Genomic DNA, 119,567 nt, shown 5'->3' with positions numbered 1-119,567 from the left:
GGTCCAAAACGAACACAGCATGATGTATACACCTGTCACTAAGTTGTACACCTGAAACTAAGGTAACACTGTGTGTCAACTATACTCGAAAAAAAAGAAAAAGAAATACATAGGGATAATTGGAAGATAACAAAGATACCTATTCTTGCTAGGAGACTCTGAGAAGAATTCTTTAAAGAGGGATAGTTAAGTGAAAACCTAAGCAATAAGGAGCAATACACGATTTATAGAACCAACCAATGGAACAGTATTCTAGCAAAGGGAATAGCAAGAGCAAAGGCCCTGGTGCCTGAACAACTTGGTTGGTTCTGAATCAACTGAGAGATGATCAGTGTGTGAGCCATAGATGTACGAAATAAGGCTGATGAAATAAGAGAAGCCAGAACACATAGGACTTTGTAAGGAATTTGGATTTCTATTCTAAGTTTAATGGGAAGTCATTGAAGGGGATTTTCATGATCTTGCATCCTTCTTTTAAAGATTTGTATATCCTGTGCAGAATCAATTGAAAGGACACAAAAGATACAGCATAGGGAATGTAGACAGTGGTGGTGTAATAGTGTTGTATGATGGCAGATGGTAGCTACACTTGTGGTGAGAATAACATAATGTGGAATCACTTTGTTGTACACCTAAAACTAATGTAACATGGTATGTCCACTATATTTCAATATAAAACACACACACACACAATAGGGAAGCCTGTGTGGCTCAGCAGTAGAGCATCTGCCTTTGGCTCAGGGCATGATCCTAGAGATCAAGTCCCACATCAGGCTCCCTACAAGGAGTCTGCTTCTCCCTCTGTCTGTGTCTCTGTCTCTCTGTGTGTATCTCTCATGAATAAATAAATAAAACCAAAAACACATACCCCCCCACACACAATAGAGAGGGAGAGATTTTATATGGGGCCATTAAGGTAATTTAGATGTTAGATGTTGCTGGCCTTGACTAGAATGTTGGCCATGAGTATGGAGACAAGTGGGCAGAGACAGAGCTATTTTCTGGAGAATCATCCGGTCCTGGTGATGGGAAGATTATGTTCCATCATATTTCCGATAAGATAAAGAGAGAAGCTTCTAATGACAGTGACTTCAGTAACTGAGAACATGCTAGTGCTAAATGCTAATACAAGACTGGAGTCATCCAGGTTTGGCAAACATTTACAAGTTAAGTTTGCACATAATTTTGAGGCATCTTTTGAGACACCCAAGTGGATATGTCAGGTAGGGTAATTAGATACATATGTGCAAGCTCAGGAAAGAACCATAGGCTAGGAATATAAATTTGGGAGTCTTCAGATAAGCAATGGTATTTGAAAGCTGATCATAATATCTTCCTTACACATCTCAAAGGTTTTTTATTATCTTGCAAGCTACCTGTCTCACTTAGTTAAGCTAAATTATGTTACAGTAACAAAAACTTGAATATATCAGTGGCTAAAGACAGGAAAGGTTGATTTCTTGCTTATGCTACATGCCCGTAGCAGGTAGTCTGGGGCTTCGATCTCCGTCTTTGTTATCATCACTAGGCCCCAGGCTGTCAGAGCTGCCAAATCTAGAAAATTGTTGGTCATGGTAGCAAAGGGAATATCGAACTCTGAAAGGCCTCACACTGACATTAAGGTTGCAGCAAAGAAGTAAGTTATTTGTGCCTTCAACTCTTTGGCCAAAACTAGTCGCATGACCCCATCAACTACAAAGGAGCCAGGAAATACAATCATATCCTGTACCTGGAATGGGGAAACCATTTGGTAAATAGCACATTTGGTAACTAGCACCAATAACCACCACACTAAAGAAATTCCATCCCTTTGGGGTAGAAAGTGTCAATGGGAGCTAATGGTTCTCAGCTCTTCTAACTTCTGGGTCCCACTTTGTGTCTTCTGAAGCACTTTGCTCATGTGCTATAATATAGCAAATAAGGAAATAACACATGGAAAGTAAATGATAAGTCTTAGGGAAAAAAGTCTTTTTAAAGGTTAGTTCAAGGGCCCTACACTGAAATGTAATGGGGTAACTGTTGACACACAACACAAATCGTTAAGTATTTAGTAACCATTGGTTATCAGGGCCTTGGCTTGACATCCTCATTTTGGAGACAGTTGTACTCGCTTGTATTGATTGAGGTGGTGTGCACTAACAAAAGCTGGAACCTTCAGATTTAATGAAGGCAAAAAGCCATCCATGAGCAGAAAGCTGCTATCAAGCTGATTACAGTAGACAAGCCCAAGTTTGATTAATTTCATGGAGAATTGACCCCAAGAAGAAACTCACTATAGTTTACATGAGTCAACTCAATCAGGATCAGGGAAATCTGGTAAATTCCCAATGGCTGGTAGATAGAGTAAGTCCAGTAATAGGTATGCAATTAGACCCCAGATAATTACTAGATCAGATTGCCCCAAACCTCTCCTTGGTAGCAAGGTAAATGTTTAAGGAGGCCTACTTACTCTCTCATGTCATTTGGATAGTCTTGATACCTTCTCCTCTCTAAATCTCTTTACCTTGCCAGGTAAGGTTCTGAAAAGGCTGGTGCTCTCCTAGAGTCTATTCTGTTCTGAGTCAGATGCTACCCAAAGCTAAAGCTCAAGAACCACAGCTTTTGCTCTGAGAACTCTACAAGTTTAACATTGCAGATCACATTCTCTTTTCAATTACATATATTTAATTAGTTTGCTTATTGACCTTTTGTAAATAATCTAAGTTTTAACTTGAGTGTACAGGTAGTCTATACTACCTGCAGGTAGTACCAGGACCTGTTGTAGGTCCTAAAAAAGTAGGTCCTAAAAAAGTAAGAGTAACCTGTTCCAGGGGGCAAGGTGCACTAGCTAAGTAAGGATAGTTGACTGCTCAGCACGTAGACCCTGATTCTGGGGATACTGGTATATAGCTAAAGGACAGAGGCCCTAGGTGGAAGTAGGAGTGAGGGAAAGCAAGAGGTTCTGAATCACAGGGATGGAAGTGGTGTGAGAAAGGGAAGGTTGGAGAGGTGGGATGAGGCTGAGAGTAGAAGACTTTGAGTGCTACCATAAAGCCTGGAGACTCACTCCTCTGAGCAGAGCCAAGTCATTAAAGATATTTCTGGCTGAAGGGTGACTTGATATAAGCGGAATTTTTTTAAGAATGCAGAGAGAGGGTTGGGTTGGGTGGTAGAAAAAAATGAGATCTTCCTTGGAATGAAAGGAAGACCAATCATGAGAAGGACATCAGTTATGAAGCTATTAAAATGACCCACATAATCATCCTTTCAAACTACTGCTTCTAGCCACGTGCCCCAAATCTCCAGCAACAGATGACCTTCATCCACACACCATATCCTTCATTTTCTCCACAGATAAAGTTTCTTTTTCTGAGCACGAAGAGATTGAAAGGCCTATAATGAGTCAGCTCCTCCACACTTTTCTCCTGTTATGGACACCTCTTTCTAGAGCCAAAGGACTAGGAAACCAATCTTAGACTTTGTTATTGTTACCTGATTTTGCTCTACTCTGCCCAAGAAGAGCAGCTATTTCTTGGATTTATGCATTGAGCCCCTTTAAAATACCAGGCACTGTGCACAGAGCATACAAAGAAAATTCCTGAATCATGGCCTGTAGATGCTCAGAGGTAACTGTAGGGAAAACAAGCAGATTGTACCATCAAAGATAATAAGCAGGACTATGAAATGTGGGCTTCCTGGTCTCTTTCTCTGTCTAACACACAAAACTCCATGAAGTGAGGTGCCACACCAGGAGAAAATCATGTTCACATTGAGTCTGAGAGAAAGAAAAGAAGAAAAACTACAAAATATTCCTGGGTATTAGAAAAATTGGTCTTTAAGAAAAAAGGAAGCTACTAAGTTCAAACGGCTAAATAAAGAGAAGTAAATTCAAATATGACACAGAAAGTTCTTGGGTGTGGAAAAGAGGTGAAGATTGAGGTATGTTATCAAGCAGAGGCTTTCTGGGTTAAAAGGAGCAAAGCAAAACACATTTTATAAAATTTTGCCTTCTGCCATGCACTCCACCTGTCTTATCTCATTTAATCCTTTGCAGGATACCATGAAACAGGTCCTATTATTATTATTATTCCCTTTTTTGCAGATGAAGAAACTGACACTTGTCCAAAGACACACAGCTAATAACTAGTTGGTTAAGAATTTCAACCCAGTTGAGCCCTAATGCCTATGGGCATCAACACCGCACGTATACTTATACTGCCTCCACAGTATTTAGTCTCTAAAGTCTGAGGATTAGATGCAGTAATCCATCTCTCCTTCAGAGTTACTACCTCTAAATGACATTTCCATGTACTTCATGAATATCTATGACATGGATATCCTATAAGTACTTTATTTTGAAGTGTCTAAAGAAATTTCACTCTCTTCCAGCACCCAATTTACTCCTCTTCCTGCTTCCTTTAGCTCATAAAGGTAACATCTTTCTCCCAGTTACTCAATTATCCTTGATTGAGATGATATCTCTCCAATACACAACCAGAATTAAATCTTTTTGGCCTTCTTTTGAGATATTTCACATGACTCTGAAGTCATTTCCTAACTGGCCTTTCTGTCCCCACTCTCTCCCTCCTGCCAACCACTGTCCAGCTGTCTCATCCTGCCGATGGGGCTAGTTTTTTTCAACACCAATGCTGGGAATCCTCAGTGATAAGTCAGGTAAGCCCACAGACTCAAGAATCAGATGGCCAGAGTTCAAATCCACTTTTCTTCACTTAACCAGCTATATGACTTGGGCCGTAACTGAAATTCTTTTAGTCTACGTTTTTAAATCTATTAAATTAGGATAATAATAATACCTATCTCTTAAGGTCATTGGGAAAATTAAATGAGATACCTCATCTTTGGTCACAGAGTAAGGACCCTGTGAAATATTATCAAGATCATTTACATTAATGATGGTGCCTCTTCCTTGATCAAAATCCTCTGTTGATTCCACGTTGCTTACAAAATGAAGTCTGGGCAATTTTTCGGTGTGGTATTCCAATTCCATCAGAAAATTGTCTTAACCTGCCTTTCTGGACTCCTTTCCTTTCACCCAGGCTCTCTTCTCTAGCTTGCTCTAAGCATGGAGTCCACTCATAACTCACCAGTGCTCCCGCCATTCTGCAATTCCCCCTTCTACACCTTTGCTGAACATGATCCTTGTGCCTGGACAGCTTATACTCATAGTGATCTATCAAAATCCATCCCAACTTCTCTTAACATCAACCTCCTCTCTGTGAGGTGTTCACACATCCCTTTTTTCCAGATAACCCCAGTGATCTTTTCTAGTGCTCTGTCTTACCTGGACTTATACATCCAGATTGCAGGTCACCTTAATAATGGCTCTTTCTCCCCTGTGATGATGTCATATTTTTTATGGAAAAAAAAAAACCTGTGACATCACAGGTTGAAGCACACATTCAACTCCTGTCCAACCACTCTTATTAGGGAACATCTTATTCTTTGCCCAGGAGCACACCCACAACTACAGTTTCTTCCATGAACAGGAGCACTGGGAATGACTCTTGAAATCCCTTCTCATGCCAAACATGTCAGTTACCTGATCAACAGTGACCCCTGTTTAAGAGGATGGCACAGCCAGTATGAACAAAAGATACCAATGAACTACACCAGCCCTAACCAAAACTAGGGTACCTTATAGGAGTTGATTTTCCCCCATTCACCCAGTAAGTTCTTAAGAGATTAATATATGGCAGTGATTCTCAAAACTGTCTGTACACCAATATCAGTTGGGGAGCTATACTGTTTCCTGGGGCTGCCATAACAAAGACCTATAAACTCTGTGACTTCAAACAACAGAAATTTATTGTCTCACAGTTTTGAAGACCATATAGAAATTAAGGTATTGGCAAGACCACACTCCCTCGGAAACCTGTACAAGGGAATCCTTGCTTGCCTATTCCAGCTTCTGATGGTTTGCTGTCAATCTTTGGCATTCTTGGGCTTATAGATCGACAGCTTCAAGCTCATAGCATTCTCTCTGTGTGTCTCTGTCCTCACTAGCCCATTTTTTTAGACATGTTATTTATGTATTTATTTACTTATTTATTTATTTATTTATTTTTAAGCAAGAGAGCTTGCATATAATGGGGGCGGGGGGCAGCACACATAGGAGCAGAGAGGGAGGGAGAAGAAGAGGGAAAGAATCCCAAGCAGACTCTGCACTGAGCCCTGAGCCCAACAGAAGCTTGATCTCATGACCCTGAGAGCATGACCCCAGCTGAAACCAAGAGCCTCGGGATGCCCAGGTGGCTCAGCCGTTAAGCATCTGCCTTTGGCCCCGGACATGATCCCGGAGTCTCAGGATCGAGTCCTACATAGGGCTCCCTGCATGGAGCCTGCTTCTCCCTCTGCCTGTGTCTCTGCCTCTCTCATTCTCTCTCTCTGTCTCTCTCTCTCTCTGTGACACTCATGAATAAATGAATAAAATCTTAAAAAACAAAAAAACACAAGAGCCTCACACTTAACTGACTGAGTCACCCAGGTGCCCCCAGATCTTCTTCTTAGAAGGACATCAATCATACTGGACACACCTTACTCCTATGTGGCTTCACTTTAACTTAAGTGATTACATCCCGAAATGACCCTGTGTCCAAATAAGATCACATTCCAAGGTAGCGGGGTGTAAGGCCTCAATATATCTGTTTTGGAAGATACAATTCAACTCATAAAGAGAAATAAAAGAATTTTTTAAAATACTCTCAGTAATGGCCCATACCCAGAGTCTGCAATCTAATTGATCTCGGATGTAGCCTGGGATTCTGAATTTTTAAAAAGTCCTTAAGCAATTCTAAAGTGCAAGCAAGTCTAAAATTCAAGCGTCAGGGGTTAAGATCAAGAGGCTTTGGAGTCAGGCTACCTGGGGTTGATTTATGCCTATATCAAACTGAGTGGCTTTCAGAAATTCATGTAAGGCCTCTGTGCCTCAGTTTCTCTAATTTAAGATGGAGATAACAATAGAACCTGCCCCACAGGGAGATTATAAAGATTAAATAAGGTTATCAAGGAAAGCCTCTAGAACCATGCCTCGAATCTTATTATCCTCATTATTATTATAGTTCTTTTTAAAAAAAAAATTTATTTATTTGATAGAGAGCAAGAGAGCACAAACAGGGGGGAGCAGCAGATGGAGAAGCGGGCTCGATCAATGTGGGGCTCGATCCCAGCACCCTGGGATCATGACCTGAGCCCAAGGCAGACACCTAACCTACCGAACCACCCAGGCACACCTATTCTTATAGTTCTAATACACATGCATCCTAAGTTTTAAAGCCTTAATTGTAATGTTCAATGAAGAGTATTTAGTCTCTATTTTAGAGATGAAACAAAGGGAGTGGCATAGTTATTCAATAGTTTACTCAAAATTCAGTAGGAAAATCTAGAAAGAAATTTACATCTCCTCTGTACAGATCATAGCCCAGCACTTCAGGAAACCAGTGGCTTTTAATCTTGGTCTCAGGGGCCAATGTGATGGGGTGAAGGGATGTGAGGGAATGAAGCGGTACAGCTCATTTTTATCTGCTTCACATGTTAATTCCCCACAGGATTTTGCTTGAAAAGAAGAGGGAGTGAGGGTTTCCATGGTTGAAAAAAATTTGGAAAGCACTGTGTCAGATTATGTTACCATAAACTTCTTGACCAGCAAAAATTTACCCCAGCTTCTGCTTCCTCCCTTTTCCTCATGGAGCAGAAAAGCCCCAAAGAGTCTCAGGTGGTTGAAGACACTCTAAGGAGGGAGATGAGGGTAGTCTTCACAACTGGTAAAAAGAGATATGCAAAGTGGCCTCGCTGTAGCATTTCATAATGTCTACTCTCTGCTGGTTACTAAAATTTGTGTGAGGGAGGCTGAGAATTAAGACCTCCCAAGGCCCCAATCAGAGTCATCTCCGCTGAGAAATGCAGGGTGAAATGGACGGAGCACTCTCTTACCCTTATGCTTCTAATCACCGAGAAGCTCAGGAAATTGGAAATGCCCCAGAAACAACATGACATATCAAATACCAGAGCCTGGGCGATCCATCACCATCTTCATCACTGTGGTCATTACCATTCACTTCCACTCTGTGGACAGCCCGTAAATCAGCCTGTGGAGCTCTTTGGGATCACTGAGTGAAAGGCACTGAATAAATGTCAGCTGGGATCATTAGAGATACCTTTCACTTCAGACAGACAAATGTTAGTGAGTCCATGTTCAAGGAAGCACCAATCGGGACCCTGGATATTTCCAGGGGCCCCAAGATGCTAATAATGATTCACATAGTCAGAAAATTAAGATAGAAAAGGAGCGGGCTTTCTCATCTCACAATATTAAAAATACTCCACAAGCATAAAAATTCATTTACCACACTTGGCTTGTGCAGGGACATATTTGTGGCCCCATGTACTTTCTCCGAGATCTGAAAATAGGCAGAGAACCAAATAATTTTCAGTACTCCAAATCCTTTGGGGCAAACGTTTAGAACCCCGAAGGCACAAGCACCCAAAGACGTTTATAGGAAGATTTTGTTCCATTCTGCCACGCTGAGCCCTCTTGTATCTTTTCCCCAAATTTTGTCTTCAAAGGCAATGGCTTTCTACAGTGTGCCCACTCTTTAAAACTGGACTGGATCTCCTGCAACAGCTCTGGAAACTCAGATCAGGTCTAGAGATTATGATTGCTCTCATGAAAGATTTTTTCCAACACTTCCTAGCTTTGGGACATCGTGTTTTCCAGACCTAAGTCATCCCATCTCTCTTGCTCAGGAAGTAAAATCTTCACCTCCTGGCATATTCCCTTGTGTGTTTCGCATCTGTGGTGGTTTTCTATTGAATTGAGTACCAGGCCCAGATTCCCATGCACCAGGAGGAGGGGAGTAAGCCTTTTTAGTCGGTTTTCTATTGTTCATTGTTCGCCAAGTACTGAAAGCATTCTCAGTACAGTATTGGATGGATCCTCAAGGTCCCTTGAGGCAGAAAGTCCAAAATAAAGAGACAGAAGTAAGTGACTCATACAGAAAACTGCTCTGCTGGGAAGAAGAGCCAAGTTGTTCATGGTCTGTACATGAGCCAGGTGGGTGGGAGTATGTTTATGTTAGAACTTCCAAAGACCAACTTCCAATGAGGCCCTCTGGAGACATGAGGCTCTAGTCAACTCTGTCTTTGGGGAAAAACTTCTTCCTGCAAAATAGGAGGCAAGGCCACAGGAGGATTCTGGAATTTCCCGTTTAACAACTATGTGGATTATATTTGTCGCTGGAACACAAACACCTTTCTTCAGAGCTATATTTATTTAGTGCTTAGAAATGGGGTAGAATAAAAAGCCCAGAATGGAGAAGTCCAGAATTCAGGGGGAAAAAAATATGAGCATATTGGGTCCATTTCTGCTCTTCAGGGTTCCTCTTCAAAGGGATTGGGCTCTCAGCTTTCAGATCCTTTCTGGCTTCTAAACCACATTCTGAGAGTTCCTGTATAGCTGCCATGTAGAGCTAACTGGAACCCAAGCATCAGTGATGCAGGTGTTTATCCCCTGAAACTGGGCTGGGAAAACCTAGCAAATTATTGAAAAGTGCAGGTAATTCCATGACCTCACTATTTGCTCTTGACAGAAACATACTGCAGGCCAGCCTCCTCATGAGAGAGAGGATTGGGTCCTTCTTTTCTTATTTTTCTTCACTGTCACTCACACTATTTGCTGATAATAAGCCAGAACATGTTGGAGTATGGATAGGAAAGAAAGAATAAGAAAGCCATTACTGTACCTGAACTAGTACTGCCCTAAGATGGTGTCTTAGTCATCTTAGGCTGCTATGACATTACCGTACACTGAGTGGTTTAGAAACACAGAAATGTATTTCTCATTATTCTGGAGGCCGAGAAGTCTAAGATCAAGACACCAGCAAATCCAGTGTCGCATGAGAGCTTTCTACTTGGTCTGCAAAGGGCCTTCTTCACATGGCAGAGAGCAGAGAACAGGGACAAGTTCTCATGTCTCTTCTTATGAGGGCACTAATCCTGTCCATGAGGGTTCCATGCTCATGTCCAATTACCTGCCAAAGCCTCCACCTCCAAATACCATCACTGTGGGGGTTAAGATTCCAACATATGAATTTTGGGAGGACATAAACATTCAGTCCACAGCAGATGGCTTCTTGCTCTTTAGGCCAAGCAATCATTTGAGCGAATTCTTGGTCTCTCATGGGTATTTCTGTAGATTTACCTGAACTCCTTTGCTGGGATTCATCTGGCTGCAACTTCTATGATTCTACGTTTTTTCTTCTATTGCTCATTCCCATCCTTATCACCCTCCCTGGTTTTCTTGTATCCACTCTACACAGACCTTTTGCCATGGAAGTCACATTGTACCTTCCAAATGTACCTCAGTCATGAAAGACCAAAATCTTGGAGAGAAGGAAAATACATAAAGATAAGTACTACACTAGTTGCTACTTGTGTCCCTCTAGGCATTTGCCAATTTTCTTTATGGAACATAGCTGCTGAGCAAAGAGCATCAGCTAAGAGTTTATAAGTCTCACTGACAGGGGAATTGAAAATTAGTGTACAGGGCTACCAAGGCTGCTAGAACTTAAGAAGTCATGATCTGAGAGAAAATCAAACTGCAGAAATGTAAAGTGGATATTATATGTGCAATTTTTCCTTGTGGTATTTTTCAACTCCTAAGCTGCACATGTATGAGGCAAATTGCCAAGAAAACCAAGCAGAAAACAGCTGCTAAGAAGCTAAAAATCTAAGCAGACTTTTCAGTAGTCTCCCAGTCCTCAAAAGACAAAAATTGAAGTTCATAGCCTGCCAAGAAAGAGAATTTCTAATAATCATACCAGACTCATCCTTGAGATCCTTGAAGAGGGAAGTTCTAGAAATAAAGACAAAGCTGAAATAGAACAGATCTCACTAGCCCTCACATTGAGTCTGGACCCAAGTCCAGGGGATCATGATGATCTCCCTGTGGTCTATTTGCCTGTCAGAAGAAAATTAAGTCCTCTCTAAAGGAAGATGTCATGTACAGCATCTATAATTTTTCATACATAATGCTTGGCATTAGATCAAATTTACAAAGTAAGCCAAAATATAGGATCATATGACCAAAAACTAAGAGGAAAAGAAAACAGGCTTCATAAGCAAGTTTGAAAGCAAATATTTGAATTATTGGGCCTGGAATTTTAAATAATTATAAATAACATAATCAAAATAAGAAAAAGATGGACATTTGCATCAGAGTACTAGAATCTGTTTTTTTTTAAAAAAATAGAAAATATAGAGGCCAGTATTACAACACTGAAATTAAAAATATAATAAATAGATTTAGTAACAGATTAGACATAACAGCAGAGAGGACAAGAGAACTGGAAGATAGATCAGAAGAAAATATTAGAATTTATATTTTCTTGGAGAAACAAAAAGAATTAAAACAGAAAAAGAGCTTACAAAACATGGGACATGATCAAAAGGACTTTTTATCAGTGTAATTGGAATCTTAAAAGGAAAGGAGAGAGATAATGCAACAGAAGAGGTACTTTTTTATTTTTTTGTTTTGCTTTCCAAAACAAGCAAAAATAGTAACACAATAAAGAAACACTACAAGTTTCAATCATGATAAATACAGATAAATATATATATCCATGAAACTACTTAAACCTAAAAATAAAGAGTATCTGATAAACATAGAAAATGGACACATGATTTTTTAGGGTAGCAACAATAGAATTATGATGAACTTTTCAACACAAACTATGATGCCAAAAGACAATAGAATAATAGTTTCAAAATGCTTAAGGAAAATTATTGCCAACCTAGAATTGCATACACAAGAAAAATAGCTTTCAAAAAAGTAAGGTTAAATGGTGGCATTTTCAAACAAACACAATGATACCATAACCAGGAGGGGCAAACTTTTAAAAACTAAGCACAAATTTTAAAAAACTAAGGTGAAAAGAGAATGATCCCAGATGGAAACATGTTACTGCAGGAAGGAACAAAGATAACCAGAAAGGTTAAGTATTCAGTAATTCCAAATGAATATTATCTCTTTGTAACAATAGTAATAATGGCTTTCACAATTTAACATGTATGTAGAGTCAAAATACCTAATAACAATACCACAAAACTGAGTAATGGATAAATGGAATTAAGGTATTATAAGACCTTGTCCATAAAGGTAAACCTACTGACTTAAGTTAGATATTCATCAGTCTAAAATGAATATTGGAGATACAAATAAAATAAATACAATAAAGAAAAAGTGTATAATTTTATGTGAATGGTGGAAAGAAGTAATTTTAAAAGTTTATATGATTAAAGCAAAAGAAGGCCAGAAATGGGGAAGAAACAGCCTATAAAACCCCAAAAAGCAAATAATAAGGTGATACATTTAAATCCAGGTATATCTCTAAGAACACTAAATAGAAAGAGAACAAGCACTTTGATTAAAAATAAATATGATTGCACTGGATAAAGCAAATAATATGTCCTTGTACATACATGTAAGAGATAGATACATACCTTAAAAGTTGAAAGCAAAGGGTTGGAAAATATATACCATGTACTACCTAGCCAAAACATGTCTGTTGTATCTATAATATCAGACAAAATTAACTTTAAGGCAATAAGTATTACTACGGATAAAGAGAGAGATTCCTAATGCTAAAATTGTCGATCTAAATAATATTTAATAACTCTAAAACTGTATGCAGCAATTTATACGGCCTCAAAATATTGAAACCAAAAGCTGGCTGAATTGAGTGGAGAGGATGATAAATCTGTGTACTTGTGAGTTTATAACTTTTCTAGCAATTAATTGAATAAGTAGACTAAGAAATTAGTAAATAAATGATAGGTGATTAGAATAACATAATCAATAAACTTAACTTATTTGACATAACAAACCACTACAACCAACAACTTCAGAATGCACATCCTTTTTAAGTGCACTTGGGAAAGCAATCACCATAGGCCATATGCATGGTCATAAAGCAAATTTCCAATAAATTTCAAAGTGATTTAAATCATACAGAATATATTCTCTGACCCCAATGAATTTAAACTAGAAATCTACAAATGCTTACAAATTAAGCAAAAACAGTTCTAAATAATCCAGGGACAAATTATATATATAACATATATAATTATATATATACACATATATATATTATACACACATATATCACAATAGAAATTAGGAAATGTTTTTAACTCAATGATAAGAACATAACATATGAAACTTGCCTGATGAAACAAAGAGTGCTCACATGAAATGTGTAGCCTTAGATGCATAAACTAGAAAGGGAAAAGATACTTAAAATCTACAGTGCAAGCATCTATATCAAGAAGTTAGTAAAAGACCTGCAAATCAAGCCAAAAGAAAACAGAAAGTACATAGAAGAAAAGATGAAGATGAATGCAGAAAACATTGAAATAGAAAACAAATATACGTTAGAGAAAATCATCGAGACAACAAAATACATCTTTAAAGATATTAATAAAATTAATAAATGCTTAGCAAGACTAATCCAGAAAAAAGAAAATAAAAACTACATCACCAATATTAAAAACATAAACAGGCTATCACTATAGATCCTATGTACATTTAAGACATTAGTAAGAGGTTACTATAAATAAAGTTGATTCTAAATTTGAAAATTTAGATGAAATGGACAAATTCCATGAAAAACAAGATTTATCAAAACTGACATAAGAGGGACACCTGGAAAAAATAAAATAAAAAGTAAAATAAAATAAAAAAAGAGGGATGCCTGGGTGGCTCAGTGGTTGAGCATCTGCCTTCGGCTCAGGGAGTGATCCTGGGGTCCTGGGATTGAGCCCTACATTGGGCTCCCCAAGGGGAGCCTGCTTCTTCCTCTGCCTATGTCTCTGCCCTTCTCTCTGTGTCTCTCACAAATAAATAAATAAAATCTTTTAAAAAATGACATAAGAATTAGAAAATCTAAACAGTCCTATATTTGCCTACAAAATTGAATCTAATTGTACCAGCTATCTCTCAGTTCCAAATCCACCCTTAATTATTTTATGTACTGGAATATTTCTCCTCTGCAGGCTGGCACAATGCTAAGCTGCCAGTTGGGGGTCCTGGATGTTTGGAGCAGGGAACACACTTTCCTCCTGGTTCCAGTGTGTTCTTCCACATTTGTTCCATGTGCACATGGCCAGCAACATGCAGACACCTAGAGGAGCTTATCCACCAGCTTGCTAGCCCTGGCCTCTAGTTCCCTACCCATAAGCCTTTAGTTGGCCAGCATCCCAATAGGAGGTTCCCTCTTCAACTTTCCTATGTGCCAGTCTAGGCCAGCTGGCACTCCAGAAAGATGTTTTCAGTCTACAATTCCTGACCCATGATTCTGTGCCTGCAGCCTCAGCCCATTAGCTGTGGACCTCCCCATCCCTAGGGGAACCCAGAAAATTTCTTCTGTATCAGTAGGCTATGGTTATGACCCATTCCACAATATTTGAGTCCCAAATTGAGAGTGGACACCTTACTTCCAAGTTTGTTTCTGCCCTGGGTATCCTGCTTCAGCCCTAGCATAACTCTAGAGTTCTTTTATTCCCTTGTAATAACTAAAACACTGTAAATGGTTAATAATTTTTATATTACACTTCTGCTGTTCAAATTTCTGTGTGGTATCTATCTCCTGTCTGGACCCTGATTGACAAATAGTCAAATTTTAAAATAAATAAAAATAAAAACAAAAAACAAAAACAAAAACAAAACAAAACCAATCCTTCCCACAAAATAAGGACAAGGCCAGATGATTTCACTGTGATTTATTCCAAAAATTGAAAGAATAATACTTACCTTACACAAACTCTTACAGAGAATAAAAATAGAGATAATCCTTCCCAAGTCATTATGAGGTCATTATAATATTACCACAATTTAACAAGCAACTATACAAGAAAGAAAAATTAAAGGCAATGCCTCTCAAAAACATAGACCAAAACACCTAAATATAAACTTGGAAAATACAATCTACCAATATTTAAGAAGGATAATGCATCATGACCAAGTTGGAGTTATTCCTAAAATCCAGGATTGGCTGAACATTTAAAAAGCAATTTGCAGGGGCACCTGGGTGGCCAGTGGTTGAGCATCTGCCTTTGGCTCAGGGTGTGATCCCAGAGTCCTGGATCAAGTCCCACATCAGGCTCCTAGTAGAGAGCCTGCTTGTCTCTCTACCTATGTTTCTGCCTCTCTCTTTGTGTCTCTCATGAATAAATAAATAAATAAAATCTTTAAAAATAATAAAATGATAAAATAAAAGCAACCAGCAGAGTTTATTTTACAAAAATAAAGGAGCGAATATTCATGTTCATTTTGATAAATTCAAAATATTAAGAAATATTAGAATTATTAAGTGAATTTAGCAAAGTTGTTGTAAATATATTTCTATATGTTAGTAACAAAAGTATTAAAATACCACTTAAATTAACATAAAAATATCAAATATTGTGACAAATCTGACAAAAGATGTACAAAGCTATCTACACTATAAAATATTACTAATAGAGATTCAAGAAGAATAAATAAATGGAGGAATTTACATGTCATGAATTGGAAGACAACATTGTAAATATGGGTTTTCCCCCCATACTTATATTTAATTATATTTGATATTTGATTTTTAGTTTCAATGCAATTACAATAAAAATTCCAGGAATTCTTAGGGAAATTTAATTTACACAGAATGCAAAAGATTAAGAGTAGTAAAGATGATTTTGAAGAACAGTGTTGAAGGACTTAACGGGTATCAAGTTTTATTAGAAAGCTACAGTGATTAAAACAGAGTAGTATTGGTGCAAAGATTGACAAAGGGATGAAAGGGACAGAACAGAAAATCCAGAAACAGATCTACATTTACACAGTCACATGATTAATGGCAAAGGCCTTCTGCAATTCAGTGGGGAAGGGATTGTCTTTTCAATAAATGGTGCTGGGGTAATTGAATATCCATATGGGAATAAAATGAGCCCTGATCCATGCCTCAAACCAAACACAAAAATTAATTCCAGATGGATGATAGACCTAAAATGCAAAAGGAAAAGCAACATAGCTTCTAGAAAATAACACAAGAGAATAACTTCCCAATCTGGAGGTGAACAAAGGTTCCTTAATCTGGACACACAGAAGAACTCTAACCATACATGAAATAATTTCTGCATTGAACCATATAAATATGAAAACATTTTCTTATTAAAAGACACTATCTGGGATGCCTGGGTAGCTCAGTAGTTGAGTGTCTGCCTTCAACTCAGGGCGTGGTCCCGGGGACCCAGGATCGAGTCCCACATCAGGCTCCACTGGAGGAGCCTGCTTCTCTCCCTCTGCCTATGTCTCTGCCTCTCTGTGTGTGTCTCTCATGAATAAATAAATAAAATCTTTAAAAATAAAATGAAAGACACTATGGTGTGTAAATAGGAATATTCATTTATAATACATATATCTGCCAAAGGATTCAAATAAATGACAAAGAAAAAGACAGACTCAATTTTTTAAATGGGCAAAGGACCTGAACAGGACTTCACAAAAGACAGTATCCAAATTCGCAGTGAACATATAAAAGATACTCAACTTCTCTAGCTATCAGGAACTTCAAATTAAAAATAACAGTAACACAAATCACAAATTAAAAAGACACCATAATACAGCCACCAGAATGATTAAAAAAAGAAAAGAAGAAGAACAGAAACAAGGACACTGACAGTACTGTGAATTGGCAAGGATGTGGAAGAAATGAAACTCCCATTCACTACTGATAGCAGTGCAAATGAGTACACCCAATTTGGAAAACTAGCAGTATCTACTAATTATAAGAAAAAGCATATTCTGGAGCACCTGGGTGGCTCAATCAGTTAGGCATCTGCCTTTGGCTTAAGTCATGATCTCAGGGTCCTGAGATGGAGCCTCATGTCAGGCTCCCTGGTAAGCAGGAAGCCTGCTTCTCCCTCTGCCTATTGCTCTTCCTGTTTGTGCTCTCTTTCTCTCTGTCAAATAAATAAGTCAAATATTTTTTAAAAAAAAAGAATAAGCAGATTCTATGACCTGGCAATTCCACTCCTAAGTAACCCAACAGAAAGATGTGAATATATTTACTGAGATGTATAAAAATATGTTCTATAACACTATTTCTAATGGTCCCAAAATGGAAACTACCCAAATTCTTTATTAGAACAGAACAGATATATAAATCAGGGTATGTTATTAAAATTTAATAATATTCATCCATGCAAAAAACAAACCACTGTTACACGCAATAAACAATACGAACCTCACATACATACAGGACACTTGAGATTCTTTTATATTTTCAGGGTTGGCCAGAGATTCCAGGTGAAATACCCAGGTCTGGAAAAGAGAACTTGGTATCTTAATTTGATATTTGCATCACCTATGGAATGTTGGTTTAGTAATTACCTGGAAATACATTTTAATAACTTGTGACATATTTAACACATTACCAAAAATTCAACTTGAAAAAAAATGCTCAGTTATGTTGTTTAACCTCTCATCAATTAAAAAAAAAAAAGCAGTGGGAGTGGGTATTCCCTCTGCAGATTTTTAACTTAATTTTATGTTTTTTGTTTCTTTTCTTTCTGTTTATTAGATAGGTACTATGTAGATTTTTTTTTTTTTAATGCACATCACATTGCAATGTAGGAAGCTGGCACATGTGGGCCAGCTAGCACCCAGACAATTCACGAGAGTAGAATTCACCAAGATCCAGGATTTGGTTGTCAGAAGTGTTGTTAATGCCTAGAGAATGGATAAATGGTTCAGGGGCACACTCACATTAATAAGGCTTGTAGAGTCTGGATAGAAGAATGGAGAAATAGGTAGATCAGATAAGGTATTAATATACATTTATGTACATATACAATATACATATACATATATGTACTTATACAATATACATATACAATATAAATGCACATTAACAAACTCACAGAGAGATTTATTTATCACATAAGAGAAATATAACATAATATCAATTTATAAATCAGATGTTTATTGACAGTTTCCTGGACCTTCTTGAGTCATAACCAAAATAGATAGAAAACCAAGTTGTCTGGATGCAAATGGAAAGAGAATAAGAGGAATAGGTGATTTTTTTTTTAAGAAGTCTCTCCTAAATTCGGTGGTTTGCAGCACCACCCTACCAAATAGATATACACTGAAGCAAGAAAACCCTATTTAGGGGGTCTGCTTCATCAAAACATCCTCACCTCTGTGTCAGGCCATGCACAACACTTGCCTCTGTGATGCTTTTTTTAACTTTGTCCATGACTGTCCCAATACTCCTTCAGTAAGCAGAATAACGGCTCCCTAAAGATGCCCACATTCTAATCCCCGGAACCAATGAATAAATTATGTTACATGGCAAGTGGGAATTAGGTTGCAGATGGGATTAAGTTGCTAATCAGCTGACCTTAAAATAAGGAAATAAATTATTCTAGATCATTTGAGTGGTCCAATGTAATCACCATGGCCCTTAAATAGGGCTAAAGAATTAGAATCAGAGTGATGGCATCTCAAGAAAGAATAACTGGCCATCGCTGACATTGAAGATGAAAGGGAACCAGTGTCCAAGAAATGTAGGTGGCCTCTAAAAACTGGAAAAGGCAAGAAAATAGATTCTCCCCTAAACTCTCCTAAAGGAATGCAATTCTGCCAACATCTTGATTTTAAGCTCTTGGGACCCATTTCAGATTAAAGACCTCCATAGCTATAAGACAGAAAATTTGCTTTATTTCAAGCTACTCCACTGTGGTAACTTGTTGCAGCAGCAATAGAAAACTAATACAACCCCATACATCCTCACTGAGCCTTGCAACTGTTCTTTAAATATGCTATATAAAAATCTTATAACAGTTCATCTTTGTTAGCCTAGAATTATTTTTCTCTTTACAAATTGACTTTGTATCACTCTTCCCAGTTCCACTGTGTATTGAATTTTTCTGGTTTCATTCACCAAGGATTTTCATATGCCCTTATTGCTAAGTTTGGAGGCAGGACCTCTGTACCAATGAGAGATATATTCTCTAGAGTTTATCAAGAAGGATTAGCTCTCAGAAGAGAAATTTTTAGGAAAAGAATTCTTAACTTGATGAATAAAGAACTCTGATCATCAAATTACATTAGTTAAAATTTTGCTGCAGATACAAACTCATGGATGAAGAATGTGACATCCCAACTATTCATTCAGAAAAAGACTGAAGTTACTCTAATAGCAAATTGACTTTTAAGGGTAAAAACTGATCCCAGTAAAAACTGTTTAGACAGCAGGAGCACAACAGAGAAGAAAATGAAGCCAAAATAGGTCACCAATGTGGGTAACTAGGGCTCAATCCCACTGAGGATCTCTGGAAGCCAATATAGAACACAAACCTCAGAGTTATCCCATGTGAGGGTGTGGGAGCTGGGATATTTATACTCTTGGTCATTGATTGACAGCTGCTCCTGGAAGACATTAATTCCCCAGCATTTCCAGCTTATAGAGCAAGTGGCAAAGTAGGCTTTGGAAAGCAGAGAAAGACCTCAGGCAAAGAAATGCAGGTGCTGGCAGATGAAAGGCAAGCAAAGCTGGGACAACTGAAGTGATAAGGGATGTAGTAATGAGCAGGGCCCTTGCGGCATCTGCTACAGTCCCCATACTTTGAGGCACTGTTCACACCAAGTAAAAATGATGGCCATCAGATAGATAACATTTATAATACTGTTTTCTAGGATAATTTCATCAAAGCCTAATCTTTTAGAGTTGACATAGGAAAGCCAGCAAACATGGTATAAAATTTCTAAGTGTTGGGGCAGTCTGGATGGCTCAGCAGATAGCACCGCCTTCAGCCTAGAGCGTGATCCTGGAGACCCGAGATTGAGTCCCACATCTGGCTCCCTGCATGAAGCCTGCTTCTCCTTCTGCCTGTGTCTCTGCCTCTCTCTCTCTCTCTCTCTCTCTCTGTCTCTCATGAATAAATAAATAAAATCTTTAAAAAATGTCTAAGTGTTCACATTGCTTGTTTTAACTGATGGTTGTCAGAGGGAAGGGGCAAGTGGGATGGGCAAATGGGTGAAGGGGAGTGGGAGATATGGGCTTCTTGTTTTTATGTCCACTATTTGCTCCTTATCCATTTATCCATTTGTGAATTCAGCAAACATTGGCCTGAGGATCCCCAATAAGGTCTGAGCTATTCTACATGCTGGAGGAATAAAACCAAATAGTATGTGGCCTGTGTCCACAAGGCCAGTCAGCAATTACAAAACAGATAGACATCTCTATAGATGCTGGAGCCACACAGACAGAAAGCAAGAAATAAGACAGGAGGGAATTTGAGAAGCTTTCCAGGAAGAGGAGTTTCTCTTTTTTTAAAGATTTACTTATTTGAGAGAAAGAGAGAACTGGGCAGGAGGGGAATGGGTGGAGGAAGAGGGAGAGAGAGAATCCTAATCAGACTCTATACTGAGTGTGGAGCCTGATACCAATGAGTCCCATGACTGAGATCATGACCCAAGTCAAAACCAAGAGAGAGGGCAGCCTGGGTGGCTTAGCTGTTTAGCACCGCCTTCGGCCTAGGGCATGATCCTGGAGACCTGGGATCGAGTCCCACATCGGGCTCCCTGCATGGAGCCTGCTTCTCCCTCTGCCTGTCTCTCTCTCTCTCTCTTTCTGTGTCTCTCATGAATAAATAAATAAGATCTTTAAAAAACAAACAAAACAAAACAAAAAACAAAAGAGAGATGCTTAACTGACTGAACCACACAGGTGCCCCAGGAAGAGGAGCTTCTTGAGTTTTGAAAGACAAGTAGGAGTTAGCAAAATTCATATGGAGAATAAAGCATTGCAGGTGAACAGAAGAGCATGTGCAAAAAACCAGGGACATCAGAATGTGAACTAGTTATGCTTATTTTCGGCAAAAGTACTATTTATGGCAAAGGAGATAAGGTGGCCAGATTTAAAAGAGAAAACATTTGTTGCAAGCATTGTCTATTCTAGATGCCAGATGCAAAGATAACTTAGTTATAGTCATAGCCTTGAAGGAATCCACTGCCCTAACAGGATACACATGGTAAAGAAATAAGACAGAAAAAGAAGCTGTAATAGTGAAAGGTACAAAGTGTCATTTGAGTATGACTTCAGCATGGTTCTTCAGGCTTTGACTGATCCTTTCTCTTCCAGGTACTAGTAACTATGATTTATTATCTCTTTTTGAGCATATGGTTTCTCATGCATGTAAGTTGAGACCGGTATAGGAGTGTACTTTACTCTCTTCTTTACCTAGTTTTCACCCAGCCCCACTGACAGCACTTAAACAGAATAAAGTACCTCTGTCCCAGTAGGGGCTATTGCCAAGTGAATACAATGAGAATTTCAAGATTACTAAATTTACACCAAAAATCTTTCATATTAAAAAAAAAATCTTTCATATTTGTCTAAAAAGCGTGTAATTATAAAGAAAATACATACCTTGGGAATGAGTAATTGGATCATAAAATCCATCAAATGTCATTTTATTCATTTTGCCCAAGTGTCTCTTTGAAGCGACTCTAACCGGTGTGACGTCAATATCTATTGAATGCCAACATTATGCAGGGATGCATAAGCTAGCCTCCAAGAGAATTAATGGCACATAAATCTATCTCCATTAAATATGTTTCAAATTTACTTGTTATACATTCACTAAATGTATAGGCTTTTTAACGTTACAGCTTTGGCCTTGTCTCTTTTAAAACCACAAGATTTTTCTTCTCTTTTGAAGATGTAGCGGAGCCCTGCACCAGGTCTGTCATATATGGTGATGATAGCAGGCAGCTCAGATTACCACAGCTACAACGCCCAGACGAGCGCATAGAGAGACCAGCTTGTTCTAGGCTGCTATGAATTAAAGGCCTTGTTGTAAGTTCTCTGAGTATTTCTCTGGCAATTCTTTCATGCTGTGCTCTCTGTGGGTTGGTTCATCTGGAGTTGATGAAGGAAGAGCTATATCAGGACCAGAGTTTGCAGTTCTACACAGCCTTTCATAGATACCTGGGTGTCCAGGGCCCATGGTGGGTGGTTTTCCTCCTCAACCTGGAGAAAGCTGAGTTTAATTGCTGTCACCACATTATACCCCAGTCAGCCTTTCTCCCCTTTTGTTGTGGGAGAAACATGTTTTTCCACTTTTATTTGTTAAAATGATAATCATCATTTTTTTAAAAGAAGATTCCAAGAAGTTGTATTTTTAAAAATAATTAAGCAACTGTAAGAAGAGAAAGAAAGGAAACTGTCCTTGGTTAAGTACCTAATTCCTTCAGTCTTCACACAACACTCTGGTGAGGCAGGCATTGTTACTGGGTCTGAAGCGGAGAACAGCGCTCAAAACCATTGATACTGGAACAGACTGCATGGATTCAAGTCCCGGTTTTGGTGTTTACTAGCTGTATGATACTAGGCAAACAAAATAACATATCCATCACCCCTTTCCTCATTTATGAAATGGGGAAAAAAATGTTTGTCTCTATTTTCCTAAGCTTATTGTAAAGATTAAATAAATAAAATGTTAAGAGCACTTACAATAGTACTTGGCATATAGTACACACTCAAACAGAAGTTACTGTAATTATGTCATTTTATACATGAAGAAACTGGATATTAGTCATTCCTAAAATTGCAAAAATGCAAAGAATAGAGTTAAGAGTTGAACCTAGATCCAGACTATTCACTCGTTCATTCATTAAATATGCTCTTTCTGTTGCCCAGTATTAGTTGTTATTGGAATACAATTCACCATGGGTCTCTTGTATTTCAGTTCATCTTATGAGCGGAGCACTAATTTCCCTTTGTTCTGAGCTATCTGCGTAAGGGCATCTATAAAGCAAATAGCCTTGGAAGATGGAGATAGTGTTTCCTTCTGGAGCAAATGGAAACGTGCTTTGGAAGCCTCTTCTGTAATATACCTACTGCATCCATCTAGGCCTATTGTCATGTTCCTCGTGGGACTTCGGGAACAAGGGTTCATGCCGCATGGATGCTGTGCCATGCTGTCTCCGACCCAGGAGCCTCATGTCTTCTATTCATATCCATGAAACTCTTATAAGCTAATGTCTTAGTCCATTCTGCCTGCCATGACAAATTACCACAGACCAGGTGGCTTATAAGCAACAGAAATTGCTTTCTCATGTTCTGGAGGCTGGAAAGTTTAAGATCAAGATGCCAGCATGATGACTTTTTGTGAGGGCCCTCATTGGTCCATAACTGGCACCTTCTCGCTGTATCCTTACCTGGTGGAAGAGGTGAGGGATCTCTCTAGAGCCTCTTTTGGTAAGGCACTAATTCCATTCATGGTGGCTTCACCCTCAAGACCTAAGTACCTCCCAAAAGGCCCCTCCCCTCCTAATGCTATCATCTTTGGGGGTGGGATTTCAACATATGAATTTGGAACAGGGGACACGTTCAGGTAATATCAGCCAAGTTGTTAGCTTGCAGGTATAGGTATGGTAAAATCTCAGACTCTCTCAGTTCTTGGCAGTATTGGTGATGAGAAGGGGCTTTGCTTTCTAGAAGAGGAAAAGGGGACCTGCAGGGCATGTTTGAGAATGTGAGAAAACTCCCTGAGATCTAGTAGAATATTCTCTCCAAAGTGGTGGCCAGATGGGGAATAATAAATATTTCTGAACATTTAGAGGATAAGCAAAAAGAGGTAGGTTGAACAAGTACACAAATCGTGCCTTGATTTTTGAAGGGAGGGAAGAAGAAATGTTAACCACTACAGTAAAGCCCAAGGCTGCAGCCCCAGTCAAAAGGCAATATGGCTAGACTGTGGAGCAAGGAGTCTCAAAAGCTAAAATGAACGGTGTCAACAATGAGTTGACAGTAGACTGAAAACATTAGAAATTTGTTAGTTGAGCTGGGAACAAGTAGCCACTAGAAAGTGAAAGTGAATGCGAAGTCTTGTTTATTGACTCTACATGACCCCTATCCCCCACCCCCCCCTCTCTCTCTACCCTGACCACAGTTGCTTTAAAGGAAATAGATGATGAATGGTGGGGTTTATAGCCATATGTACCCATCCGAGTATACCAGGAACTTTGGGAAGGAGAAGGAACCTAACTGTATGGCACTGTTTGATATAGGTACTCATGTCACTGTCATATCTGGTCCCATGGGAGAAGAGAGGACCCAAATTCAACCAATGGGATTTAAGCAAGGTTCACAGTAAGCAACAGTAAAGTGACCATGAGTCTCTGTGGCTGATGATTTTGCCTATTGACAAAGGGAGATAGCTTCCTCTCAGATGTGCCCCTTGGGATTATGGACTTGTCACCTCCTTGGTATGAATAACAGGTACATCCTTTTGGGAAAGCAGCTATTAGCTTGCTAGAGGGCTCTTCTCAACACTAAATACCCAACCCATGGAGGCCTTACGACTCTCTGATATTCTTCTTTTAGTATAGGTCAACTAGAACTCAACAACTAACAAGGTACAAAGAATCCAACATATCCTACTTACCAAAAAAGAATGGAGCCTGCCTGGGCTCCAGAAGCATCTTGGTTTTATATGAGAAAGTGGTAACTACCCCTTGGGGAAATTTTATCCCTCATTTTACCACCTAAAGAAAAGCCATTGGCTTATGGGGGCCCTTAGTTCACAGAGACTTCCTTGATGGTGTCCATCGGGCTTTCTGGGCCTTTTCAACCTCCCTGCCAAGCTATACAGTGCTAGGATATCATTGCTTTGCTCAGTGGGCAGAACTCAAAGTCATTTTCATATCTCTGGCCAATAGTCCCTTTAATGAACTATATTATATTTTTCCTGTCTCTTGGGCTATTGCCAATGGCTTAACTATTTGGTCTGCCATTTGGAAAACTACAGACTGGCAGATTAAAGACACTCCTCTTAGGGGCTATGAAATGTGGAAACATATCATGGCTGCTAATCAAACCATCTGGGTCACTCCTGTAGATGCCCACTGTAAGAGCCTGTGCTCTGATGAGACCACCTGGAATCAAGCTTTTGATTGGGTCTGTGATGTCCAGATTGCCACTGTTGTTGCCTGGATCCATCATCTTCCACAAATTGAAAGGGCCAACGCATTGCATATAACAACATGTCCACCATCATGGACTGGGCACAAAGAAAAGGACTCTATGTTTCTGATACATACCTCTGCACATCAGACTGTGACTCTTGCCAAAAGTTTAAGCCCTCATCTCCCAGTGAGGAAGGCCATAATGTAGCCCCTAAAGCTAAAATGTCATGTTTTTGGCTTTTGGACCAATTTCAGTCTGATGATGATGAACTTTTTACCATAAAAGCTACCCAATTATGGGCTAATGGTCAAGATATCCAATAGGACTTCCATGTTCCCTATCATCCACAAGTATGTGGAATTGTGGAGACTTGGAAAGGCCTTCATCACTTCCTCCTGGTCCATATACTTTCATAAAGCAATGTGGCCACTGAATGTGCCTGCCCCCAAAAAGGAATCATTTTCTCTTGGCTACTTCCTGGGTAATAATTAGGATGAAAATATAAGCCTATTTTGAAAATTCTGGATTCTACGTGTCCATTATTAGGAATGAAGCTCTTTTCTTTCTTCTAACAGAAACCCCAGACAGTCTAGTTGGTCCACCCTCTGGGTAGTAACACAGCCAGTAGGGAACCTAGGAATCAAATTTCTTCTAGTTCAGCCACCATGACTCTCCTGTTGAACTGACATGGTTACAGAGCATAAGGATGATGACCACTTGGTTGAGTACTATTCACTAGGTTCCCCTAGAGTGGTCCACACACACCAAGATGGGGGATGTGATAAGTTTTATTAAAATGCCTTTGTGCCTCTCACACTTGACCCCTCTGAATGAAATGTCTGGGTGTTAATAGGGGATGATCAAGAAAAAGGTGACATTATAGCTCCTAGAATGGGACACACCACTTTGGTGGCCATGGAAGGACTGTAACTCTGTTGGCTCTTGAGGATAGAATATCTCAGATTCCAGGAGAGATAGGAAATGATGGACACTAATGATATTTGTCCTTCATAAACTTGTGTGGGCATTTCTAAATGAAGGAAAACACCGTGGTGCCCACATTTCCAAACTCATGCAAGCACCTTAAATTCACTGACATCTAGGTCTGCTACCATCCACCAATGGCTCTAACAAGTCTAACAAAATAGCAGGGGATAGTGGGCCCCAGTACCTATACCTTCCATGCAAACACCTGTCAACACTTCTAAGTGTTTTCCTCACCGCTATTTCCAATCAGTAGCTGCCAGTCATTCCATGGGGGCATTCGGTGCTCCCCTCTGACAGCACAGACAACCAGGGCAGGCTGGGCTAATTGGGCTCAGGCCAGAAACAAGGAGCAGACTCATTTAAACTGAACTGTGAACTTTAAGGCTCACCGGTCAGTTGGGAGACCAAGTTGGAAGTATCGTTGGCCTCTGCCCTCCTATTGATACAGATTTCATCTGAGAGGGACAGAGGGCATCAAAATTAAATAATGCTTTCTAGGCAAGGGGACTACGGACACTCCTGGAACTGTACTCCTAGTGTGGAAGCCGGGTTCTACTTTGCACCTTAGAGGTAGTCATAGGAAACTTCAGGTCCAATATTTAAGGAAATGTCCCCAGCATATCACATAGCCCTCATATGACCATGGAACTCTCTCCAAAGTGAGGCTATCCTTGATTATTTGGGAGAACTTCCAGGAGGGATAACTGCCTCGTTATTTAAGCATGCCCCAAGGGCAGTTTTCCCTACAATAGGAATCATTAAATTAGGAAAGGGGGAAACTCTCCATGTGTCTGTAATGTTTTTGCACTTCTTGTGGGTAATATACTAAATGCCTTCTTCCCAGACTATTTTCCAGAGTGTTCGTGAAGCAGTCTTGGAAGATCGATAGGGTCTCCCTCCAGAACAAAAGGCAGATCCAAAATGTGTCTCTGACTTTAGCTGAAGGAATTAGCTATGCTTCTTTGGATCTTGAAGGCCTTGAAGTCAACCTCAACTCATTGGCCAGGATTGTTACTGATAAGGGAGTTGCCCTCAACCTGTTCTTTGTGGGCCTAGGCAAAGCCTGTCAATTACCAATATAGCTTCCCTGCCTGGATTAATTCCCCAGGCCAAGAGGAAAGTTAATTCAGAAACTTGAGGAGAAAGTCACCTGACTTTCCAAGTCAAATGCTGTAGGTTTTACAGGATTTGCTCAGCAGGTTGGATGCAAGACACTAGGGCCCTGGTTGAGGTAAATATTGCAGGCTGCTCTCATCCTGCTGCTTAAAACTGTCCTATTGATAATGGACTTAATACTGCATGGGACAAATTGATTGGAGCTGGTCCCTGCCTCTGTCAGATTAATCACAACAGCTGAAGGATTAGCATTACTCAGAGAAAGTTCACCAGAAGCTAAGATGGTGTAAAAAGGAGGGATGGATATTGTTAGAGGAAATTCTCCATAGATCTGTCATGTTTCTGCACTTTTTGTGAGCAATGCACTAAATGCCTTCCTCCCAGACTATTTTCCAGGGTGTTTGTGGAGCAAATAGCCTTGGAAGATAGAGACAGTGTCTCCCCACAGAACAAAAGGCAGATTTACTTACAGTCTTAAAAGATAAAGGTAGAATCTTCCTCTGGAGGAGAGGACGAGTATGTTTACTGTCCATTATAAAAGATTCAAGTTCCCTATGCTCAGGATCCTCTCTTGTAACATATCCCTCTGGGCCCACCCCCATCACCCTGTGGGACATGAACAGAAGGGAAACTGGTGCTTATGCTGCTTACTGTTCTGTGGATAATAAAGTCCATTGCCTCTGACCCAGAAGTCTCATGGCTTCTGCCAGAATCCATCAAACTATGACAGGCTAACTTGTTAGCTTGCAAGTAGGTAAAATCTCAGACTCCTCTTGCTCTTGACAGTCATGAAATATGATTTTGGATAAATATTCCCCCTTAAAATAAGAAAAAAAGGAGAAAAGAAAAAGATTAAAACTTGAGGAATTCTGTGAAAATCTAAATGTTTCTATGATATATCTACAAAGTCACTTTTGGTTTGTCTGAACTTTTCACTTTTCTTATTCATTCATTCATTTTCCAAATGTTTGCTGAACACTACTTGAAAGATGATAAAATAAAATACAAAACAGACCAGATTTCTACTAGCCAAAGGCTTGCAGTCTAGTGGGGAAAACAGACATTAGTTATATAGTAGGAGGATCATGGAATTTATTGTGTAATAAGTGTTAGAAAAGAAATTGGAAAGGTGCTAAGAGAAAGACTGTCAAAGGGGGAACGTCATATAGATCGGAAGGGCTATAGAAGAAATCACCGAGCAAAGGATGGTGAGCTGAGATGTGAAAGACATATAGCCTCAAAGTAACACAAGTGATGGGGTAGGAAAGGCCAACCGCCCACATGAAGACCCTGAGGAGAGAGGCTCCTGACACATCCCAGTGTGGTGGAGGCAGTGTGGGCTAGAAAGAGAGGTGCAAGAAGCTAGGGATTTGGGCAGAGGCCCAATCAGGCATCACTGTGTGATCAATCATTTTAAAGCTCATGACACTTATCCTAAGAACTGTGGGAGCCATTAAAATGTAAATCTCCTAAGGACAGAGAGTAGGGTCTTTGTCTCATTCACCATGATATTCCTATCACCTGGAACAGTGCCTGACACATAGTAGGAGGTCAGTAAGTATTTGTTCAGTTCATTGAAGTTGGAAAGATACAGTTTGCATTTTTGAAAAATCACTTTGGCTTCTATGAAGAGAATAGACTGAAGAAGGCAAAGCCAGAGCAGAAAGACAATGTAGAAGGCCATTGCTCATCCCATTGACAAATTCAGTAGCTTGGATTAGGGTAGTAGCAGGAGAGATGAAACATATGCCCCCCTGCCACTCTCTCTCTTTCTCTCTCTCTCACACACACACACACACTTTTTTTTTTTTGTAATCATTTAGTAGCCTTAAGGATATATTCAACTTGAAAGATCATGAAAGGCCATCAAATCCAATATGAAACAAAGATAATACGTTTAGTGATGGTTGGACTCTTTGGGGGAAATAGCTAGGTGTGTGTGGTTCCTGACCAGGGCCGGCAGAGAGGCTGAAAGAAGAAATTTGCTCATGAAGACAAAGAGAGTAATGGTAACTGAGAACATGTGCATTAAGACTCCCAGGCTCAGCAAAATAAACCCCAGAGTATTCCTTCCCTGAGACCACACCAAACCCTCTCTCCAGCCTGACTACCCCTTGCTCCCTTGCAGGATGTAGTGAGTTATTGCCTCACGTGCCATCGTGGGGAGCCCCTTCCCTCCTCTGAGGAAGATAGGCATTCGATGTGTGTGTGTTCAGTGTGTGTGCGTGTGCATCCCGGTATGGAAGCACTCCTTCCATGGGCCTGGAAGGCAGACTGTTAAGTGAGTGTGGGGGCAGGGCTGGAAGAGAGGGGGACTCCAGGTGAGAGAATAGGACGGTGCCTTTCCAGGTCACACGGTGTCCGCGCGCCCGGTGTCACATGCCGCGATGTTGGGCATGGCAATTCCTAAAGCAGAAGTTGCGGAAGAACTGGCCAAGGTTATTCTGGTGCCATGGTGGTCTCGGTCTCCCAGCCCAGATGGCCAGGAATGCTACGAGGCAGAGAACTCAGCTCCCGGTGGAGAGCTGCGCACTTGGCACTGCTTAAATCATGACCACTCACGCCCACTTGGACAGGTTGGCCTCCCCATCTGAAGGGCAGGGGGTAGGCGAGGGCCCTGGAGAGGGACTTCTCATTGAGAGACAGTGAAACGGCTGTGCTGGTTCTTTCTCAGCCCTGCTAGGAATGCCCACGGCCCAGGAGGGGGCTGAACAGGCAGGAACACCTGCAAAAAGCAAACGGGGCAAGGATTTCAAGATCTGATGCTCATGGAAATCAGCCACCAAGTGGGCATTCATTTTAAATGATTTTTATAAGAGGAGGAAAAAGCAACTGTCTATAGTTCTATTTAAACAATAATCAAAAAGGAGAACTAAGCTAACAGATACTATTGTTCTTATGTTTCATGGGATAACAGCATTGTGTACATGGCGACTTCATTTCGAGGCTTTTGATGAAAAATAATTACTCTAGCTGCCATTCCCAGTCCCAGCTCATCCACAATGAATACAGACTGGGTTTACCTGTGCCCCTTAATTTCCCTTTCAGTGAAAATGGTTTCACCATTTTTAAGATATTGGACAAATATTCTGACTATAGTTCTCACTGTTTTTAAGGGCCCGAATGCTCTGCTTGGCTTCTTCTCATCCAGTCTTAAATACCTCCAACCCAAGGAGCCTTAGCCAGTATGGTTAGTGACATGTGTCCCCAAAGGGAAGCCTGTCACTTTTACCGGAATTTCCCTGGAAAAGTCCTGCGTGACGCTATTCCTGGGTTCCACTCCCAGATCCTGGGCAGACTCTCATGCCCAGTTAATTGTCCAGAGTCCCAGCAAGTAGACTATTACAGCCCTCACCGAGTGGACATCCTGATTTCACAGGTGTACATAGCCTTTCAGACCTACTCAGTAGCTCTTACGACATCAGAACTGAAGGTCCGCAGAGAACTTTGAGAAAGAAGCAAACAAGTCCACTGAGTCAGTAAGTGTTTGGTTTGGTTTTTCCTGAGACCGGACCTGCCCAGCTTGAACCTTTTTCTCTCCAGCCCTCTCACTTCACACTAGATACCTGTCTGGTTGAGAGGCCTTCCTGACCAAGTGGTCTTGTCAGGGTTTTAGATAAATAAAATAGGAGATCTGCTTTCTACTCATCCAAGCTAAAAGGCTATTAGGTGTGTGTGATGGTTCAGTTTATGTGTCAACCCATGAGGTGCCCAGGTATTTGGTTAAATGTTATTTCTGAGTGAGTCTTGTGTCTGTCAGGATATTTTTGAATAAGACTAACATCTGAATCAGTAGAATGACTCCCAATGTGGGCAGGCTTCACAGACTCCACTGAAGGCCTGAATAGAATAAAAATCTATAAGCCCAAAAGAATTCTTTCTCTCTACCTGTCACCAAGCTGGGACATCAGTCTTTTCCTGTCTCTAGACTTGAACTTAGACTTAGACTTACACTCTCAGCTCTCCTGGGGCTGGAATTCTTGGCCTCTGTAGTCATGAGAACCAATTCTTTAAAATCTGTTTGTTTGATTGATGACTGATTGATTGATTGTTACACTCACATCCTGAAATACACTTTCCAAAGCTTCCTCTAGACAAGTAGTTCAAACAAATGCCTGTAGACAAACCCGGATGAGCGTAGCAACCAGAGAGGATGTCAAGTCTAGGGTTTCCACCCAATCTCCTCTCCCACTGACCTCTGCTATGTTGGATTGAGGGCACCATTGTTGCCAGATATTTCTATTTTTTAAGAGAAATAAAAAATCTGGATGTTCTTTTCAGTGTTGGCAACTACCTTGAAATATTTCAAAACCTTGCCTGAGCCAATCATCCCAATCTATGGGTGGATCCAGGCCCTGGCTGCTGGCATGCGGTCCTCAAGCAGGAGTGGGGAAATCTTTCTGAATTGAAGGAAGGGGAATGCTTAGAAATGTTTCCTCGGGCGCCTGGGTGGCTCAGTGGGTTAAGTGTCCCTCTCTTGATTTCAGCCGAGGTGATGATCTCAAGGTTGTAATATCATGCCCCATGTCAGGCTCAGTGCTGGGTGGGGAGCCTGCCTAAGATTCTCTCTCCTCTCTCCTCTCCCCGCTGCCCCAAAAAAAAGAAAGAAAGAAAGAAAGAAAGAAAGAAAGAAAGAAAGAAAGAAAGAAAAAGAAATATTTCTCTATTTCTAAAATTGGAGCCACAGCTACAACTGCTGTAGGACCACCTTAATTCCTACATTGATTGTTTATCTCAGGCTTCTGTACAGAGCCGCTCGCCCGCATGTTGACATTATCCCACAAGACCCCTGAGAACAGGAAAGAGAACAAGCTTTATAATCTCCATTTCTATTTTTTAATGGACTTAAAGACTCCTCAGATGGAGTGCCCCATAGAAACATGATAGAAAAAGTTGCCCAATTTCAACTAAATTCCAGATCTCATACTCTCCCCCAAAATGTAAACATCACATTAATCATTCCCGATGCGTATGATTCCTTCTACTCTTCCCCCCACACCCTGACATTTGGTTTAAAATGCTATGAATGCTGGGTGAGCAACAGACATAAATATTAATTTCAGGAACACCCCCATGGATACTTAAAAACATTTTTCCCGTGACTTATTTGATCTTTTTTTTGTTTCTGTTTCTCGCTTTGGCCATTACACATTTTTCTTTTAAACTAAGTGGTGCTCTTTAAAGATATCTTCCCTATTCTTCAGCCCCCAAAGAATTTCCTCTCCCATTAAGCTGTGCCTCCTGGTGCCCCCAAGGAGCCGAGCAAGGTATAAAGGAAAACCCAGATGGCTCCAGAGATGTTTATTATAGGGCCCTCCATTGTATTCAAATTAATGGCACCACATTAGCATGGGCTGCCCTTTGGTGCTCATTTGTTCCTGCACTCCAGGGGTTAAAGGAGCCGCCTGCTCTCCAGATGTTCAGTAGCTCTTATAAATGAAAGATTAGCGATTTTTTGCTGCCGCTGCTACTTCCTCTCTTCCCTTTTAAAGCTGATATTTTCCTTAGGAACTTGCTTAGTGTCTGAGTCAGAAGAATCTCCTCCCTGAGGTATATCAATCAATAGCATGCACAAGAAGAAGGGCAAAATGTAGGGGAGGTAGACATGGTCTGTATTAATTTGTTGACTGCAACACCCTTCCAGTTACTGATGTATGCATCCTGTGGTTTTGCTCCACCCTTTGAAATGTGGATCAAAGGCATGTGACATTTTTCTCCACTAAAAATGAAAACAAAAACAAAAACAAAAAACTCTCTCTCTCCCGTCTCTCCCTCCCCCTCTGTGTTTGCGAGAACATCTTTTGTTAGTGCTATGACAGGAATATCAACTTCATTTTCAAATCTGGCCTATCTTCCCTCTAAGCAAGAGGCCTAAGTGTCTGAAATATGAGTGTATCTAACTCAAAGCTACCACCAGCAAGGTCTTCCCAGGAGAGAAATGAGAGAAGTATCCAACATGGATTCCAATAAATGAATGCCAGTTTAACATCTACCATGCTTGCCTTTTGTATCCAGAGACACTCCCAGGTTCCTGCTGTTCCAAGAGCTGTTCAAGCATTGAGTAAGTAGCGTTCCAATGAGACGAAAACTTCTGCCCGGCTGGTGTTTAACAAGCTGTTTTCTTGCTGCAACTCAGTCAGGATTTCTCCAACCTTAGCAGGATTACCGCATTTTGCGTCTTCTCCTAACACGTTCCCAATGCTTCTTTCACCAAGTGGGAAAAAAAAGAGATTGTCCTGAATAGAAAGGGAAAGCCTGATGGAAAGCCACCTTTCTGACAATGGAGAAGAAAGTAACGGAGAAGCTGAGGGGGAGCGACTGGCCCTCAAGGGAAGGCATCTGTGATGGAATCATGGCCCAGAATATTCAACATGCCCCTCGTCCAAGGTGGAAAGTATGGAAGACACTTGGAGATGGCAGTAACCTCACGTCTTAGTATAAACATAGACCCATCTGCAGAACGAGAGCCTTAGTCATATACATATGAAAGACTGTTCTTGAATGGAGACTAGAGATAAAAATAATTTATAATACACACATAAGATCCACATCTTCAAAGGTGCCCGCTCGGAATGAATCTCTTGGGCCACCATAGGAAGGAAAATCTTTCTCCTTCTCCCCTCCTACTTTCAACAACTGGGACCTGAGAACCAAACTTTTAAAAGACAGATTCACAAGAGGAAATAATAGTTTAATTAGGCTAGACTCAAGGAAGCAGCCAGATGATTGAGATTTACACACCACCCCAGGCTAAACAAAGGACAAGGGAGGGGGGCCTCTGGTCCTAGCAGGTGGGTCATAAGCAGAGAAGGGGAGAAGATGTGTGGTAAATAAAGGTTGTCTGTTACAAAAATGTGAGTCCCTGGGTGGTAAGAGTTGTCTCCAAGGGGTAACTTTCTGAGATATCTTTATAAATGGAAATTTCCTTTATACCTATAAGTTTCCTTTACAAACAGGGAAATTTATACTTTATTTTTAGGTAGTTAGGGAAAGTGAAGAGTTTTTCTCTCACCAGACCTCTCAAAAACAGGATGGTTTTTAAGTGCCTTTAGCTCCAAATAATCCTCAGGCCATAGTGACATAATGTGGGGTGGCATATCCAGTACCCTTTACCCACATTGTCACTAGCGAGGTCATTACATTGCCCAGAGGGGAAGGTTTGTGCTTTCCTCTAAACACATTCCTGCCAGCCAGCAAGAGGCACAGCTGCAGTGCAGAAGTAGGTGGGAGGAAGATCAAGCCAGGGAGAGAAAGTGATGAAGGGAGGGGCAGGAGTCCAGGAGGAAGGACACCAAACCATGGGACAGGGAGCCTCTGCTTCTCCCTCACCTGAGAAGGTCCTCCAGGCAAGGTTCATCAGCAGAGGGCTCTCCCACCAGCCCCCTCTGGCATGGCTAGGCGTGGTGCATGTGCCTGGCTGGTGGGCATTCAGTTGATCGACCCAGTGAAGTGGGTCTTGGAGGTTAAGCTGACGGAGAAGACTTAAAGGAAGCCAAGAGGAAGTGATGTGATAGAAGCCAGAGAAAATGGTCCTATCAAGGACAGATAGGAAAGTCAAAAATAAAGGGCCCCCTACAAAGATCTCAGAAAGAAGATTGCCTTCAACTGAAGAAGAGTTGAAGAGTTCAACTGAAAAACAACCCATAAGAAGTTAGAACAGAGACAAATTCACTTAAAGAAACAGAATCGCATCCAGCAAGCACAGTGATTAAGTATATGAATATACCTACAGAAAGAGTGGAGAAAGCAAAAAGAGGTTGTTTGGCAAGAGAAATCTCAAAAGAAGTAACTCAGCCAAGAAAGGGATGCAAGTGTTTATAAGAGAACAAATGGGAATTCCAAGAAAGAAGAGACCCAAAACTGAGTCTGCCTGCTTCAGTAAGGAGGATGAGTGAAGGAGTCTTCACCTAGGAGATGTGAGAGGTCTGGCTCCCCTCCGGGCCCCTAGCACCCTTCACTCCCTTAACCTGCCTGCACTGGCACATGAACCCAGGGGCCCCCGGAAGTTTTTGTGGAGATGATGCCACCTTGTTCTGTGATTGCAGGTGTGGTGGCCCCTAGTCTATGTCCAAGGTGGAGAAAGTATAAAATGATGGTCAGGATTCAACGGTATCCCATTCGAACCCATTCCCTTACTGCCAGGGATGCTAGAGCATCTCATAGCAGCAGGCAAGGCCTAGTGTTCACCTCTCCATTTGACAGCCAAGCAGTTAATATTGCTAGCACCTGACAGGGTCATTTCCTTTCCAGCACTTCCAACCCTCTACCACCACCACACTCCCACACTCCAGTAGTGGGAATTAACCTGACCCTTACCACTTGCTTCCCGGGTAACCTAGTATAAACAATTGGATAACCAGATTTTGTATTTTATTTTTGCTTTGGTCCTAGAATTCTTACAGCCTGTTCTTCCTAGCAGGAAGGAGATGCAAGTTTTATAACCAAACTTACAAGTTTGAGTGTAGATGTGCCAGTGGATTGATTTCCTTCCCTTCTCTGGTGCGAATAAAAAATAACAGATGGGGAAGGATGGAGAAATGTCATGAAATATCCAGTTCAGCCTGTAGAAGCACACTGCCTGAAGAGGCTTTGCTCTACCAGTGGTCCAGATTCCTAGCAGATACTCCAGAAAAGAGTGAATTCATTTAGTTCAAGCTACCAACACCTGCCTATATGGCTTTATCTACCTGCCAGACCCTAAATAGTCTCACTCCCAGGGTGCCCATTCTGTTCCAGGAAGAAGTACCATAGCTAAGAAACCAAGTGAAGCATATGTTTATTCCCTCCACAAAGTTACTCTGCCCACAGAAGGACTTCAGAAACGTCGGGCACAGAACTGCCCTCAATGGGACATGGAGAGTCTATGGACCCAGTTCAACTATTCAATAATACAGTGGCTGATTTTATAAAGACAATGTATACCAATCCTAATAGTACCTTCCAGACAAATGGATTCTTACACTTAATGATGAAGACAGACTGAATTTATAAAAACTGAAAAGATAGGATGAAGGAGAGCCCCTCCAACATGACAGCATGTAATCTTAGCTTCTCTGCCTTCCACATTCTCCCTCAGCCCAGGGGTAGGTCCTGTCGGCATAAAACAATTAGCACCTGTCATCCCCTATGTGTAGCAATTTAGCAATTACTTCAGGACAGGTATACAACTTAAGTTTATCTAGTTGATGCCTGGGATTTAGTTCCATGGTCTTGACATGCACACCCTCAAAATAAAAAAGAGAGAGAGAAGAAAAACCTCACTTGAGTGTACACCCATGCACAGTCTTGTCTCTTCCTAGGCCCTCCGCTCTTTCTTTATGGACAGGGAGGAATATAGCCACTCCACTGGCATTGGGAGCCGTTTCTTGACCATGAGAGGAGCTGGTCTTAAAATGAAGTAGATAATTTTGTGGATGGAGCAGAAAGAAAGAAAGACGTGGGTCCTGATTTATACTACTGGGCCATTGGAGACACCTGAAGGCACCCTAACTTAGAGACTGTACAAATACAGGAGCCAAAAAGGTTCATTCGATGGTGAAACCATGAGAAATTGGAGTTTCTGTCCCTCAGGACCAAAAACATCCCTACTGATACCCAGGAGATAAGTTAGAACCCTGTATTTCAGCCTCATATGAGAGGGAAACACTTACATACCTTCTAATTTAGCTCCATATTTGGGGAGGAAGACAGGCAGCGAGAAGAGAAAATTGGCAAAGTCATAAGGGCCGTCCAGCCACCAGTTCCTCTTCAGCTTTCTTTCTTCTCATGAAACTGGGGAAACAGTAGTGTGGTGATGAGGAGGGGGAGGAGAGACTGGGAGGGAGGAACCGGGGAAGGTGCCAACTGGATTGTGCTAGCATCATCTGTGGGCTGCCCTGGAGCTTTCCATATGGGCATAAACTGATTACATGAAGCACTTTCTGGAATCGCCTTCACTCTTCTGGGCCACATACTCAAAAGTGTAAATATTCGTGTCTAAAACTGGGTTTAACGTGCTTTCACAAATAAATTTGAAATGTAAGTAGCTTTGTTATTTGCACCATCAGAAACTTCAAGCATTTGTTTCCCAAAAGAGGTCTCTGTCCTGTCCAGGTCACGGGAGCAAGCTGGCCCATCTCAATATCTTCCCTGCCCAAGTGCAGAGGAACACGGAAGGGTAGTCAAAACCGTCGGCACTGCTGGCCCAGACTTCACACGAGCAGGATAATAAACCTCCATCCAAGCAAGAAAAACTTGGTTTGCTTTATTTCCCTGCCTCTTCGTCACCATGGTCAAATCTTCGAGCCACGACGCCTTTCAAATAAATACCCTCTAAGGGCTTCAACTTTGCTTCCCCCTCAGTGATCACGAGGGTAGTGATTTCATACTCTGTCTCAATTAGACACCGTGACATTATTTCCCCTTTATTATTATCGACACCTAAGTGAACCGATCTTCAAACAAATTGCTTTTCTTTTCCAGCCAGGACGTGGGAAATCCATCTGTCACTTAGCACAAGTAGAAACTGGAATGAAACAGGGTGGCTGCCCAAAGGCATAAAGAAATTTGTGAGAAAATTGGAAGGCGACAAGGTTTTTGAGACAAAGTGAGGAAACGGCATCTGTGTGGGCCAAGAGTCACCCCCAAAGTCGGGAGATGCAAAGAAAGACAGAGGGAGAAGGAGCAAGAGGAGGAGGAGGAGAAACACAGGAAAGAGACAGAAAGTAGAGAGGTGGAAAATGAATCACTCCTGTCCCCACGATGGGCTGACGAGCTCGGACACAGATCCGAATAGCTGCGAGCCATCCTTTCATGTTCTCGGTCAAGTCACCTCTGGACTAAAACACGAGATTTTTGCCCTTTAGGAGGAAGCTTGGCCTTGCTCTTTTTTCTGCCACTAGACAGAAAGTCAGCAAAACCCTTATTGACACAGGAATTAAGTTATCATGATTTTGGAGAACTTTAAAATGGCCTAGGAGAATACTCAGTGCTGAACTCCGACTTTTTTCTAATCCTCTCCGTCTCCTTCCTGTATTGGCATTTTCTTGGCTTCCCTGTCCCTTGTTCCTTCCCTTTTGTTTCTTCTGTCCCCATCCAGAGTGTGGCAGCCACCTGCAGCCTCCCCCACATCTCACTCTACCCGGGCCAGTGCCTGCGCTGACCAGAGGACAGTGGGCAGGGAAGGCGTGTGTCACACACACACACACACACACACACACATATACATACACCATCACGTACACAAAGACATCTGACATGCACACACATCACGTACGCACATACCCCACACACCTATCACATACACACACGTACCACACATACACACATACCACATACATACAAACCATACACACATGACCACATTACGCCATCATGTACACACACATCACACACACACACCACGGAGATACTCCCCACATACACATCACCATATACATACACACCACACATCATACACCACACATCACACACACACCATACCACATATGAGCAAAACATACGCACCACCCATACACATACACACATTACACACACACCACACATCATACCACATACACACACCACACACGCCACACACCACATATACATACCACACACGCCACACACACCACCACATACACATATACCACACCACATACATACATACATCAAACACACCACACACAAAAAACATACATACAAACCATACACACACTAGACCATACTACATACACACATACATATAGACCACACACACGACACATCCCACCCACCCAACTCCCCCTCATATCTCACTTTTCCCTGCCCTCAACCCAACCTGCTGCAGTAGACAAGGACAGAGATCTTCTGCCAACGTCAGAGAAGGGGGAACAGGGAGCCCTCCTACCAAGTTGCCTTCAAGCCAGAGCCCGCAGCTGTGCATGAAGCAATAAGAGTGGCAGCTCCCCTGTGTGGTGTGGATCCCAGGGCATACACACACTCTCCCCCTGCCTTGCATACTTCCCCACAACCCAGGCAGGGGGTGCTTATTATTAACCCCTTCCCATGGTTGGGAAAAGCATGACTGCAAACAGTTAAGGAATTTACTCAAGGTCACAGAGCTAGTGAGTGGTGGGCTGAGATTAGAACCCAGGTCCATGTAACTCAAGAGCATAACTTCCTTTCTCAACTTCCACGCTTCCTTTGCCTTATTCCCTGAGCAGGGACCCTGGAGACACCTAGGAAAGAGCAGAGGTCAAGAGGTGTTTCAGGGGAGGCAGCCCCTTTCTGATGGATGGAAACCACAAGATGGTGGGCATCCCCATGGAGAATGAATTCCTTCAGCTCACACCCACCACCAGAGCTCTGAGGTTTCATACTTGCTGTTTGATCACACCCAAAGCCAGGTGCCAGCTGGGGTCTACCTGTATTTAACATTATGGGAGGTTACACATGCCAGACTTGGAACCACACGACTCCCAGGCCCCTGCGAGCAGAGCTATGCACTTGGCCACATACCCTGATTTCGTAAGAATGTTACAATAACTTAAGATCAGAGTTGTTTTCTTCCCCAGCCCTCTTCTCTCTTAAGTAAGGTCAAAATAAAGTTATTGCTTCCAAAACTTCAAAAAAAAAATGCAGCTAAATGTCAAGCAATTTAGACATTTTTAAGTAACAGATTATTCTGCATTAATCCTCTGGGATGTCTTATAAAGAAGCGAAGTGCTTCTCTCTCCTGTCACTATTTTCTCACTGTTCTCATGGTTATTATTATGGTTCACTCAACACTCAAATGGTAACATTTAAATTGATCAAGCATAAAAACGGACATAATTTCTGTCCCAAGAATCTCTCCCAGCTAAATCAGAGACAGCTGCGAGGTAGAGATGCCAAAAAGCCTGCGGTAGGAATCCTGCCCTTCCCTCTTTTGTGTATTGTCTGAAGAAGGAGCCAACCAAGGGCTCACCTTTCAGTGCAGACAAAATGGTCCTCTTTATCTATAAAGGAGCCACTTAGATCAACCAGACCGGCCACAGGATGTCACTGTTACTCCATACACACAATAGCGAGCGAGCCTTTCTGTCAGGGGTTGGATGTGGATGGGACCTGGGCTCCCCTTTGCCTCACCTCTCCCAGAATGGCTATCCCTTCAGGTGGCACTCTGCAAGCCAACAGCACGCTCCCTATAAAAGCCACTGCAAGCCTGTCCCATTGTCTCAGTCTTCCTATTGTTCTGTATCAAAGGAGGAAAGGAAGAGAAAGAGAAGTGAAAAGGATCAGCATGGGCTCTCACATCACAGGGTCCTTCAAGAGGTGGACTTGGAACATGTCTGACCTTGGATAAAACCAATGTCCTTATAATATATTTTGTAGTGTTTTATCAGGGTAAGAACATCTTTTGCTTACCTTTATTTTCTCAAATTTCTGGAAAGGATATGGAATATTTAAGCAATTTTTAAACCATCTTAACTCTTTGTAGGGATGCTTTGTATCCTACTAAAATGAGGCCAACCCTCACGAAACACCTTTCCTTTACCCCCACAAACCTGCCCCTACCCGCCTCCCATTCCACAAATGTCTCCTAGATCATAAGAAAGCCACAGTCCAGAGAAGGCCATGCACTTGGCAGCTGGTGAGCTACTGCCACTTTGATGTTGGCATGACAAAACTCTTACTGGGAACACACCAGTGGCTGCTGTTGGAGCAGGAGAATCACCCATTCCTGCTGAGGGCGGGTTTGCTATTCACTCCTTCTCCAGGTCTGGTTCCCCTGACACCTTCTACCCTTATCCTCAGCATATATTCCGCACAGAGGCTGGCAGGAAAAGGTTAGAAATAAAATCTTAGACTAACATAGCCTGTGGGAAGGAGTATCTTGGATAGTCAGGGAGATATTTAATAATGCAACATAAAAAGTAATCACAGAATAAAGGTATTTTAAGTCATAAAGAGAGGGGAGGACTTAAAGTGACTACTTCACAATGGAATAACCTGGAAGCAGCTTTGAATAGATGAAAGTCAGAGCAGTCAAAACCTCTCTGCCATGCATCAGACCATTCTAGCTCCACCATAGCAGCAGAAAGGATTCAAGCAAGTAAAGCAAGCAGTTTTTCATAGAGAAAGCATTTAAGAAAAGAAACTTGATATTACTCCTGCATTTACAAGGATCCATGCAGTAGCTAGGAGCCAGAACTAATAAAAACAGTAGATGGAGACTTTGTGAGTTTCCACACTGCATTAAGTATATCAATCTCAGCATAAGAGAGCCAAAACTCTGACTTGAAGTGTCTTGGACGTTGTGAGGAGTGGACTGGCATGAGACACAAGAGAAAATCAATAGGCTGAAGGGAACCAAGCAATGCACAAGAAGAATCTAGACCGAGACAACTGCCTTAGCTACAGTGCCTTAGGATTTTAACAACTCCCTAATGGTGATGGTTTAGAATTAAAGCTGGAATAAACTTGGCCTAATAATTGCAGTGTGTTGATCATTCGTGCAGTATTTTTTGAGTACCTACTTTGCGTTTACTGCAAAGAAAATGATGAACAAGGCAGCATATTCCCTGACCTCAAGAAGTTAATGAGGGAGATGGGTAAACATGCAGGCTGGAGACTGCGTGTAACAAAGAATTTGGCTGGCCTTCATCCCTGGTTCTGAGAGGTAACCTGTAAACCTTTGGGATTTCCCAGTGATTGGAATGTCTTTGCTCTTCCTATTGAGACCCTCCAACTGCACCGGATAGTTGACACAGACAGATGATTGAGAATGGGGATCACCCATGCCAGAAAGACCAGCCACATGATTAGAGGCTTGGGGCTTGAGCCACATGATATAAGCCTGACCTCTGGGGACGGATAGGGGCTGGAGCTTGAGTTCAGCCACGTGCCAGTGATCAATCAAGCATGCCTATGTAATGAAGCTTCAATGAAAACTGACACTGAAGCTTGGGAAGCTTCCCTGGTTGGCAATACTCGGCATATTGTCACACATGGATGTGCCAGGAAGATAACACATCCCTGAGGAAGACAGAACACTCCCAGACTTCTCCTTATGTGTCTCTTCTTTTGGCTGGTTAAGTATAGTGCTTTCCGTGAGATCTGCAAGTCTTTCTAATGAATTATTAAGCCCGAGGGAGCTGTGGGGATGCCCAGCCCATATTTGTACCCAGCTGGTCTAAAGTGAGGGCACCTCTGGGGACCCCCAAACTTGCAGCTGGAGTCAGAAATATCGGGCAGATTTGGCATTCTGGAGACCTGCACTCAACGTGTGAAGCCTGGCCTAACTCGGGTAGGCTGTAATGCAGGAAGAGCAGGGTGCTGTAGGCACACAGAAGAGGTACACTTGATCCAGACTGGGTGCGGGGAGTGTGCTCCGGCATCACTCTCCAGAAAAGTTATCCCTGGCACTTGAAAGCCAGTTAAGCCTTTGAGCTCAAGGCAAATCTTTAGCAAAGTAGAGTCAATTCCATAGAGGATACATAGTTCTCAGCAAACCATTGTCCTTGTTTTTTTAAAGTCCCAGGTTACAGAAGTACTCTGGTTTTGCTTAGGAAGTGTCCCTGAGCTGGATATACACAGCCAACAATTAAAACACAATTCCAGGCTTTCGGGGAGCACAGAACCAACGAATGGCCAATCACACCTCAAAGTGGTGCCATCATAGAGCAGGGGTTTGTTAGGATGGGCTATTGGTTATGGGCATAGATCAAGGTAAAGACTGGGGCTTGTCCAATCTTCCTGTGCACAATTCCTTTGATGGAACAAAGATCTCATTAAACTCCCTTTGCAGAGAGAAATACAAGGCACTGAGAATTCATAAGATTTATCTAAAGTAGAGAGTAAATTGGCTCTCAGTAGAGGAGGAGAGGCCATCAAAATATTATTTAGCATTGACTGCCCTCAATTACCTTTTGTTGAAGGCTCTTACTTAGGATGCACTTCGCAAGTATAAGATCTCTCTTCCAGGAACGCCGTCCACCAAAACATACACTTCTACAGAAACTGGTAAAAAAAAAAAAAAAAATCTCAGGTGAAAATGACTAAGGAGACCTAACTTGTTGACCCCAAATGGCATGTTTCAGCACTGACTTACCACTCTGTATTGAAATGATCTACTTATGGGTAAATTTCTCATAACTGTTCTACTCCACATGAGAACATGGACCATATTTGTACCCTCAGCACAGTGACATAGCAGTGACTCAATAAATATCTGTTCAATCAAGTGAAGTAAATAATAACTTGAAACAGAAAAATAAATCTCTAACAATAAAATTTCTTGCATCAGAACATAGCCCTGTTTTGAGTTCATTCCTGTCACCCAAGTGCACCACGCCCTGTGTTTTAAATGGTTCCTTGTCTGTTCAAGTCCCCGATGCTCACATGAGGGGTGACTGCTACGTCTCCTCCTGCTCCTCATCTCATTCGTTTATTCAACAAATATGTATTGAGCACTCAGGTCTCATTGCTGGGGATACAGGGGATACAGCTGGGAACAAAATCAATGAAATCCCTGCCCTAATGGAGCTTACATTCTTGAGGAGGAGACAGTAGAAGCAAGGAGCATATAGAGAATATTAAACAGTAGTAACGCTAAGGAGGTGACGGTGAGGCTGGTGTCGGTGAGGATGGAGGTAATTTTAGAAGAGCCAGAGGGGCATGAGGGTGAGTCACCCAGACTCCAGAGGGAGAGTCCCACACAGGGGACGTGGTGAGTACACACATCCTGATGTGAGGAGCTGCCTTACATGTTCAAGGAAAAGCAAAGTCACCAATGTGACAGGAACAGAACAAAATGGCCATGAGAGCAGAGAGGACAGAGGCAGAGCCAAGAGGCTGCTGGAAGGTTTTGAGCAGAGTGCCATGGACTGACCTATGTCAACAAGATCGTGCGGGCCTCTGGGCTAATAACAGACTGAAAGGGATAAGAAGAAGGCAGAAAGCCCCACAAGGTGCTGTTGCCACAGTCCAGGAAAGAGATGAGGGCAGCGGGGGTGGGGGGGGCGGGCAGGGTTATAGCAGTGAAAGTGGGGCAAAAATGGTCAAAACATGGCTAGGATTTGAAGGTAGAGAAGACAGGATTGGCTGACAGATCAGACAAGGGATACAAGCAAGGGAGGAATCAAAGATGATTCTCAGGTTTGGCCCGGGGAATGGAAAGATGCCACTTAGTGAGAGAGGAAAGGCCAAGGAAAGGGCTGAGAGCAGAGCAGATGTAGAAGGAGAACAGCAGGAGCTCAATCTGGGAGATGCTGACCTCAGGACACCTGCTGGGCATCCAAGCACTTCCTCCTGCTGATGAGGGGGCATGAGATTTATATAGAGATAATTGACATTTTTACTATTAAGATAGCTAGCTAGACAGACAGATAGACATGAGTCTGCACTTGGAGGAGAGGTCCTGGCTAGAGATATCAATTTTGGAATTATCAGCATGGGATGAGTTCACCAAGGAAAGAGGATAAGAAACAAAGGAGACTCATATTTATCAAGGGTCTAGAGTTGGCATTAATAGCAACATGCATCTCATCAATCGTGTTCTCCGCCAACTCTTCTCTAACCTATAAATCCACAGCAGAGCCCATCCTGACTCTCCCATGGCAGAAAGAGGTGAACTTGGAATGAAGGTATGGGGGTGTATCAGGGCCTGGACAAGCAAGTAATTATTCCAAGGGAAATGACAACTTAGATTGGTGCTAAAATGTCTTAAAACTAAGGTTCTGGGCCAAAAGCAAGGCTACAGGGATAAGACCAGGAAAGGCCATATTCCATCCCTTTGCCCAAGTCCTTTCCTTGTCTTTTAAGAGCAGAGGCAATGGTCCTGCTCTCCTCTTAGACTTCCCTCTAAGCGACTGACAGTTACTCCACCGTCCACACTGGGTCATTCTCCTCCATAAAGCCGCATTGATAAATGCATAACTAAATGTGATCCAGAGTGAGTAATGGTAGAACAAATTCACAAAACCAAGAAAATAATTTTTTAATGCATGAGTCCCAGTTTGGGGCTCAAAAGCAAAAACTCTTAACTTACTAGCTGTCCCCTGCCCACACTCCTTTATGTGTTGTATAACAACAAATAAAACAGGTTGAAGCCTTGCTCCTAAGGTGGGAAAGGGGTAAAGGGGGGTAGTTAGGCAAATATCGCTATGAATGCTGTGAAATGCTTTCAGAATGCTCTGGAAAGCAACACAGGCTTCCCCAAAAAGGGAGAGGGAAACAGACAGTGGCTCATTTCAAGTGGATGCAAGGCTTCTTCCCCGCATGGAGATGGGCATCCCCTCCTCACAGCACCTCCATATCATGGTGCCTTGACCTTGAAATCACAGAAGTTAGGATGGAGAAGCCAAAGCCAAGAGAATTGGCTTGCTCAAAGTTGCAAAGTTGGAAGACTTCAAGCCCAAAATAAAGCCTGTATCTTTTGATCACTAGTCCAGAACATTCTTAACACCAGAGTAAATTGGTTTTGAACTAAAAAATAAATAAAAATAAAAAGCCCTCATTTGACCTTGAATCATCTGAGGTTGGATTTAAAATAATCCCAATCCCATCTGCTCCATATTTAAATAGTAATGAAATACTTTCCTAAAGGTTAGGAGTTTTAGGTGCCCCAATAAAGAACACATCAAAGTCCTGAACCAAGAGAGAAGGGAAATGAAAACATCACCTATATCACTGACAAGAGTCGAGAGCAGTGGTTGCGGTTCATATCTGTGGGTGAGTCGGTTTTCCTCCTGCTGAACCCCAAGACTGAACAGACTTGCTCACCCCGTGGGTGGGCAGCACAGGAACAGGCTCAGGCCCATGAAATGCACAGAATGAGAAACAGACCAGAATTCATGCTCCCCACTGGCAGCCTGGCTCCCGTGGGGGGAAAAATAGTGGGTTTGGGGCTGCACAAGCCCCATTCTGCCTGCACCCCACCCTCAGTCAGATGAAAGCACTCCCCTCCTCTTCTGGGAGGAGTGCGAGAAAGTGGTCAGGAGTGTCCTTGCTAGTGGTAGAAACTTCCAAAGACTGGAAGCAAGAGTGGGAGAGAGTAGCCACTCCCCTCCCCTGGTTGTGCTTCCCTGAGAGCCATGGTCTCCTAAAACCCACAAAACACACACAGTCATATCTCAAAGGACAAAGCAGGTCATGGTGCCTGGAACATGGTGGGTGCTCCAAAATGATCGTGAGGATGATAGAGCAGAGGGAGTAGAACAAAGAGAGAGAAAGAGGGAGGGGAAGGCAGAGAGGAGAGGGAGGAGAAACCAACGAGGCCGGGCACACCCCAGCCAGAAAGCCTGAAGTGTAAGAGTAGAGAGTGTGCGGCCTGTGTGCCGAAGCAGGCGGTGCTTGGGCCCCACATGGGACTATGAAGATGTGATGCTATCGGGAACAATGTGCGTCTGTAATGTGCTCAAGCCGGAGTCACTAACTTAGTGCTGTGCTGAATGAAGTGGAAGAAATGCTATTAAATCTGTGACTCCATGAGGTAATGATATTCCCAGCGAGCCCACGCCTACAGAAATACACCCAGCAAGCAGGCTTTCCAGGAGCCCCCTCTAAGTTATAACAAGCTGCCTATCTCCTGCTGCCAGGATGCAGAGAAAAAATGAAAACCAGTTACCAACTACATTATAAACTTAGTGACCTGCTTCACCTCCTTTGGTTTAGTGACAGCTTGGCTGCCTTTTGGGCACGAAGAAAGAAACATAAGGCAAGGATTACGTTTCTTGGCTTTTGAAGGCCTCAAGAATCAAAAATGCTTTCAGCTGGCATTGCTCTCTGTTAGTCAGCTTTGATGGATTTATTTTCTTTGCCCTACTTCATAGGAGTTACTGCGGCCAACTACGGCGAAGGGCTGGCCAGCAAGCGGTTTTCGGCGGACACTAGGTGGCGCTGCCTCCCCAGCCGTTTCGGGTCTCTTTTCCCAAGTGTAGAGACGTTTCGTTAAAGTCCTCCTTGGAGCTTTCTAACTCGCAGCAAGAGTGAGGAATTCAGTGGTCAGAAAGGCACTGGCTTCCTTTCTCCAATCTGTGGGTCTCTGAGCCCCGAGAGAGCGGTAGAGTCCTTTATACACTTCACACTCTCACTATTTTATTTCTCTCTGTTGCAAGTGAAGCAATTAGAAAAGTAGCGCAACTCGGATATTCAAAAATCGGCATTTTTATTCATTTTGGACTCATGCATTTTGATTCATTTCACAGGTCTTTTCTTATTGCGATTACAGATGGCTCTCCATTTTTAATTTATTTTTATTCATTCATTCATTCATTCATTCATTCATTCTATAACCCTGTTCTCGATTGGAGGACATTTCTGGTTCTGTTAAAAAGTCCAGAATCCCTTACGTGGACTGGAGTCTAAAATCCTGACCGGGAGGTTGTGAGCCTTGCAGCTCTGAAATAGGCTATCATTTCCCTGTGGGATTTATGGAGATAGCAGCCTGAAGGAGGTGGGGGAGGGGCTGGGTTCTTGCTAGAAGTGCAGGCGGTGCCGCAGCAAAGCTAAGCATATTTGCTGAAGTCACGCAGAATCAAAAAGCCATTGCGCTCAGGCCTCCTGACTGCCGATGCGATGCTTTTTCTTTACGATACTCCACTGTCTCCCTAAGCCTAAATATCTACACATGCCTGGATTGATAATAAATGTCACGTGATGTCTGAAAATTATTGCTGGGATATCTGTAAGTCTAAATAGAAACCCAGGCTTCTAAGCAGCATGTGCAGATTTTAGAGAAAAGCAGCATTCTAACTTCTGGCAACACATCAAGTATCAAGAATATCACTTACCAGAGCTGATTTTATAAGGATGCCCCTGGGGGACCATGAAGCTCCTTCATTCCAAACATCTGCCATGGACCCTCTTAGGGCCAGGGAGCTGGGTACCAGAGTCCCAGACTTTTCTCTTGGATCTTTTCTCTGAAGTGCTCCCAATCCTCTCTCTCTCTCTCTCTCTCTCTCTCTCTCTCTTTCTCTCTCCCTCTGAGCCTTGCCTCCTGGAGTAGAGTTATCAGAGCGTGGACTTATAATACCAGCTTCTGACCACAATATATTTAAGTATAAGTGGAGGAAAGAGTCTGCTCTTAAATTTAAAACCTGTGTTTCTGTTGATATTTACAGATCGTATAAATTTGGCTTGTAAACCTGAACTTGTGTTAGTTTTAGACTGGCTTGTATTTTCTCTGCTCCCTTGTCTTGGTTATGGAAGGATTAACCTGCTTCTCAAAGGAAGAGCCTACTCTGGTTTCTAATACCACTCTCCCCAGTTACATGTAGAAACTGTAAGGCTGCCCAATCTTCTCTATAATCATAAGCTACCTGATTCCACCAATTTGGGATTTTCTACTTTATGAGAAGTATACTGCTCAGTCCCAATTACAGGTAAAATGTCTAATATTTCCAGGGGAGAGGGGTCTTCTTTATTTTTTCATTAACAAGGTATGAATGTCTTTATTAGTACCATAGATACCATTTTTAAATCAATTAAAATTGAACTTTGAGGGTTGCTAGAAGGGGAGAGAATGAGGAAATACGTTATCTCATTTTCTAGGGAAATGAATTAAATGAATACAATTCATCCACTTGTTCATTTATTTACAGAATATGTATGGAACACTTATTTCATTACGTGTGGAAAATATTATGCTTATTATGCATCAGGAACGTCTAGTCTTGGATGGAGACATTAGTGAACCAGACCCATTCAGCCCATAAATACTCTGTGAATAAGTGAGTGAATGAATAAATGAATGACATTTATATCACTTCAATTCAGTTGTCATTTATATCATGTATATATCTTGGCTGTAAAATTCTTCTCTACCCTGGCTTCAAATGCCTTCCACCCAATCCGAGTTGTTATATGATAAATACATGCATCTTAACCCTCTACTGGTTACCATCACATCCCCCTGGTAGCAGTCTGGCCTTTGAAACCACAGTCCCAGAAGTTGTGAAATCGAATGTCTACAAGGGCAAGGAGGCCATATGAAAAGGGAATTGGGTTGGGCTAGGTCAGAAGCTTCTGTGCTTTCTGAAAGGTCTGGTACTCATTGTTGCCTTGAGGGAACAAAGCTGGGTTGTGAGATTTTCAAATTAGGAAATCTGTATTGTTACCTAAAATCTTTGATTTTTAAATTGTGACAAGGGAAGGGGTGTCTGGGTGCCTCAGTCAGTTAAGTGTCTGCCTTCAGGTCATGATCCCAGAGTCCTCGGATCGAGCCCTATATGGGGCTCCCTGCTCAACGGAAAGTCAGCTTCTCCCTCTCCCTCTCCTTCTCTGTTCATTCTCTCTCTCTCTCTCTCTCTCTCTCCCTAATAAATAAATAAATCTTTTACAAAATTGTGACAAGAGATACTGTTAAAACACTGTTTAGGCCAAATAAAATACATTTGTGGGCTGATCCAGACTGTCAATCTGAGACTTCTAATGGGTAGTTTCAGGTTAAATGAACAGTCTAAAAAGAATATAAGTCCCAAATAGTTCAGAAATACCTGGCTCAAGATGGCTTTCTTGAGAGCTAGAGTTTTTAAATCCCTAAGTGGAAACACTTGATAATTAAACACAGCACCATCCTTTGACACATTCTCTGAACATCACCTGACCTTCTAACAACCTTGTGCAAAAACCTGAACTAGAAGGGGGTGGATGCCACGACAGGGAATCTACACTGTAGTCATTCTGCTTGCTTTTTAAAATATTACTTAGTTGAAAAACAAGTCTTTTTGAACCCCTGAAAAAGGCTTCTTAAGATGCAGATAAGAAAGGGATTTTTATTATCTTAGGAGAATCTAATACAATGGCTCAAGTAAATCAATACATTTATTATCAAAACAAAGCTTCAGAGGAATTTTTAGGTTAGTATTGTCCAATTTCTCTCTCTTATAGAAGCAAAGAGAAACCTGAAACCTGGCCGGTGCTTTACAACATCTTTTCATTCAACAAACATTTATGGACCTCCCCAAATAACCTGACATTCTGAGATACAGAGTTTATCACTTTCTGAAGTGATAAACAGATCCTGCCTTTCAATAAACCATGCTCCTCACATATTTATTGAATGTTACTCTCTAAGTAACTCTCTAAAAAAGATTTGATCTTCTAGTAATAACTACTTGAAGAGATCAGGTGATTCCTTCTCACAGAAAACAAGCAAAAACTGGACAAAATTGTCCTGAAAAATTATTTCAACATGTAGAAACCTACCAAAGGCAGAAAGTAAATTTAGAAAAATTTACGAGACACAAAAACTAATAGAGTTTTGGGTAGGAATGGTGGGAGTCTGTGACTTCCTGCCTGGGGCTGTTCCTATACTCCTCTTCCCCAAGCTCAGTTGGCAAGAATTATAGCCATACCAACCTAAGCTAGCTGCAATCAAAAAGCAACTTTGCTGCCAAAGAAGGCTGACTTGTATTGGAGCAGAGGTAAAGGAGGGGGACAGGTGAACACCTATGACATTCACAGCTAAAAATGCAGATTTAATTTGAGATAGACTATAACAATCTGTGGCTTTTCTGGACCAACACTGTGTTTCCCAGTTTAAGGTAAGCAGCCAACCAGTCAGAAATTTAATGAGGAGGTGCCAGAATTCAGAAGATCATAAAAGAACTATGATAAAATCTCCTCCTCCCTCATATCCCTGGCTGACTGCAAAACTACATATGTGGTAAGGGTGGTCCTAGGATCCATGAGGATGTGAAAACCAAGATAGGCCTGAGAACTGGCTGTGACTTTGAATGTGCTCCACGATCACACACAACTCAGTTGGCACAGGTGAAAGCTTAATGGAGTCAAAGTGTTTGAACAACACTTGAGTCCTGATCATTGTTTGTTCGCTGAACTATATGGATGGAGGAATGACCTCCCCTAGTGAGCCAGGTTAAAACATAAAGACAGGAAAAACAAATAGGCAGAGACATCAGCAGTTGTGCACTATAAGAAAAAAAATTCCACAGTGTAATTCAGGCAAGTTATTAACTAATCTGTAGAAAAATGCTCCAGAAAATAAAACTGAATCTAGAGTTACTACAATATCTGAAGCAAAATGTCTAACATTCAGCTAAGAATAACTAGACATGTAAAGAAACAGGAAAGTGTGACCTATAGTCTAGGGGTGAGGGTGGGGGAAAACCAGTCATTAGAAACTGACTCTGAGTGAATCTAGATGCTGGAGTTAGCAGACAGGACTTCACATAGTCATGTTAAATATGTCCAAAGAATCAAAGACAACCATGCTGAAAGAGTTAAAGAAAATATGCTGACAGTCAACTATTAAGGAGTCTCTACAAAGAAACAAAAATTATATAAAAGAACCAAATGAAAATTCTAGAAGACCCTAACTGAAATAAAAAATTGACTAGATAGGATCAACAGCAGATTTGAGATGGCGAAAGAAAGAGAAAGAAATGGATTAATAGAAGTTATTGAACTGAAAATCAAAGAATGAAAAAATCGAAGAAAAATTAACAGATCCTCAGACTTGTCAGGTAATGTCATGATTCCAACATGTGTGCAATTGAAGTCCCAATAGAGGAGGAGAGAGAGGGAAAGGAACAAAAATATTGGAAGAAACTGTAATCTCCTGAAACCTGACCCAAAAAATTGAATTTACCAGCTCCAAGAAGTTCAAGGCATCAAATAAAATAGGCATAGATGGGATCACATATAGATACATTATTGTCAAATTGCTGAAAGCCATTACAAGGAGACAACCTTGAATGTGGAAAAAAAAAAAATTCACAAAGCAATAATAATACAGTAAATGGCTGACTTTGCATCAGAAACAACAGAAGCCAGAGGCAGTGGAATTACAAATTCAAAGTGCTAAAAGAAAAATGTGACAATCCACTCTATATTCAAGACAAATGATTCTTCAAAAATACTGTGAAATAAAGACAATTTCAGATAAAAACTGAGACAATTCTTTGATAGCAGACCTGTGCTACATTAAATTCTAAGGCATAAGGCCTTCAAGCTAAAAGGAAATGATACCAGATGGTAACTGGGATCCATGGGTACAAATTAAGAGCTTTGGAAATAGTAAATATATAAGAAAATATAAAAAATTGAAGATTGTGTAGATATTTAGTCTTTTTCTTGAAATATCCTTATAAAACATAAGATTGTTAAAGGCAATAATTGTAATACTGTAGTTATACCTATATTATAATACAATTATGCCTATCTTATAATATAGGTTTATAACATAACATATATTATGATAGCACTAAGAAGGGACAGGGATATGAAGCTATACTAGTACAAAGTTGCTATATTTTATTCAAATTAAGTCAGTATTAACATGAGATATAAATTAAAGGTTCCTAGAAAGACACAAATTACTAAAATAGACTCGAGAATAAATAAAAAATAATCAACAGATGCAGAAAAAGTTTTTGATAAGACACAGCACGTATTCATAAAAATTCTCACACAATTAGAAACAAAAGAGAACTTGATAAAGAGCAACTACAAAAAACTTACAACTAATATCATACTTAATGGTAAAAAACGGAATGCTACCCTCCTAAGATCAGGAGCAAGCAAGGCTGTCTGCTTGTACCATATGTATTCAACGCTGTGGAGTAAGGCAAGAGAAATAAATAAAAGGTATGTAAATTGCAAAGGAAGAAGTAAAACTGTCTTTTAAGCAGACGTGACCTTGTATGTAGAAACTCCTAAAGAATCTTCAAAAAAGCTACCAGAATTAGTAATCAAGTTTAGTGGTTTCACAGGTTATAAGATCAGTGTACAAGAACCAATATATGGCATTTTTGTATACTAGCATCAATGAATTTAAAAAAATAAATTAAGAAAACAATTCCATTCACAAATACATCAACAATAATAAAATACTTAGGAAAACATTTAACAAAGGAAATGCAAAACTTAAAGGAGTCCCAACTAAACGGAGAGATACATCACATTCATGTTTGAAAAACCCATTTGTTAAACTAACATTATACCCAAATTCATTTTTAGATTCAACACAATTTCTGTCAAAAGCCCAGTAAATTGTTCTTGTACAAATTGACAAATTGATATAAATTTACGTGGAAATAACATAGGACCTAAAATATCCAAACGATTTTGAAAAATAAATGAAGAACAAACCTGTTAGGATTTACATGATTTCAAAACTTACTACAGAGCTACAGTAGTCACGAAAATGTGTTTATAAGTGTACGGATAGACATACAGATAGACAGAAGAAAACAAGGAGTTCCAAAATACACCAAAACATATATGGCAATTGATTTTCAACAGAAATGCCAAAGAAATTCAATGGAAAAAGACAAGCCTTTTCTAAAAATTGTACTGGATATTCATGTATTTTATTGACATTGAATCAATATCAATTGGACATCTGTATATTTCAGAAACTCAACCTGACCCTTATCTCTCACCATACACTAAATTAACTCAAAATGGATATTAGTCCCCCCGCCCCTTCAAATGTAAGCTCAAGCTGAAACTACAACATTCCTAGGAGAAAATCATTGCATGCCTTAGGTTAAGCAAATATTTTTTAGATATGACAACAAAACACCATTTTTAAAAGGATTCTGTAGAGCAGTTGTTCTCAACTACTGTGAGAACCACTGTGAGGCCATTGTGCCCCTCAAGGGATGGTTGGGAATGTCTGGAGACATTTTTGATGTTCATGACTTGGGGATAGTGCTACCAGCAACTAGTGCACAGAGGCCAGAGATGCCACCAAACATTCTACAATACACAGAACAGTTCCTATCCTGTCCCCCAACAACAAGGAGTGATCTGGTCCAAAATGTCCACAGTGTCAAGATTAAGAAACTGCTTTAGACTAGCATAATGTTTCTTTCCTATAGTGCTTGCTCCTACATATCTATTATCTACCTATTAATCTACATATCATATTTCAGTTGTTGCCTTTCTGTTCTCTCCTACAGACTGGGACTCTGCAAAGACCAATTCATGTCTATCGTGTGTTTCTTTCTTTTGTGTGCTTGGCATAATGCCTAAAACAGGTAGGTGCTCTCTAAGTACTTGATAGAAGAATAGGTAAAGAAATGAAAAAATGAGTGATTAAATATAATTGCTATTTTGAGGATAATTGTGCTATTTTCATCATTAAACACCTACCATGGTTTTATGTTTATAACACTAGCACCAAAAACTAATTTTTAAAATAAGCATTATTCTATACCTCTTTCTAAAGATGAAAAGAAATCTTACAAGAAGCTTATGTCACATCTCTAAAAGAAATGTGAAAAAAAAAATAGGCTAATTTCTGAATTCACTTTCCACAGCCAAAAGTATCTATCTTTGGCTTTTACACAGGAAAAACATCCTTTGTAAATCTCCCTTCCCAATAGTGTACTAGCAAGTTAATATTATTGTCATCAATAATAGTCATTATCATTAACTAGAGTGTGCTGTTCTCATCTTTAAAGCTCTTTGCACAATCTACTAGTTACCATTAGGATTAAAGTTATAACATTTAAATATAGGCATTTCATCTTAAAGTTTGCATTTCCCATTCTCATATTATAATAAAAGAAATGAAAGCAACTAATATTGTTACAACTCTTCTTCAATACTCTGCCTCCCACCCTACCCCAATCCTGGATAAGTCAGGGGATTCAAAAGAAGACATAGATGGAGTTATAATTACAGTCATAGACATAGACAGATGGTTAGACAGAAAGCTAAGAAGATAAGTAGATAGATAAATGATATAGATGATTAGATAGATGTTAGGTAGGTAGATAGATGATTGATAGATAGATAGATAGATAGATAGATAGATAGATAGATAGATAGATAGATAAGGCAGGCATGGAGATAGAAGATACACTCGTACATAGATACACAATTATACTAAGTATGTGTACTTTGTCTCTATCTATCTACCTATCCTTTTCTCATCTTGTTTCTCCACTTACGTATATACATTAGTAGCTGTCTAATGTCTATGACTTAGCCTCACCTCTTGTCACTGGTGTTTAAGACCTTCTCCAGTTTGGCCAATATCTGGTTCCAACGGAATATATCTACATTTCAAAAATTCTCTGCTTAAGACATGTTGACCTACTCATGTCTCTCAGAGAGGAGAGCTTCTGAGAGGATTTGCCTGCATACCTCATGTCCTCAAGCCACTTTAGGAACAAGAAACTATGCTGGGTAAAACTGGAGTGGCGATTGCCTCTCTCTTCGAATTCATTTTCTAAAGGAAGTAGCTGTTAATATGCTATCATAGAAGAAAATAGAGAAAACAGATGGGGAAAATTCTTTTCCTTCAGTAATTTTCTTCCACTTCTTCAATAGGATCTTATGATACCCTTCTACTTTGCTTCTAGTATTCCTGATTTGTCTACTCATTCATCATATAGTGTTAAAGACACACAAAATAATATAAAGAATGTTAAAACAATTATCATTATACTGTATTTCTTTAATACTTTTACTAAATTTGTACTTCCCTTTGAATAATTTTAAGTATTATTTTACATGTTTTTATGACTTCCATAAATTATATCATAATGCATAGACCATTTCACAATTTACTTTATAAAAGCAACATTATGCTTATAAAATGCATTCATTGTAAGTACCATGTAGCTATAGTTTATTTAGCTTCACTATTATTTAGTACTCCTTTATAAGAACTTAACCACTTGAGGTTATTTCCAATTTTTGCTACTACAAATATTGCTACCATAAAAATACTTACCCATGTCTCCTTGGATATGCTAGTGTTATTCTAAGAAATATGTCTAAGTATGGATTTTTTTAATTATAAGGTATGCATATCTTCAGCTTTCTTTAGAGGAGGAATTGTTCACCACAATGGCTTTACATTCCTACTACCAAGTGTAGAGATTTCCTGACGTTCTTATTCATTGCTTGATATTGTCAAACACATTCCCATATGATAAGGTGAAATCATGAATCATTTGGGTTGTCTCTGTCCTACTCTGTGTTTTATAAATATATTAGTCACATCCTATCATTTTGTGTATAAATTTTTCATAATTTGAAGCTATCCTGGATCACAGGTTGATCTCTTATTTTTACATACACTTAATATCTATGGATAAGGCCTTAGCAGAAATGTAGACTGTTCCTTTGTATTTAGGATGTGGCTACAAAGCTGTCTGTATATACCTTGTAGAATCTCCATCATTATTTTTGCTTTTTCTGAGGATGATCAAGCTGGTGATGATAAGGTGATACAGTCACGACTAAATCTGCCAAACTAGAACATGCTGAAGTGTAGCTATTTTAATCATTGATTGATAGGCAATCATCTCTGCTCCACTGTCTGTGGGTTACAGCCAAGCCATTCAAACCATGTCAGCCTATTCTAGTATGGAAAAAAAAAAAAAAAAAACACAGGGTGGTGGGGTGACAGTTCCACAGTGCAACCCTTTACAAACTATTCTCTAGCTAGAGTCCAAGATGACTCCATACCTAAGCATACCTCACATTGTACTTCTATTTTCCTTTCCTCTTTAATACTCATTATAAATAATTGAAAAACAGCTTATGTCTGGGTTATTAAAAGCACTCAACTGCCAGGAAGAGGTTTTTTTTGTTTTGTTTTGTTGTTTTGTTTGTTTGTTTGGTTGGTTGGTTGGTTAAGTCTTTAGTTGCCAACCCAGTGATGATAATGACTATGATGACAATGAAGAATGTTTACGCAAGAACCAAAGGGTACAAGACATAATCCAGAACCCATGTGTGGGGTGGTATGTTCATGAGTGTGTATCTGAGAGAATGGCCTTGCCCTTTGTGTTTGGAAACTGTAGTGCCCCTCTTCCCACAGATATCTCTTTGGATAAAACTAAAATTCAGATAAGTGTAGGTCATCATTCCTACAGTGTATTCATAGGAAGCTGACCCTGTACTTTGTGACTGTAAACTGAAGCACAATAGTCACATTCAACAGTCTTAGCTATTGGACAATCTTGGCGCAAAGTCACTGGAGACATGACTCATCAATTCCTGCGTGCAGACTTCTCCTCTTCTAAACCTCCATCTCCTTTGGTTTTGAAGCCATGCCATTCAAGATCTAGGAAAAGAATAACTAGATTTTGAAGAATGTTAAATACCAGCATTGTCAGTAACCACAAAATAATTCCCAAAGGGTGTCATATAACAGAAACCCACTGCATATCCATTAGACTCCAAACTCCTTGAAGTCAGTCAGCCTGTCTTCATCCCTGCTTTATCACATAGCTCCTAGCCAAGTATACTACGCATAGCAGAGCAGTCAATAAATATTTGAAAAGGTTGTATGCTGCTTATAGGGACTGTTGCTATTTATAGGCTTGGTATGGGTCTGGATTCCTGTCCCTCCCAGAGCCACGCAGGGCTTTTTGCTATAAATGAGCTGCCTCTCCCTACTTGCTGTGAGCCAGGTTTTTGTCCATCTGCTGCCATTGTTTCCCCACGTTTCACAGCTATGTTGTATTGCATGTGGTTATTCTTTAGTGGGTCATTACGGCATCTGTCTGCCCACCTTGTGAATGCCCCGTCTCACTTCACCAGACAGCAGCTGCCGGAACATCCTGCTCCCCTCCATCATCCACACAGATCCAGCCCCGTCAAGCCTCCCCTGCAGAAATCATCGTTTCATTGTTTGGGGGTTGGCTGCACTCCAGGACCTGGTTACTGGGATCCTTGCTTGCCACTTAATACTTCTATAGGTAATTTTTTTAACCAGATGTGCTACCCACAAGAAATTTCACTTTCATGGATATGTACAAGAATATATACAACCATTACTATATAGATCTTTATAAGTTCTAATTTTTTTTAGGAAGTGACCCTGGAAGCCACATTAATAATGATAGAGGAAAGCTCTCATTTTATAAAGACCGGACTTCCAGAAACCGTAATTCTCATCCAGAACGAATTTTAAAAGAGGAGCAATAACACTGTCACAAAAATCATGCACTTTATTCGGTCACCTTAAGTGGAGGCTTCCTGATGGTTCATAGCCATTAAGATGAAGCTTGGCTACAAGCAGTATCCAGCTTACAATAGGAAAAACCAAAAGTTTCTATATTAAGTTGATTGTTTGGAACTCAGGCTTCTGTTCCCTTTGGTAATTTTACTTGTCATCAAATTGAAGGGCAGTAAAACTCAGGTTGTATTGATACTGATATAGTGCATCCAAAAACTGAAAGTATCCATATCTTTTCTAGAATATAAAGTTCATGGCCTTTATCACAGCTATTTTCCTAACCTTTCTTGCTTGCTTTTATATACACTGCATGATAAAAAGACTCAACATCAGAGTCACTGACAAAAGCACATTTAATATACAGTGGGCCCCAATTGTATTGCTTTACAGAAACTCAACAGGAATGATGCTGTATTCAGTGAAACTCTTTCTAAGTGCAATGTCAAAGAGGCAAGAATAGCATTTTTTTTTAATTTTTATTTATTTATGATAGTCACAGAGAGAGAGAGAGAGGCAGAGACTCAGGCAGAGAGAGAAGCAGGCTCCATGCACCGGGAGCCCGATGTGGGATTCGATCCCGGGTCTCCAGGATCGCACCCTGGGCCAAAGGCAGGCGCCAAACCGCTGCGCCACCCAGGGATCCCAAGAATAGCATTTCTTGTCACTTATCTTCCCTCCCTCGTCCCCACCCACACACCCTCCCACCCCATCACTGCAAAAGTTCACTGGGAGTAGGACAAGACAAGCAACTGGTTGGGCAGCCTTTGTGGTGGAGAGAAAGAGTAGCACGTCCTGACAGAGGTACAAACAGGATCTCCCCACTTCCTGAAAGCTACTTGGGCCAGATATTACGCCAAACCATTTTGTATATGGTATCTGTCAAAAAGTAACAAAGGTGGAGTTAATGTGGTAAGGACAGACTTGAATCAGTAATATACTGTTGCAATAGGAAAAAGAGTCCAGGGTGAACCAAATTCAACTCAACTGAACTGATTTGGACAGAGATGATGGGATATTTTAAAGGAAGAATGAGGGAATGGAAAGAGGAGTGAGTGGGGGTTCGCTAGAGTCAAGGAAGTGGAAATTACAAAAACAGAAGAGGGATTTGGTTTGAACCCGCCTGGGTTTATTAACTGTTCCTCATCAAAATAAGTTCCTACCCTCCCAGAGAGGCTGGGACATAGGGGCCCCATCTTCAGGTGTTGGCTGGAACACACTAAATTCTTTGGGAAGCCTTGAGTTTTCTCAGGCAGGCGCTTTAATGGTATGATCCTAGGGATGTAGCCTTGAGCTCTTAGGAATTATGTTAGTGTTTGTTCAAGTCATTATAGGGCAAAGTTGAGGCCTACTTGGAAGGAGTGCTCCAGGAGCCTGACTAGAGGCTGGTCAAGGAGAAAATCTTTGTCATGTCTCAATAGTCACTCAATACCCCATGAAAGCAATTTTGCAGATGAAAAACCTGAGGACCCGGAGGATAACAGGCCCAAGATCTAAGGAGATGTGGTTGGTAGAGGTGGAATTGGAGAGTAGATCTGTTCAGTCTCTGCCAGGTGATAATATTGGTTGGCTCCTTGGAGCACTGCCCTCCAGAAGCCAGCAGCATGGGTCATGCACATCACCTGCATCTAAATTATAGTCCAGTGAGAATGATGGAGAGACCTGACTCAAGGCAAAGCAAACAACGGAAGGAATTCCTTTCTTTATAAAGTTTAAATAGTTAAATAAATCCTCACTAATGTGAATAATAAGTAGGGAGTGACCAGGCTGTGTATGAACTGGAGTTTGAAGCATTCTATGACCTATTTAAATAAGGTGATGGAATAAATTAGCTTTAAAATCAAACACAGGAAGAAAAAGGGCTTTCTCATATGCCATTTTTAAACAGTTCCAAAAAAATATGCTTTTCAACTCTACATTTGGTTTCTCTACAAATATTATGACAACTGGTATTACACTTTGGAGCTGAGAAACTCCCCCCTTTCCTCACTACTTTCCAAAATTTACGTGCCTTTTCTACTTCTGCTGCCGCCACTCTTGAGTCATTTCTGCCAAGCCAGTCCTTTTCATTCCTCTACATAATGTGCTATTCCTCAGTTTGAACATAGTCATTTCAGTCCAAGAGGAAAAAAAAAGTGCTATATAAATAAATCTTTATTACTGTCACAGCATTGTTAAAGAATTTCCTAGTTGGAGCTGCTCTTCGTTTGAAATCACCACCTTACCAGGGCAGAGAGGATCCTGCTAGGCATTTTAAATTAGGAAAGACAGTTTTATTGTCAAGGCAGGTCAATCAAATTATAATTGGCTCTAATTTGCACTCCCACCAGCTGTTAAATTCTTCACCTGCAGCACTCAAAATGGTGTGAAATTCTTGCCGGCTTTGTGAAAGCTTCAAAGAGAATCACTCTCCATCTGATCCCTAAAACCAAAAGTCCTTGTTACTCTTCATCAGAAGCAAGGAAAATGCACCATTGGCTCTGACTATGGGAAGCAGGACCTGGTCCAAAGTGGGCTGAGCCTGACAAGGATGGACAAACACATCTTCCATGTACAGTCATCCTTGACAAGCCAATATTTCTATCACAGACCAGCCAGGGGGGCTTTCCTTTGTTATAGCCATAACACCGTGGAGTTGTATATTCTATTTCATTGCAAATTAAACTTGCAACTCTCAGGGAAATCACAATTTAGCACTTAGAATGGGACAGCAGACAAGGAGAGAATTCTGGGATAGGGCGTGTCCATGCTGGTTTTGTAGTGAGGACCCACAGTGCTTTCAGACATCTAGCATTGCAGATTGTCTGGTCCTGTCTTGAGATAGGTTGGGACTCTGGATAACTAAAACACTTATAGGGAACTTCTTTCTACCAGTGCCCAGAAACACACATGCACGTAGAACACATCATGTGCATGCATGCACACACACTCACCAACAGACACAGCTCTAGTAAAGAATGGAAAGCAACAACCAGTTAGCACATTATGATGAAGTTCCATCTTGCTATTACATTGAAGATGCCAGCTTCCTACTCCTTTACAATTTTGCTGAAGGTATTTTGAGTAAAATAGTTGATCCTTTAATGGTAGCAAGAGTTGGGCAGCCCGGGTGGCTCAGCGGTTTAGCGTTGCCTTCAGCCCAAGGAGGGATCCTGGAGACCCAGGATCGAGTCCCATGTCGGGCTCCCTGCATGGAGCCTGCTTCTCCCCCTGCCTGTGTCTCTGCCCTCCCCCTCCCTCTGTCTCTGTCTCTGTGTCTCATGAATAAATAAATAAAATATTTTTTAAAAAAATGGTAGCAAGAGTTTTGCATGACCAGATGTGGAAACAACATCAATACCAAATAATCAAGATAATTTTAATTTTGAATGAATTTGAGGAAGTGTTGGTTTGGCTGTGCTAAGGAAACTTTTTAATTTAAATGACTGAATGGAAGCTTTCCTAATTTGCTAATTTGCCATTTGGACAGTCCCCAACCATCTCAAAATGAGGGTATTTGGGGATGATGAGTGAGGAAAAAAACATTATGGAGAAAATAAGGTGCTTTGAAGAAATATTTTTGGATTCCAATGGGTTTAAGAAAATACAAGATGAACTTTTTTAAGAATAAAATGAAATATTGCACTAGAAATAAGAGAGAGAGAGCATAGCTTCTAAGTAAACTTTCTAGGAAATGAGTCAAGAACACAAATAATCACTATAACAGTATTTACTAGAGCCAAAAAACTAAAAAAATCTAACTTTCCAATAATAAAGAATAAGTTAAATCATCTAAAACACTTCTATAAACCAGTGATCATGCAGTATTTAAATGCTCTTCATGAAGAATTTTACATTACATGAGAAAATGCCTAGAACAGTGTTAAATGAAAAATAGAATAAAGATTATTCATAGTATAATGTCACTTCTATAACTATATATGTACTATATATACATATAGTACAAACTCAGAAAAATATTGTATAAGAGTGGTTAGTCCCAAGTGGTAAGTGTACAGGCAATATTAATTTATTTTTCTTCATGTTTTTCTCTACTTTTCAAATTTTACAAACTGCATTTTTGAAATTTTTATAAACAAAGGAAATAAAATCAATAAATACTTGCAAGTGGTATGAGTTCAGGATGCAATTCTCAGGTGCAAAAACTGTCACCTATTTTTATTTCTCTAGATCAGATCAACTCTTTGAGGCCCAGTGACCTTGGGAAGGCAAAATTCTTAAGAGTGTTCATTATTGGGGCTCTATTGCCTATCAGTGCAAACAGAGAATTGAAGGCAGAACCAGACCTTCAGTGATTAGTTTCCCATCTTTCCCTTCTTACTCTGAATATCCAGATGTGACCATGTAGCAGGTGCTGGCACTAAGGTGGGGTTCTTCATCCCCTCCATGACTATTCCACATAGGATCTCCTCACTTAATGGCTCTGATCCTTCCTGCCCCAAGGAAGGGCATGGCTTATGAACAGAGCACAGTTCTCCAAAACTCATTGATGCCCCCACCAAAAAATACATCTCTTAGTCTCCAGGAAGCTGCCCACACTCTAAAGAGCACACTTCATCCACCCAAGTGCTCCCCATTATTTTCTCCTAATTTCAGGCCTTTCAAACAAGTTATGCATTAGTCAATATGGACCTCAAAAGCAATACCAAGATTAGAAGATAAAGATATGGATATGGATATAGATAGATATAGAGAGATATAAATATATCTCATAGAACTTTCCAGGCATTACCTTATTTTGTACTCCCAGCAAGCCAATGAGATAGCACCATAATTATCCCCATTTTCCAGATAAGAAAACCTGAGGCTTAGAGAGTTTAAGGAATTCCCCAATATCACACAACTTTAATATATAACTTCTCTTTGTGGTCCAGACAGAAAGCCTTTAACAACTCCCTAAGGCTTGGAGCTAAAAATATAGAAGAAAAATTGACTTTCTTCTTGGGGTGGAGGCAAGAGATAAGCCAATAATTCCATCAAGTCTCCTACAGCACTAAAAGTAAGGTATAAATTAATATCTCAACACATTAGACTGCCATCCATGCTTAAGACCAAGAACAAAAAAAGGATAAAAGAAAAGAATGCAAAGCCATAACCTGTTGGTTGATAGTATCTTCTTTACTTGGCAGAAGTAAACAAGAGACTGAACATCTTCCAGCCAGGAAGAAACTGGCAGAGACTATGGGGAGAATTTTGGTGAAATTGGGAAAAGATTCTGCTTCTCTAGGGACTTGGGGCCTAAGAAGTTCATCCAGGCCCTATTATCTTTCTGCCCAGATGTGACCCATATCTGTTTGCTTGGGCTGCCATGACAAAGTACTACAGAATGGGTGGCATTAATAGCAGAAGTTTATTTCCCAACGCGTCAGCAAGACTGGTTTCTCCTGAGGGTTTGTTCGTCTCCTTGGCTTGTAGATGGCCATCTTCTCCTTGTATCTGCACATGGTCTTTCCTCTGGGTATGTCTGTGTCCTAGTCTGCTCTTCTTATAAAGACATCACCCCTAGGTCCCACCTTGACCTCACTTAACCTTAACTGCCTCTTAAAAGACCCTACCTCTAAGTATAGCTATATTCCATTGTACAGGGGGTTAGAACTTCAACAAATGAGTTTTGGAGGGACACAACTTAGCCCATAACAGTATTTAATGTTAAAGTCTAGGTTCCCTTTTGATATACTCTGATGCCTTGATATGCCACTTAGAATGGGCTATTTCTGCTTTTACAAGTAGGCACCTGGTTATTTCTGTTTCATGTAGGAAAAGTCAACTCTATTCACTAAACACAACCTATTTGTTTGGAACTGCTCTGTGCTATGAGAGCTACGTGGAAGGTGGAAGACTTGAGTCCTGGACCAAGCATCTTGCAATCTGAGATAAGCAATCAGATATATATAGCACATATGTAGAAATCTGTGGTCATGGTGATTCATGTGTTTTGGTCAGAAAGGCAACACAAAATACCAGGGATGTAATAACAGTGGATCGTAATCTACTGTGGCCTTATTATAGCTGTATAGTCTTGTAAAAATCTCTGGGTCTCACTGTGACTTTCTTTTCTCATCTGTGAAATGGCATTAATAGGTACAAAAAGGGATTTACATGAGAATTAAATAAAATAATACATATAGGCCATTGGAACAGTACCTGGCACATTGTAGTCACTCAGTCAATGTTATCATTTGTATTGTTGTCACTATGCTCTTAGGGGCACCCAAGCTGGTTGATAGAAGCCAGACAAACTGTGTTCAATTTCAAGGACCCAGGAGTTTCCAACTCCAGGTCAATTCTATCAACAGAGAGAGAACCAGTCCCAGAGCATGTCTTCAAGACAAATTAGTTTGCTGGGAAGAAACTGCCACTTAAGGCCATGCTGATGATGGACCAAAAGGAAATATAACTAAGGAAGGTAGGGGTGTAGACAGTAGTAAATGCTGACTTTGGAAAACTGGGTTTTAGGCCATGAGTGATTTGACAAATACAAGTGAGGGAAACTCTGCTTCCTCTGCCCAAGACCCTGGTTTGTGTCCCTCACATCCTTACTCTTCCAGCTCTCAGGGAAATAACATGGACTTGGAAGCCATAATGAGGGATTGAATCTTGCTTCAATTTATTTTGTGCTTTTAGGCACTTACTGAGCTTTTCTAAATGTCAGTTTCTTCTCTGGACAATGGAGAAATCATGTCAGTAATACAGATAGTGCCTATTACATATCTGGTGCAGAGCATGTCCTGACACTTGGTTTAAGTACAATTAGCAGAGACTATTATGAAGAATTTCTATCCCCCACACACATATCCTGAGTACCAGGTACTTCCCCATGCATTTCTTTCCAGGTAGCACAACCATCAGATACAGTAGAATAAATTAAAATTCTATAATTCCAAAAGGAAGTTTTCAAGAAGTTCCATTGTTATTTCCAACACTGCCAAACATCAAGACATCACAGAGTCCATCGGTATCTCTCTGTCAATGTGGTAAGTAGTTAGATGAAGCTTGCCTCTGAAGTAATGGATGACAGCTGATCAATACACTAATAAAAAAGATCAAAGCAACAAAATTTTAAAAGGGAAATATATCAATACGACTCAGTGTGTATCTTAGGCATGTCTTTGAGGAAGAAGAGAATGAAAGAGGTAGAAAAAAATTAACTACATACTTATGATGCTTAATAACTTGCAAAATATTTTCACACAGTCTTCCATTGATTCTTAAAACAACCCGGTGAAATATTTAAATTACTTCAGAATGAGAATTGTTACTAGATCAAGTATTGTTAAAACAAAAGGCACATGCTTGTACACCTTTAAAAGAGTGGATGGGGCAGCCCAGGTGGCTCAGGGGTTTAGCGCCGCCTTCGGCCCAGGGCCTGATCCTGAAGACCCGGGATCGAGTCCCTGTCGGGCTCCCTGCATGGAGCCTACTCCTCCCTCTGCCTGTGTCTCTGCCTCTCTCTCTCTCTTTCTTTCTTTGTGTCTCTCATGAATAAATAAATAAAAATCTTTTTTTAAAATGTTAAAAAATAAAAGAGTGGTTCTCAAGCTAGATCTGCAGATCTTGGGGACCAAGTGGTATAATCTTTCCTTTCCTGATTTCTGTAAATTTTTTTTGATTTTTTTGTTAATTTGTGATTTTCATGTTGATGATTATCTAAAAAAACATTAACCCATGTTAATTCTGGATCATACCAATAAACAGGTTGTAATTGAGTACATTTGGGACATTCCAGAATCTCACTGGCATTGAGGAATTCTTCTCGATATTTGGGAGCTTAATGTGAAAAGAATTGAGGCTCCTCTGATAAGTTCATGCCATATAAAGACCAACAGACACACAAATAGCATTTGTTCAGGAGTGTGACTAGAGAAACAGAAATGGTGAGGGAAAGGAGTCATTCACACAGCACTCAGGAGTAAATGCTTGCCAGATGCAAATACCTAAGCTGTAGCACACAAAAAGGGATTTCCTTCCAGAAAAGAACATCACCGGCCCCATTCATGTAAAGATGATTTTTGAATTTTGTTTTCAGAAGGATTTTTTGAAGGCCATATAGTTTGAAATTTTCTATTTGTTTTGTGTTTCCTTACAAGTTATATGCACCAAAAAACACAAATTTTAATTTTTAATATTTGTAAATTATTTTATTATACATTTTTATATTGATTATATTATTATTTTATAGTTGTAACTGTTATATGAGACAACCACACAGCTAAAAATTGGGGGTAAAAATTTTGAAAACACTGCTTTTTGAGATAGAAATGTTTCTCAGACTGGTCTGTAAAATTTCTTTGAATTAGTTAAATTGTTTGTGGTGACCTGGAAGAGCTAACTTTAGTTACGAACTAAGTGAGAAATCTTTTTTGCACATGAACCACCATTAAGTGATTTCATTCTCTTCCTACATGCAGACTGTCATATAACCACGTTTTCTTGAAGTGGTGCACGTGACATAGTGCAATCCATCAGTGAAAGAGGGTGAACCAAACCTGTAGCAATGTGTCCATGACGCACTGCAAAAGCTGAATATGCACTCAGCCTGTAAGTTAAGTAACCACAATTGAAATTTTGTGAAACTGAAATTGGATAACTGAAATCCAATATCAAGGCATGCAAAAGGGGAAAAACAGAAAAATGTTCCCCGGGGGACTGGCTCTGAATCTGGCATTCCTCATATTTCCTCTGAAAAATGTTATTATAGCCCTGCCCTGGTCTGGTTGATTTTTTTTCTTGGGGAGGGAGGCACAGTTGTCATTGTATTTGTTTTGTTTTGTTGCCAATTACAAAACAGGGGCCAAGAATATGCTTTGTAAAGAGCTTTGTGAATCACAGATGCCCAGCATTGTCAAGCATGAAAATCTTCAAAATGCAATGTAAGGTCTTCATGTAGCATGTCTTGCCATCTTCTTTCTTCATAGCTCATCTCCAATCATTTTCCTGTGCTTATTTGAAAACAGATGGAATAGAATAAATAATACTCTAGTTAAAGGGTGGTTTGATTTCCTATTAAAAGGACTAGTATTAATGTCTTCTCCTTTTGCCCCAAAAGGAGAATGGAAGGGCATGTCAGTTTCTAACTTCAGTCAGAAAGAACACATTTGAAAAGGAAAAACTTGATAGGAAAAGAGAAGTGAATTCAAGTGACTTTCATAAGCCAAGAACTTCAAAGGTTTTATTTTGGTTTAATAAAAATTGTGCACACTATTACAATTGCTCTGTGGACTGGGTCCTCTTTGCTTTTTGTTTAGAAACAAATAAAAATAGCTGAATTATTAATGTGAAGTAAATTGGTTACTGTGCATTTAGAGTTACTTTTTAATTCACACATATATCTGTATTAACATCTTAATGGTGCTTTACTACAGATTATGCCATACTTGTAATGGCATCCAAGGAACCATTTAAAAGATAATGTTTCTAGGAGAGACATATTTGAAGACATTGTGTTGAGTATAGGAAAAAATGGTCTGAATCAAGTCAAAAAATCCATCTGTGAAGTTAGGGGGTGCAGTCCACAAGACCACCTCACTGACACCACTACTGGGCTCAAGGGTTCCCTAGACTACCGTTAGTGTCCATGAATCACTAGAGGAACTCACTAAAAGCTGTAATAATCATGGTTATGGTTTATTACAGTGAAAGAATAAAGGATACAGATTGAAACCAGCCAAAGTCAGAGTCCCAGAAGGTTCCAAACATGGAGCTTTCAGTTGTCCTCTCACCATGGAGTCATGGACAATTTTAACATTCCCAACAATAATAGGTGACAATATGCATGGACTATTGCTAGCCAGGGAAGCTCAACCAAGCTCGGTGTCCAGAGTTTTTATTATGGAGACATAGTTGACTGCAGATATGGCTGACCTTGGTCTCCAACCTCTCTGGAGCCCTTCTAGAGGTAGAACAGATATCAGGAGGTCCAAAGTCTTCATCATAAATCACATTGTTAGTTGCCTCTTGTAGCCCAAAGCCCCCAGGTAAACACACACTTCTCCTAGAAAACACCTCCAGCAAAGGTCAGACCTCACCCTGTGTAAGTTTAAATTCCGTATTACACAAGCAACTCCCTGGCCTCTGGCCAAGGATCTCCTATAGAGAAATGATCCCATTCATCTGAACATCTACCTTTAATAGCATTTATATGACGGAGGCAGCAATAGTATCAGTATGAATATGCCTGTCCATTTGTGGGATATGGCTAAATTTAAAGAAATTAATGCATCCTGTGCAGTCATTATAATCACTTTAACATTTTGCACTAATCTGATTATTTCATTTATTGCTATTTGTACCTTGTGATAACTTTGTGCAGAACTATTTAGCATAGCAATTCTCTGATGATTGATCAATCCAGCTCTTCAGACCAGTCATTTTCTATTGGTATTATATCCTGAGGAGGATTTAACTTAATCTCCCAGTGTATTTGATTACTAATATGAGTATAATCATAAGATTTATTTATATAAGGAAGTCAAATCTTACCAATGATGCAAATGTTACACTGTATCACAGCATGGTCATGGTACATGAAACAAACAATTCTGTTTCATTGCAGAACAAAATCACTAAGAATTACAGAGGTATTTGGTATGCCTTCCAACACAACCAACCCCTGCCGATATACCAGATATTACTATGGACAGGCACCATGATAATTGGCCATGATTGGTTATTTCCAGGGTCAAAGTCAGTTGGGGACAAAAATCATACAATCTGTCTCAATTCTAGGCTTGTGCTAAACCATTTTCCATTATGTGCTATTATGTAGCAAGCCCTACCTCCCTTCTACGAGGAAGATGCAGGTGGTATTCAGAATAGTTCCTATCCCTGCTAACTGTATTTCCGTCTGTGTCTTATTTTGATCTGTCCTAATGGCGAGGCCAGTCATGGTACATTGATGTAAATTGCAAGTGCCTGAAGAGAATTTCCATAGGGTTGGAAGGCTGTAAAATTACCATACCTGTGCCCTTGAATTTCAGCAGCTGGGATGGAGAGCCAGTGGCTACTTTGGCCTCCATCTGTATTAAAGTAGTCAAGAGGCCCTGTTGGGTCAGGGTACGAGCCTTTTGCCAACGCTCCTAGCACTATTCCATATTATTTGCTGAGTCAGCTTGATCTACTTCACTACATCTTTGTCATCCTTCCAGGCTGATGCCCATCCTTTGCCTTTCTCTGGGAAGAGAATCCTTCTAATCTGCTCATTCTAGTTAATAAATCTTCTTCCTCCAAATGCTACTACTCCTAACTATAAGTGGATTCATTTGATACTAAAAAGAAATTTTTTTTGAGTGAATTCTGTCTGTCCCAAGATGAATGAGCCAGAGCCTGCCGCCCCCACCTCTCCCACCCCACCACTGCCCAAAGGCTGTGTTTTGACTGGAGTGCCAGTGCTGTTTCATCCACCAAGCTTGGTATTGCCATTATGGGCTAATGGCCTGAATGCAGTTAGAATACATGTTTTGTACTCAAAAATGTTTGTCTTTCATTCTAGAGTTAGATGAAAGGTAGTCACAGCCAGATGTATGTTAGTTCAAGTATGCCATAAGGCCTCCCATAGCCTTCCTCATCTCAAGGTGGTGCTGTTCCCAAGGAAAATTCGGATCTGATATTTGGTGCCTCCTGCTCTAATCATATGGGGACCCATTGTTTTTTTCATATTGTGTTTAATAACTTCCCATCCACAAAAACAAGGGTGATATGTATTTGTGTGTAGTACACTATGGCATATCAGGCATGCCATGGCTGTATTTTGTCTAATATATCCAGGAAGCTTTTTTTTTTTTTTTAAATTTTTATTTACTTACTTATGATAGTCACAGAGAGAGAGAGAGGCAGAGACACAGGCAGAGGGAGAAGCAGGCTCCATGCACCGGGAGCCCGACGTGGGATTCGATTCTGGGTCTCCAGGATCGCGCCCTGGGCCAAAGGCAAGCGCTAAACCGCTGCGCCACCCAGGGATCCCTCCAGGAAGCTTTCTAAACATTCAGTTACCTAGGTTTATAGTTGCACAGTGATCAGTCAGCTGAAAGTTGTCTACCACATGGTCCAAAGACCCAGGTAGGGAGAAGTTCCCAAAAATTCTTTCCCAAATGATGCCTTTTGTGGTAGATATAACCTGAGAAAGAAGAGTCTGATACTGGCACATTAATAAAGTTCTACTCATTCATTAACTTTCAGTCTGGTTCATCATATTATATAACCAAAAGATCTCCCAAAGCAATGCCACTCATAAGGTTCCAAAAGTAGAGGTGCCTTGGCAAACAAAATTTTACCCCTCTGGGCATCTGAAACAATTGAGATAAGAAGTATTATTCTTCTTCTACTCTGAACCTCTCTCAAGTCACCAGTGTTATATTGGATTTCTCTCATTGCCTCACCTATTTATTTACTCCTGTTTACCCTCAGCTACTATTTCTCCTTTTCTTCATTTGTCATTTATTTCTACCCAAACTTTCCACCTCTGGAAGGGATATTTAGGTAAAGTAAATCCAATCACTTCACATAAAATATCATTTGCAAAAAAAAAAAAAAATATCATATTGCAGTTTTAATCCAAACTTTTGCTTTATCCCATCAACCATTTGACCCCCGTATCCTCCCAATCTAACTGTACATCTCGTTAGGACTTCATCAACAGGCTTTAAAATCACAGTGCATTGGGATCTCAAATCGAGAAGCCCCAGAAAATTCTCTTCTCCCTCAACCCCGCTAGCCATTTAACCCACATATGTGCACATGGCCTTGGGTCCCAGCTGAGGGCTGAGCAAGAAGATCCTGGCTCCTCTGTCAACTTCCATCTTGACTGAATGTCAGACCATTGCCCCCAGCAATTCCAAGTCAGGCTTTTCATTAACATCTTTACCTTCCAGAATTTCAAATTATTCCACACTGGGTTCAATAGAGATTTGTTTAAACGCCCTTTTATGTAGGTAAACAAGACGGGCTCCCATTGGTCTACCTGACCTCCAAGAGTGCTGCATTTAGACCTTTATTTCAACTCATCAATGTCTACTTTATTCCTCCCATTTCTTGAAAACCATTGAAAGATTTCCATCCCATTGTGTAGACTTTGTCTTTTGAATCATTCTAATTTTTTTTTAATTCTGTAAAAACACATAGAGGAAAATTAGGTAACACAACTGACAAGACATCTCAGACTGCTACTAATATTGTAGCAGCAATGCAACATGTGGTGTCCACGCAAAAGGGGCTCCTTCAATCACAGCTTTTACTATGCCTTGGGTAAGGGGCCTAGTCAGTGTAAGAATATCCTGATTATTCCAGCATGGCTTGTATTCAAAGCATATCAGCTGTATCATCAGGGGTGTCCCACTTGGCATTTATGGGGAGAGTTGCACAGTTCCCCTTCTCAGGGTAAATTTAGTTTGCAGTGGCTTTTATCCAGTCCACCAAGTTATCTGTCCTTTTGGGAAAAATCTGCTCCGTGTCTGGGTCATCCACAGCCATCTGTGATTGTTCAATAGTTAGCTGGGTCCTGTGTTAACGCAAACATGCTCTTTTATTCTGCAGCTTCCAAAACCAAAGATAACACCCCTAAGTTAGTTACTCACAACTTATTATAGGTTCTTCAGCAATGTGATAATACCAATACACAAAATGAGACAACTCCTTCACAGTCTACCCTCTGGTTTAACTGGTTTCTTAGTTTTGCCCTTCCCCTTCTTCCACCTGGACTATACCTTTTTGGTGACCAGACATCCTACAAGTGCTATCTCCAGCAAAGTTGTCCCTTTGGTAGCAGCTCTGAGGCTACTGTAGCTGAGACTGGCTGAAACTTGAGCTTGGCTCATAGTCAGGATCTGCTCCAACACTCTCCACCTTCATTTATAGCTTGGCTATTATAGTTAATGATAGCCAAGGGATTAGATATATAGCTTATTTCTTATCATTTTACATTTCCCTGTGTATCCAGTGAGCTAACTCTTTGAGATTTGGATTCATCTCTAAATTCCACTGGTAACTTTTACCTCTAGTAACTGACCCCAGCATAACTGCAGTTCCATACTATGGGTGACCAGGGAGCCATTCTGGAATCAAAGAGTCATCAACCCTAAGCTTCTCATCCTTTCTCTTTCCAAACCATATTTAAGTGAGTCACAAGCATCTAAGGAATCCCACTTCTGATGCCAACTGCAAATTTAAGGGATTCAGCCTTCAAGACCACTCATTTCTGACCTCAACTGCAAGTTCAGAGCTCCCAAGATTACCCTCAATCTTGATTAAAAAAAAAAAAAACTCTTCCGTTCATTGAATAAGGTTAAATTATTAATTACATACTACCTAAAAGATACCCAAACTTTGCAGGGGCTGACAGCCAGATCCATAGCCTCATTTAGTTTGTGCTACATCTATACGTAGCCACATGACCAACACTCTCATATACATAGACATTGCCCTGTATCACAAACCCTTGGGTCTACTTAAGTTATTGTACATAAAGTTCTAGTAAATTGCAATGGTCTGAGCATTGGGGGGAAAGAATCTGATTATAATTCTTGCTTTCCTGGAATTAGGCTTGAGTTTATTTGACAGGATAATGACATCACTGACATTATGTCACTTGGACAAGTCTATCTATGGAGAGAAATTTCCTGATGAGAACTTTGCTTAAGCCTTAACATATTTTCTATGGTAAATGCTTCAACCCAACACAAATAGCTCCCAACTTTTGTCTCCAGCTAAGACTAACTGGTTGGGTGGCAAGCATGTGGTCTTTGTCAGAATAAAAGAGCAATATTGTGAAAGCTGTGGGCACAGCAATAGCAAGGTTAGCAACGAGTTCACTACTGCTAACTATGGGCAGCTCTTATAAATTTGATGTGTTTTGTCTTAATTAACAAACCATTCTTTCTGTCCCAGAGAGAGCAACCCTATCCTCAATATCACCTTATACTCGACTCTCCTGGTGTTCTAATTTGCTATATTTAGTCCCTATTTCCTCCCCTCCAAGTCTAGCTGGACAGTAGGGTTAAATTTATGACTAAACCTAAAACCCAAACTAAAAACCATCTTAAAAGGGTTTTTCTGTGCTGTAGATTTTCCAACCATTTCATAGAGATGTTCATTTCAATCTTTCTTGGTGATTCCTACAGACAAAAGCCACGTTAAATGTATTACAACTAATAAATAATAATATGTCTTAGAAATCTCTAAAATAGTTTTATGACCTTCCAACCATATTCAACATTAACAAAAAATGAGTATTTTCTGACTCAAAGAAGTTTCCAAAATCAGATGAGGAAGTGTACAAATGATGTTTCTCATATTTCATATTTATATAAGATATGACCTTTGTTAAACTCAATTTTAAAACTTATCTCCTTTGCCTCTACAAAAGACATTCTTTGGTTGTCCCCCCAGCATCCACATTCTCCTCTTTTTCTTCCCTGATTTCCAAGTGATTCTGGGGAATTTCTGCCATCAGCTCCACAAGGAGAGTTTTTGGCCTGGGTTAAGCCAATCAGTTTATTTCATCTGTACAATCAGAATAAATCTTCAGACTTTTGCTGGCAATATTGGGAAAACAGTCTTCTGCTGGCCACAACCAAAGATGTATGAACCAAAGCCCCAGGAACTGCAGGCAGTTATCTTCATACTATGAGGAGAACCAGTCTCAAGGTAAAGCACACATTACAGAACACAGGAAAAAGTAAAAGAAAACTAGTACTTTCACAATTTTATTGGACAACTGGAACAAGCCTTAACTAAGGCTAATATTTATTCCTAGACATTGTAGTTAAATCAACTAAAATCTTCTTTACTGTGGAAGATTTTACCGCTTGAAATATGATCTGTATGTAAATCCACAGCAATAACATCACTTGGGAGGTTCCCAGAAATGCAGAACCAGGACCACCCTACGGATCTTCCTGAACCAGAATCTGCATTTGAACAAAATCTCCAGGTGATTCTACACATATTGATGTTTGAGAAGAACTCCTCAGTTTTTGAATCAGCTTCGCCTGTAATCCACATCTTGAATCAGACCACCATATCCTTATGCAATAGGCCACATAGATGTTATTATTCCACTTTAGAGGTAAAGAAACTGGGGTCAAGGAATTTCCATGCCAGCTAAAGCTCACATACATTTAAAAGAGGTAGGAGAAGCAGGAGCGTCCTGGTCCAAACACCACCGTAATTCCCTCCTCTGATGTGCTATAGGAACCTACCAAAGCTTCCAGGCAGGCTGCAGCCAGTATCTAGGGTTACCTGTTCAGCAACCTTGCATTAGTATTTATTTTAAGAGACCATAGGTTTTAAAGACATCCTTCCTCCCTGTGTTTGTAATCATGGAAAAACTCCTTAATCTAGGTAATTTATTTAATGAGTAGCTCCAAATATTGGTTCCCAACTACCAGTTGTTTCATACAAAAATTAGAGGCTAGTTTAATTGCACTTAACCAAGTAAGCCCTGTGAACAATTTTCTCTCATTTCTCACTGAGGCATACCCCCTTGACACAGTTCTCTTTTTATTCATAAAAGCAAGGAATGGCCATGGCATTCAAAAATTTTTATGCTCCTTGATGTTTTCTAAAATCCAGCCAATAAGGAAATATTACTACGTAAAACAGAATTATTTCAGGAAAAGCTTTCCCATCAAAATTTTCCAGCTGGTAGGCTAAAATGGGAGAAGACATTTAAAGACATACCTGGTAATTTGCTATGGATCCTAAATATAGTTAATGTGCACAATAATCTCTCAACAAATGTTTGTTGCATACATAACTTTCATTTTCAAGTTACTTTTGAAGTAGAGTCTGTCTTACTTCCTTTGTTCCTTTTAATCTCATTGACTTATACCTTTGCAACAATCCTGATAGGCATTGCTATTTCCATTCTGGAGATGTTGAAACTAAACCTCAGAAAGATTAAAAACACTATTTATTGTATTTATTTGTGATAGAAGTGGGATTCAAATCCCTATCCTAGGACTATAATTCTAGGTCCTTCTACTGCCTTCTGCTGAATCCTTCTTCTAGAAAATCATTCCAATGGGCCTTATACTCCAATTGCTGCTTGTAAATAGAGCCCCTAGATCATCCTTGAGTGCACACATACCCCCAACCATTTCATGAAAGCTGCTCTAGATGCCAAATGAAAGCATCTCAAACCTTGACTTACTATTTGGAATAATTTGCATTACAATGGGTAAGTGATTGTAAACCAAATAACCTTCCATCATTTCCATCTCTCAAAACCTATACCGTAAGATTGTTTCTTATAGGCTAGGGAGATATCCTGACCCTCAAGCATCTCACTGAGATGCAAACACGGATGTTTCTTCCAGCTTTGGACAGTATCTATTGTTAGACTTCAGGTTCTACTCTGATGAGGGCAAGGTAATGTGGATAGAGGCCCTGGCAACCCTGAACCCTTCACTTCTTGCTTTTGTGCTCAGTCAAAGCCACAAGCTACCCAGAGAGTGGCCCAGATGCAGGCCATCAGGTGTGGTGATGGAAGATAGAGCATAGGTAAAACTTGTCTACTGGTAAGTTACACACCAATGCACTTCCCAGAGAATATATCCCTATTGTCTTTGACAACTTTCTGCTAATGTTATGGTAGATAGACTCATGGGACAAGAAGCTGGACAACATTATGACTATTACACCCCTCATCCTACCTAGAAACAGATGTGTTCTTAATATGCTTTTCCCTTGTGAGTCCCACATCATTTGCAAATATGTGTGCAAAGTGGTGTCTTAAAGTGTGACCCCATCTCCCCAACACTCATCATACTAGTGAAATTAAACATGATCTTAGGAAGGATAAGGACATGATTGAGAAAACACAGAAGTTGACTCCCATCTCATTGCCAAAGGCTTTAGCCACAGCTGAGGACATCAGTTTTATAAACTAATGTACCTGGAATGCTCAGCTCTAGCACAGAGGGCCCTCAAGACAGTGTTTGATGGAGATAGTAGAATAGCTCTCTGCCCATTGCCTGTCAAGAAGAGGAAGAGAAAGTGCTTGCTGTTTCAGGAAGAGAGAATAAATAAAATGGACAATCCTGTAGTTAACTCATTAAAGAAAATAAAAGATATTATGACAGATGAAATCAAGAGTGAGATAGGGGGATACAGAAGAAGTCACTGATAAAGAATATTTGTTGAAATAGCTGACTTTCAAGTAAATACAAACTCAAAATTCCAGAAAAAACTAAAAAGCAGAAAACTAAATAGACAAATAACCAGAGAAGAAACGGCAGAGGAGGGGGGCAGGTTTTAGGGGGGTAAAAGAGTGATGTTGTCAACAAACTATCTCCAGGAAGGCTATCAGACCCATAACATGTTCCCACCAGCTATGCACACACCACCAAAAAACAGATAATTCCTAGGTTTAGATAAAATATTCCATGGCATTAAAAAAAAAGCTTCCCAAATCATTTCACAGAGCTAGACTAATTCTCATATGGAAACTCCAAAATAAATAACAAAAGAACAAACATACAGACTTAGCTCTTGAAGAAGTGAACAGATAAAGATCGTTACTGCTGTGCCTCAACAACTGCCACAGTGTTCTCCCCTCCTGCACTACTTGCCCCTCAAGACCAAGGAAGATCAGTACTTGTTCCTTGCTTTACCCCCCTCCCTGCCCAGGGGTTCTGGAGTTCAACAGGTCAGTGACGGAACCCAGATTTTCAACTCATTTTCTGGGTCTTAGCACTACTCACACAAAATAGCATAAGGATATCAACCCATTTGTCAATATTCATACCGCAAAAATCTACATAAGTGCAGCTTATGAGACATTAGAGAATTCTCTGAAGAAAAACTCAAGAAAAAGGGGACACTTGCCAAGAAATAATACTTAATTTATGACTGGGAGAATATGTAATTATTCTTGGCACACACCATGATTGAGAGAAACTGCCACTTCCCTGCACCCAACAAAGACCTTTCTGGGTGCTTCAGGAATTATCCCTGCTTTGATCTCTGGGACCAACAAAAACATCTTCCTGAAGTTACATTTTCAAGTTTTCTGTACATGCTACACTTCCTAAGAGCCAGGCAGTCTTTGGGGGTTTTTCTTTGAAGATTTATTTATTTGTGAGAGAGAGAGAGAGCACACTTGCAAGCACTGAGTGGGAGGAGGGGCAGAGGGAGAGGGAGAGAGAATCTAAAGCAGATTCCACGCTGAGCACAGAGCCTGAGGCCCAGGGCTCCACCTCATGACTGAAATCATGACCTGAGCCAAAATCAAGAGTCAGAAGTTTAACCTCCTGAGCCATCCAAGAACCCCCAGCCTTTTTTCCTTAAAACAATCACACAAAAGTATTTGAGTATCTTTTCCTGTTTTTAAGCAGTAGAGTGACAAGCTACTTCTCAGATGACCAAGCAGTCTTCTTATAAGGCCATGCGTTCAGTTACTCATCCTTTTTCTTCCCCATGGTGTTTATCATCAGTTCACGAATGAAGGGTTCCAGAATGTGGGATGGGAGGAGAAAGAAGACCCATGACCAAAGGTGTGTGGACACTGATGTGACCACTTATGACCACATCTCCCTCTCAGCTTTCCACAGCTCACCAATTTTTAAAAGGACAAATGTTGAACTCATTTTCTAGGCAGTGTCCAGAGTTCTGCACAATAAGACCCCAGGTTACCTTTCTGATCTCATCCGTCCTAATTCTTGCTACATCCCAGCCTCACCAGACACCTCGAAGGCTGCCAAGCTCATCAGAAACTCTCTCATACTCCCTCTGGCTGGAATGACTGATAAACTTCTCCCTCCTGCCACGCTCCTACCCACTATCCCAGATCAAATGTCAATCTCTTTTGAAATCTTCCACCAAGCCAGAAAACACAGAACACATAATACTCTTGTGTTCTCAGGCAGGCATCCAAGATGGAATTGTATTATAATTATTTGAATATGACTTTGCTCCCCCTAAAAAATTATAAGCTTGGTGAAGACAGGGACTGTATCATCATTGCATATTTGTGTGTGTTCCCCAGTGGGCAGCTCAGTACCTCACATGGTCCAGAGACTCATTATATTTTTGATGAATGGCTCTGTTGAGTGTCCACTTGAGGCCCACTGCCTGACACAAACCGGTTGTAATTTGTTGTAATTTGATTACATAGAGTGATCAGAAGAATTGACAATAGCATCTTATAACAATGGGAAAATGGTCCCCATCAAGAGACAAATTGAGGGCACTGGTTTCTCAGACAGGCATAGGGAAGTGATAACCAAATCAAATGAAAAATGCCCAGGAAATGTAGGCCTAGCTCTCCTTGAAAACATTTTCTCTGTCCTTACTCTCTGATTCATCAGGCAACTTTGTTTCCTAAGTAAATTTTCCTTCAGGGAAAATGGTGGGTAGTATGAGTCAATCTTTTTTATTACCAATTCCTGTGTAACAAGCTATCCCAAGACATAGGGACTTAAAAATAGCTCTTTGTTTCTTGCTTACAATTCTACAGGTCAAGAATTCAGATAAAAGTAAGCTGAGTAGTTCTTCCAGTCCATGTAGTATTGGCTGGGTTTAGTTGTTCAGTGGCATTAGTGGGCAGCCCAACTGGGCTAGTTCTGGAAGCCTCCATATACATTTTTGGCACTGCAGTGCCACATGACTAGCTTGGGCTTCCTGGCAGCATGCTTGTCTTAGCATATTCAAGCTTCTTAGATCTATGCTGGCTTCCAAGAAAGTGTGTCTCAGGCAGTGGAAATGGAAGCTGCAGAACTATTGGGCCCCCCTCAGAAGTACAGAGTCAGTCACTCCTGCCACATTCAATTGGTCAAAACTGGTCAGAGGGCCATCTTGGATTCCAGAAAAGAAATAGTCTCCATCTTCCAATGGGATAGAAAGCAAGGAATTTGTACTCATTTTTAATACACCACCTCTCTTCTTTCTGGGGCCTAACCAACTTTGAATAAACCAAATGTCAAAAAAAAACAAACAAACAAACAAATGTCAAAGTTCTAGGCCTACTGGAATGGGAGCATACACAATCAGATCATTCATTTGTCTGAATAAATTCCTAATCATTATAACACATAATAGGTATGTTTTACTTGACACTTAGTATACATTTCTGAAACATGTCTATAATATTTTGGAAAATGAATCACATTTTAAAATGCATCAAAGGAGTTGACTAATCAAAAGAAATCTATTCTTTTACAAGGATTTCTTTGTTTGCTTGTTTCCTAGACAGTTCCAACTCTCTTTATCTTCATTCATTTCAATAAAGACTATTCCATGAATATTATAAGGAAGATATTCATAAATATATTATTAACTAAAACCTTATTTTATAAATTATAAGCATTTTTACATAAATAAGTTCACAAAGAAGAAAGAGCTAGTGTCAGGATTGCCATAGGTTTACTAACATTTTTACTAAAACACTATCAGTTTGGAATTTTTACAATTGCTGCTGGAAAAATATGATAAATTAGTGACTTATAAGTGGCCAAAACATCTTCTTTTTTTTTTTTTTAATTTATTTATGATAGTCACAGAGAGAGAGAGAGAGGCAGAGACACAGGCAGAGGGAGAAGCAGGCTCCATGCACCGGGAGCCCGACGTGGGATTCGATCCCGGGTCTCCAGGATCGCGCCCTGGGCCAAAGGCAGGCGCCAAACCGCTGCGCCACCCAGGGATCCCCAAAACATCTTCTGAATCAAAGCCTGAAGTATTTGTTCAGCAGAATCTTGGGTGGTGGTTTTGATAGAGGTTACTTTGGGAATGATGGATAAGAATGGTCATTTAATCTTTACTTTCTGGCTACATTTACAGTTAAATGCCCAATCTGAAACTGCTAAGGCTTGAGAGCTGTAGAACACATAGTTAATTAACCTAGATTATATGAAAAAAAGCTAGAGTTTCCAGGTCAATTTTAATTTTCTCAAAAGAACCAACACAATTTTTCCGCAGTAAGAGGGAGACCTATATGTCTCAATAAATTTTTGTAGAGTGAATTAGTGAAGGAGTACATAAGTAAATGCATCACTTGCCCTTTTCCTCAATGTGTTCTCACGACACCTATAAACACACTGGAAAGCCCATTTAAATACACAGGGGAGTGGCAGCATGAATGGGAAAAAGGGAACAGATTTCAAAAAATATTCTAGGGGTTCAAATCAAGATGTGGTGATCCAATGGTCTCACTCACATGTGGAATATAAGAAATAGTGAAAGGGACCATTAGGGAAAGAAGGGAAACTGAATGGGCAAAAATCAGAGAGGAAGACAAACCATGAGAGACTCCTAACCCTGGGAAACAAAGGGTTGCAGAAGGAGAGGTATAGGTAAGGAGATGGGGTAACTGAGTGACAGGCATTAAGAAGGGCGCATGATGTAATGAGTACTGAGTGTTATACTATATGTTGGCAAATTGAATTTAAATAAATAAATAAATAAATAAATAAATAAATAAATAAATAAATATGTGGTGATCCAATTAAATGTGACAAGGAAGGAAGAGGAAAGAAGTTCACAAGTTTCAAGCTTGGGTGACGAGGTCAATGGTGCTGATGCCATTGACACCAGCTAAGAATAATAGTGAAGCTTCCAGTGCCAGATAGAAAGGAAAATAGCCCACTGGGAAAGTCTAATACTTGTAGACATCAGGAAAGATGTCCCCCAGGCCATTGGTATATTCAGTCCTGCTGCTTGGAGGAGAAGTCAGAGTTTGAAGATGTAGATTTCAAAATTGTTACCTTATGTGGTAGTGATGCCATGAAACTGTATGTAATTATCTACAGAGTATGGAGGGAGAGAGCAGGGCAGGGACAAACTCCAGGGAAACACCGGCCCTTACTTGGAAGGAAGGAAGGCTCTTTGACGACAGGGAAAGAATAATCAGCAATATACAAGATATGTGCAAAGTGATATACTGAAGGATCCAAAGGATAGGTCTTCAAAAGGAGGAAAAAACCAGGCCAATATACCGATTAAACCCACCTGTGAAATGAGACTAAGAAGCACCTTGCAGTGTGATATAGACTAAGAAAACTCATGGTCCAAGCAGTTAGAAAGATCTAGATACATATCTTGTGATCTGCCAGTTAATTAGCTCTATGACCTGGGGAAAGTCCTTAGTTTTTCTGTGCCTCAGAGCTCTCATCTGAAAACAGATAATAGTAATTAAGTCCATTCTAACCACCTCATAGGATTATTGGAGTTCAATGAGAAAATGAACATATGAATGTCAGCCCATTGTGAAGTAAAAAGCACATATTGATATAAAGTTATTTTTTAATTTTGGTCAGATTAGTGATTGTTAATAAATGCTTGAAAGTAACAGTATATGGGAAGAGTATAAATAACTCTGCTTTGATGAAGCTAAAGAGGTAAAGAGGTTCTTGAATCACTGAAGTGTTATTTTTTCTCAAGAACTTATAAGTCCCGGATCCCTGGGTGGCACAGCGGTTTAGCGCCTGCCTTTGGCCCAGGGTGCGATCCTGGAGACCCGGGATCGAATCCCACGTCGGGCTCCCGGTGCATGGAGCCTGCTTCTCCCTCTGCCTGTGTCTCTGCCTCTCTCTCTCTGTGTGACTATCATAATTAATTAATTAATTAATTAATTAAAAAAAGAAAAGAAAAAGAAAATAAGAACTTATAAGTCCTTCCCTATATGGGGCAAGGAATGCCACTCTCACAGCAACAGCGCTGAGCTGGGATTCAGGGTCCTTATCCCAGGCCTTACCCACCATCTATGTCTTTCTCCTTTGGCAATGTGCCACAATCAATTATGATTATTTGATACAGGTTGGCCCCGCTTCTAGACTGTGAGATCCTTACAGACAGACCATGCCTTGTCCATTGCCTTTCTGTTTTTATTATAGTAAGTACCAAGCACAAATGCTTGAAACATAGAAGGGGCTCCATAAATATTCACTGAAATAAAGAATAAGTGGGCAATGACTTGAGACCATTACTTAATTTTAACATCATTATAAGAGAAAAAAATTAGATAATAAGTTTTCTCTAAAACATTTTTTTATTTTCTCTAAATCTTTAGAGCATTAATATTTTCTTCAGCCACACTAAGCAATACCAAGAAAAGCTTGACATGTTATCTGGAATAGAAAAATAATTATAAGTATATATAGAGATGAAAGGTTACAAGTACTCATAATCATTCAGTCTTAATGAGATCACACTCTTTCAAAGATGGCATTCAATAATGTGATTTCAAGCATCTGTCATCATAGAGTACTTGCCTCATGAACAACCAAAACTGATAACAGGTTGAACAGCATGAAGTTCCAGTCTAGCAAAGACACTTGCACTTATGTCTCCCGCTATTTTACTCATTGCCAGCATGTGTCAACATTGCTCATTCCACTATCAAGTGAAAGATACTTGTTGGGTTTTGCTCCAGAAAAGAAAATGCTAGGAACTTAAAACAGGAGTGATCAGAGTAAAGATACCTCTGGCAGCTCGGGATGGTACGTCTTTGACCTGGAGCAGCTGCAGCCTGTGCCTGACAATGGAGCTGCTGGAGGCGGTGTTGAAAGTCACAGTAAAGCAAGTATATCCATTGTTTTGTTCAATTGGTTGAGCAGCAGAAGCTACAATTATTATTCATAGGGGCTTGCAAAATATAATTGCATTCCTTGATTTCTATGAGCCTATATGCATTGCATAGAAGTTCACCTTTGAGGTGTTTTTCCCCAGTACTATCTATACCCTTGGAATCTTGACAGTAAGTGGCCCAAACTCAAGTCAAATGTCATGTAACATCAGGGAGTAATAAGTATGACTTCCAAGTAAGCAGTCATGCGTGGTTTGGTGGCCAAAGCCTGGTGTTCCTCCCTTTATTTTTTTAAAATCCTATTCTCATGAGTTAGACATAAGACATGCCCCTAGACATCAAGAAACATTCCTCCTCTGAGAGGCATCTGGAATGCTAGAAAGTTCACATTTCTGTGCATCCATTTCACAAAGATTGTGATAGACTCAACCAGTGTTCTCTGCAGGTTGTGGCAATTCTCCATCAATTTCCTCTGGCAGCAGACTGACTGAGAGTCTTACTGGTGTCTCAGATGTGTTTTCAACCCTCAGTCCAAAGTAATTTCCTGCATTTCACATCTTGGATTGATCTTGTTAATAATCAACACTTGGTTATTGTCATCCTTGTTCCAGTGATATCATTCAAGTGCCAATAGTGTCATTTTCAACTCTCCAGTTCTGAGAGATCTGGAGAGAAAAACAGCCCCACAGACAAATTTAGTGATTCACTTAAAGTATTGTGTTTTCCTAAAACAATTCAGTGTCACAAACAAAGAAAAAACAGAACAACTAGATAATGCATGAACTTTATTAGTGCCACGGAAATAATCATAATCATACAGAGAAACACAATTCCATGGAGCTGCCTTAAACTGAAGAGAAAATCGCAGAAGGGGTACAAGATCGGCCTAGTTTCTGTTGCTGCTTATAACAAACTGAGCAGACCTGCCTGGAAAGGCTTCCAACCTACCACCTATATATGCTTCTCATGTAAAAGATTTTAATGTAAGATTCTTCATCATCAAGCCCAAGACACACAAAGGAAAAGGACACTCTTCAATAATGTTGCTACTGAATCACGAATGGGGCTTCAAAATGACATCGTCTTAGGTGCTTAATCAATGAAACTTCCTAACTCAGTGCACATCATAGAGGTAAAAGCTTCATCTCTTAGTGTGGCAGTCAGATCTTTGGGTTTGTTATGACTTGTAATTTCTTTTATTATCCAACAGATTTCAGGTTGCATTGTATCAGAACACAGAACATCAAAGGCTGGCGGAGCCCAAGTCCCAGATGGGGAGGGACCAGCAGGAAGGCCAAGCTTGCTCTTACAACCTTTTCCCAAAAGGTGAAGGTGAAGGTGAAGGATAGTATTACTGAGCTGAATGTAGTGGAGCATTTCTAGTGCCCCCCGGGAGCAGGTGACCACTGCTGGGATAGGGGGAAGCCCAGGGAGAAGGTCCCTCTGGGTTGTAGATCCACAGCCCCTGCTCGGTTCCTCTCCATCTACCTCTACCTTCTCTCTGACCACCACCCCCCACCCACACACACACCCCTTATGCACTTGCTGGAGGGTAGAGTTCATGCACACTGGATCCTCTGACAGACTACATTTCCCAAGCTAAAAAATCAATTCCTCTTGTTCTTATAATGGGATAGACTATTTGAAATTGAAATAGACTTGGTAAATCTGGGAATAAATTCATCCTAAAACTTACAGTCATTTTCTGTGAACTGCTTGTCATTTGTGACCAATATGCCTATAATTCAGTATATCACTGATTAACCTTTCCTAAATTTTATCTTGTTACAGTAGCAAACTCTATTCATATATATTCAGACATTATCATTTGTTCTCCCTTACAAGGCTGTCAATGTTAAAGTAAAGTAAAGAAGACATTATCTGTTAAGTATGTTATAAAGTACACACCTACATTACAAAGTATAGCCTAAGTCTGTCCAGAAAACCCTACATACTTATTTAAGATCATTAGTCATAAAATTCACACGTGAGGGATCCCTGGGTGGTGCAGCGGTTTGGCGCCTGCCTTTGGCCCAGGGCGTGATCCTGGAGACCTGGGATCGAATCCCACGTCGGGCTCCCGGTGCATGGAGCCTGCTTCTCCCTCTGCCTGTGTCTCTGCCTCTCTCTCTCTCTCTGTGACTACCATAAATTAAAAAAAATAAAAAAAAAAAAGAAAAATTCACACATGATTCCACCTTTATGGCAGATGGTATACACTCGTAGCTTGGTTCAAATGACATTTGGATGAATATTTTTAAATAGGATGTGATAATTCAAAATACACCATCAGAAACAATTTGTCGATTGTAATGATTGGTTTGCTTAAACAGACTTCTCAATATATCTCATTCCTTGTTTTGTAAAGTAAGATTCCAATGTCTGAGTTTCGCAAATGTCTATCTTACAAACAAAGAATATTTCACTCATAATGTCCAAGGTTTGATCGATACTTTAGCCCAAAAGTTCTCATAAACTTTTATCTTTTCGTAAACACTAATTTTTCCCATGACAGAAAGATCTAAGGATTAGAGCATGGCATGTCAGGACCAATTGGGAGCTTAAAGACTGTGTCATCCACTCTCCTCATTTTACTTAATTGCATTATTGGAACTGTTTTCTGATTGTGTTGATTATTCAAAGCCAACACTCTTATTATGCACTCTTATTATTGTTCCAAACAGTAGTTGTATCAGTGGAGATGCCTTCAGTTGCAAGTAACAGAAAATCCAGTGAAAAGCGGCTTAAAACCACAAGAAAAATGTGATACCTTATGTGGCAAGAAGTCTGAAGGTGGTCAGTTCCCAGGAGCAAGTGCTCTGCATCTTTCCACTCTGCTGTGCTCAGCAGGTTAACAAAGCCCTCCTTTATATTTGCAAGTTGGCTGTAGCAATTCCAGATGGTACATGCAGACATGACATCCAGCAAAGAAGAAGGCGTTCCTCTCATGCTTCTCTTTATGTATTTCAAGGGAGACATTTCCCAAAGGCTTCTTATACACTACCCACAATTGTCTTACAGTAATCACATTTGTCTCTGGGGCTGGAGAGGGGTCTTTGGAATGCCTGTAAACCCAATTGCTAAACAAATGCAGTGCTCTTCTAGGAAGGAAGAAAAGGGGTCCATTTGGGATAAGTAATCAATAGTTTCTGCCACAGGGGTCTTCCAAGATAGTTGGTCTTGCTCTACTCACCATGATATTGGTATGAATTTGTCCATTTATACCTATTCAACCCCCTTAAAATACCTCTACAACTTGCTAATGCTGCAAGATTTCTAGGAAGTCTAACCAAAGTTTTCAACATACTTCCACTTTCTATCCTGAGCCATTTTTCTCCTAGGGATTCTGAAGAATAACGAGGTACAAAATCATATATTATTTGTAGGCCTGCCTGGGGATTGCACCTCTACAATCGTACAATGCTGGGAAAAAAATCTACCTGATTTTGACTCTTCAGCAAGGAAACCACATATATGCACTGTTACAAACAAAATTCAACTAAGAAATCTTTAAAGATCTTAGTGTCTTTACTCAACAATTCATGAATCAGGTAGCATCCAGCCCAGCAGATAGAAAAGTGTTCCAAGGTGCTATCAGAATGAAAGACTTTTATAGGCAGAAGAAAACAGGAATTAGAAAGTTATACTAGGCAGGAAAAAAAGAGAGAGAGAGATTGGTTATTGCAAGGCTACTTTTCTTTGGGAGATGTCTGGAGTATTACCAGGCAGATTACCTCACCAGCACTGATCAGGCAATTCCTGAGTGACAGGTTTGAGATTCCATTTCTGAGAGTACAGAAACTGTAATTAAATTAAGTCCTGGTTTGATGGCATGGGGTTTAGCATAAGTGACTCCATTTTGGGCCTGCTGTCTCGTTTTTAACAGCACCCACATACCGCCCATTCAGAAACAATAGAGCAGTCACTCCAACCAAACTTTTCTGGCCACAGTTTTTTTGTTTTTTGTTTTTTTCAGAATGGGCATACTCATAAAGTTAGGAAGATGACTTTCTTGCTCTTCACATCATTTCTGTGCTCACAGATTCCCACCAAAGTGGTGCCCCTGATTCAGGTGTGTCTTCCTCCCTCTATATCTGACTTGTGTCACTGAGCCCCTTGGGTCAACAATTCTTCTCCTGAATAAGATGTGAGTCTGCTCTAGGATTTTCAGCTACTTGTTTTTCTGTAATCTTGATCATAGGTAGAAATGTAGGATTTGGCTGGTGCGACCATTATTGATAGCCACGTGGTCATCAAAGGAAAAAATCCAATAGCATGGAGTGTGGTCACAATCTATCATTTATAAACCCTGTCACCATGTTAATCGCCTTCAGAAATCCATTACTGTCCTCACCAGCAACATCCGCTGGTGAGAGAGAGGTCAGAGCTCTCTCCAGCTGCTGAGAGAGTGGAACGTGCTAAAGCCGCAGGGTCAGGAGGTGCTCCCAGGTGCAAGGGCTTGAACTTCATTAGCCCTTTCCCTGTGGCTAGTTACACATGTGTGTGTGCCAGGACTGCATAAGCCTCAGGAAATTTCCATCTAAACCTAAACTGAGAGCCTCACAAAAAAGAATGGTGATGACCAGTACAATGAGATTACACAGAGAGCCACATTCTGGAGGAGCCATTCCAAACAGACTATCTGTACCCAGTTTCTTTCATGTGGACCCCATACATTGGAGCCCTATCAAATGTACAGAACGTGATGGTGGCTCTACTGGCAGGCATCTGCCTCTTCAAAGCTTCTTTTCTATTTTCCTATTAATCTCAGCCACAGCTACACTAGAGGGCACTTGAACACCACATTCATTGCAGACCGAGTCATTGGCACAGGTACTATTGGTACTTGGGGGGGGGGGGTGGGTACAAGGGTGGGGAAGCACAAGAGGGGGGATGGGAGGGATATATTTATTTTAACATGTCTTCAATAAACCCATCAGTATTTGAGGAAGCTTCCGAGTCAGACTTTGGGGACAAAAGCCTTAATTATACAATATAATTGTTGTTAATGGAACGTGTACATTTCAACCCAGCAAGACTGGTGGTGTTTAATGCCAGCATGACATATTTCCCAAATCGTTCACTTTATTTGTATAAATAGGAAAGAAGCAAAAATTGCATCAGCTCTCTGCATAATGAAGAGGGAGGGAATGTGCAGCCTGTACTACGATGGCCAGATGCTCTTTTATCTCTTTGCAAATCAACATGCAGAGCTGGTGGTCCTCAAATAGAAAGCATTTTTCCTAAGGGATGGCAGCACTGTACGTTTAGAATGATAACATTCTATAAATAAATAAAAAAGATTATTAAGAACGCTCTGTAAATCTCCTAGTCAAACACCCCTTCAAGCAACCATCATCAGTAATTCAGTTTCGTCCCTTAATCCCACTGTATACAAATACACAGCATAAATACAGTATTTAACAAGCACCAGAGAAAAAGCAGCACTCTTGCATAAAGACTCATTTAGGAAGAACGAATATCCCTTGCCTCGAGTCTTGTTGGCCTCCCCCAGATTTCAGTTCTTCATTTGATTCTCCTGCCTGAACAAGATGTCCACCTCACATGAATGAATCCCAGGCATAACCATCTATTTAATAAAACCTAAACATATTAACTTGGTTCCCACATTCTTTTTGTTCCACTTCAACGAATCCACAGGGTATCCATTAGGAACCACATCACAAATGCAAACACCCACAGGCTTCCGTAAGCCACGACACTCCACTAGGGTTTCAACCAGGTCAGAGGTGGAGAAGAGAACAGATCTGACGTGGAATTCATGGGGATCTCACAGGATCTGAGATCGAGTGCTGGTGGCTTGCTTTCCCCATGACTGCCTACTTCTCTCTGCTTGTTTTTTGTCTTTGTGTGTTTTCTCTGGGTCTCTTGTTATGTCTCCCTGAGTCTCTATCTCTGTCCCTCTCTTCATAACCCTCCTCAATTTCCTTCTTCTTTGGTTTTCTCTGTTCAGATCTAGGATCTTGGTCAACATGAGGACTGGGGTAACAGGGAGGGTAACACACTCTGATGGTGAATACAGCCTAACCATGAAGTCCTGGTTTTCTTGTTGGCTTCCCATGAATCGTGACAGCAGCAACCACATGGCAGGAGGCTGCAACCAGGCCAGTGCCCCTCAGCCCAGTTACTGCCCAAATACAAGCACTTCTAGTATCTAGTTAAATGAATATGCAGCTTTTTTTCCTTTCTCCCTCAGCCTGAATTATAGAAATAATATTGCCCATGTGCCACCAGAAGGCTCTGCCAATTAAAGATCTTCTCAGTGAGGGGCTGTTTCTCAGGCTATCCATGGCAGCATTCCAACACCCCCAAATTGTACTTCTCTCCATGCTGATTGGTGTCTGAAACAACAGGACTGGCCCCTGAATTCATTTCCATCAGGGACACCCACCACCAGCAAACACCCTCAATCGACTTTTCCCTTCTCCTTTAAGACCTTCAGTTTAGTCTCTACCATGCTGGGAGTTTCCAGGCATTCCCACCCCCCTCTGCCAGGCCCAGAGATATGGCAGTTTCCAGTTGAGGACCAGCCTGAGGGCAACTCCAGGGACAGTCTAAGGCTCCAAGTTCCCACCCTGAAGCCAAAGCCAAGGCCAACTCAACACCTTAGATCTTCAGCTCATAGGTAATAAAGCCAAAGTGGTTTCATGTGTGATTCATTCAGCAATTGTGATCTAATACTTGACTTTTCAACTATTGGTTAGCAAAAGTTAACTTAGAGAAGTGTCTGATTCTTAGTTTTTCTATGCTCTTTATTACATTCAGATTTTAAATCAAGTAGGGTAGAAAGATCTAGGAGCTGCATTAGTTTGCTAAAGATACCCTAAGAAAATAACACTGACTTGGTGGCTTAAACAACAGATATTTATTCCCTCACAGTTCTGGAGGCCAGAAGCCCAAGGTCAAGGTGTCAGCAGGTTTCATTCTCCTGAGGCATCTCTCCTTGGCTTGCAGATGGCTGCCCTCTCACTGTGTGCATGCACCTCTTGTGTCTTTGTTTATCCAAATTCCCTCTTCTTAGGACACTGGTCAGATCAAACCAGGGCCCACCCAAATGACCTTATTTAATCTTAATTACCTCTTTTCTAGGTCCTACCTCCAAAGACAGTGTATTCGGAGATGGGAAGTGTACTAGATAGATATGTACTAGAATATTCGAGTGCATTCTACAGTACTAGAAGTTACAGCTCCGACACATGAAATTGGAGCGAGATATAATTCTCCCCTTATGTTTCATATGTTTCAGGTAGCAACCAAAGGCTTACCAAGCTTTGCCTAGAAAGAAATAAATGTGCATCTAACCCCTGTTTTTTTAATTCTCTGTTGATGCATTATATTTTTCACAACGTACCAATGACGTTGGTATGTTAATGAATATTGTGGAGATTAAAAAAAGAAAAAAATTGCAGGTGCAAATCAATTCCTAATAAGCCTCTTAAGAGTCTTTGAAATTCAGCCACTCAAAGTAAAGTTTCCTCCTCTGGTTTAAAACAAAACAAACAAAAGAAAATAGAGTGGGTTTTATTTCTAAGGTTTTTTTGGGTGGAGTAGATTTTTATTATGATTGCTTTGTTCTTACACTGTTTTCTGCATGGCACTTTCTTGATTGTTAAATCTTGACTGTTTTTTGTTTTATATTCATTGCATTCTTATAACGAGCAGTGCTCCTGTCCAGGTCTCTACAGGATACCTGTACAGTGTGGTATATAGAAATAAGTACCAGTCTTCTGTTTCACTGGTAGCAGTCTGCTCACAAGTCAAGGAAGTCAGATAAGAAGAAAAAGCATATGTAATGCTTTCTTGTTTGACAACCTTCCCATGAAACATAACCTCAGGTTTGTTTCTTTGTTTATTTCTCCCTTTAATAAATGTGATGGGAAGTTTGGAGCATGAACATTATGAATACATAGGAAAATTACTGCCCCAGACGTTAATTAATTACACAAAAGCCATCCTAGGAGTCTGTCTCCCATGCTCGTATCCCTGATATTCCAGCAGCTGCTCACAGGGAGACAATTCCCAGAGGTGTCTCTGGCCCTGGCCACATTCAAGCCAGGCACAGTGAAGGATTCCAGAGACCAACAGACCCAAAGGCCAGGCAGGCTGCCACCTGGCAGGGCTGCTCCCTGTGGGGGCCCTCTGAGACACAAATAAGTTTTTGTTTACTATAAACCAGACATGAACTACAATCTCTGGTGCCCTCTGTGCCTAAAATCTGCTATTTGTGATCTAAAATTAGGTAAACAGAAGGGTATTTTGGTCAAATATTGTAAGTAAAGTACACATACTTGTCTCTTCTCCCACCCAAAATCTGGACAAAATGACAATGAAAGAATTAAAAAGATGTAAACCTACAAGTCAATGAGAAATGGAGAGGGAAGAGCAGTGAATGAGAACTGTCAACATACTTTGTGGGGAATACAAAGTAATGGAGAAATGGCAATTAGCTCAGCAGAGTGGAAGAAGCTATAAGCTAGCAAGGACCAGGTACGCTCACCAAACTTGGAGACGTTGGGCACATGGACTCTGCGGTTTCCTCCATAATTGGGGGTAAGGCATGGGCCTGGAAAAGAGATGCTAACTGAAAGTCTGCATGTGCAGTATGTCTATGTCTCTTCCCCCACCAAGCACCAGCCCTGCTCACTTGCCCCACCATCCCATTTCTGTTCCATCCCTTACAGGAAGACAAGAATATATTTTTTAGAGAACTGGAACCAGAGAATATCCAGACTCAGGTAACAACAGGCAGAGCAGATGGGGAGCCAGGTGCTAGGCTGAAGGCAAAAGTCTGTTTTCCAAGTACTCCTCATGCCTTTGCTCATGGAACATGCATATCTGGATGTATACATTCCAAACAGAAACATAAAGGAAAATTCTCCAAAGAAACTCACTGGTCCTGGAGAAAATCTCCACAGAGACTCCATCTGAACTGTTCTTCATCAACTAAGCCAGCTCACCTCCTAACAATACAATACAGGGGATAAGCCACCCCCTGCATGCAAAGTTTCCTATTGGCTTCTTATTACAACAGTTCTTAACCAGAAATGAATATTCAAAGATCATCAGACATTTGAAGAAGTTCTCAAATATGCAAAAAGAGAACTAAACAAAGAAACATATTTTTAAGGGGCTAAGAAGACATAGAAGCAGGAGAGGGAACAAAGGTAAAACCAACAGAAAAAAACCTAAAATCATTATCATCAGAGAGTTTTGAGAAAATATCTCCTTCATAAAACAAGACAGGATATAACAAAAAGGACCATCAGAGTGCAAAAGAAGAATTTGAAGAATTAAAGATATAATAATCAAAATAGAAAATATTCAGTAGAACACTTGGAAGATAAGATTGAGTAACTCTCCTCAGAAAGTAAAAAACAAAGGACTAGGAGGAGAAAGGAAAATTAGAGGACCAATCTAATGTGTCCAATATCTGGAATTCCAGAATGAGAAAATTGAAAAAATAAAGGGGTGGAAATGGTCAAATAATTGTTTTAATTTCTCAGAACTGGAAGACATGTTTCAAGACAGTGTCCAACACAGTGCATTGAGAAACAAAAACAAAAATCCACCAAGGCATAGGAAAAATCTTAAATTTGCAGAGAGAAAGCCTATCACAAAGGACAGGAAATGAAAATGCCATTGTGCCTCCTAAAAGCTACACCGAGGCCAAATGGCAATATAGCAATGCCTTTGATATTCTGAGGCTCCAAGCTCTTAATAAAGCATGAGAGTAGAAGAAAAACATTTTCGGAAAAACAAAGACTAAAAAAAAATATACACCTCCCACACACCCTTTCTCATGGTATCAGTGCTTAACTGGTATTAACTGGAATCAATGTTTCACCAAAATTTTTTTTTTAGTTACCAAGGAAAAACAAAATTAGAATACAGGAAAGGAGAGAGAAGAAAATCAATCCCAGGAAAATATAGAAAAGAAATCCTAAGACAAATGTGTAATGAGCCTGAAAATTAACCAATGCAGTGTGCAGGGGGAGTTGAAGAACTTTAGAAGAGTCTCCAAGTTGGGGGTAGGGGCAAGTGGGAGAATTCTAGATTATTCAATAAACATAACTTGTGGAAAACTGCATGAGAAGCATTTTATACCACTGTTAGAGGACTTGAAAAAAATTATTGATAGATTCATAGAAAACTAAGCAAATGGAGGAAATAGACAATTATTAGTTTCTAGGGGAAGAGATATACAGTAAACTAAAGGTAACTACAGTAAGTAAATAATCTCTTTATCCATGGTTTCACTTTGCACAGTTTCAATTCCCCATGGTCAACCACAGTCCAGAGCAGGTGATCCTCCTTCTGACATATGGTCAGAAGGCCAGTAGTAGCCTAACACTATGTCACAATGTATGTTTTTCCCCTCACTTTACTTCATCAGGTAGGCATTTTATCAGCTCACAGCATCATGAGAAGTAGGGTGAATGCAGTACAATAAGATATTTTGAGAGAGAAACCACATTCACATAACTTTTATCACAGTGTATTGTTATAATTGTCCTACTTTATTATTAATATTGCTGTTAATCTCCTCCTTTGCCTAATTTATAAGTTAAACTTTATCATAAGTATGTATGTACAGGAAAATACATAGTAAACATAGAGTAAGGTATTATCTGTGGTTTCGGGAATCCACTAGAGGTCTTGGAGCATATTCCCCTTGGGTTGGTGGGGGGGGGGGGCTACTGTATAATACTTATTTGCTCAGTAGTAAACAATATTTACATAGGTACAACACGATAAACCCTGAACAGAAACCAAATGGACTTCGTATAAATAAGTTGAAAGGAAAGGGGGTGGGGTGGTTAGAGAAAAGCTCCACTACCATCATAAATAGTTAATATATCAAGAACTAACAACATTATCAAATTGTTTACAAATATGAGTGTACATAAGAAAGGGCCTAAAAGACCTAGAAGTGGTTGCCAATGGATACAGAGAAGAAGAGGGGCTGGGGAGAATTCAAGATGGATGCTACTGGATTGGATTCTATAACTTTTGGTTGCATTGATTTTTTTTTTAATTATGTTCATGTAGAATACTTTAAAAAATACAAAAAATAATACTAAGTAGATGAATATATAGGGATAAATAGGAGAGGGGAATAAATAGGGAGGCAAGACAATTTGAATAAATATTTGGGAAGACTTCTATCGAAGCTAGCAACCATGAGAGGAGACGTAGGCTGAGCCAGCATGGTGCCCTTTTGCTAGAAATGGAAAAGCAGCATTGGGCAATCAAGTAGAAAGAAATTGCTTTCTAGATTATGTAGGAAAGATTCTGGCCTGGACTGGGAGAAAAATAACATTGGAACTAAGGAAAATGTCCTGACTTCTGGAGAGTCTGCAACCAAAAGAACCTGAGGGGCACCTGGTGGCTCAGTCAGTTGAGCAACTGACTCTTGATTATGGTTCAGGTCAGGATCCCAGGGTCCTGGGATAGAGCCCTGCATCAGGTTCCAAGCTCAACAGGAATTCTGCTTGAGATTATCTCTCTCCCTCTGCCCCTCTTCTCTCTTCTCTCTTCTCTCTCTCTTTCTCTCTCTTTCTCTCAAATAAGTAAATAAATCTTTAAAGAAAGAATAACTTGAGATGGCCATGAGCCCACTCCACATGGCGCAAGGGGACACAACCACATCAAACCCTAAGTATTGATGCTCCCTTCAGTTACGCAGGGCTATATACCAGCCTTATTGGTTGACACAGAATATAGGAACTAAGTTTTATATCTTCAACTGTACTTTAGTTGAAGACAACCCTTTTCAATTATATTTGGTCCTTGTAATTATCTACCTGAGCATAACTGTATCTGATAACTCTTCAGACTGTCAACAGTCACAATATGATATTGGTGCCATAATCTTGAGAAGGTTTGCCTCTTTGAGAGATCATAGACTGCAAGCCCTCAAGAAGAAATTCCTAGGTCTTCAAGTAGTAGCAGAAGTGTCTGCAAAGCAGATACTCAGACTCGGTATTACACCTCACAGCCATCCCCTAATCAGTGTGAGAGATCTCAGGCAGATCAATTAACCTGCTAGGCATCAAGACCTTTCCTGAGATGAGAAATTGGACTAAATACACAGTATGGCCCACTCTGGCTCTGAAAACTTAGCTTTATCTAAATTAGACTCTGCTGGAGTTGCTGCCCCTGCCTCATGGACAGAAATCTTCTTATATGGTCACCCAGTTTGGTTCCTCCATAGGTTAGGTGCCATTTTACAGTTTCTACTCAAAAGGCTGCCTCTTCATGCTACAGGGGGTCCACTACTAAATTTTCAACATGTATCTTGAATCAGACCCAATCAATCTTCCTCTTTTCATGTCTTTTCTTCTGATTTTAATAAATCCATATTGAAGCGCTAATTATGAACTTCTACTAGTGACTTCTGGAATAAATATTCCCATGGTGAAGGCTGTCACATGGCATCCTTAAAACATACCTCCTTGTTCTGTTTGAGTTGGACAGTAGCTAAAGTATCAGTATATAAGACAATATTCCATGCAGTTGCTAAACGTTCTAGGTTGTGAAAAACAAACCACATAGATCTTTTAAGTTGCCCTTGAATTCTGGATCTAATCCTTTCAGTGCCCCATATTCTTGGCTGAGTTCGTACAAGTCCACTTATTAAAAACAGTGGCCCAGCTGACAAGCAGTGTTGCCATTTCCATTTTTCTGGTCAAGGATAACCAAGACTTTCTGTAATCTACTTCCGGGTTTACTTTGCAGCTCTTTCTGCCTTACGCTCTACAAAAGATGGCTGCTCTCCAAACACAACATCATGTCTCATCTTCACCCTTTTCTCCAAATTCCAAACCTCTGGAATGCTTCTCCTTTATATTTGGAGGTTTTTGCACCTTTCTCAAACTGATTCGGATCCCTCTTCCTTTTCCCTGTACACTTTCCCCAAACCCTACTGGCTGAGATGTTGACTCTGCCCACTAGTTCAGAAAACTTACCCCTTTAGTGTTCCACGTTGTATATAAACCTCCAGAGCTTTTTTTGCATGATCTCGAACATTTCTTAAGCTTTCCTCTATCTTTGCTAATCTTCTCAGCAGATCATAAATGCCTCAAAGGCAGGACATCCATCTTAGACTACTTTGTCCCTCCTATAGCAGTTGGTACACCTCAATAGATGCTCCTTTTTCTTATTATTACTGAATATGAAGCATTTCAGTAAGAGATGCCCACCATGGGTCACAATGGATGTGAACAACACCTCAACTTTTCTTCAGATCTAAGACCAATTTTGATCAACATAACTGGTCACTCACAGTTGATGACCTTCACTGCCAGAAGCCCAGTGCTGTGGGGTTAGCCTCATCCTGCAAGGCTCTGGCACAGCTCTGCACAGTACGAGAGAAAGCATGATAAGAGACAGGTGGAGTGTGGTGCTGAGCCGTGTGGGACTCAGTGTTGAACTGATTTCACTTCGTTGAGCTTCTATTTCCTTCTGTGCAAGATTGGACAACATTAGTACCCACCTCCTAAGGTTTTCATGAGCATTAAATGACTTACTTAATAACCGTAAACATTGTAAACTGTGAACATTGCCTGGCTCATAGTAAGCACTCAGTAAATATTAGTTACTATTACTGTACTTTTTTTGAAAAAGCCTTGGTCCAGCTCTGCATTTATTTGACATTCTCCTTTAGTTTTCTCTCCCCAAACACCTCTTTGGTGGTGTTCATCCACTTCTGTGGCTCTATTATATTTTACGGCTCTCCCCCGGTGGCAGTGTACTGCACACACTCTGAATGACAGCCAGAGATGGATCCAAACCTCAGGTGGGTGGACAAGACAAACTGCTTGGCCTCCCCGTGTGCAAGCCCCATGTGAAAGGCTTGCCCCTTTGGCGTAATAAAAATATTTCTAATAATAAATATGAGGCTTCTACAAGAAGATAACTGTAAAGGCACAGTGGTTAGGTAGGATGAAGCATTTTTGTGGATGTGAGTGACTTCAAAGACTGGAAGATACTTTCCACAGTTCTTTAGAAATTCCAAGTCTTAAGCCATTATTTGTTTCTCAAGGTGCTTGTTGACATTGACTCTAACCAGGAGTCTCCATGTTTTAGCAAATACGTCTGGTCAGCTTCCCCTCACTCCATGACCTGGGGTGGGCAGCCTGTTTCTGAAAGAAACCTGTCCCTTGACCATTGTAAGGGTTGAGATTTATACAGTGAGTAACCTTTTTCTCCTGGGGTTGAGATTTACACATTGAACGATTTTCTCCCTGGGGCCTGTGAGCTGCCCTGTGCACTTTGTACTCCATTAGGAAGGGGGTTAGAGGCTGCTGGATGCTCTGATTGGTCTGTCTGAGGGCTGGAGCCCTGTCACCATAAGCCACTCTCCTTTGACTTTCACAGTAACTGTCAGCGTAAGACAAAATAAATGATAGGAGAAAACAGCCAGGTACTCAAAAGTCCCAGTATTCATCCAAGAGTCTTGAGAACCATTTGCTACCATAATGATCATCCAGTTATTTGTTCAGCTGCCCAGGAAAGAAACTTCTATTTGGGAGGTTGGGGGAGGAGAGGAGAGGAAGATAGAGACAGGGAGAGAAGCACAGAGAGACAGACAGATAGACAGACACACATACACACAGAGACAGGATTTAAAGAACTCGAGGAGAAATAAAACAGTAGGAACCCTCAGAAGCCTCGTACATCGGTGACAAGCCACACTGCCACCGTTGTGTGGAGGGTTTTGATGGCTTCATTCTCGAGCCCACAGCAGGCCGAGGGTGTGGGCGCACAGCAGCTGCGCTCTGCCTCTACCTGCCGTAACAGAGAAGATCTATCCTTAAGGTGCCCGTGAGGCCACATTTTCATGAACTGCCTGGGCAATTGATAAGGGGTCAGTTGGGAAGCAGAGACATTCACAGGTTCAGACCTGAAGCCTGGTCCTTAAAATGAATTGGAAGCATCTGGCTGTTTTGCTGTCGGTAGGTAATGATGCAGCCGCGTCACACACCCAGATGTGATTCTACATTTCTGCAGCTGTTCTGGTGGGAGTTTCAACACCCAAAACATCTGCTGCTGGGACTCTGTGGTGCAATTCTCACTCCATCTCTCTGGGTTCTTATTCTTTTCCTAGAAAATGTACTTTCTTTCTACCCGGTATTTTCCTGTTTTCCAAAGGTGTTATTCCCAGCGAGGGGATACCCACCAAATTCTATGTAATGTGGAAGAGAAATCCATCTCATCTTCAAAATTCACAGCCAAACTGAGGGGGTGTGACGCTAATTCATTTTATGAGGTTTGATGAGATAGAGCATTACAGCCAGAAAAAGAATTTCATACTTTATGGCACACGTAGAAGGAATGGCTATAACGAAGTTACTTCTGTATGTTAAGCACAACGGCAGGGGAACACCTTTAAAGTCCGAAATGTTTATCTCTGGGATATTTGTCAGCATCATCAAACTGCACACATAAAGCGCTCTCGGTACTGCCTGTTTAGTAGGAAAAAAGACCCTTTTAAAGCATGATTTCTCAAACATTTTAGGCAATGTTACAAACTGACATGATAGTTTTGAAGAGCAACAGGAAATATCCAGTCATAAAATCTTCATGCACTTTGACCCCGTAATTTCTGGGAATTTATCCTAAAGAAATTATCTTCTGTATGGAAATGTCTTATTACAAAGATGCTTACCGTGGGATTTACCAGAGGGAAAAACAGGTTTGATCTATTGCCCCAAAATATGGAAATAGTTAAATAAATGCAGTGTCTCTATTTCTACAGGATACATGGAAAAATCAATGTGAGGAACTTAAAATTTCCAGCTGCTCAGGCAGCAATTAAAAAGATATTCACTCAAGTAATAATACTGAAATGCCTCTAACATACATTAAGCAGAAAAGGAAAATACAAAGTTGTTTGTATGTTATGCTTAGAATCATATCAAAACTTGGCATTTGAAAATGACCCTAAGTAATTGCTCCAAAACAGTAATAGCTATGGTGATTAAGTGGGAGAATTAAGGGCAATTTTCTTCTTCTATTTTCCAAAGTATTTATGAAAGGGTTATATAAAAAGACCAAGAAAAATGCATCCTTACACTACAACCAAGACATGAAACCTGCCAAGGCGAGTGAGTCTGAAGAAAAGCAACACCAAAGGAGCCTGAGGCATATCTTGGAAAGAGATCTGGACCAGTGGACTCCAGATAGAGACCAGTTTGTTGCAGTCTCGGCTTTTGGCCAAATTTCCTCCAGAGTTTTAAGGAATCCAAAGTGAAACTAACCCAAGATTATGACTCTCACCTGACGAGAGTTGGAAATGCAGTGACAGACCAGGAGAAAGCCAATCCTGCATCATATGAAAAAGTTTGTGAATAAGCCCAAATGGAGAGACTTATGTTCCTTCATTTCAGTGATTGAAAAAAACTTTGGAACAAGATTCCCCTCTTTGGTCCCACCAGGTAACTTTTCCAAGCCTGTGAAACTTGGGCAGAGTGAATCTCGCACGTCTGTCTCTCCACGCCCACGTCTTTGCCAACCTCAAATTAAGCCTGAAGGAGAAAACAGATTCAACTAACATTACGTGGGGCCTGCTCTTTTCTTTTCTTTTTTTTTAATGCTCCACTCAAATTTTAAAATAGTACATTGATTTTTTAATATCCCAAAATAAATTGCTATTTCTTAGCCTTTAGGGGGACAGCTTTAATTTAGGAGTGAAAGGGGATGATTGAGTGATAATAAACTGATTAGTCTCAGGATTTCTCAAGGAAATGCTGACCCAGCATCATGGCCCTGACGTCCGCCATTATAATTCTTTGATTTCCTGTCACGGCAGACAGTTCAAAAACGGAAAGTAAATAGGAGACATGGAAAATCAATGTGAGGTGCTGAATTGTTCCAGCTGCCGAGGTCTGTTAATTACATCATATTTTTATGGAGACATGCGGCTCAGACTTGCCAAGTGCCCACATCTGGAGGCCGTCGTCTGCCATCCTGTTGGGGCAGCTCTTCTCCCCCGGCATCTTGGTTAACTGCAAAAGGACAAGCTACCCCAGGAAAGCCTGCTTGTACAGACCAACTCTCGGAGGCAAAATCCGGACGATCGTCATGTCTTCCGTTACCATAGAGATAAGAGGTGCTGGGAGCTGGAGAGGGGCCACTGGAGTGGCGGGAAGCGGGTTAGTCAGTATGCACAGTGTGAACCTGAGGAAAATGAAAGTCTGTTCTACTCGGATAGACAGGCCTTGGTGGGCTAAGTGGGAGAGAGTTGAGAAGAGAGGAGAGACCACAGGGAGCAGGCAGAGAGAAACAAGGCTGGGGAGCGAAGGGCAGGGCTTAAAGCAATGTGAAGAGCTGAGCCACTGGGGAGCCACAGTGGGTTTCCAAGACAAAGTCCTTTGAGCACCTCCTCTCTTGCCAGGGCAATAAAAGCAAGTGCACAGCCTGAGCACAAACTTCCTGGATTGCTTCAATAAAGGTCTTTCCACATTTCCTTACGATTTGGACCCTTCTGAAGTCCTTTCTGGTTTCCCTTCCTCCTCTCCATCCTATATCCTTTCTATTTTCTTCTCTCACACCCTTCCAGAAGATTCTGAGCCCTCCCCCCACCTCCTTTTTTGTTTTCATCTTTATGCATGATGGAACTGGTTTTGTCATCCAGACATCTCTAACTCACCACAACCCATTTGCCTTAACTCTCTTTATTTTTCTCTCTACACCTTCCTTCTTTTACTTCTTGCTATTTTTCCTAATGATAGCTTCATACACAAATAGCTGGATGAAAGAAAAATCCAGTGCTTGTCAAAGATGCTTCAAAATGTTTCCTAATGTCCAGTCCCTGCTGTTCATCCCTCACCCCCGCCTTGGTGTCAGACTCTGTCACAAGCCAAGTCTTGGCCCGGGCCTCTGCTCCTTAGAGAGGCTCCAAGGGTCCTACACATATTTTATTTATATTCCATTATTTAAATATGTATTTCAAATGTGTGACACCTAATACTCTCTCTCTCTCTCCATCCCTCAAAAAGGGGCACATTTTAATGTAAGTTAAATGTGCATTACATTTAAATGCACATGCGTTACATGTATGTAAGTGTAATATATGTAAATGTGTATTGCATTACATTTTTATGTAAATTCAGTATAAGTTTAAAAACTTACAGACTTTAACACATTGTGGATCTGTCCCAGCCAAGTAAATTGTGCAGATTTGAAATAGAGATTCTCCTGTTGTTTCTAGTAACCATGTCACTGAGTCAAACATTGTAGGGCCACACTGTATTTTTATCAGTTCAGGCCCAGGCATGACTGTTTGTGTAAATGGTGTAAGTCCACCCTTAAAGCACATGAGTGAAGGGCCCTGTTAAATGCCAAGCAGGTCTCTGTATCAAGTTGAGGCATCCTCTTCTTGCAGGACAATTGCACTGGTGCAATAGTAAGCCAACTTGTCCTACGTCAGAGATGGTTCTAGCTCTTGACTTAATGTCCTGGTTAGGGGATCCCTGGATGGCTCAGTGGTTTAGTGCTTGCCTTTGGCCCAGGGTGTGATCCTGGAGACATGGGATTGAGTCCCACATCGGGCTCCCTGCATGGAGCCTGCTTCTGCTTCTCCCTCTCTCAATCTCTCTCTCTCTCTCTTTCTCTGTGTGTGTGTGTGTGTGTGTGTCTCATGAATAAATAAGTAAAATCTTAAAAAAAAAATGTCCTGGTTATTTTTTGAGTGGCTTTTCTGTGAGAGGAATTTGAGCACATGCTAAGCATCATTAGTGATCCAACTTGAAAATATAAATTTCCTGCTATTCCACGTGTAAGAATCCAGATCAGTTTGATTAGGCTCTCCTAAAATTGCAAAGCCAGCTGTCAACAAGCTTATAATTTGCAAGTATTTATCTGAATCTGAAAGCTGATCTAACACTGGAACTGTTGTCTATAATTCCCCAATTTCTAATGCTTGTTGTGTTCATTCAAATGCTTTCATTTTTGTAATTTACTGAAATTTGAACTAAAACAAATGTATATTAATAAATCATCATTTAATTCGCTTTCTGTATTGAGACTTCCATTTACATTTCGTTTGATAAGAAACGCTTTGCTACAAGGAAAAAAAGGTAAGAACCCTGTCCTCACCCACTCTCTCCTCATGCCCTCCTCCTCCTGGTATCCCAAGCAACCCTTGCTTTTCCAGGTTATTCTCTGTTCCCTAGTCTCTTCCTTTCAGACTTGATCTTATGACTCTGTCTTGCTCTAACCTGATAAATAGACTCACACTGAGGTGGTCTCATCTAGTATAAGGGGCTACTACTGTGTGGGAGGAGAGGGACAGGAAGGAGATTTGCATTTTACTCTGAACTGTTCAAGTCCTAGTGAACCAATGTAAGGGAGCAGATCATCCACGGTGAAATTCTACGCACTTTTGAGAAGAGTCTTTCAGAGCAACTCTTACTTGGTTTCATACCTTTCAGTATCTCTCAGACCACCACCTGAGGATGGCTTGCCTCAGAACCCCTTGTGAAGTGCTTGGGGGAAAGACAGACTCTGGGGACCTACCCCCAACTGTTTTGAGGTTAGGACCTGAAGGCACCTTTTTAGCCACCTCCTCACATGAAGTTGAGGGTCCCCACGGTCAATCTTCTGCACGTTGGTGCGGAAGGCGAGTGGGGGTGCTACCTGGCTTCCCTTTGCCTGCACTGAAAGATAGCAGACTGAGAGGCAGCCCAGGGATGCATCTGAACAGAGAAGTATGCAAGCAAGACAAAGGCAGAGAAAGAGAGAGAGAGAAAGCCCAGGGAGCAATTTCGAACAGGACAAGAAAAATAATTCCAATTTCCTTTTCTCCTGCTCCAAGTTCACCGGTCAGCAGCGGCACAACAAAAGTAGACTGGGGACAGTCTGAACAATGGGGAGCCCCACTCCTGGCACATCCTGGAGGAAATGGTAGCATGGAAGTATAGCACTGCGCAGGGCAGTAAATACAGGCACAGCCCCGGGGACAGTTCCATCTGCCCCTGCAGGAAGGGTTTCTGGGATGCTCTTCCCCTTCAACCCTTCTCCCGGGGTTGGCCCAGAATTCCTGAAAGCCCCGGAGGTGGGATGCACTTGAGCGGAACAAGCCCGCTCCCTGCCCTGGCACCTCCTCGGGCTGTCATTCTTACCTCTGTTCTTCCTTCATAAAAATCCACCATGCACTCCAAAAGAGTAACTAGGACACTTCGTTTTTATTCCACATGCATCTCATTTGTCTTCAGTAGGTTCTTCCATAATCTCATCATTATTGCTATGGCCCTCGGAGGACAGCTGACTTGCATTAATCAGCCGAGCCCCTCATCGCTCACCAGATTCTTTACACTTTTACCATGCCCTGGGGCATCCTAACTTACTTGAAAAATTAATAAACCTCCCCCTCTTATCTTACCTTATTAATGTCTGTCTTTGTAACCCATTATCCCCGCATATCATCAGAGATCACTGGAGGGCGCAGTGGTCACCGGCTTGCTCCCCTAAATCTATCCTAAAGCCAGAACATCCCCCTCCTTGAATGGCTAGCAAGCAAATGGCCTTCATGGGCCAGCAGGGTATTTGTTTACCAGCTCGATGGCACAGTGGACGGAAAGCAGAAGAATTCTTCGGCTGCAGCTCAAGGCCATTAAAGTCCATTAAGTTGTTCTCTCCTCCCCCACCCCTTCTCCCCCTCTTTTGTGCACCCTAGTAAATCTGACTCATTAGCTTTAGATGTTTTGAAATACTGGTACATTAATCACTTGTGTTTGCACACTGTTTATGTGGGTTGTTGGTCATGGTCTGTAGTTATACTGGCTGTCTCCCTTGCTTACTTAAAGGTACAATCCAATTGAAAATAAAGATTTTTGCAGGTTTGCTCATTACACACAGTGTCGGCAGCTGGTGAGTGTCTTTTGCAATTCATCAGAGGCCTCCCAGACCACCTGCTCTCGGCATCCTGCAAACAGCTGGCTCTGAGTAAGTACCATAAGCTATTACCTTATACAACAAATAAATAAATAAATAAATGGATGGATGGGTAGACAAATAAATAAATACATTGAATTGTCAGCCTGGAAGCATTGCTTCTTGAAAGGAAAACTCCATACTGGAAAGGGAAAACACTTCTAGCCCACACCTTCTTGGTGCCATTTAAATTTAAAAAGGGGGAGGGCCGGTGACACCCCCAAAACTTCAAGTGGAAATATCTTGTCATTTGAGTACCAATGCAGTCAAGAAAGGGACTCTAACCACATGCTGGCTGTGTGGTTTGGTTTGGTACAAAGAATGAGAAATGGGGGTGGGGGGAGCGATTGAATTGAATTAACTGTTGGGTTTTTCTTTTTTCTTTCCTGAAAAAGTCAGAAGGAGGCTTTGCACAGCCTGAGCTAAGGCCACCAGACGTCCCAGGATTAAGAAATCCATCCCTATTTCCAAGATTGTCACCACTTGAAATTTTTGTGAGCTTTCCCCCAGTTTTTGACCCTGAGAGCAACCTGGGTGTCTGTGCCCTGCTCTTGTCCTGACCCTGCCCGAGGAAAGCCTAGAGGATAGGTGCAGGAGCCCCATGGCCAGGCACCTGCAAGAGGGAAGGACAGGATGTGAGAGTAGGCAAATCCTTGGCTCCATGGAGCAGAAACTAGAACGTGGTTGGGGGGCTGGGGGCTGGGCATTCAGCAGGGTGTCATTTTGAGAGATTTCTAAGGTTTATCAAAGATAGCCTGAGACTTCCCTCAAGTCTAATTTGAAGCTTTTTATAATTTGGGCTGGTTTTTGCAAACATCACCCTGTACAGCTATGATCCTCCAAGTCATTTACTCTGGTTTCCATGGGTCAGTCAGAATCTAGTTATGTCCTTTGCTTTGTCCTTGCAAAACTGCAAAGGCATACTGGCGTAAGACAGGTCTGACTCACTGTTTATGAGCTTTGCCCATCAAATGCCTGAATGAAGCTGTTAGAAATCATTATTTTTATCCAATAGCAGTTAAATTCTAATAATTGAACTTTATTAGCTTTATTAGATTTATTAGCAGCCTTATTTTTTGTTACATTTTTTTCAGCAAAAGTACTTATGGGTTGAATTAATATGAAATGTTTCCCGTTTTACCGAATTGAAAATGAAGCTCCATCTGTATTCCTAAGTTTTTCTGACTTGAATCCCCCCAGAACTATTAAGAAAGTAGCTGCTCTGGGTGGTAGAAAACCATGAGTATTAGTAGCAACCAGGGGGCTTGTCAGAAACCCAGACTCCTTGGATCAGAATGTAGAGTTTAACATTTAAGATCCCCAAGTGACTTGTTTGCACATGAAAGTTGACAAGCCCTGGTCTCATATGGCCTTAATTCTTTCAGGTCAGAAGTATGTGATAGAGATCGCCACAAGCCACGTCAATACTAAGGTGATCATAAGAATTTGAATAAGAAAATGCAAACCAAACAATTTCTTTACCTACTACAGGAACAAAAAGGTTCCATTCTTTGGCAAGGCAGTGCGACGTGATAGGAAAGAGGACTTTGAGTCAGAAAAATCTGAGTTTGCTTTCTGACTCTGCCTCTTAGTAGAATCCCAACTTTGGGCCACTCTTCTGAGGCTCCATTTCCTCACCAAGACTGAAGATAATAGCAACTCCACTGCCCCCTGCATGACAGTTTCCAAATTAAAGGAGATCCTCTATGTGCAAATCACATAGTAAGCTCCAAAAGTCTTACTATCCATGTATAATTAAATCACAGTCATCACAGCACTAAGTGGTAGGAATGTTGGAGATGGAATAGCTGGATCGACCAAGGAATTGAGAATGAGCACCCTATCCCATTGGCGGGCAGGTGGGTAGAGAGAGAGCCTGCGATTGCTAACGTTTTCCCTGGGGAAAGTGAGTGCATGGGCTACCACAGCATCTATGGCCCTTGAGGAGTATGAGGCACATGTGAAATACAGGGGATCAAGTAGTCATGGCTGAGGGCCTTTGATATACTGAGGAAAGATTATGCCAAGCTCAGGATGATGATTCAATAATTCAAGCAAACTTGTGGAAGCCTGTGGGCCTTCTAAGCAATGTTTAAGAAAATGCTGATCTCTTCTAGCCAGTAGGCAGGCAGACAGTATGATCAGCACTTAATCACAAGACAGAGTTTCAGAGAAAGTTAAGATCCCCTCCTGGAAGGTTTCCTCTGCCAAGATCAGGGCCCTCCTAGGGAAAGTGTCAGATTCTAGGATGTGGAATGGGGATCTCTGAGCAATGAACTGAGAATTTTTAGCTCTCAGAATCCCGCCCACCCATGGGCCTACAGACAAGGCCCACACTCCTTTGGTAGAAATGGCACCCCCACTTGCTGGAACATCCTTCAGAGGTTTCAAATGAAGCAGATGTCTCTACTAGTGTGTCAGGGGTCCCCAAGGCCACCCCAAGCTTGAAGATTTGTGAGGAGGACTCACAGACTCAGCATATCACTGTACCGTTACTGTTTATTATAGCAAAATGATGCAAAGCACAATCAACAAGGGAAAAGCACATGAGGTAAAGTCCTAAGGAAACCAGGTGCATGCCTGCAAGGGTCCTCTCCCGGAGGGGTCACACAGGATGCACTTGATTTTCCCAGTAAAATGTTGTGACAACACATGTGAAATGTTACCGACCCAGGAAGCTCATCAGAGACTCAATACCCAGAGCTCTTACGGGGGGCTGGTCATATAAGCAGCCTCTGCCTGGCATGTACCCAAATTCTACAGTCCCAAAAGGAAAGCAGGTGTTCAGCATAAACCATGTGTACAAATAGTCTACACACAGTGAGCCACTCTTATCAGTTCTAGGAATGATGAGAAGCTTTTCAGAATCCAAGTTCCCAGATGTCAACCAAGCACCAAACTTGTAAGCTAGGCTTTCAAAGGTTAGCAGGCACACATTGTGAGCCTAGAGCTCGACCTTTCGATCCACTTTTCCCTTCTCCGAAGGCGCAGTATCTTTGTCAATAGAGGGGACCGTTCCAGAGTGACGCTGCCATAGCCACTGGAAGGGACTTCTCTTTCTGGTCCCTCTGTGCCATTTTCCTTCGGCCTGGCTGACAACAGACCAGCATGCAGGAAGCCATGTGGTACTTATTTGCCAGTCCCCAAGGGCAACCTCCAGCCTCCTCCCTGCACTTGTCTGCAATCTCCTCCCCCACCCAGAGGGCTATTCCTGCAGACCAGCTCCAGCTGTGCCACCTCGTAAGTGTCTCCACCAGGAGTTTGCTGTGGCAGCCATGCCCTCTCCACGGAGATCCAGGTCTCAGCCTTGTGGGAAGAGAACAGAAGACATGTTTCTTCTAAATTCTCAGTACCTCAGTACTTCCTTATTCATGCTTCCTCTGCTCAGTAAGTATAGTCACTTTCCACATGTGCTATTTCTCTATTCTTTGGAGTCCTCTTTTATTCCTTTTTGTAGTTAAATATCTTTTACTGATTAATAATTCTTTAGATTAAATTTTCTGTTTAAATTATTTGTGTGGTTTCCATCTCCTGACTGGACCCTCACTGATGCTGTGCCTTAAAAGACAATGCTTGTCCCCACACCCCTCCTGAGAACCAGACAGATAATGAAGTTAGATCTCAGCACTCCCTAACTAGGATCTGCTGGGTCAGCTAAGAGAGAATAGGGCCTATACATCAAAGGAGCTGTAAGATCCAGCCAATATGTGCCAACAGGAGTGGGAAAGATAAGCGTGGGAATGGATACTGGCAGGTGGGGGCATGGAACATAAGGTTGAATAAAGGCAAGTGTATCAGCATGGACCATTCACCTATGAGATTCAAGTCTAGGCAAATACCCCTTCTAGGATGCGAGGATGGCTCTCAGAAGCTTGGAAATGTGATGACTCATGTGAATGCCCCAATGATATGTCAAATATGCCAGCAAGGCATCTCAAAACTCAGAGACATGGATATGCTAAAGGGGATATACTAGGTAAATGTGGAAACTCCCCATCAGCCAGCAATGTGCCATAGCAGGTCCCAGAGGACACCCTTTTACCAAAGAGTGAAGGAATGTGCTCCGTGAGAGGGGCACCAGCATTGTTCAGAAGCTCAGTGGTGGCTATCCTCCCTAGCCAAGGCTAAGAGTAGGAAACATAATTACAGAACTGAACTCATTGAAAACAATGGGAATCTTGAAATGAGAGAGGACTAATGGTAGCACCTCACCATTCAAAGCAATTATCACAATAAAAGCAAGGTCAGAGTGGCCATCAGGGAACTGCAGAGAGCTATGGATATGGTAGAGAGAACATGGTGTTCCTATGGGTAGCCAGCAAGGGTATGGCACAAATTATCCAACTAAAAGAAATCAAGAATGAGTGATCAAGAATCTACAAGCAGCTGCCTAAATAAACGGTGATGATTGCTTACCATATTTCTGTACCTAGCCAGTTTTTGTTTCTGGAACAACTGTTAAGAGAACTCAGGACCCCATGAAAAAAAGACACCAGAATACCACAGCAAGTATATTCAGTAGTTCTCCCAGTTGTTCCCCAAAGTGATCTCTAGCCATTTACTCACATAACCACCCAGAGGGAAAATGAGATCTTACAAGGATTGTTGGATCTGGAGTCTGAGTTGACTTTGATTCCCAGGGATTCCAAGCACCCTTGTACCTTCCGTTATGATTGAGGAAAATGGGACCCAGTTATGAATCAGGTGCAGCTTACTGTGGGTCTGTGGGTTCATAGACCCATGCAGTGATCTTTTCACTGCACCCAAATATAGAATCAGAATGAGAATACATAAGAAATGGGAGAACTCTTACATCAGATTCTTGATTTGTGGGATAAGACCTATTGCAGTGGGGAGAGCCAAGTGGAAACCTCTGAAATGTCCCCACAGCCTCCCAGGATAGCAAATGTGAAAAAAAATATCATTGTCTAAGGGTAATAGCAAAAACTAGTGCCACCGTTGTAATTTTAAAGAATTCAGGCATGGTGGTCACCATGCTATCCCCATTAATTCACCCCTACAAAAACTGTACTAATCATGGCAGATGACGGTGGACTACCACCAGTGGTATGGTGGTCAATGTTCAGCAACTGTCTCTCCAGGGTTTGGGGGAGGCTTACAGCCTTTGCCAAGTTCCGCGGCAATTAACAATCCCTCACAAGGCTCCTGAAAATGAAACAGTCAGTGCTCACAGGCCAGTACAGGGCTGCTTAAGCATCCAGATTACCACAGACTTAACTAACTACAAGTCTCAACTGCAGCCTCTGTGCCACATGTTGTATCTTTAACGTGATCTTCAGCATATCCATAGCTATTATATTTTTAAAGATTTTATTTATTTGAGAGAGAGAGAGAGAGCAAGCATGAGCAGGGGAAGGGGCAGAGAGAGAGGGCAAAGCAGACTCCCTGCTGAGCAGGGGGCCTGGTGCGATGCAAGATTCAATCCCAGGACCCTGGGTTCATGACCTGAGCCAAAGGCAGACGCTTAACCGACTGAGCCACCCAGGTGCCCCAACATATGCATAGCTATTAAATTGGCTAGCTTTTTTTTCCTATCCCTCTGGGAAAGAAAGATCAGAAGCAGTTATATTCCCAAAGGGATGGATGAGAGTCTATAGTTATCGTCTTCCCCCAGGGCCTTGTTATAACACCTCAGGGCCTCTGTCATAAATACAGTCCAAAGGGAGGAGGACATTCTGGAGATTTCACAGAAGATCACATTGATCTGCAATATCCATGATGTCATGTTAATCAACTGGATTGGTCTACAGTGTTTTGGAGTATCTTCCTAGGAAATATGAGCTCCAAATATAGAAAATAAGCTCTAAGAAGATTCAGGAAGCCACTATCTCGATGAGGAGTTTTTAGGAGTCAGGCAGACTAGGGCATGTTGGGGAATAGCCCTTTCAAACTAAAAACCAAATTATTGTACCTTTGGCTTTTTAAAATTATCATTATAGAGGCGCAGTCAGCAGCGCTACATGGCCAGATGATCCAGCAGAGTATATGAGGCAGGATACATAACACCATGCACTAAGTTTGTACATGATATCCTGCGTTGTCCGAGGTTGCCCTTCCCTCCACTGGGTTCAGCCCATAGTTGATGACTAGCTGATGGAGGGATGTAAAGTCTTAGCCCTTGCTTCAATTTGGGACAATTCTGAAGAGTTCTATACCACCCAAATTCCCCAGAGGGCTCCCTGGAAAATCAACTGAGGTCTCAGATGTAAATGGCTCAGAGCGCCAGCCTTTCCCCCTGCCTGCTTCTGCCATTCTTCTTTGCAGATGCATTTCTCAAGAACCTTGGGAAAGTACACATCTCTCCATCTCAGAGTCTGTTTCCAGGGAACCCAGTCTAAAAAATCTTCCAGTGGAATTCTGAATCCTTCTCTTTATCTAGACATGTTCTGCTTATTCATCGTTACTTATTGTTTATTGTTACTGTTCCATGCTTCCTGGTAAGATTCCCTCTGAAGGAAAAAAAATGGCAAAAGTAGAATCAGTCAAAGGCTCATACTTGAAGGGACACCTTGAGTTTATTGCCTTTTCCAACAAACCATTGCCTTCTGAAGTTTGATCTGGAGTTTGGACTTTGATACCAAGTCCAGGATGGAAAATATATTGTGTTTCCACATGCCACTAGCAGAGCCTTCCAGCAGAATTTCAAGAAGTGTTCTGAGGTCGTATTCACAGAAAAAATGGACATAATCAATCAATCCTAATTAATTGACTTCATTAATCAGTTTAGTTAATTAAACTTAATTAATGATGTTAATCTTGGGTCAGAATTAAGGAGTAGTGGCAGCATTCGTGACATATATTTGTAGAACTGTTCTAGAAATTGTGTTGGTCTAAGTACTGGGAACTGACATGAGCAGAGAGAAACACCAGAGTAAAATCCAGAACTGCTATAGAATCAGATTCTCCAGGAGAAGCTTGGGCTGCTTTACTAAAGCAGAACTGGACTGGAAGCAGGCAGAACAGGTCTTCCCATGAAAGAGCTGCAAGTATCAAACCAAGTGGCCATCAGAATGGAGGCAGCATGGACTCCCTTGACCTGGAGGGCACAAACAGGTGGCTCTACAATCCAGACACAGCTAGGGCACCAAATGTACACTTCCTTCTCAGGCTGTGCTGACCTAAGACTTCCCAGGTCCAGGAAAGCTCACAGGACTGGCCACAGGAATCACCATGAGACAAAAATCAGTTCCCCTTCTGACCCAAAGGAGTCAACTAAAAAACTGAAAGGTTTTAGGACTACATGAGAATCCAAAATGGTGATTCTTACAAAATAAATAAGTGTTTAAAAATAACATTCCCAAAGCTACTACAAAATATTGTTAATAAATATTATTAAGAAAGCAGACTTCACACTATGTGTGCATGTGCGGGTATGTAGCTATTTAGTTTGGGATATAAATTAGCAAATATATATATGCACACAGAACCTCTATGGCACAAAACCTGTATCAATCCTGTCCCTCTGCCCTCATGTTTTTACTTCCCCTGCTCTAGTCCTTATTACAAAGTGGCTGACAGCTCTGGGTTACATCATCCAGGTACCTGTGTCAGCACGTTCTAGCAGGATTTGGCCAATGGGAGGCACCGCTGGGAGATTTAAAAGATAGGACAAGAAAGAATTTGGGGTCATTCACCCCCTCCTTCTGGGCCTCAGGAGATAGCTCGGTAGTGAGGGTGCTTCTGCACTGCTCCAGCTCCCACTGGACACCACCTTCAAACAACTAAACTTCTGCCCCTCTGGCCTGGGGGTGGGTATCCCACTGTTGCCAACTTCCAAGTTGCCTTGCTATCTTGTCTGCCTTCTGAGCTCTTTCACCATCCATATAACTAACTCCCAGCATTCAAGTTCCTGGGTTTAAATACTCAAATGGTTTTTGGTGCCCTACTTAGACACTAACTATTCAGAAAACTTCAAAATTTACTGAGAGTAAAAAGAAGATTTAATTATTAGAAAGATAGTTTTCTGGCTGTGGGTACTCATGTCACAATTTCATCTATGCCCTCCTCAGGCAGCTCAGTGGCTAAACGGAATATGTAAACACTGACCATCAAGGCTCCAGATCAGGGTGGACAGGGAGGATCCAAACAATTACTAAGTAAAGACTACGGTGAAACTCTACAGAAACTGTTTAGAATAAATAGCCATTCAGGAAAGAAATGTCCCAATCAGAAAGAACCAACATAGTACCTGAGCAATAATTCTCCCAGCAACAGTAAAAAAGAGGGACTGGATACTAGTATGTAATGAATAAAGAACAGTTTAGGTGATTATTTAATCTGGGAAATCAAAGAAGTTTTTAGACAGCAACTATTTTGCATTCCCAAGGTAATCAAAGAAATGGAATGAAAGATAATAGAACAAGATAAACTCGGATAGAAAGGCAATTAGAGGGGATCCCTGGGTGGCGCAGCGGTTTGGCGCCTGCCTTTGGCCCAGGGCGCGATCCTGGAGACCCAGGATCGAATCCCACATCGGGCTCCCGGTGCATGGAGCCTGCTTCTCCCTCTGCCTGTGTCTCTGCCTCTCTCTCTCTCTGTAACTATCATAAATAAATAAAAAAAAAAAAAAAAAAAAAAGAAAGGCAATTAGAAGAGTTAAGTGAAAAAAAAAAAAGAAGAAGAGTTAAGTGAATATGTCTGAGACCAATAGTAGCACAGAATTCTAAAATGCTATTAAAAGCAAAATTAAATCTATAGAATGATGATGATAGCATAGAGCATAGGTTTGTGAAAATTACCCAGAATGGATGGGAAAGGAGTTAAAAAGATTCAAGCACTTGACTGGAACATGGTTTATACGGCAGAGCAATAATGGAGATCTAATATATAACTAATTTCTATACCTGGAGGAAATAACAACAACAAAAGCAACAATATTAAAATTCACAATAGAAGAAAATCTTTGTGAAATAAAAGAAGATTTGTATAGAGAGCTCAGAAGTCTCACTCTACTCCAGCTAAAATAATAATAATAATAAATTCACAGCAAACCAAATCTCGCAAGTTGTTGAATTTCAAATATGAAGAAAGTATCCAATAGCATTCAGACAGAAGCAGTAAGTTATTGGCATAAGAAAGAAATTAGATAACTCTCAAACTTCCCTTGAGAAATATGAATGGCAATAAGTAGTGGAGTGTAGAATATGCAAGAGAAAGGTGGACCTGACATGAACAAAGTTATCCATATATATTATAACTATATATATAATATGTATAACTTTGTATATATAATATGAATTCATAATGTGTATATATATTTATATGCATATACATATATGTACATATACATATATACAAATATATACGTATATTATGTCCATGTGTGTCTATAAATATATAAATATACATATATTATATATGCTTATATAATATACATATTATACTTATAAACATATATTGTATATGTATATGTACACATTTTATATGTGTATACAAAAAGTAAATAATCTATGTGTTTAAAAGGAAGAAAGAGCTTTAAAGGAAGATGTAATAAATTAAGAAATATAAGTTTAAATACATTATTTACAAAATGAAGCAACAACTTAGAGTATATACACGTTTGAAGTTACTAAGGAGAACAAAAATCAAGGAAGCTAAAAATGTAGACAAGCTAAAACTAAGTAGATATTTAATTAGTCACCTTTTTCAAAATTTATTTTAATGAGGTTCTAAATTACAGAAAAGTTGAAAGAATAACATAGGGAATTCCTATATACCCTTCTCCCAGACGTCCACTGAAGCTTCACAATTGTCCCAATACTGCTTTTTATAGCAAAGAATCAAATCCAGGACCACATGTTCTACCCAGACATGCTGAGTCTCTAGTTCCTTTTAATCTGGAACAATTCCTATGTGTTCTTAACTTTTATGAACTTGACATTCTTGAAGATTATAAGCCAGCCATCTTGTAAAATGTCTCTCAATTTGGATCTGTCCCATGTTTCCTCATGATTAGAGCCAGACTTTGTTTGCATTTTGCCTGGAATTTTACAGATAAAGTGCTCTTTTTTACTGCACCCTGCTCAGTAGCACACAATATCCATTTGTACTCTTTTTTTTTTTTTTCCATTTGTACTCTTACTACTGGTGTTGGCTTTGACAACTTTGCTAAGGTGGTATCTGCCTGTTATCTTCTGCAAAGATACTTTTTCCCTTTTGTAACTGGTAAGTATTCTCATGGAAGATTCTTTGGAATTATGTAAACTTTTCTTCCTTGGTATACTATCACACACTAATTTTAACATCCAATGATATTTCTGGTGTGCATTGTTAGGATGAAACTGCCATAGAGTGATTTCTCTATTACCATCATTCTTTCTACCATAAAGAAGAATTTTGTCTTTACCCAGTTTATTTATTCATCTATATATTTAGTTAGTGTGAACTTAAGAATTTCTATTTTATTCAATGATTTATAATCAGTTACTATTTTATTTATTATGATGCTTTCACATCCTCAAGTTGGCCAGTGGGAGTTATGTCAAGCAGCTTCTGTGTTCCCCAACATTCATTGAGCACTTCTCTACAGTCTGGCACAATAGAGTGCTCTGTCCTTTTCCACTTTGTCCTTTCCCTGCCTCAGCCTTCAAATAAGCCACTTATCTCAGAAGCCCTGTAAAGGAACTAGTATTCCTGGGAATATTTGGAAACCAAGATCTAGACACTAAGTATGCTCATGGCCACTATGGTGTCATTGTCCCCAAACCCTTTGAGTGGACAGAGTTAAAAAATATATGTATGAATACATCACACATGCATGCATACCATATTTACATCTATATTTTTTCTATATTTATCTCTCTATATTAAAAACCATGAGTTCACACTGCCACCTCTATACTACAATCCAACACTACAGTGTTTATTCTAGGTAGGGTTGCCAGATAAAATTAAGGATGCCTAGCTCAATTTGAATTTCAGATAAATAAAATTTTAGAATAGAAATGTCCCAAATGGGACTCCGTATTTTTATTTCCTAAATATTGCAACCCTAATTCTATCTGTCTCTATTTCCATATATATATGCTCTCCTTTTCCAATAGTAAGATATCTGACTCTCCTTATCCTGAGTATATTTCTCAATCCTCCTCTATATGGCTAATCTCATAGCCCCACACACCCCTGTCCACACCTTGCACACAGGCCCTGATTCGTACTTGGAATGTTGACTTCATTCTAGTCTACTAATGGTTTTTTGATGATGAATGGATAGAAGGGAAGGAAGGAAGAAAATAGTTTTCAGGGAGGGATGGGGAGGGAAAGGAAATGCAGTAATAAACAACCCAAAACCTCCAGGGGTTATCACAATTAAGTGTATACCTCTTGCTTGCATTTCTTCCCAGGTAGGCAGTCCTCCTGGGCCCAACTGGATTTTGTTGGGCCCCCTGTGTCTTTTCATTCATTCCCAAGATGAAGAGGCAACCACTCTTTGGGGTTTTTTATACAAGGGAACAGATCTTAAGGGACAAGCCACACTCAAGGTGCTTCTTAAAATCCCTGCTCAAAACTGGCTACCATCACTTCCATCTACATCACATTGGCCAGAGCAAGCCCATGGCAAAGCCCAAAGTCAAAAAGGCAGGAAGGAGAATATAGTACACTCTGCCTACTGGGAAGCATGGCTAAGTACAGGGGTGGATAAATGACTACGACCAAGTAATATCATCCACCACCAATGCAAATTAAGTGAGAAAAACACAACCAAAAGAATAATTATACATAAAGGATAAAACCATCAAGGGGGGAAAAAATACCTCTTACACTAAAGCAAAACACTAAACTCAACTGCATTCTGAACCTAAAAGATAGACCTAAAATAAAATAACTCAGGATGCCTGGGTGGCTCAGTGGTTGAGCATCTGTCTTCCATTCAGGTTGTGATCCTGTAGTCTCAGAATCGAATCCCACATCAGGCTCCTGCAAGGAGTCTGCTTCTCCCTCTGCCTGTGTCTCTGCCTCTCTCTATGTGTCTCTCATGAATAAATAAATAAAACCTTAAAAAATAAAATAAAATAATTCAGAATGGTTAAAAAGAAAAGAATAATTCTTTCTGGAAAGGCAAAGTAGCATGTTATAATTATCTGAAAATTTGGTCCCCAAACCTTGTGCAAAACTCTCAAATATGGTAGTGGTGATGACTATAGCTAACACTGCTGTAAGGTACATTTGAAAGTAGCTGAGCAAGTAGATTCTAAAAGTTATTACAAGAAAAAATATTTTATAACTATATGAGGTGATAGATGTTTACTAAATGTATTGCAGTGATCATCTCACAATATATGCCTGTGTCAAGACATTTTGCTGTACATCTTAACTCTAAAATGTCAAATGTCAATTATATCTCAATAAAACTGGAAAAACATGAGCTCTCAGCAAATCAAATGATTACTTAATCTGCAAGTCAAAGTCTCCTTCCCCAATAAACCAACTTCCAAAACTCAAACCCTTCTTTTCAAAAAGCATAAGTACACACTTAACAGTGACAGAAATTACAGATGTGAGAGAGAGCAGAGACAATGGTATATACTATATATAAAGATTGTGTCTTCTTGTCAACATTTACAAAATAGGAAATGTACCAAAGTAGAATCATATTACGTTACAGGATAACTCTTAATAAATCCCAACCAGTTCAAATCATACTCACTAACTACAGCAAAGTAAGACCAGATATAAATAGATGAATATCATAGGAAAAAAACAACAAATGAAGCCCACTCCTCAGAGACTTGCCATTTTCAATTTCACTGGTTATGGAAAAAAATCAAAACTGCAATTGTAGAATATTTTGGAGAATAACAATAATGAGAACACTACATATATATGTTAAAGCTGGCATTTCTTATTAAAGGGAAAAAGATGTTGGAAAATTAGCTAGCCTTCTAGGGGGAAAAAAATAAATTTGGATCCTTACTGCATAATTCCTCATGCCAGATGAATTCCAGATGGATTAAAAACTAAAATTTATACTCAGCCATAGATTTGTTTTATCATTTAGAGGTGGCCAATGCCTTTGTTACCTTAAGCAAAAGGCAGAAACTAGAAAGATAATATTGGTATATTACAGTCCATTAAAATGCAAAGTTCTAAAGAAAAAAAAATGGCTAAAAGAAATTAAATTCTGAAGGAGATATTGCTAAAATTTTTAAATAAAATATTTAATATTCCTAAATATGGTAAGAGCATCATAAATCCATGTGAAAAATTGAAACCCAACCAGAAAAAAATACAAATTGCATGAACAAGTCCTTCAGAAATAAACATTTCAAATGTCTAGAAAGCATGTAAAGAGATGTTCAGCCTTCCTGGGAACATGTGTTTGTGTACACATGAGCCTGTGTGTCTGTACACAGGAAAACGTCTGAAAAGACAGACATCAAAATGTTAGCAATGATTATCCCTGGGCAGTGGGATCTCTTCTCTCTTTTTCAGAATTGCCTTGATTGTTCTAAATCTGCATATGTTAATTTTACATGTTTTATGGTGAAATTACTTAGCATCCTAAAAAATACAAATAAAAACTGGTAGTTTCTCTTTTTTTTTTTTTACAAAAATTCTTAAAATCTGTTTTTAATTACGTGGTAGAAGAATGCTACTTACAAGTGCTATAGACAATGTTCGTGTTCCCCCAAAATTCATATGTTGAAACCCCATGCTCAATATGGTGATATTAGGAGGTGGGGAGGTTTTAGAAGGTGGTTAGGTCATGAGGGTGGAGCCCGCAGGATGGGATTAGTGCCCTGCTGAAAGGGAGCCCAGAATGCTCTCTTGCCCATTCTGTCAGGTGGGAGAACAGCAGGCTAGGGACCAGCAAGTGGACTCTCACCAGACCAGAATCTTCCAACACCTTGATCCTGAACATCCCAGCCTCCAGACCCCTGATCATGCCCTGAGAAATAAATGTTTGTTGTTTAAGCCACTCTAGTCTATGGTATCTTGTCATGGCAGCCGAATGCTCTACAATACATGGGAAAACAGTCACTTTGCATTAGAAGATAAGGAAACAGGCTACAAAATCATGATTTAATTTTTGTTTTATACAGGAGATTTTCTATACAACAGCGATCTTCTCCAAGGATGGATTTAGGGGTCATTGTATGTTCTTCTTGTTTTCCAGCTATCTACAACAAACTATTTAGAAAAAAATTCAACAGTTTTTAAATACGAAAAGTTTGACTGCTACCAGTAGGGATTCCAGGGGGAGCCCAATGCAGGACTCCATCCCAGGACCCCAGGATCACGCCCTGAGCCAAAGGCAAATGCTCAACCACTGAGCCACCCAGAAGCCCCATCTATTTCCAAAGAAGAGGCAAATTCAGTGATGATAAAAGCTCTCCTTCTCAAGTCATTTCTCACCACAGCATACCTAACATACTCAATACTTACCAGAATTGGGTGGGCACTGACATTTCCTTACCTATCTCTCTGTGTGACCCGGCCCCCTTGAGAGCAGAAAGGAGAACACCTCCCCTCACCCCTGACTGCAGGGAAGCAGCAGGTGTGGCCTGTGGCCCTACCACTCCTCGCTGGCCCTTCTCCCTCAGGCATCTGCATCTCCAGGGAGGAGGTAAGGAGCTGGCCAGAACTTTTGCCCTCCTTCCCTGGTCCCCTTCCTTTGCTGTGATGTATTTCAAAAGCTCTAGTATACCCCACCAGGAGTCAAGCAAAGATTTGCTCAGACTCTGTTGAAGAACAGACGTCCAGAGCAATTTGTGCTGAAGCATACTTAGGGGCTTCTCTAAAATAAATAGGTGGCTCCCACTTGGTCTCAAAGAGCTTCCTAAAACCCCGGCCGTCAGCAAGCCACTGAATGCACCCTATCATCTCTGAGCCTCCATGAAATACACCCTGGCCGCCAACTTTGCAAAAGGGGTTCTGTGAAATACTAGTCCCTTGAGATCCCCTCCATCAAATAGGGATTCTGGGGCCGCATAAGGTCAGGTAAGCACTGCACGCGGAGCCCACCTTCTGGAAGCCCTGGGAGACCTCCTATGGTCCTGAGATCTGAAGGTCTTCCTTCTCTCATGGGTGGTAGGCAGCAAGAGCAAACTGTAACTGCTCTTGAATATGTTCACATGAAGTACAGCAAGGACCTCTATACCTTTCCAGAAAATATGCCGTGTACCAGCCCGGGGCTACCAAGAAATAAAACCCAACTCAGGTGGTTCGAGGGTCTTTAAAAACTGGCAGGGACTATTTTCAGAGCTGTAGGCAGAGGGAAAGGAAGGAGTGTGCTCCTTGAGGGTAGTCGGGGCTGGAGCCATGGGGTGGGGCTGCCTGTGGGAGATGGGGTACAGGAGGGGACCAGCCTCTTCCAGACACAGGACACAAAGAAGGAAGAGCAGGAGACAAGTGCCCCAATCTGTCTCCTCCAAATGGGAAGGGAAGCAAGAGGAGAAGGGCGTAGTAGTGGAGGTATCTGTAGGGGGAGCCTCCTGGGGCACAGAGCAAGATGGGACAGGAGTGGGGTGTGCTGGAACATGGAGCTTATAGATCAAAAACAAGGCAACAAAACATGAGAAGTTTGTGATTTCCCTGTGAAAATCCCTCATTGTTTAAAAGTTAGGTTTGCATTTCGAACTGTTTTACTAAGATTAAGGGGGAAGGGGCTTACCTCTGTGTGTCCTAAATGTGGTAAGAGGGTTGAATTTCACTATTTTGACCTGCCATTTCTGTCCTGAGGAAAGCACTAGAAAGGATTAAGACCACATTTCCTTTTTCAGAATAACTGCCCTTTTGTGCTGGCAGGGACTTGGCTGCAGGAAGGAGGAGCTTCCTCTGTCATCCTCCCCCAAGGACACAGTGACCTGAGCCACTTCTAGGCCCTGAACACTTTGGAAACCTGAAGGCTTTCACCTGCAGGCAGAGAATAAGAAATACCCAGGTGGTATTTAGCGCTGCGTGGTGTGGGAAATAAAAAGACAATCAGATCTCTTTTGATCAGTCTCTATCTCTTGATGTCCTGAAATTTACATTTCATTGCAATAAAAAAGAATCAAAGGAGGGCTGACCCAGAGAGGAGAGCTATTCCTAATTCTGATGGATCATATAACACCCCTTCTTGGAGATCTATAATGTACACTGTTAAAATATCTAAGTC

At 40.8% G+C, this 119,567-nt stretch overlaps 1 long non-coding RNA gene across 1 annotated transcript; it reads right to left on the bottom strand.

Moving 5' to 3' along the window:
* Positions 1-33,117: 33,117 nt before the first annotated feature.
* LOC140634659 (uncharacterized) lies at positions 33,118-103,142 on the bottom strand. The gene is made up of 4 exons (XR_012032061.1): positions 102,897-103,142; positions 42,956-43,049; positions 36,765-36,881; positions 33,118-33,311 (listed from the first exon to the last, which is right to left on the bottom strand). It is a non-coding gene; the product is annotated as an uncharacterized lncRNA (long non-coding RNA).
* Between the last annotated feature and the right edge of the window lie 16,425 nt (positions 103,143-119,567).

The sequence above is a fragment of the Canis lupus genome, chromosome 6 (genome assembly GCF_048164855.1).
Source record: "Canis lupus baileyi chromosome 6, mCanLup2.hap1, whole genome shotgun sequence".
Taxonomy (NCBI): Eukaryota; Metazoa; Chordata; class Mammalia; order Carnivora; family Canidae; genus Canis; species Canis lupus.
Note: the sequence above shows the minus strand (reverse complement) of the source record. Positions and strands in the feature narration are given on the sequence as shown.